General features: G+C 42.8%; 2 protein-coding genes across 6 annotated transcripts; both read left to right on the top strand.

Moving 5' to 3' along the window:
* The first annotated feature begins 36,124 nt into the window (after positions 1 to 36,124).
* park7 (parkinson protein 7) lies at positions 36,125 to 41,188 on the top strand. Its single transcript, XM_041174899.1, has 2 exons — positions 36,125 to 36,245; positions 40,437 to 41,188. The coding sequence occupies exons 1-2, from the start codon at positions 36,125 to 36,127 to the stop codon at positions 40,928 to 40,930; spliced, it is 615 nt and encodes a 204-aa protein (XP_041030833.1). The 3' UTR covers positions 40,931 to 41,188.
* A 2,117-nt stretch (positions 41,189 to 43,305) lies between these two features.
* On the top strand, positions 43,306 to 89,576 carry kif23 (kinesin family member 23). 5 transcript variants are annotated; one of them, XM_041175316.1, is made up of 24 exons: positions 43,306 to 43,420; positions 61,196 to 61,259; positions 61,664 to 61,792; positions 61,883 to 61,988; positions 62,447 to 62,583; positions 63,725 to 63,840; positions 65,005 to 65,175; positions 67,987 to 68,028; positions 70,314 to 70,426; positions 70,908 to 71,029; positions 71,883 to 71,985; positions 72,879 to 72,958; positions 73,165 to 73,284; positions 74,210 to 74,369; positions 75,954 to 76,115; positions 76,237 to 76,403; positions 77,054 to 77,227; positions 78,041 to 78,226; positions 80,160 to 80,471; positions 85,767 to 86,000; positions 86,286 to 86,374; positions 87,319 to 87,397; positions 87,549 to 87,619; positions 88,295 to 89,576. In XM_041175316.1, exons 1-24 carry the CDS (start codon positions 43,407 to 43,409, stop codon positions 88,308 to 88,310), a joined length of 2,967 nt encoding a protein of 988 aa, XP_041031250.1. In that variant the 5' UTR covers positions 43,306 to 43,406; the 3' UTR covers positions 88,311 to 89,576. The 5 variants fall into 5 exon arrangements, with proteins under 5 accessions (XP_041031250.1, XP_041031251.1, XP_041031252.1 ...); XM_041175317.1 differs by lacking the exon at positions 67,987 to 68,028; XM_041175318.1 differs by lacking the exon at positions 80,160 to 80,471.
* The last annotated feature ends 54,603 nt before the right edge of the window (positions 89,577 to 144,179 follow it).

Genomic DNA, 144,179 nt, shown 5'->3' with positions numbered 1-144,179 from the left:
TCACAGTACAAACAGTCTTCTTAACCTGTCCTTTCAGCAGCCATGAAGGTCAAAATTGTAACGTCAGGACAGATTTTCTGAGTCCTCACCTACCACTGGTTCTGCCTCTGAGCTGGAAGGCCATGGGTTCAAGTCCCACTCCAGGACTAGTTGGCCACTGAGGGGTGTTCATAACATGGTTCAGTTGCAAATCCTTCCAACCCTCCACAGCATTCTCCAAGGAGAGAAAAGTGAAGATATGCAAATGAGTCACCATCCTGACTTGGAACTATATCACTGTCCCTTCACTGTCAGGAACTATATCACTGTCCCTTCACTGTAATTCAGTCAAAATCCGGGAACTCCCTCTCTAACAGCATCGTGAGTTTACACCACATGGACTTCAACAGTTCAAGAAGGCAGCTTAAGGGTAATCAGGGATGGGCAATAAATGTCGGACTTGCCACCAATGCTTACATCCCTAGAGCAAAATAAAAAAACCTCTTTCCATCCTACTTCAACTCACCATCTCAGCATGACCTATTCCTTTCTCTTCATATATTCATCCAGCTTTCCCTTAAATACAGTGATATGCTGACAGTATGCAATTATTCAAATCAGGAGACTCAAAGGCGAATGGAGTACAGAATCTGTCTGATTGTGTTTATGTCCACCAGAACCTCTATGCTCAATTCTCCCAATAGTTCACTTTGGTGCAGCTCCTGCCCAAAGTGGAACTGAGCTCTCCAAACAAAGCAAGTCTGAGATCTTCAGAACCTGGTCTTTGCTGAGTTAATGACTGAACTGGGACTTCAGTTGGGGTGCTATGATTGACTTCAGCACGCTCCTGGAAGGGAAAGGAAGATCAGCCTGAGCTCCTGCTTTTGATCATTGTCCAGTGATTGTTGCTGGTTGACAGGTGAGATTGGCTTGCGTGTGATGCACACTGTGGTCAAACAGACTACTTTCACTCACTGTCCAGGTTTATAAATGAAGGCTGGCCACTTGGCTAAGATGTGAAAAGGCAACCAGCATCAGTGAAGCCATACCCCAACAAGAGCCAATTCCTACCTTGTCAGCCTTGCCTCAGTGAGTTACTCTCTGTGAGTTAGAAGATTGTGAGTGAACGCCTGCACTCCAGAGACATGTGCCTATAATCCAGGCTAATATTCGCGATGCCAGTATGGAGGGAATGCTGCACTGTATGGGTGAGATTTAAACTGAGGCCCTGACTGCCCTATTGGGTGGATTTAAATCATCCTCTGGCACTAATTCAAAAAGTTCTCTCAAAAAGTGTCCCAGCCAATATTTATCCCTCAGCCAGTATGTAAAAAACAGACAACCTGATGATTTATTTCATTGTTGTTTGTAGGAGCATGCTGTGACCAAATTGAATGCTGCATTTACTACAGGGGAACAGTGACTATACTGCAAAACTATTTCATTGGCTATAAAGCACTTTTGGATGGCCTGAGATTGTGAAAGATGCTATATAAATGCAAGTCTTTCGTTATTTTACCAGAAAGGGAGGAGGGAGAAAATTGGATATTCTTGGAGCCCAATTTAACTTTGGATTGAACTAAAACACAACCTTATAGGATGGAGGTTACCATAGAAATGTTATAAATGTTTGTATCAAATTTCTTTCTACACTATTTTAAGAGGAATTAATCTGTTCGTTTCAAGTGGACTAATGCCTCCATAATACACCAGAGAGGAATTTAATAGGAATTTGTAAGATAACATCACTGATAGTGATTTCATGTCTTATACTACAACATGTATTAAATAGAATAATTATGTGGGGCAGATTATTCACCGGAGACTGGCTCTAACAAAGGTGACTCAGAGTCATGAAGAAAGAAGTTCAAGAAAAATCAATACACCACCTGTATAATCGGACTAGAGTTTCAGGACAAGTTAAAAAAATTATTTTCAACCACACACACACATACACCTACACAGGCTAGAAATGTGCTTTTTTTCAACTGAGTGAGGCAACTGGTATGAGAACAATAATCCAATGATCTCAGCCTCAAAGGTATTTGCTACTGTGCAAGTGCCAGATTGGAAAGCCCAAATGGAAAGGAAGCTTTGTGCCTTGTCCAAGAGTCAGTCATCACTTAACAGATACGTCCAAATACAACCATTCATCTTTTTTATGCAAGTTAGAGGAGTAGGGATCGCTCACTGCAACTAGGTTGGACTTTTTATTTTTCCAAACATTGTGTGGTGAGGCATGTCAGCTCCGGGGAATGGTTGTAAATATCAAGCACTCCCAGCTTGGGTAATTATAGAATGATACAGCACGGAAGGAAGCCATTTGGCCCATCATGCCTGTGCTGGCTCTTTGAAAAGACAATTGGTCCCACTCCCCTGCTTTTCCCCATATCTCTATGAATTCTTCATTTCAAGTATTTAACCTATTGCCTTTTGAAAGTTATTATAGAATCGGCTTCCGCTATCTTTTCAGGCAGCTTCCAGATCACAACAATTCACCACATAAACGTTTTTATCCTCCTGCCTCCTCTTTTGCCAATCACCTCCGATGTTTGTCCTCCAGTTACCGATCTTTCTGCCACTGGAAACACTTTCCCCTTATTTGCTCTATCAACAGCCTCCATGATTTTGAACATCTCTTTCAAATTTCTCCTTAACCTCTGCTTGAAGGAGGACAATCAAGCAACGTACCCCTGGAATTAAGCTGGCTCCACTCTTCCACAACAGCGACATTTAAAAGGGCAACACCATGCCAGGGTCGAACTTGCCACACCAACCTGTTTTGCGGTTGCTTTGACTGAAAGATCGCTAATTTGTGCTGGCTGCTGAGGAGTTAGGATGCATCAAACTCATTTGAAGTTGGACAGCCACCAGATAGAAATGTGTTAAGAATGCAGGAACCATTTGCTCCATTATTCCAGCGCATAATTTCAAAACCTTTGGGAACGGCTACGAGGTTTGACGGGCGCAAAGATAGAAGCAGATGACTTGAGTGCAGAGCTATAAGACACATACTGATGCATAAAAAGCTACAACTGCGACTGGGGATTAGAAGAATGCTTCCCCCTCCCAAGAGGTAGTAGATCAGTGGAATAGAATCCCAGCACAGAGGCAACGCTGTGTTGTTTAATTTCTTCGGAAAGGCACTGGGTAAGTATTTGGAATGAAACTGAAGACCGCAGCAATGTGTAGACTTGAGGATATGATCTTTTCTCCATGCTTTTGGGTGAGTGGGGGAAGGGCAGTATCAATTGTGGAGGAATGCACGGTGGGGATGAGTAATTGAGATGTGGTGATGGATTGATATTTTGGAATTCTGCTGTATTATTTCTGGGGATCAGAGAGTATATTTGTACAGAACATTTCCTCAGGAGATTAGAAGAGACGGGCAGAGTCGGTGAGAAGGTCAATTGCTTGTGGACTAGGAAGGGAATGAGCTTGATAGGACAAATAATCTTTTACTCATTGTGTACTTCATGCACTTACTTGAACCACTGTTGTAAGACAATTTGACATTGCAGTTTGGGCTGGATTTTGAACCGGTGTTCCAAAGTTAGTGCCTAACTCGCTGCGGAGCCTGGTCCAGTGTTTTTCAAACTGGGGCCCACGGAACCTGGGTGAATTTTCAGGAGATCCGCAAAATAGTCAAGCACTACACAAATGTACTGTGGCTGGAGGCAGACTTGGTACGAGCTGAGGAGGGAGCGGAGTGCAGCTGCCAATGCAGTGCGGAGTGGGCTAGTTGTCTCACCTCAAAGGGAAGTGGGCATGGACACAAGCACTGAGAGCGGCAGGAAAGATCATCGAGTAGACTCACAGTGACCAAGGCTGGTGGTGGACGTCAGGTGAGTTCAACCTTGTTCAAAAGAGGAGGGTTTAAAAAAGATAAAGTAAATTCTAAATTCCAAAATACTATTTCCCCAGGTATTATGAGTATTACACAAAAAACAATAATTTTTCTTTATTTGTTCATGGGATGTGGGCATCACTGGCTAGGCCGGCATTCATTGCCCATCCCTCATTGCCCTTGTTCAGAGGGCAGTTAAGAGTCAACCACATTGCAGTGGGTCTGGAGTCACATGTAGGCCAGATCAGGTGAGGATGGCAGATTTCCTCCCCTAAAGGACATTAGTGAACCAGATGGGTTTTTACAACAATCGCCAATGGTTTCATGTTCATCATCAGACTTTTAATTCCAGGTTTTTTTATTGAATTCAAATTTCACCATCTGTCATGTCCTGGGTCCCCAGTCACCTGGTTTTCTGGAATACCAGTCCACTAACAATACCAGTATGCCACCCTGCCTCCCCTTAGATGGGGGTTAGTGATTACTGATCCATTTGAAAAGGGGCTTTTCAACCAATAAGTTTGAGAATGATTGGTCCGGCCCCCTTTAGGTTGCATTATGAAATGCACATCTCAGTCATTTCACATCCATATTCATGTGTCCTGCAATGAATAAAGGCAGTCCATAAATCCTTCCACAAGGATTCATTGAAGCAAATAGTATAGACACATTTAAGAGGCAGCTAGATAAATTCCTGTAGGATAAAGGAATAGGAATATATGTTGATAGGGTGAGATGAATAGGGGTGAGAGGAGGCTTGTGTGGCGCATAAACACTAGTGTGGATGAGTTGGATTGAATGACCTGTTTCTGCGCTATAGCTTCTATGAAATTCTTTGTACCCTGTTGCTGGATGTTGGAAAGTCTACCTGTGCAGGCATTAGCTAATACCAGGATCAAGCTTATCTTTGATTCTCAAACATCTGTGGTCAAATGTCCTGCAAATACTCAGCCTAATCTCTTAGAGCCACTGACTTAGTTAAGAGTGAGTTGCTGGCAGCTGTGGAACTGCAAGCGGGGTTGAGAATAAAGATGGTTACATTATAGCTGCTTACTGGGAAATGTGAGTTAGGTTTGTTAAACCTTGCCTTTCAAACTTGCTGAGTTATCCCAATTTTGACAAGCGTCTGGGAGACGCTGAGAAAAACGGCCAGAGGAGAAAATCTAACGTTTCATTCAGGAAATGAAGTTCTTGGCATCGTGCATTTGTGTACCCGAGCTAGGAAAACAGCAAATACCAAAGAGAAACCCTGGAGGCAACACACACACTGGTTACTGGAACGTTGCAGCATCAAAGGGATGGATTGGCGCCTCTGGCCAGTGTGGTGGAAATGTCTGAGTGCTTCTTCAAAAATGACCCTTCAAAACAAAAATCTATAACTTTATTTTTCCAACGTTTGCTAAACAGCCAAACCCATTAATGGCAAAAACAGAAGGAACTCCAATTTCAAATTACTGTGATCTCTGACAGGTTATTCTGAAGGACGTATGTCATGCATGTCACTTTCATGTCCAACTGAACCTAACTGTTTCTTCAGATGTAGTCAGAATCTATAAAGTGATGCCAACAAGGCTACTGCGCAAGATCAAAACAATTGCAGGATCCAGCAAGCAGTGGGCAAAAGGACAAGTACTTTCCTTTTGTTCTGTACGGTTTGTTGAATTTTCTTCTGTGCCCCTCTTGTGAAAGTACTGAGCTCGGCTGTGGTTTGGTTCACCACGGTGCATGTTATCACAGGTGCATAGGAGCAGAGTAGGTCATCCGGCCCTTTGAGCCTGTCCCAGCATTCACTTAGATCACAGCTGATCTGTACCTCAACTCCACCCCCCAACCCCCCACCCCGCCCTCCATTAGACTCATAATCCTTCGATACGCTTATCTAACAGCCAATCTCAGTCTTGAAAGCTCCGATTGTCTCCCAGTATCCATAGCCTTTTGGGGAGTGAGAGTTCCAGGATTTGAATTTTAGGTATCTTTTCTAACTTCACCCTTTGGCCAGCCTTGATTTCTCAGTCTGACTGACGAGTTGGACTGCTGGTGATACACGATATCTGATCCTATTTTGCTTGACAGACATGTACACACAATGTACACACTGTTCTTAATTGTATAAATTAAGGTTGCATTTTCACAGGTGGGGGAGCTCATTGGATGATTGCTGTGCAGAAATAAAGAGACACTACTGACACTGGTGGTGGGTTATCGAGTTAGGTATACGTTTGTAACGTCTCATTGTGAATAAATCTAAAACTGAGTACAGATTGACTTTTTTCTGGTCTCTGCCTTCATCAGCTGGCTGTAAGAAGTTTGCTTGTTACCTGGTAAGGTTTCCCTCTGTAGTCTTCCACTAGAGAATTTTCACAGGCTGTGCACAATGAGTGCAGTAGATGGTCACATTAATTTTAAAAAGCTAAACAGATTTTCCTTAAATGAGTCCTTACAGGGGATGGAGATTAAGGTTTGTAGGAGGTTGTTCCAATCCCTAATTGTTCCTGAGCAAAAGGATTTAGCAGAGGAAGCATGTTGGGATGTCTACAATTGGAGCTGTTGGTTTGAACTCTTCAAGCTCAGTCACTTTTGGGCTTGATGTACTGCTTAGAAATATTTAATTTTCCACTCAAAATTTTTTAAAGGCTTGTCAACCTGTGGGCCTTTCTTGTATACAAACATGGGTTAATTAATTAACAAACAAGAGGGGAACCCTGACGGTATTTGTCATTCTAAACCAGAAACCTATTTTCATACCCTGACACTGCTCTGGTTCAGAATACCAACTCAGCGCAGACCAAACAGTATAGCTGAAACCCAACATTTAAATCATGCAACTATTAAAATACAGCATGGACTAGATTTGTATTGTCCAAATATTTGTGAGAAAGCAGCTCTCCTTATCAGTGGCATGCACAAAGCCCATTAGGATCAGAGCTTTCCTGAACAAGGATTGCACACAGACTGATAGGACACAGGAAAAATATTGATCCATCCTGTAGGCTCAGAAGGTGGAGCAGGTATGTGAGGTTTTGTGGGGGGGGGGGGGGGGGGGGGGGGGGGCGGTAATGATGATTTGTGCAGGCGTGAGACTACACTGGAGTGTTGTGTACAGTTTTGATCTCCCTATCTGAAAATGTGTGAGAAGCAGTTCACAGAAGGTTCACTCGACTCATTCCTAGGACGAGGGGGCTATCATATGAAGTAAAGTTGAACAGGTTGGGCCTATACCTGTTGGAATTTAGAGGAGAGAGGTAGTCTTATTGAAACAAACAAGATCCTGAGGAGACCAGTCGGTGCAGACTTGATGGGCCAAAGGGCCTCTTCTGCACTGTGTGATTCTGTGATTCTGAGACTTGATAGGAAGGATGTTTTTCTCTTGTAGGGGAGATTAGATCTAGTGGACACAGTTTAAAAATAAGAGGTCTCCCTTTGCAGATGGAGATGAGGAGAAATGTTTTCTCCTGGAGGGTCATTAGTCTGTGGAATTCTTTTCCCCAGAAAGCAGTGGAGGCTGAGTGGATGGAATTTTGATAGACAAGGGAGTCAAAGGTTACGTGTGGGGTTGGGGTTGGGGTAATGGGAGCAGACAGGAAAGTAGAGTTGAGACCATAATTAGACCAGTCATGATCTTATTGAATGGCGGAGCAGGCTCGAATGGTCTTCTCTCGCTCTTAAGTCCTATTTCCTTATGTTTGAGATCTGAGCTGAGGCTCATAATTCAATTTTTAATGATGAGACTAAGCCCAGTAAAGTACCACAGTAACAGGAAACATGGTTTGAATTCAGTCGGAGGTCCTGGGTGGAAGTAGGGGTGGTGGGAGATGGTTGGTGTTCCAGGTACAAAACTGGATAGGGAATAGGATAGGAAAAGGGAGTTTTTTGGATCTGGCCTCCGGTTCTGATGTGTTCTTTGGTGCCAATGACAGTTAATTGACATCCTTTCACATCCTTACACCTTTTCAAAGTGCTTGACAATCAACAAGTTATGATTGAAGTGCAGTCACTGTTGCTAGGTAGGAAAACAATGTAGTTAATTTCACATTCAGTAAGGTCCCACACAATGAGAATGAGATGAATGGCCAATTTTCAGGTGTCGGTTGAGGGACGAATATTGGTCCAGACATCAGGAGAACTCCCTGATTTCCTTTTACATCCAACTGGAGAGGGAGTAGGTTTAATATATCACTACAAAGATGACATCTGTGAGAATGCAACACTCTATGCCATGCTGAATTGTCAGCCTGCTAGATTATGGGCTCAAATCTTTGGACTAAGGCTGCTATTTACTGCGAGGGGAACTGAATACAAAAGTAGGAAGGTTATACTTCAGTTATACAGAGCACTAGTGAGACCACATTTGGAGTACTGTGTACAGCAGTTCAGAGAAGGTTTACCAGACTAATACCTGAAATGGGTGGGTTGTCTTATGAGGAAAGGCTGGATAAGCTAAGCTTGTAATGGTGGAGTTTGGAAGAGTCAGAGGCGACTTTATTGAAACATAAGATCCTGAGGGGTCTTGACAGGGTGGATGTGGAGAGGATGTTTCCTCTTGAGGGAGAATCTAGAACTAGGGGGTCACTGTTAAAAAATAAGGAGTCCCCTATTTAAAACAGAGATGAGGTGAATTTTTTTCTCGCAGAGGTTGTGAGTCTTTGGAACTCTCTTCCTAAAAAGGCAGTGGAAGCAGTCTTTGAATACTTTTAAGGCAGAAGTGGATAGGTTCTTGGTAAGCAAGGGGGTGATGGGTTATTGGGGGTAGGCAGGATGCAGATTTGAGATTAATATCAGATCAGCCATGATCTTATTAAAAGGCAGAGCAGGCTCGAGGGGCCGAATGGCCTACTCCTGCTCCTTGTTCATGTGTATGTAATCTTCACCCTTCTGACTTGGAGCTGCTATGCGCTAAGCCAAACATTAGAACAGCTAATAACATCATGAGACTTGGGCCTAAGTGAAGGAAACCTATTCTTTTTAATCTTTTTAAATAGTTTTCTGCTTTGCACTACAGAAAACCCTGATAACCTATTGAAAATTAATCTGGCCAATCCAAAAGCACCCTGATGACAAGGTTAGGGACATAGGTCTAGGGCAGTTCTTTCTGCAGTGTTCTAATATGTCGGAAGCATTAACTTTTCTCCTAGTTTACATGGACATTTCAGTCTGAAAAGGCTAATCCTTCTATAGTTAACCCAAATAATATGAACTAAAGCAGGGAAGTTATCAAAGTGATGGTAACTGGTATATTTTTCCCTCTTGCTTTCTCTCCTCTCCAGAAAGTTAAAACATCTCTTCACCTGATGTGTTAAAAACAGATGGAACTAAGAACAGGGAATGTTATTTGCTCATTAAACTCACCCCTTTGATCAAGCCCACCTTCTTACCCATATCTATGAACCTCGGACATCTTCTCACCTTATTATCCTAATCCACCTTCCAGCCAGGTCCCTCAACCCCACCCAAACACTTTCTAGAAGGAAAGACTGGAAGCTGAGTAGAAGCAGGGAACCAAGCCGATATTCTGCTCTCTAAGACCAGGTGTTCTGGAACCAGTAGCAGCACCCATACTTAAGGTTGCCAACTCTGGTTGGCTGCATTCCTGAAGATTTCACTGCGGCTTTATGACCTCCCCTGGCCAAATACCCTGCCCCCCTCACCGCCACCACCCCCCCCCACCCCCACACACACCTCCGCCCCCAGCCCACTTCCAGGATCCTGCCATTGGTTACTTGACGTGTCCATCCTCATGTAGCCCTGCCTTCCCATAGTAAATTGGAAAGCGAGCACTCTTCATTATCCAATTGGATGATTCTTGACCATCAGTCAAAAGGACATTTTTTTATCCAACCCAATATTTATACAGCTATTAATAAAAAAACGTGTTAAGAGAAAATGAAAGAAAAATTCTTAAAGCCCCTTTGATTTATTACCCAGGTTTGCCGGCAGTGGTACATTGGAGATTAACCTTTAATTCCTGCAGATGCCAGGAGAATCCTGGTGGGTTGGCAGCCCCTATCAGTACTGCCCATACCCACCTGAGGCAGGGAGCGCCTAACTTAGTCGAGTTGCAGCAATCAAACCTGAGAGGATGTGGAGAGAATTTAACATTTGCCGGGGTTGAGGGAGGGATGGGGGGAATCTTGTTCCAAATAGAATCAGGTTCATTAGGTAACCATCCTCTGAAATGATGAGATTGTGCTTCAGATGCAATGATTTCCAAAGTATTCAGTGCCACCTGCTGTTTGAAATGATTTAAAGCATTGATTATCCCTTTTATTTTCACAAAGAAAAACAGAGAGCTTCCAGCGATTTCCTACACATCTTGATACTCCCAAGGACACATAGCAACAAGAGCAAAGCTTGGGATCCCTGCTAGTACCCAAACCCTCTTAACTTTAACTACAGGCACAGCTTTTACTCTCCTTGAATCGTTTCTACAGCAGGGGAAGAACTAGAGAGATTTTGCTTTACAATTTGGTGCTCAGCAATGTGCAAGATGTTAGCGCTGAGGAATGGGACCTTTATCTCAATTCAAGGCTCCAAAATTTCCCTTCTTTGCCTGAGTGACTACACTTCAAAAATACCTTATTGGCAACAATATACTTTGGGATGCCCTGAGGCTCTGAAAGGCGCAAGGTCTTTGTTTCTTTCTGCAAAAGGCTGATTTTCATCCTGCCTGCCCACCTATTTGCGCCATCCGCCATTTTAACCAGGGATTTTCAGCGGTGTCAGGCTGGCTCATGATGTCATTCAGAATCCAGCGAGATTTTAATTGCTGAGCGTCAGTGACGTCCATAGGAACAAGGGGAGGCTATTCAGCCCCTCGAGCCTGTTCCACCCTTCGATGAGATCATGGCTGATCTGTGACCTAACCACATATACCCACCTTTATCCAATATCCCTTAACATCTTTGGATAATAAAAATCGACCAATCTCAGTTTTAAAATGAACTGATCCGGCATCAATGGCCACTTGTGGAAGAGGTTTCTAAATTTCTACCACCCCTTGTGTGAAGAACTAACTTCATTTGTGAACTTTTTTATTTTTTTAAACTGTGCCCCCTAGTCCAGGACTCCCCAACCAGAAGAAATAGTTTCTCCCAAACTACCCTATCTGTTCCTCTTAATATCTTGAAAACTTCAATCAAATCACCTCTTATCCTCTTAAATTCCAGGAGATAGAACCCTAGTTTGTGCAATCTCTCCTCATAATTTAATTTTAAGTCCAGGTATCATTCTCTACTCTGCACTATCCCAACCCCACCTCTCTGCCGCCTCACAAAAGGTCAGTAAGGTCCTTCATAAGGTGTTGCGCCCAATGCCAGATCCACCAGTGAAAGCTGGCAGCAAACAAGATCGTGAGCAGATGGAGATGAAGTTTAAATTTAAACAGAAATTACATTTTTAATTTTTATTAAAAGTTCCTTATGGGTTCCAGAGGAGCTGCAAGGTGTTTCAATACTGAGTCATTGAATATTTTTAAGGCGGACGTAAATAGATTTTTGTTAGGCAAGGGAACCAAAGACTAGCAGGAGTAGATGGGAATGTGGAATTTGAAACACAAACAGGTCAGCCATGATCTTAACGAATGGCGGAGCAGGTGTGACGGGCCGAATGGCCTACTTCTACTCCTATTTCGCATGTTCATATGTTCATGAGAGAAGATAAGAAAATCAGGAGATTTACATATGCTCTGTTTCTACTTAAATCTGTATCATCAGCATTGTGTTCAAAACTGAACTGAATTCTTTATCAGCCACATGCCCGGGAGGGGAAGCTAGTTAGTGAGAGAGAGGGTACAATATAAAAAAATATATAATATAATAAAAATTATATATAACCAAGAGCTGTCAGTGAATTTAAAGCATTAAATCAATTCAGAAACAATCGACACTCACAAACAATGTGAGATTTGCACTTGCAATTTAAGGCATCGTTTAGACCGTTCAATTGATCTTTTGTTTCTTCATTCATTTCTGGGAATGTGAGTAACACATGCAATTCAGTCTTTATTGCCCATCTCTTCTTACTCTGAAAGCATGAGGGAGTCAACCACGTTATGTGGAATTGGAGTCACATGTAAGTCAGATTGAGTAGGGATAGCTGAAACTTTAGGGCGATAAATGCTGGTCTTGCCAGTGATGCCCATTTAACAGATATAAGCTAAAAAAAAGTGGCAGGGTTCGATTTTAAGATGATGTAGCAAATTTCATGATCATTTTCTGGTGCTAGCTGAAAATTGTCTTTTATATTAAACATAACTTCTAATTAAAAATCAGCAAAGGAACAAGAGAAATGGGAATCTTTTCACACAGTGACTTCTCATCATCTGGAAGTCACTGTCTGATAGGGTGGTAAAAGCAGATTCAATTTTCGAAAAGGGAACAAGATAAATATTTGAAAGGGAAACGTTTTTCTAGCACTCTGGAGATCAAGCAGGCGAGTGGGACTAATTGGATAGCTCTTCCGAAGAGCCATTATAGGCATGATGGGCTGAATGGTCTCCTTCTTGCTGTATCATTCTATTGTTCCATGACTTTCTTTTGCTGGGATTATGAAGTCACAACTTTTGGACAGCTAGTGCCGTAGAAAGGAGAAAGAACTTGCATTTATATAGCACCTTTCACGACCTCGGGATGTTCCAAAGCACTTTACAACCAATGAGGTACTTTTGAAGTATACTCACTGTTGTAATGTAGGAAATGTGGCAGCTAATTTGTGCACAGCAAGCTCCCACAAACAGCAATGTGATAATGAGCAGAACATTTATTTTTAGATAAAATGGATTGAGGGATAAATATTGGCCAGGACATCGAGGAGACATCCCCAGCTCATCTTCAAAATTGTACCATGGAATCTTTAATGTCCACTTAAGAGGGCAGATGGGGTAACGGTTTAATGTCTCTTCCAAAAGAAGGCATTTCATGCAGTGCAGCAGCACTCCCTCAGTACTGCACTGAAGTGTCAGCCGAAAATTTGTGCTCCGATGTCCAATATTGTTTTTATCTCCCTCTAGGGTTTTGGTTCAAATCTGGACTCATAAGATGAATGTCTTTACTGTCTATTGGCTCTATAGGCCTGGGTGAAATTTGATCAGTGACAATCTAAGCTCTTTGCTCCTATAGCATAAAAACTGCTACTAGCTTGACAATCACAGTCAGGGAAGTTCTAGGATGATCAGTAGGAGGCAAGTGGAACATTAATTATAACAGGGCCGAAATTCATTGCGGGAGCAGAATTGAGGGAGCTTCACTCTGCATCTATCTGTGCACACATGAGAGCAGGATTGGGCATTATGTGATCCCTTCCATTGTCAAAAAGCCTGCTAACATTTGCTGCCTGGGGTTACAATTGAAGAACAGTTACTTGTTGACGCACTGGAAGGAGACTGGCGCTGCGTGCAGAGAGCAGAGACTGGCGCTGCGTGCGGACAGAAGAGACTGGCGCTGTGTACAGACAGAAGAGACTGGCGCTGTGTACAGACAGAAGAGACTGGCGCTGCGTGCGGACAGAAGAGGTGATCTCAAAGGTGACATTGGGTATCAGAAATTCAGATTGGAAGGAAATGTCAAGGCAAGTTGGGGTTGCTTTCTTCCAGGAAGAAGAGACTTTGATGCAAAAAGTTCAAGTGCAAGTTGGACATTAGGAAATTAATAGCAACAAGGGAAATCAGGTGGAATTTTTCCACACCAGGGCAGAATCGTCTCAGATTTGCACTAAGTGCGGTAGCAAGCATGAAGAAAGTCCTTTTACCCGCTGGCCGCAATGCCGGGATTTCGTGCCATATCGTCCGATTCTGTTCGCCTCATTAATAATGCATTCCCAGGATCACGCCGGATCACTGGTGGGACAGCCTCTCATTCGACTGCCCCGCCATCACCTCAGGCCTTCAGTAATCCAGGCATCAAATTTAAAGGGCATCCCTGCACAGAGCTAGCATTCTCTGAGGGATTGGAAGCTGCTATAAAGTCATGGCTGCCAAAGGGAGGGAACATGTTGCCCCCAAATTTAACAACATCTTCCTTGGGCACCTACTCAACACAGTGGAGGCCCACCATAAAGTCCTCTACCCCGACTCTGGATGGAGACCAGCAAGCAAGGTCACCAATCCAGAATGGAAGGCGGTGGCAATGGTGGTCAGCACCAATGTCCTGCAAAAGAGAACAGTCCCCCAGTGTCGAAAGAGGATGGATGATCTCCTCTGTTTTGCCAGAGTAAGTCATTCTTCTCATCACTCTTAACTCATACACTTACAAACCCATCACACATCCACAGGGATCTCACTCACTGCCAGTTCAAGGGACATCATCATTCACTCTCTCACACACACCCTCATCTGCCCTGTGGATCGTGTCCTCATCCCGTCCAAGGCACCACTCACCACCCACACATGCCGGGCATCCTTCTCATCTAGTATGGCAGGCATCCTGCTTACTCTCTCTCCACCTAACTTCATGCAGGACAAGCTGGCACACAACAAAAGGGAGGAGTTGCAGACTGGTGGAGGAATGTATGACATCATGGTCCACACAGACTTTGAGAATAGAGTCATCCAGCTGGTCTATGATGCTCTGGACTTCTCCTGTGCTGACGGTGAGGTCGGTGGTGCTCAACCAAGTGGGGATCCAGCAGCGCAATATCCATTAGACAACCATGCTGTGAGTGAGTTCCCCTGTTCCACAGTCCTCTGTCTTGCACTAATTATCTCTCCTTGCTTTCACAGACACACCTGGGACCCAGTTCCTCGATTCAAGCCCTGACGACACATCCAAAAAAGAATCTGATGATACCCTAATTGAAGACCTGTCACACCACTCACCCACACCCTCCACCAGCACAGACACAGTGGGACCAAGCTTTTCAGTAGCCTCGGGGTCACAATCTGGTGAGCACATGGCACTGTCTGTTCCACAGCAGGCGGCAGCAGGGACTTCCCAGGTTTCCAGCACTTGGAGGACTGCTGGGGACCAGAAATCTGCTGATTCTGAGTCAGATGATGAGCCTCTGGATTTGGTCATGCTTCAGTTGCTGGAGCTGCAAAGGCAAGCTCAGGAATATCGGGAAGGGATGTCTCCTGCACTCCTCAGATTGCAAGGCATGATGGAGGAGTCCATCTGCCTTCAGTCTGAGGTGATAATGCCGGCAAGCTAATGCACCAATGTCAACACTGGTAGGATGGCGGCTGCCATGGAGACCTTGGTCCAGGACATCGGTCCTGCACTGCTGCGCAGATTTAACTCTATCACTGATGCCATAACTGGCCTCCAGCAGTGTCAACGTGAGAGGGGTGCAGGGCACTTCAATCTCATTCCAGCTTCCCCTTCTACTCAAGGAGTCAGCCTGGGACCCTCAGGCACCCATAGGAAGGGGGATCAACAGGTGCATAGCCCGGGGCCATCCACCCAGGTGACTCTGAGAGTGTCCAGCCCATCCAAATCCCCTCTTCCGGTGACCCCAGCAGCTCCAGCTCCATAGGCCGAGGAGGGTGCCACTGCCACATAGCAGGACCCAAAAGCAGGCCGAGCCCTCCAGGTTTTGGCCTTCCAGATGATGCCCACCAAGGTCATCACAGGCTGCAGACTGCCTCCACCTCTGCTGTTGATGTTGGGGAACACCAAGATGTAGTAGCAGGGTTAGGAAAGTTATGAAGATGCAGTTGCACAGCCTGGGCACGGGTGTTAATCACTTGTACATAATGTTCACTATTGTAAATAAACTCTCAACAATGTCTCCCTGCCTATGGCTCCTTGTTATGATCAGCAGTATTTGTGTCACTCAGATGTGAAACCTTGGTTCCTGCACAAGATAAAGGCAGGTGTCTCAGTCCAGGGCCTCTTCCCTGTGCAGTGTGCAACCTTCAGACCAAAGTGAGGGTCCAGCTTCACATTCACTGGACATTAGTGATACCTGCACCTCGCTGATGCTGATCATTGCTGCCATGTGTCAGGAGTGTCACAGAGTTCTGTCATTCTCTCTGTGTGGCTCTCAGCACCTTTTTAAAATGGTGTTGGCCCTCCATCTCTTCAGCATCTGTGTCCGGTGACACTGTGCTCCTGAAGGGGTCAGGTGCTGAAGGCTGACAAAGGATCAGATGCATTTAAAGTTTCACAGCTGCGTCTCTATGATATGACCCAGATCACAGAGCACAAGTGAGCTGCCCTCGGCCAGGCAGGAGTCAGACATTCACAGAGGCTGTGTGAAGATCTATGGAGTGTCCTCACTGCATGTCGTCATCATTCTTCTGGAATTTACTGACTATTAGGGCCTCTGCAGCGTCTCCATGACATGATCCTGGGCACTGAGGGTGTGTGTGCTGCCGTCAGCCACACAGGAGTCAAATGTTCACAGGTGCAAGGTGAGGATGTCTGGACTGTCCTCACTGCATCTTGTCATCATCCTCCACAGATCCTGCGTCTGGCCAGTCCGACGGCCTCATTGCCGGCGAGAACATCATCACCATCATCCCCTTCGACGTCTTCCTCATCGGAGGAGACCTCCAGCTCCTCCAGCTCCTCCTCAGCCAGCTCCCCCCCTCTCCCAGCCCTGTTACAGCACCAGGTTGTGGAATATACAGCAAGCGATGATGATGCTCGACACCCTCTGGGGACTGTATTGCAGTGATCCACCGGACTGTCAAGGCACCAGAACCTCATTTTCAAAATGCCTATCATTTGCTCCACCAAAGTCTGGGTCGCAGCAGGAGCCTCATTATACCACCGCTCTGCTGCACAGGTGTCATCAGCCATGTCCTCTGCGGGTAACCCTTTTCCCCAAGGAGCCAACTCTGCAGCCTCTATGGACCTTGGAAGGTGTCAGGGATCTGAGACCTGGTAAGGATGTAGGAGTCGTGGATGCTCCCTGGGAATGTGCACGGACCTGCAGGATGTGTTTGTGGTGGTCGCATAACAGCTGGACATTCAGCGAGAGTAAGTCCTTGCGATTGACGTAGTGGACTGCTTGTTGCCATGGCGATCTAAGTGTCACATGAGTGCAGTCGATGGCACCCTGCACCTGTGGAAAACCAGAGATCTGGCAAATCCCAGCGCTTTTGCTTTCTGTTTTCCTGATCCTGGGCGAAATGCACCAAGTGCTGTGTCTTTGTGTAGATGGCGTCTGTGACCTCCTGGATACACCTATGTGTAGAGGCTTGCGAGGTCCCGCACTGGTCACCTGGAAAGAGCCACGGGCACAAAAATTGAGCGCCACGGTCACTTTCACCGCCTCTCTGGCAGTGGTTGCCCTTCATCTCCCTTTGGCACCAAGCCACAGTCTTCAGTCTGTCTGTGCTGCCTTGCCTCCATCCATCGAGCCTCACCCGCACTGGAGCCCTTGCCCCGGCACCACACCTCTTCCCTGGTGTCCTATGGGTGATGCTCGCGAGCGCTGGGCAAGGTTGTGTACATTCACCTCCGAGTTCCCCTCGAAGTTCAGGTCGCTATGTGCACGCCTTTTAGAGGCAGTCGTGAAGTGTCACACCGACGTGGGGGGTAAATTTGAGGCGGGGGCATGATTCTGGTGAGCAGGGCTGATAATGAAATGCTAAAGTCTTGAAATTAGGTTCCCAACGTGTGGCGGCAGGAAATGTGGCCCCGCCATTGACGTTTGGAGAGGACGATCGCAAACTAAAACTGAAACTAATTTTTGGCCTTCTTGCTATATCGTACCCTACCGCCCCCACCCCACACCAGCCATCCAGCTGCGTAAAACACTAACAGCCAGTGCACTACCACAAAAAGTAATCAAAAAAGTGAATGGAATGGTGAGCTTTATCTTGAGGGAGCTGGAATTCAGAGGGCAGGATGTAATAATGGCTCAGTTGCAGAACACCTCGGTTAGATCCCGTCAAGTTTGGGAATCATACCTTTGGAAGTATATGGAGACCTTGGGCAAGAAACAGCACAAACTGACCAAAATGATAGCAGAGGAATGTTAAATTCCTCAGCTGGCCTTCCCACTGGGCTCCTGCCCACCTCGACTATTCCACAATTTTACAATAGGATGCCCCCACCCCCTCAAACCTTGCCCCAGTTGAGGCCTTTAAGTGGCCAATTAATGACCACGTGGGCCATTTCCCATCCAGCCTCAATTTCCAGGCTGGCAGGAGGAGTTCAGGGAGAGGGAGCATGCTTGAAAAGTGATCCTGCTCAAGCCTCTGGTGGGAAGGGAAGGGTGGGGTGCCTCAATCAACAGCTTCCTAACTTCAAGCACCCCCCCCCCACCCCCCTCCACTCTCCCCATAAGGTCTGGCCCCTTAGGGTGCTCCCTCTCCCCGGTCTCTCCATCAACAGCCCCACACCCTCTCTGCCCAGCCCCAGGGCCTCAACTCCCCTCCCCACACTGAGACCTCCAAAACTCACCTGGCCCTGGACTCCTGGCACTAAGACTCCGGGGGCTGCTTGCAGTTCCAGTGGTGTCCACCGCAGCTTCTGGCACTGCTGGGATTGGAGACCTGTCAGCCAATCAGATTGGCTGGCAGCTCTCTGAAGTAGGACTTCCTCCTGAATGAGGAGTGGAAGTCCCACTTCCAGTCAATTAACATTCCTCGGAGCGTGAAATGGCTGTGGGGCAGCCAGTGTGGGTGGCAATGTGTTCGCCACCGACTCCTTGGATGGTGGGAAGGGTATCTCCATCATCCGAAAAATCGTGGACCAGGAGCAAAAGGATTAAATTACGATGACAGGTTCCATAAACTTGGCTAGCATTCCTTTTAGTTTGGGAGGTTCGGGGTGACCCAATGTTGTTATTTAAAATGATAAATGGATTTGGTACAATAGATACAGAGAAATCACTTCCACTGGTTGAAGAATGAAGAACATTGGGGGGAGGCTCTTGAAAGTTAGAACTGGACCATTTGGGAGTGGAATCAGAAAGCCCTTTTTTACACAAAGGATTAGACCATAAGACATAGCAGCAGAAATTAGGCCATTTGGCCCATCGAGACTGCTCCGCCATTCAATCATGGCTGATAAGTTTCTCAACTCCATTCTCCCACCTTCTCCCCGTAACCTTTGATCCCCTTACCAATCAAGAACCTATCTATCTCTGTCTTAAATACACTCAATGACCTGGCCTCCACAGCTTTCCATGGCAATGAATTCCATAGATTCACCATTCTCTGGCTAAAGAAGTTTCTCCTCAACTCCGTTCTAAAAGGTCTTCCCTTTATTCTGAGGCTGTGCCCTCGGGTCCTAGTCTTTCCTACTAATGGAAACATCTTCCCCACTTCCACTCTATCCAGGCCTTTCAGTATTCTGTAAGTTTCAATCAAATCCCCCCTCATCCTTCTAAATTCCACCATCGAGTATATAACCAGAGTCCTCAAACATTCTTCATATGTTAAGCCTTTCATTCCTGGGATCATTCTCGTGAACTTCCTCTGAACCCTCTATGGAAAACTGAAATTCTCCCCTGCAAAAGGTTAGGGATTCTGGGTGTCAATTGAAATTTTTGTGATTGATTTATGTTGAAGGTATGGAGGGATATGGAGCAAGGGTGATAAATGGAGTTGAGGTACTGTTCAGCAATGAACAGGCTTGAGGGGCTGAATCGCCTCCTCCTTCTAAGTTACTTACAGGCTCCATGGTCAAATGATGCTGGTAGCTTTGGCTGATGATTCCACTGTGGAAATATAATTATTTTTTCATCTTTGCATCTGCCAGACCACACAGACCTCGTAATAAAATAAAACAAAGGGACCTCTAATGCACACACATCAAAGTCTTATTAATTTTTCTAACCTAGTTTGCTTTGGTCCAAAAGCACTAACTGAAGAGCACTTCCTGTTAATGACTAACAAAAGTCTCCCTGTGAATTATTGCAGCTTTCATTAATGTGCCAGGTCGACAAAGTAAAATCCTAAGCGAATTCATAACAAGCTAATGTGGGAGGTAGAGGAAAATTAACCAACACATCGGAAACAGATAAAGCACGCACACTCATAATAATGGCACCAATTGGGGTTTGTGTGTCTAGAGCTTTAATAATTAGCAGATTTGAAGAAATCCACTTTCACTGTTTAAAGTATTAAGTACCTCAGCCATATTATAAAATCATACAACAAGACTATTCGGGCCACTGTACCTATCTTGCCTCTTTGAAAGAACTATTGAGTCCCCACCCCCCTGCTCTTTCCTCATAGACCTGCAAATTTTTCATTTTTGAGTAGGAAGTTATACCCAGGTTCATGCTGACTGAGCTGATCTCAGCTAAAAGCTCCTGTGGATCTTCTTTGCTTTGTCTCTAATGCTACACTGTCTCCACCATGTCTCAGGACCAGAACCACTCGTGTACTGCAACCAGTTCTGGTTGCCAAGACACATGAGAGACACTTAATCACTAGAGGCATTGCTGAGAGGAGCCATGAGGTTGAACCCCACTGTTGGGGATCTGAGTTATGAGAAAAGACTGGAGAATCTTGCATTTGTCAGCCTTTGCAAGAAGGCATCTGAGAGGTGGTCTTATAGAGGTGTAGCAAATAGTTAAGGCTGTAGTTTTTTTTATCTTTTTTTGGTTAAGGAGCCCTACAAAATATTGTGAAATTCTGTGAAATCCCAAGCCTCTCTCATTCCTCCTCTCCCACCGTATATATATTATAAAACAAAAATGAAAACAAACTATTGATTGAATGAACGATTATTTTTCATTAAATGTAAGGGCAGTATATCTTGAAACATTGAAAAAAATGGTGCAATTGTCAAAATGACCTGAAAATTGCACAGAACACTTTAGGGATGCTCAGGGAACTGTTGGGTTCCAGGGAACTCTGGCTGAAAAACACCGAGCTTAGGGCTTGGAGAGGGTAGCCTAAGGACATAAGAAATAGGAAGAGCAGTAGACCATTCGGCCCCTCGAGCCTGCTCTGCCATTCAATAAGATCATGGCTGATCTTCTAGTGTTTCGATTTCCACATTCTCATCTAAAACCAATATTCCTTGATTCCCTTGCCTAACAAGAATCCATCCACCTCTGCCTTAAAAATATTCAACGACCCCGCCTCCCCCACCTTTTGAGGCAGAGAATTCAAAGTCGTACAACCCTTTGAGAGAAAAAATTTCTCCTCATCTCTGTCCTAAAAGGGCGACCCCTAATTTTAAAATGGTGCCCCCTAGCTCTGGACTCACCCACAGAGGAAACATCCTTTCGATGTCCACCTTGTCAAGGCCATTCAGGATCTTGTACACTTCAATCAAATCACCCCTCACTCTTGTAAACTCAAGTGGAAACAAGCCCAGTCTGTCCATTTGGATTTGATAGATTTGGAATAATATTTGAAATTAATTGTCTGACCAACATTTACTTTTCAACAAACATCACAAATATAGACAGTCTGACTGTTATCACATGGGTGTTTGTGGGATTCTGCTATGCACAAATTGACTGCCACATTTCCTACATCACAACAGTGTCTACACTTCAAAAAGTACTTCATTGGCTGTAAAGTGAGATATCCTGTGGTCGGGAAAGGTGCAAGATAAATGCAAGTCTTTTTTTTATTGCGAGAGCAATACAAAGACGCAGGTTCAACTAATAAAAGAAAAATTTAGGACTGTTAGAAATTTTTTCTTCACACAAACAGTGATCAGACCACGAAAAGGACTCCCAGGAAGTGTTGGAAGCAAAACACAGCAATTTTTTCACATGCTTTTGGGTATGGTCAGGGTTAGGGGGCGGAGGTGTTGGGAATGAATATTTCATTCGAATGATGAGTTAAGGTTAGCTTTACTCATCTATTATTATGTTGTGATTTTTATAAAAGGAGCACAGCTATTGACTTAGTGGGACTGGGTTAGAAAGGGGAAAACAGCGATGTTTTCCCACCCCTGACACTTGACATGTCAGCGCAGACATGAAGGGTCTGTTAATGTTGAAATTGTGCTGCAATAGAGTTCATGCTTTAAGTTGATAATTAAGAGCAGCTTTCCCCAATTGGGGAAGTGTTAGGGCTTCATTACAAAAATATAAAAGGGTATTCAACCGGATGTTTGGGGGAATTAGAGGAGTCCGTGCCTTTACTCTGCAGACTTGGAAATAATTCAGTCTTAAGGTACAGACAGGGTTCAGACTCATTCCTTCCTCCACATACGAATATTGGATTTATCAGGGTCAAATGGCCTCCTTCTTTGCTGTGACATTCTACGAATCTATGCATTGGTCACGTCTACAACACACAAACACACCTGTGAAGGTCAGCTAGACAGACCTGGACGTGATGAATCCTTCTCTCATGAAGCTCAACAGAAACTTGAGGAACATAGGGACATAGGGCAGACCTTTTAGGTCAGTGGGCGGGCGCGATCGGCGGGTCCGGGATCGACCAGGGAATGGACCGCCAACTGCGATTTAGAGCTTGCTGGCCAATTAACAGCCAGCCAACCTGAAGCATGCACTGATAAGCTCAGCGCTGCTGGGGTGGGGGGGGAGAGGGTGGGCACGGGCCAGCGCTGACAGAAAGCTCCCCCTGAAGGGAGCTGAAGACCTGAAAAATCAAAAGTAAAGTTTTGAAAAGCAGAAAAACATGTCCAAGCACCCCAATCAGGCACCTGAAAATATACAAGATGAAAGTGCGGTCCACTGATTTTTACTTTTATTTTATTTCATCATGGAAACCTCATCCTGTCCTTGGATGAGGTTTCATGAAAAACTTAGAGGCCGTCTGGTTGATTCGCCCGTCCGCCAACCATAAGGTTGGACGGACAACATAAAATTAAAGACAATTGCACCATTAACACCCTAATTGGCCTCTTGCCGGCGGGCGTGCTTCCGACATTTGCACGTACCCGCCAACCGAAATAAAATATCTCTCGCAATTACATACCACATTGGACTGGGCGCACGCGTGCCCGATCAGTGTAAAATTCTGCTCATAGAAACAGAAAATAGATATAGGAGTAGGTCATTCGGCCCTTCGAGCCTGCTCTGCCACTCAATGTGACCATGGCTGATCCTCTATCTCAACTCCATCCTCCTGCTCGCTCCCTATCCCGTTGCTGCTTTCAGAGTCTAGAAACCTATCTATTTCCTTCTTAAATATATTCAGTGACTTGGCCTCCACAGCCCTCTGTGGTAGAGAATTCCACAGGTTCACCACCCTCTGAGTGAAGAAGTTTCTCCTCATCTCAGTCCTAAATGGCCTACCCCTGAGATTGTGACCCCTTGTTGTAGACCCCCCCAGCCAGAGGACTCATCATCCCTGCATCCTGTCAGAACTTCTTACATTTCAATGAGATCCCCTTTCATTCTTTTAACCTCCAGTGAATACAGGCCTAGTCAGCCCAATCTCTCCTCAAACGGCAAGACTGCCATCCCAGGAATCAGTCTGGTGAACCTTTGCTGCACTCCCTCCATGGCAAGTATATCCTTTCTTAGGAGATAGTACTTCATCTTTCGGTTCGGCACTTTACAATCTTCAGGACTCAACATTGAGTTCAACAATTTCATCATAACCACTTCTCCCATTTATCAGATAACGGGTGCTAGTAATGTTTCTGTTGTTGCCACCTACACTGCCTCTTGACCCATCATTTCCTTATCCTGTTACCATCTTCTTCAGGCTTAGGAACATAGGAGCAGGAGTAGGCCATTCAGCCCAGTGGCCTGCTCCGTCATTCAATATGATCATGGCTGATTGTGCACTTCAATGCCTTTTTCCCACGCTATCCCCATATCCCTTTATGTCATTGGTATTTAGAAATCTGTCAATCTCTAAACATACTCATTGACTGGATTTCCACAGCCTCCTGGGGATTCCAAAGATTCACAATCCTCTGAGTAAGAAAAAATCTCATCTCGGTCCTCAGTGGCTTCCCCCTTATTTTGAAATCTTGTCCTATGGCTCTTTTTTTCATTCATTCATGATATGTGGGCACCGCTGGCTGGGCTAGCACTTATTGCCCATCCCTAATTGCCCTTGAGAAGGTTGTGGTGAGCTGCCTTCTCGAACCGCTGCAGTCCATTTAGTGTGGGTACACGCACAGTGCTGTTAGGGAGTTTCAGGATTTTGACCTAGCGACAGTGAAGGAATGCCAATATATTTCCAAGTCAAGGTGGTGAGTGACTTGGAGGGGAACTTGTAGGTGGTTGTGTTCCCATGCATCTGTTGCCCTTGTCCTTCTAGATGGTAGTGGTCATGGGTTTGGAAGGTATGCCTAAGGAGGCTTGGTGAGTTCCTGCAATGCATCTTGTAGATGGTACACACTGCTGCCACTGTGCATCAGTGGTGGAGGGAGTGAATGTTTGTGGATAGGGTGCCAATTAAGCTTCTTGAGTGTTGTTGGAGCTGCACTCATCCAGGCAAGTGGAGAGTATTCCATCACACTCCTCCTGACTTGTGCTTTGTAGATGCGGACAGGTTCTGGGGAGTCAGGAGATGAGTTATTCACTGCAGGGTTCCTAGCCTCTGGCCTATTCTTGTAGCCACAGTATTTATATGGCCTAATCCAGTTCAGTTTCTGGTCAATGGTAACCTCCAGGATGTTGACAGTGGGGGCTTGGATACTGTCCAGGTCTTGCTGCGTTTGGACATGGATTGTTTCAGTATCTGAGGAGTCGCAAATGTTGCTGAACATTGTACAATCATCAGCAAACATCCCCATTTCTGACCTTATTGATGAAGCAGCTGAAGAAGGTTGGGTCTAGGACACTACGCTGAGGAACTCCTGCAGTGTTGTCCTGGAATTGAGGTGACTGACCTCCAACAACCACAACTACCTTCCTTTGTGCTAGATATGACTCCAACCAGTGCAGAGTTTTCCCCTGATTCCCACTGACTCCAGTTTTGCTAGGGCTCTTGGATCCCACACTCGGTCAAATTCTGCCTTGACATCAAGGGCAGTCACTCTCACCTCACCTCTGGAGTTTTGCTCTTTTGTCCATGTTTGAACCAAAGCTGTAATGAGATCAGGTGTTGAATGACCCTGGCAGAACCCAAACTGAGTGTTAGTGAGCACGTTATTGCTACCCCAACCAGGGGAAACATCTTACCTGCATCTACCCTGTCTATCCCTTTAAGTATTTTATAGGTTTCAATTAAACCACCCCTCATTCTTCAAAACTCTAGAGAATACAGGATACAGGACCATTTTCCCAATTTCCCTTCATAGGACAGTCCTGCCATCCTGGTAACAGGTCTGGTGCACCTTCATTGCACTCCCTCTATGGCAATAATATCCTTCCTAAGGTAAGGGGGCCAAAACTGCATACAGTTCCTCAGGTACGGTCTAACCAAGGTTCTCTACAACTGAAGCAAGACTTCACTACTCCTGTATTCAAATCCAATACCATTATCCTTTCTAACTGCTTGCTGTGCCTGATTATTAGCTTTCAGTGACTTATTGACGAGGACACCAAGGCCCCACTGTACATCTACACTTTCTAATCTCTTACCACTTAAGAAATACTTTGCACGTCTGTTCCTCCTACTAAAGTGCATAACCTCACATTTTTCTATGTTGTGTTCCCATCTGCCTAGTTCTTGCCCACTCACTCTGTCCAAATCCTTCTGAAGCTGCTTTGCATCTTCCTCACCTACCTTTGTGTCATCTGTGAACTTGGAAATATTACATTTGATCCACATATCCAAATCATTGATGTATATTGTGAGCAGCTGGGGCCCAAGTACTGACCCTTACGGTACTCCATTAGTCACAGCCTGCCAACGCGAGAATGACCCGTTTATTCTTACTCTCTGTTTTCTGCCTGTTAACCTATCCTCAATCCATGCCGGTATATTACCTCCTATCCCATGTGCCCTAATTTTGCTAACCAACCTCCTGTGGGGGACTTTATCAAAAGCCTTCTGAAAATCCAAGTATACTACATTCGCCCTTTTTCAATTTTGTTTGTAACATTCTCAAAAAACTCCAACAGGTTCATCAAACATGACTTCCCATTCATAAATCTATGTTGACTATGCCCAATCAGATCATTATTATCCTGTACATTTATCTCATCCTTAATAATAGATTCTAGCAATTTCCCTACTACTGATGTAAGGCTAACAGGTCTGCAATTCCCTTTTTTCTCCCTCCTCCCTTTTTATGGTGATCATTCCCTTTTGTTATTTGATTTCTCCTGCCATCCATCCTTTCCAAAGGCTTTCCTTTTGTTCTTTCCACCCTCTCACTTTCCCTGTCTCAGTACTTGTATAAAACCTGTTACATCTCAAACTTCTTCCAGTTTTAATAAAAAGTCATCGTACTGAAACATTAACTCTGTTTCTCTTTTCACAGATACTACCTGACCTGCTGTAAAGCCCTATCTCTCTGAAGACTGGGATCAAACAGGCTATGTTATCGCACCAATCCTCTTCATTTTCCTCTCGCAATGCTGCACCTTAGCTCCAGCAAACTGGAATGGAGATAATGTACAGAACAACCGGGAAACTGTTCAAGCTACCCCGCCTTCAATCCAAAACCAAAATCACTCCAACCTTAGGCACTGAGCCTCAGTATGCATATGGTGCTTGTGTGCGCGCTCACTCAGATACCAAGCTCCAGGTCATTGTTGACTCCTTCTCCAAAGCATATAAGAAAATGGGCCTTTCACTAAACAACCAGATAACCAATTCCCACAGAACAACACCTCCCCCTGACATCAGACTCTTAAAGTAACTGTTCTACTCAGAAATTGTTGCAGCAGGAGACTCCCAGGAGGACTGTGGAAACACTTTAAGGGTGTGCTCAAAGCATCCCTGCAGAGGTCAAACATCCCTGCCAACTCATGGGTGTCCCTAGCTTGTGACCAAGCAAAATAGAGAAAGTTTATTCAGAGGTCACCGAACACATCGAAAGACTTTGTCAGGAGCATGCAGAGGTGAAGTCAAGGCATCGAAGAGAAAGCACAAACCTCCAAACATCTACCCAGCCCTTCCAGAATTGCCTGTCTCGCACGTGGCAGATTCTGCATATCGTGCATGGGACTTATAGGCCATCTCAGAGTCCATCGAATTGGAAGCAAGCAAGTCATCCTCGATTCCAAGGGACTGCCCAGGAGAGAGAAAGTGCTTTGGAATGTCCTAAGGATGTAAAAAGGGCTGCATCTTTTTAACAAGTTCTTCTGTTGGCACTTCACTCCTCTGAAGTCACACTTCAATGCTGCAAGAAAAATAGCCAGTCATTTGGTTCCGATTCTGACCTTAAGTCAGGAATTTCAAGGGATGCACCAATTTATAGACAATCCTGCCTTAGGAGCAGAATAATACATTATATGTTGCGCTATTCAGTATAACACCGGTGAAGTCATATAAGAGGATGTCACCTGACATACCTCTGAGCAGCGTCACAGGAGATCCATTGGTGATATGTAAGAATTCCATACAAAAAAAAGTTCCCTATTGTCACACTTTCCTCAGCTCTGACGAATCCATTCAGGATAATGGTATTCCTTGGAAGCAAGCTCCGGAACATTCTGCAGAGATCAACTGAGAGTTAACAAAATGAGATTGTTAGTGCCTCAGAGAAGCAATACCCCCTGAGAATCTTTCCATCATTCTGACTTGGAACTATATCACCAGGCCTTCACTGTGGCTGAGTCAAATTCCTTGAACTCCCTTCCTAGTAGCACTGTGGGTGTAACAACACCAAATGGACTGCAACGGTTCAAGAAGGTGGCTCCCCACCATTTTCTCAAGGGTAATTAGGGATGGGCAATAAATGCTGGCCTAGCCAGCGACACCCACATCCCATGAATGAATAAAAACACATTTTAAAAAGTAAATTACTACCACATGCTGTAAATAGGAAGAAGATTCCAGTCCTACTGCCACTCACAAGGAGAACAATTAAAATCCCCAATTTAGATGGTTTTAGCTGTCTTCAGAGGCAACAGGATCTGTGATTCACTTCCACTTTTCTTTTGGTAACAACACAACAAACTAGATAATGCATGCTATGAGTGAAAGGGAATCCTGGAACTCAAAAATAAAATGCTGGAGATATATGGTTGGTCCATCAACATCAGCACAGTATCAGCAGTGGCTCAGTGAGAAGCCAATAGGTTTAAAGTCTACACCAGAGACTTGAGTACAAAAATCAATACCGAGACTCCCAGTGTAGGGAGGGAGTGCAGCACTGCCAGAGGTGCCACCTTTTGGATGAGATGTTAAACCAAAGTCCAGTCTGCACCCCTAGGTGGATGTAAAAGATCCCATGGCTCTGTACAAGAAAAAGCTCTCAGTGTCCTGGCCAATATTAGCTGTTATTCCTCTTACATTACAGCAGTGACTTTCTCTGTTCAGATATCATGCACTAAGGTTGGCGACCATGGACTTCCATGTGTTGATTCTGCATTGTTTGCCATTACCTTCTGCAAGTTCTGGTTGACCAGGAAACTCTCCTGCTCTTACTGCCTGCCATTCACATATTGGAAGAAATTGCAGGTTAATAATCAATTCATTTGGCCACATTATGAAGGCAGCTTCTGTGGCCAGTGGGACCTGAACCCAGAGCTTCTGGCTCAGAGGCAAGGACGCTACCCACTATGGCACAAGACACCTGCAGAACCATGACTACTCTTCACTAAGTATTTTATTGGCTGTAAAGTGCTTTGAGACATCCTGAGGTCATGAAACATGCCATATTAATGCAAGTCTGTCTTCATTAAGGCAAATTTAAGCTTAAATTGGGATCAGATTACTAAAGCATTAATCAAAATTTTTCTTGTTAACATTTTTTGTTATTATTTTTGCGAATTGTTGTTTCGTGAGACGAGTTTGGGAAGAGCATTTTATTAGACTTGTATGGTCTGGTTTTTTTAATGCTAATTCTCAAGATGTGGGCGTCACTGGCAATGCCTACCCCTATCAGCTCTTGGGAACGTAGTGTTGGAACGAGTGCCTCCTTCTTCAGCCACTGCAGTCCACGTGGTTGTTTGAAGAGCAATAAATGTGTGCGTTCTTATTTTAATTAACTCCTCTGATGAATAGAGTTCGCAAAATTGAATGTCAGATATCACAGGTTGAGCAAGTGTACAATCGAAAGAAGGACTTGCATTTATACAGCACTCCAATGAACTCAGGACATTTCAAAGCGCTTTACAGCCAATGAAGCATTATTGAAATGTAGTCACTGCTGTACTGAAAGAAAGGTCGATCATTAAACATACATTCAATAGCAGCACCTACAACAAAACTTTATGAGTTTCAGCCGGAGAATTCAAATGCATTGTTGGTTCGAGCTCTATATACTGGTTGATCAGATCTTAATCACATCCTGAAACATATGTTTCAATGCCCGCAAATTCTAACCTCTTCTATATTAATATAAAGAGAGAAAAAACTTGCATTTATCTAGTGCCTTTCACAATCTCAAGATATCGCAAAATGCTTTGCAGCCAATTAAGTATTTTTGAAATGTAGTCATTGTTGTAATGTAGGAAATGTAGCAGGCAATTTGCACACAGCAAGCTCCCACAAACAGCAATGTGACAATGACCAGACAATCCATTTTTGTGATGTTGGTTGAGGGATAAACATTGGCCAGGACCCCAGAGACAATGCCCTTGCTCTTCTTTGAAATGGTGCCATGGTATCTGCCTGAGAGGGCAGACAGGACCTTGGTTTAGCATCTCATCCAAAAGATGGCAGCTCTGACAGTGCAGTGCTCCCTCAATAATGCACCTGGAGTGTTAGCCTGGCGTTTCATGTTTAAATCTCTTTAAAATGCGCTTTTAACCAATCATCTGTAGCTGGTTCACACTCTAGAGATGGTGGGAGGCGGGTCTCATCATGTTCAATGTTTTGGGGAATGGGATTGGTAGCCAAGCTTCAAGTTTTATTCCCAGTTTCAGTGAGCCTGAAAGCCACTTGACATTGATAACTAGATTATGAAAGGGTAGATGTAGAGAAGACGTTTCCACTTGCGGGCAAGACCAGAAGTGGAGGCCATGAATATAAGATAGTCACTCATAAATCCATTAAGGAATTCAGGAGAGCCTGCTTTACTCAGATAGTGGTTAGAATATGGAACTCACTGCCACTTGAACCAGCTGAAGACCCCTTTAAGGAGAAGCTAGATAAATACATGGAGGGTGGAATTGAAGATTATGCTAATAGGATTAGATGAAATAGAGTGGGAGGAGGCTTGTGTGGAACACAAACACTGCCATAAACCCTTTGGGTTGAATGGCCTTGTTTTGGTGCTACAAATACTATTAAAGACTAAGATGGCAGGTTTCCTACAGCCTTGGCATTTGTCATGTTTCAGCTTTGTGGATACATTTAAGCCTCTGCCTGTTGCTGCGTTGCTTCACTAACCTGCTGCTATCTTCATAAGTAAACTGACTACCTGACTCAACAAGGACAGGTGACTCTGTAACAATGGCAAGGCCATCATTTTGAGATAATGATAGACCTATCCCAACAAGATGAATCTCTTTCACTTAATGAGTTTGAAGACTGAGAGCAGCTAAGATAACTGTGATGTGTTCTACTCTTTTCTTCATTTCTTTCTCTGGCGAATGATGTAAGGAGCAGCTTGATCCTTTGAAATTTGTCCAAATAGATCAGATTATAAAGGTTTGTGCAATCCTTGCCTCATCCACGAAACAGCCAAAACGCAGTGATTCTCAGTACCTCCTAGCACAAGATAATTTGGTTATTCAGGCTAAAGCACTGATCCCACACACTCCTTGAATGCTCCTTGTGTAATAGCCATGCTTTGGAAATGAGTGTTTATTGGAATGTGTGTCTGGTTTGTATGGAGATATCAAGCAAAAAGAATCTCCACCAGTGCATACATGCCTAAAAAAAGGAGCAAACAGTTTTCCCTGTTGCGCGCCTCAAAAGTTGGGCTGGCATGGCAAAGAGTTGTGGTTTGTTTGAACCAGTTTTGACTTTCAAAAAACACATTCATCTTTTATACGAACAAAAAGTACTGGAAGCGTACAGCAGGGCTTAAAAGGAAAAGGAGAGAGAGGGAGAGATGTTAATATCCCTGAGTGTGAACCCTTCATCAGAACTGGAGCCTGTCATCTAAAAGAACCTTTTTACGGATATCAACCAAATAAAGAGGGAAGCGACAACAGGTCATAAAACAACCTGTGGGGACATAACGCTCGAGTCTGCAAAGTCCAATTGCTGGCCGACAGGGAATGCAGAGGGTGCTGTTTATCACATTTTATTAAAATTAATTTCCACCCATTCACTTAAATAAATGGGTGTCAAGGTTTGAATGCCTGTGATTTGTGTTAGGCCAGTGTGTCACATGACTGACTGGCAGTCCAGACATGCAAAGATGTCCATCAAGAGTCAACTTAAAAACCTCCAAGTCAGGTTCCAGAGTATGATCAACTAGGCCAAGTTTACAGTGCTAGGGGTCTAATCTCAGAAAATGATCCCAAGAAATGATTGATATACATTCTGCCAATTACTTTGCAATAATTATCCCCCTAAAGCTAAAAATGTTTTCCTTTGTGGTCTTAAGGTTGGTTTTGAAAGCCTCTTTCTATCAATGATTAAACAATCTAACAATAATAGAATGCACTGATTTGTAACTAAAAAGCTAAAGAATAGTTCTCCTAATAAGCTCACATTAAAAATGATCATTGGGAATGACTGGAAAAAATATTAACAGAGACTAATGCTGGCCTGTTTATTCTCTCTCTCTCTCTCTCACACACACACACACACTCTAACAAAACACTAATAAAATATTTACCTTAATTTACTTCACTGTCTGTCTTTTTCCTTCTGTCTCTTGTTCCTCTGACTCTGTGATTTTTTAACATCTATTTCTGTTTGACAGTCTACTTGTCCCTCTCCATCTCTCTCTCTAAGTATCAATCACTTGTGCAGTGCTCTTTCTCTTTCTTTCCCTCACCATCTCAATATCTTGTCCTTGACAGGCAATTGTTGAACTAATGGATCTTTTCATTTTAAGTGTGAATTGTCTGCACCAGATGAGAAATGCCAACACTTGGAAATGGAGCCTTCAGGCATGCATCAATCATGGTGAGGCCCAGCTCAGCTCAGTTAGATATAGAGTAGAGCTTTTTATCTTCTCCCCAACAATGTATCTCGGCCTTGATTTCAGAGCACTGGCCTTTATTCTACTATTCATATTTTATATGTTCTTCTAGGTGGTATAATCTCAGAATAAGGGGTTGGCCGTTTAGGACTGAAGTGAGGTGAAATTTCTTTAGTCAGAAGGTTATAAATCTTTGGAATTCTCTACTCTAGAGATCTGTGGATGCTCAGTTCATGAGATCCATAGATATATGGACAGTAAGGGAATCAAGGGATATGAGGAGCGGGCAAGAAAGTGGAGTTAAGTTAGAAGATCAGCCATGAACTAATTGAATGGTGAAGCAGGCTCAAGGGGCTGAATGGCCTACTCCTGCTTCTATTTTTTACATTCCTCTGTGGTCACCATCCCCAGGTGAGATGAAAGCTGGAAACAAAAATCTGGGAGATCCCATAAGCAGCTCGAGGTGGCAGTCCCTCCTCTTCCTTTCTCTAACTGGAGGTGAAAGATCTCTCCAATGTTTCATCACAGTGCGAAGGTTGAGATCGGGAACCCACCCACACTTTGGTGAACTACCTGCATCCTACCCTTTCATCTTTCACCTTCAGTGGACTGCTGCACTAGACTGGTATAAGCACTGCAGTATTATCATGTGCATTAGATGCAATAGGCAAGATTTGTGATTTCTCATGAAGTGTAGCCATCATCAAACCAACTGTTCCCTTTAAACAATGACCTCCTCATCAAACTTGGCACAGGGAGATCTCAGGACTTATACTTGGTTATTATCATGCAAGATATCTTTTTTTCTTCAGTTGCAATCAGAGAGATATTAATGGACGTTTGGTAGTACAGAACCTGAATACTGGTGAAAAAAGAGACATGTTGAAGCTTTTTCGTCTTGCACTGATCAGAACACCTAGCTCATCAGTTCCCCTCCAACTCACTCACCATCCTGACTTGGAAATGTATCACGTTCCTTCACTGTTACTGGGTCAAAATCCTGGAACTCCCTCCTTAACAGCACTGTGGGCGTAACTACACCACAGATACTGCAGCAGTTCAAGAAGGCAACTCACCACCAACATCTCAAGGGCAATTAGGGATGGGTAATAAATGCTGGCCTAGCCAGTGACGTCCGCATCCTGTAAATGAATAAAAAAGGACACTTTGCAAGAATACCAATATAAGGGGAAAACAACAATTTATACTGTATGTGAAGAGAGTGCTATTGGTTGGCAAGTGGACTCTGATTGCTAGAGGCATTGCCATGGAGAATGCACCAGTGATAGTGACTGACAGTTAACTGCCAATTATTGTTTGAAATTTAAACCAGGCAGCTTGATTGTTCAAGACATTGCCCTGAAGAATGAGTCAGCGAATGGCTGTCACTTATTTTGTTTAGCTGAAACAGGCGTAACGTTGTACATGTTCTTTCTGTCTGCAAGAACAGGGCCCTGTGTATTAATATATGTAGCTTCCAGTACACGCAAATGTGCCACATTGCGAGCACAACTGACAATCTTTTAAATTGGTTGCCAGTGTAATTCTTACCACACTGCAGATTATTTGGCAAATGTTGTCCAATCGCGGAATCACATCTAATGTTGGACATTGTGTGTTGAGTTCTGCAAGCACTGGCTGGTTCAGTCTGTAGCTTGCCCGTTGCGAACAGAAGCTGGGACACGCTGTTTGATACGATCCGCCAGTGTTTGGGACGTATGGCCTAGACACTTAGCATCACAATGGCACTGAAATTCATATACCACATTACTCATTTGTGTGATAGGCAGAATACCTTTTTGGCTTGATGGCAGCATCCTGTTAGTGGCAAATACAACTTGTGTTGCTACTACATACTAGCCTCACCTCCTCAAATTTGCCAATTTGTCCACTTGCCAACCAATCAGCACTCTCTTCACAAACAATATACATTATTGTTTTCCCCTTATATTGGTATTCTTGTGAAGTGTCCTGATGAGTGCAAGACAAGAGCTTCAACGTGTCTCTTTTTTCAGCAATACTCAAAGGGATATTGTCTTTGTACACCTCTTTGTGTTCTTTCTCGGTTAATAGGTAAGCTCGGTGAAGTCTAAGGCCAGAGTCTATAAGGTCAGATGACCAAAAGCTTGGTCAAAGAGGTAGATTTTAAGAAGCATCTTAAAGGAGGAAAGCGAAAAAGAGCGGCAGAGTGGTTAGGGAGAATATTCCAGCGTTTGGGGCCTAGACAACTGAAGGCACAGATGGTGGAGCAATTAAAATTGGTAATGCACAAGAGGCTATAATTAGAGGAGTGCAGATATCTCAGCGGGTTGTGATGCTGGATGAGATTACAGAGATAGGGAGGGGTGGGTTTGAAAACAAAGATGAGAATTTTAAAATCAAGATGTTGCTTGATTGGGAGCAAATGTAGGTCAGCCAGCTCAAGGGCGATGGGGGAATGGGACTTGCTGCAAGTTTGGGCAAGGGCAACAGAGTTTTGTATGACTGAGTTTATGGAAGGTAGAATGTGGGAGACCAGCTAGGATTGCATTGGTATAATCGAACATAACGAAGGCTGAATGAGGATTTCAACAGCAGATGAGCTGAGTCAGGGGTGAAGTTGGACAAAGTTACTGCAGTGGAAATAGGCGGTCTTAGAAATGGCACGAACGTGAGGCCAGAAGCTCATCTCAGGATCAAATGTGACACCAAAGTTGTGAATAGACTGGCTTAATCTCAGACTGTTGCCAGGGAGAGGGATGGAGTCAGTAGCTAAGGAACGGAGTTTAGAGAGGGGACCAAAAACAGTACCTACACTAAACCGTCCAGTTCAGCAGAGGCTCTCCTTAACACTCCACTCAGCGTCTGCAGAGACACTCAGATTTGATGCAAGGAAAGGAATTGGCATAGTCCAATTTTCAGTGGCCAATATTTTTTTAAGTTCCTTGAAGGACAGGATATTGGACATGTTCAGATCTGTGTAAGGAATAGACCACCCTTACTCTTTCCCTCTCTCAGAGCGCCTGGAATATTCCGGTAAATTGTTTAGCTGTTTATTTTTTCTGATTTGTATTTCAGCTAAATTGTTTTTCCTAAACCCCATGAGGAAAAAAAACTCATGTTCATCACATGAAAATGTTTTGCATCTGTGGAGCTCCATTCAACACAGATTTTATTTTGGGTTGGTATTACAGTTTAACCTTTCAAAAGAAATCATTAAAGCTAAGTGATCGCAGGAGATTGTGGACCTTCCACAGAGAGGCCACAATTCTACTCCCTCCAATCATCGTCTAATGTTCCCAGAGAGCACTCGGCACTTCTTTCCTCATTGAAGTTGAGGGGTCAAAGGCAGGGCATTCCCAAAATTGTAAAGAACAGAGGAGAAAATTAGGAAAATCAAAAAGTGATGTTGAATGATATCAGGGTTGGATTTTTAATATTTGTGGATGACGAGATCCAAAGTTTGGAGGTTCTAAAACATCAAATGCATTTTTATTCCATTTGTTCATTCACAGGGTGTGGACATCACTAGCTAGGCCAGCATTTATTGCCCATCCATAATTGCCCTTGAGGTGATAGTGAGCCAACTTCTTGAACCGCTGCAGTCCATGTGACTCCAGACCCACAGCAATGTGGTTGACTCTTAACTGCCCTCTGAACAAAGGCAATTAGGGATGGGCAATAAATGCTGGCCTAGCCAGCGACACCCACATCTGAATGAACAAAAAAAACATCTTCCCAATTCCTCCAGATTTTCTTTGGTAGGGGCATCCCAAAATAGTTCTAGAAACAATTTTGATCACAGGTCATTTCAATGCATGTTTTCTGTTGAATAAGCTAACTGATTTGTTATTTTCACTATGTTAGCTTCAGCTATTGTCATATTCAATACAATTCCATAGTTCCTGAGAACTACTCCGATTATTTTGTTCATTGACCAAAAACTCAAAATATTCGAAACAAACTCCTGTCTTAAGCTACCCTAGAGTTGTCTACTGCTCTTCAGATGAGAAATTAAGAAATAGGAGCAGGGATAGGCTATTCGGCCCCTTGAGCCTTCTCCACCTTTAAGTTCATGGCTGATCTTGTATGACTGCAACCAGGTTTCCCCCTGATTCCCATTGACTACAGTTTTGCTAGGGCTCCTTGGATCCCACACTTGGTCAAATGCGGCCTTAATGTCAAGGACAGTCACTCTCACTTCACCTCGGGAGTTCAGCTCTTTTGCCCATGTTTGAACCAAGGCTGTAATGAGGTCTGGAGCCAAGTGGACCTCTAAGCAGGTTCTGAAGCAAGAAGGGTTTCCTGGAGAGGAAGGCTTAAAGAAAGGCAAGCGGGAGGTACCAAGTGGGAGGTACCAAGAGAGGTTGACATGCCGAAGGATCCTAATCCAACTAGATTGCTGTGGGTGAAGAATCCTGAGCAAAGTAAAAAGCTCTTGGATGAAGAATCTCTATTCTGGCTAGACCTCTGTCTCAACATTCTCAAGCAAAGTAAAAATCTCCTGGATGAAGTATTGTCCTAGGCACAGTTAATAATCTTGAGTGGGGAGCTCTTAGATGGTGAGTCTGAAACATATTAGATGGAACTTGCTTAGCAATAATCTGCTCACTGACACCCAGTTTGGGTTCCACCAGGGCCACTCAGCTCTGCAAGTTCCATCTAATATGTTTCAGACTCACCATCTAAGAGCTCCTCACTCAAGATTATTAATCGTGCCTAGGACAATACTTCATCCAGGAGATTTTTACTTTGCTTGAGAATGTTGAGACAGAGGTCTAGCCAGAATAGAGATTCTTCATCCAAGAGCTTTTTACTTTGCTCAGGATTCTTCACCCACAGCAATCTAGTTGGATTAGGATCCTTCGGCATGTCAACCTCTCTTGGTATCTCCCACTTGTGGGAAGCTTGTCTTTCTTTAAGTCTTTCTCTCCAGGAAACCCTTCTTGCTTCAGAACCTGCGTAGAGGTCCACTTGGCTCCAGACCTCATTACAGCCTTGGTCCGAACATGGGCAAAAGAGCTGAAATCCAGAGGTGAGGTGAGTGTGACTGTCCTTGACATCAAAGAAGCACTTGACTGAGTGTGGCACCAAGGGGCCCTAATAAAATTGATGTCAATGGGAGTCGAGGGGAAAACTCTCCACCAGCTTGAATCATATCTAGCGCAAAGGAAGATGATTGTGGTTGTTGAAGATCAATCATCTCAAGCCCAAGGCATCACTACAGGAGTTCCTCATGGCAATATCCTAGACCCAACCATCTGCAGCTGCTTCATCATTGACCTTCCCTCCATCATAAGGTTAGTAGCGGGAATGGTCACTGATGATTGAACAATGTTCATACACAACTCCTTTGGTAACAATGAAGTCCATGCCCACATGTAGCAAGACCTGGACAACATTCAGGCTTGGGCTGCTAAGTGGCAAGTAACATTTACACTGCTTTCTCAAGGGTAATCAGGGATGGGCAATAATTACTGGCCTTGCCAGTGATGCCCGCATCCCGTGAATGAACTTTTAAAAAACGATGGTTTCTCTCTGCAACAGTATGGAGCTACTCCTGATCAAGTACTTTTATTGCTGTAATATTGTTATTTGGTTCAGGGATGTCTGAGTGCAATTTAAGGGCAACACCAGCCCAGGAAGACTTGAATTTCCTAGCAACAGTCTAAGAGTTAACATCTCATTACACAAACAGTCCCACATTGATCCTACATTTTTTGTATTCTTTAATGGGATGTGGGTGTTGCTGGTGCTGGCAAGGGCTGCAGTTGTTGTCCATCCCTAATTGCCTTTGAATTGAGTGGCATCAGTTAAGAGTCAACCACATTACTGTGGGTCTGAAGTCACATGTTGGCTAGACTGGGTAAGGACAGCAGATTTCCTTCATTATGAATGACCAATGATAGTGTCACAGTCACTATTACTGAAATACCAGTTTTTAATTCCAGATTTATTAATTGAATTTAAATTCCACCAGCTTCCATGGTAGGATTTGAACCCATGTCCCCACATCATTAGCCTAGATTACTAATTCAGTGACATTACCACTACACCACCATCTCCCCATTTAAGTCTATTATCTGTTGTCTAGTTTAAAACATTGCTTGCTGTCTCTTCCTCGTGCAGTTTCCTTTTTAAAATTTGTTAAAATTAAAACTTACTATAATGTTCTCTTATCAATGCATGAAGAAATCTGACAGCTGGAAAAGCAGCCTCTACCCAAGTGGTTAATCATTTGGACCAGAGAGAACAAATCAAACCTCTCTCTGCCCACACAGTGGCGTCCCCATGGATTGTTCTGTGTGCAGGAAGAGGCAGAAGATGTTTTGTTTTGTTTCCCTGACCTTCCACAGCTGTTTTATGGACCCTTCAAAAGGATGTTGAGATGATCCCCAAAATTCAGATATGGCGTGGCGGTCATTGTGTCCAACATCAAACTGTTAACAGAAGGATCGCTCATCCTACTAGTCAAGAAAGTCAGAGACAATGTGCTTGGAGATGACTTAAGCTTCACTGTTGCATCAAAGCCTCCAAAGGGTGGAACTGTTGGAAATACAAACAGAAAACAACAATAACTCACCCTAGTGACTCTGTGGGATGACTGAACCATATGGTGTGACATGAGAGCCAAACTGGGCCATGGGGACATTTCCTGATGAGCTGATGTGATTACCACTGAGGTCCCTCCTCCAACTGCCCAGCACCGAGCTCTCACCATTGGTCAATTTGTGCCCAACGTGTTTATTCTCAGGGAACCCTGCTTTTCAACGACCATTTGGAAAATGATAGAGCCAACTGGATGGTTCTGCAGCTGACAGTCCAACAGCCTTTTCTCCCCATCTCCAATATTTTAACAATGAAAATTTCAAAGAAAATAACAAAACAATTTTTTAAAATTCATTTATGGGATGTAGGGATCACTGGCTAGGCCAGCATTTATTCCCCATCCCTAATTGCCCTTGAGAAGGTGGGGGTGAGCTGCCTTCTTGAATCCCTGCAGTCCATGTGGTGTAGGTACACCCACAGTGCTGTTAGGGAAGGAGTTCCAGGATTTTAACCCAGCGACGGTGAAGGAACGGTGATATATTTCCAAGTCAGGATGGTGAGTGACTTGGAGGGGAACTTCCAGGTGGTGGTGTTCCCATGTATCTGCTGCCCTTGTCCTTCTAGCTGGTAACAGTTGTGGGTTTGGAAGGTGCTGTCTAAGGACAACTGAGTGATTTGCTAGGTCATTTCAGAGGGCATTTAATAGTCAATCACATTGCTGTGGGTCTGGAGTCACAGGTTGGCCTGACCAGGTAAGGGGGGCAGATTTCCTTCCCTAAAGGACATTAGTGAACCAGATGGGTTTTTATGACAATCGTTGCTTTTAGCAGTATCCTGGAGATTAATCTTTAATTCTTGGCGTCTCCAGAGAAATCCTGGGAGGTGAACAACAGTGTTAGCAAGGGGTAAGAAGACCATCATCTGCAAGTTCCCCTCCAAGCCACACAATATCCTGACTTGGAACTATATTGGCCATTCCTTCACTGTCACTGGGTCAAAATCCTGGGACTCCCCACTGCAGGTCTACCTCCACCACAGGAACTACAGTGGTTCAAAAAGGGGTCTCACCACCAACCTTCTCGAGGGCAATTAGGGATGGGCAACAAATTCTTGTCTAGCCAGTGATTACCATATCCAATGAACTATTTGAAATAAAAAAACAAAAACAGAATTACCTGGAAAAACTCAGCAGGTCTGGCAGCATCGGCGGAGAAGAAAAGAGTTGACGTTTCGAGTCCTCATGACCCTTCGACAGAACTGTTCTGTCGAAGGGTCATGAGGACTCGAAACGTCAACTCTTTTCTTCTCCGCCGATGCTGCCAGACCTGCTGAGTTTTTCCAGGTAATTCTGTTTTTGTTTTGGATTTCCAGCATCCGCAGTTTTTTTGTTTTTATCTCTGTATTTGAAATAAATGCAGCTCCTGAACTCATTCTCTCTCCACATATGGTCTCACTAGTTTAAGGATGTGTCAAGCTCCCTCCATGCTGCCTACAGTGGGTTGCACCCTCGCCTAGTCACTAGGTCATGGCTTCAAGTCTCACTCCAGAGACTTGAGCAAATAATCCAGTCTGACACTCCCAGTGAAATATTGAGAGAGTGCTGCACGGTCAGTGGTGCCATCTTTTGGATGCAATGTTAAACTGAGGTCCTATCTGGTTCCTCAGAAGGACATAAAAGATCCCATGACACTATTTCAAAGAAAAGCAGGGGTGTTCTCTCTGGTGTTCTGACCAATATTTATCTCTCAATCAACATTGTAAAAAAAACCGTAATCCGGTCATTATCATATTTCTGTTCAAGAGATCTTGCTGACTGCAAAATAGTTGTCATGTTTCTTACTTTAGAACCATAACTACACTTTAAAAATAATTCATTGTAAAGCACTTGGGGATGTTTCAAAGTTGTGAAAGATGCTATATAAATACAAGTCTTCTTTCTAATTCAAGATTATGTGAATCAAACTGCTGTACCGTCATTGTCCACGTGAGGGTAGGTGTGAGCACAGGCCACAAGCAGCTAATAACAAGGTGAAGATTAATGGGGTGGTCCTTCTTTAAAGCTGTTTGACCTCGGATGACAGCAGCATTTTCAGAGACAGGAACGTGCCCCTGGACAAACTGACCCTTCTGTTCAGTGCAAGGGGCTCTGCTGCAGATAACGGTAACAGTGGCAGGGCTGACCTGTAAGGAGCCTATAACATGCAGCCGTGATGTGGTTATTTGTCCTGACTCCAGCCTACAAGACGCAGCTAAACAGGGTCCATATGACATGATTGTATTACCTGGAGGAAACCTTGGAGCCCAGAACTTAGCTGAGTCTCCAGCTGTAAAAGAAGTGCTGAAGGCCCAGGATTGCAGGAATGGTTTGATTGCTGCTATCTGCGCAGGCCCCACAGCTCTGCTGGCTCATGAAATAGGCTATGGGAAGAAAGTCACGACCCATCCCCTGGCTAAGGACAAAATGATGAATGGAGATCATTATATCTACTCTGAAGCTCGTGTGCAGATAGATGGGAATATCCTCACTAGCAGGGGGCCTGGCACCAGCTTCGAGTTCGGCCTTGCCATTATTGAACAGCTTCTTGGAAAAGAGGTGGCTGAGAAGGTCAAAACCCCTTTGGTCCTGTGAAACTGCCAACTTCAGAGAACGATGCTGTTACTGGGGAAGGAATTGACTGAATTGATTATTTTCTAGGTAGCAAGTCCCCAGTCTATCATAAATAGAGGCAACGTGCATTGTGGAAATTAACATTGTCTTTAAGCGTCTTCAAAGTAAATGTTACTGTGCAGGACAACAGAATTTAAACTTGCCAGATTTAAATCCTGATGGTACTGGAATCAGCTTCCAGAATTTCTGCTCATTGAGGACTGTGTTAGAATAAAGATTTAAAGCTATTGAGTGAGATCAGAAACTTCATTGCCTTAAATTAGAAGCCACACAAACATTGCGCAATCTGAGCAAATATGCAAATAAAGAAATAAATACAGACACATGTGGCTCAACTCTTTAAGTTAGTAAGGATTGAACAAAATAAATTTCAAACTGAGACAAAACTAATGTAAACACAAGCTTACCAAATTATAATGTTCCCTTTATCCACAGTGAATTCCAGTCCCTGCAGTGTCCACCAGTTATGGAAGCAAGTGAGTTCTCTCTGGAGTTGTGGAAATATATATCCCTCTACCAACATCATTGCAAAACAGATTACCTAGTCATTATCGCATTGCTATTTATGGGATTTTATATAAAATGGCTGTTTTGTTTCCTACTTTACAACAGTGATTACATGTTAAAAAACACTTTATTCCCCGAAAAACACTTTGGGGCATGCTTGGGTCATGAAAGTCTCTATATAATGCAAGTCTGTCTTTCTTATAACCCTCTGGGTTCTTCAATTCTAGCCCCTTAATGTCTCTTTGAGTGGGGTCATGTCTTCAGCTGTCTAGGCTCAAGCTCTGGAATTTGCTCCCTAAACATCTCTTCCTTGAAGACTTTCCTCAGAACAACAACCCTTGTATTTATATAGCAACTTTAAGCTAATAAAACATTTCAAAGTTCTTCACAGGAGTGTTATAAAACAAAATTCGAACTAAGCCACATAAGGAGATATTAAGACAAGTGGCCAAAAGCTTGGTCAAAGAGGTACGTTGTAAAGAAGGATGGTGAAGTAGGGAGGTTTAGAGACAGATTTCCAAACCTTAAAGCCCAGGCAACTGAAGGCATGGCCTCCGTGGAACAATTAAAACTGGGGAAGCTCAAGAGATCGCCTTCTCAACGGCAGTTAGAGATGAGCAACAAATGTAAGCCTTGCTAACGGTGACCATATCCTATGAATGAATAAAAAAAGGAGAGAATAGGGATTGCAACGGATACCTTGGAGAGATGCATGTGATTACAGAGATAGGGAGGAGGTCAGGCAATGAAGAGATTTGAAAACAAGGATGAATACTTTAAAATCGAGGTGTTACATAAACTGGAGCCAATGTAGGTCAGTGAGTATGGGGGTAATAGGGGAACGGGACATGGTCCCAGTAGCTCCACAGGCAGCAAAGTTTCAGATGACCTAAAGTACAGAGGGCTGAATGTGAGAGACCAGCCAGGGGTTTGTTGGAATGGTCAGGTCTAGAGATAACAAGGGCACGAGTGAGGGTTTCAGCAGCTGATGAGCTGCCAGTTTGACCAAGCTTTTGGTCACTTGTCCTCATATTCATTTTATGTGCTTTGATGTAAATTTCATTCAGTAATCACTTCTCTGGAATGCTTTGGAACTTTTCTTTTGGCTGCCTTAAAGGTGCTATAAAAATGCAAGTTGTTGTTGTTGTTGCTGCATGGGAAGCTAACGCCGGAAGTTACCTTCCAAAGAAATCAGTTACCCAAATCCTCCAATTTGTAAAATCCTGGCGCTGCACCGATCGGGAGGGAGATTATAGATTTACTTTCACATTCCTGAAAAAACAGATAGACTGTGCGCCAGGCGCCTCCCCGGCGACCGTGATCAACAGAGCAACTATCCAATCAAAGTTGGACTCCTTTGATTGACAGTGAAGTGCCCAATCGCATGACAGCGAGGGCGGGGAAATCTCCGCCCTGCTATGATTGACGGCAAAAATGGTCCAATCACCTAATGGGGTGCCGGGACATATACACACACACACACACACACACACACGCGCGCACTCAGTTATGATGGACGGAAAGGACTGTCCAATCAAACGATAGGAAAAAGCTTCGATTGATAGGAAATAGTCCAATAACCCGATGAGGGTGGGAGGCAGGGGCGGGGCGGGGCAGGGGCGGGGCAAAAGCCGATGGGCGGAGGTCGCTGAGGGAAATCCCTCCCCCCCTCCTCCTCCTCCTCCTCCTCCTCCTCCTCCTCCGTTAGGGCGAACAGGTGGAAAAGAATAGTCCAATCAGGCCTCGGTGCGGGGACGCTGACCAATAGGGAGGCGGCCGGCGCGCGGCACCAATGGGAGGCGCGGGATTTGAACTGGCGGCGGTTGGTGGGTGGCGCGGCGCGGAGTGGAGCGGCCGTTCGGAGACGGACGGGAGGCAGCGGGAGCTTCTGGGGCGACATAATCGGCCTGTCTTTTATCATTAAGGGACCATGATGAAAGCAGCGTGAGTACAGCCGCACTCCTCTTCTCCCCCTCTCTTCCCGTTGACTCGAGTTAACTCGTTTCTGCTCAGCCCCGCGGGTTGTCCGTTGTTAGTTTCTGTCCTGGGCCGTTGGGGGAGCGGCAGCACTTTTCCCAAAAATAAAAAAGTTTGAAGTGACTTTTGTTCCCCACCCAAAATAATAAAAAATAATAATAATAATTGATAGAAATGTTCGAATGGGATGAGTTTATTATTTATCTTTTCTCGGGGGGGGTGGGGGAATCTAACCTTTATTTTCCAAGTAACTCTCCTCCTTTCTCCACGTGTAATTTTAATTTTTATTGGTTCTTTTAATACTTTATTTTTAAATGTTTGGCTTTTGCCTACACACATTATTTTAAAAAGTTCTCTGATATTATTTTACAAAGATTGCCTCCCCCTCCCTCTTGTTGTTGCGCTTTGACTGTCAAGTGGCACCAACTTTGGGCAATGACAACTACAACAACAACTTGCATTTACAGGAAAGAGGGGGGGGTGGGCTGGAACCGGCCATTCGGCCCCTTCAGCCTGTCCTGGCCATCCAACGAGACCATGGCTGATCTTCCACCTCCCTGCCGGGGGAATGGCACTATCTCCGTACCCCCGATGTCTTTCTCGGCCCCCGTCTCGAGCACGCTCGTTGGCTGAGCCTCCCCGGCCCTCTGGGCTAGAGAATTCCAATGCTTCGCCACCCTCCTGAGTGAAGAAATTCCACCTCCTCCTCCTCAGTCCTAAATGGCCGACCTCCTATTCTGAGACCGTGCCCTCTGGTTCTGGAGCCCCTGCCCCCCCCCCCCCCCCCCACCCCCAACCAAGGGAAACAAAACATCCTTCCTGCGTCTACCCTGTTAAGTCCTGTAAGAATTTTGCAAGCTTCGGTGAGATCACTTCTAGAAACTTGAGAGAGCGCGGGCCCTGTTTCCGGCATCTCTTCATGGGACAATCCTGCCATCCCAGCGATCAGTCTGGTGAAATAAAGATTAGCTGGAAAATCTCAGCAGGTCTGACAGCATCTGCGGAGAGGAAGACAGTTAATGTTTCGAGTCCGTATGACTCTTCATCAGAACAGGACACCTCCATCAGTCTGGTGACCCTTTGTTGCACTCCCTCTATGGCCAGTATATCCTCCCTTGGGTAAGGGGACCAAAACTGTACACAATACTCTTGAGTGTGATCTCACCAAGGCTTTATAGAATTGAAGCAAGACATCTTTACTCCTGTACTCCAAATCCTTTTGCGATAAAGGCCAACGCACTATTTGCCTTCCTAAGGGGGGAATAGAAAGTTGCATTCACCTCTTTCCCACTGTGCACCGAATTCCCACCTGAACCAAACTCCCAACTATGCACAATGTCTACATCTGAGAGAGAGAGAGATGGAGAGGTTAAGAGAGGGAATTCATTGGGCCAAAAGATGCAAAGACTGAAATAATTGAATTATTGGTTCTTTTATTACTTTATTGGGTATTGGCTGGGGTATTGTTCTTAATTCTGGACGCATGTTTCAGGAAAGATATCAAGGCCTCAGGAGGGGGTGCAAAGGAGGTTTGTGAATGATAACTGATGTCCCTCAACCTAGGTATGTGGAGGAGCTGGGGTCGTTCTGCTTGTAGCGGAGAAAGTTGAGGTGATTTGATAGACATGTCCAAAATTGAGATATTTAAAAAGGTTATTATGCAGAAACTGTTTCCAGAGGGTGCATCTAAAGTAGCCAGGGGTGACATGAAACAATCTGTAGGTTCATCTGATTTCAGACATTTTCTGCAGGAATTTGTTGTCTAATGGACTTTTTTTAAAAGGCTCTCTTTGCCTCTGGGTGACTGATTCTGTTTTTTCCAAGTTAGGATTGGTGGGTGAGTGGGTTCTACTCTTGCTTGCGAGTGATCTGCCATGAGAGATTGATTTGCATTTATAATAACTCTTCGCAATCATTAGACATCTCAAATTTCTTTATGGCCACTGAAGTACTTTGGAAGTGTAGTCATTGTAGGAAATGAGATAGCCAATTTGCGCACAGCAAGTTCCCACTGACAGCAATGTGATAAAATAATCTGTTCTCAGTGTTGATTGAGGGATAAATATTAGCCAGGATTACCTGGAAAAACTCAGCAGGTCTGGCAGCATCGGCGGAGAAGAAAAGAGTTGATGTTTCGAGTCCTCATGACCCTTCAACATAACTGAGTGAATCTTAGGAAAGGGGTGAAATATAAGCTGGTTTAAGGTGGGGGGTGGGGGGAGGAGAGAAGTGGGGGGGGTGGTTTGGTTGTAGGGACAAGCGAGAAGTGATAGGAGCAGATAATCAAAAGATGTTACAGACAAAAGAACACAAAGGCGTTGAAGGTGGTGATATTATCTAAACGAATGTGCTAATTAAGAATGGATGGTAGGGCACTCAAGGTACAGCTCTGGTGGGGGTGGGGTGGAAAGGCTAGCAGGGCATAAGAGATTTAAAAATAATGGAAATAGGTGGGAAAAGAAAAATCTATATAAATTATTGGAAAAAACAAAAGGAAGGGGGAAGAAACAGAAAGGGGGTGGGGGATGGAGGAGGGAGATCAAGATCTAAAGTTGTTGAATTCAGTATTCATTCCGGAAGGTTGCCTTTCCACCCCACCCCCACCAGAGCTGTACCTTGAGTGCCCTACCATCCATTCTTAATTAGCACATTCGTTTAGATAATATCACCACCTTCAACGCCTCTGTGTTCTTTTGTCTGTGACATCTTTTGATTATCTGCTCCTATCACTGCTTGCTTGTCCCTACAACCAAACCCACCCCCCTCCCCACTTCTGTCCTCTCTCTCTTCCTCCCCCCCCCCCCCCCCCCCCCCGACCTTAAACCAGCTTATATTTCACCCCTTTCCTAAGATCCACTCAGTTCTGTTGAAGGGTCATGAGGACTCGAAACGTCAACTCTTTTCTTCTCTGCCGATGCTGCCAGACCTGCTGAGTTTTTCCAGGTAATTCCTGTTTTTGTTTTGGATTTCCTCCAGCATCTGCAGTTTTTTGTTTTTAAATATTAGCCAGGGCTCTGGGGGTAGCTCACCTGCTCCTCTTCAAAATACAGGTTGAGTAACCTTTCTCCGTAAATCCGAAAACTAAGCACATCCAAAAACCCCACTTCTTTTAAAGCTTGTCGGCTTTTAGCGTGGGAAGTCCTTGACTTGAGCAGACACGACCCAAATGTCATGAATGTCAAAAAAACCATCAGATACCCTTATAGCTAATTATGGGAAAAGAAAGCATAATTCGTTATCAACTGCTAAGAAAGTAGAGTTGTTGCAGAAACTTGACTATAGTGCGTCTGTGAGGCAATTGAGTGAAGATTATGCGGTGGGTATCACCACCATATACGATTTAAAGCAGAAAGGCAAATTGTGAAATATTTTATATTGAAAGTGATTCACAAAAGTTAATGAATAACAGGAAAACTTTGTATAGGTTGAAAAATGATAAACATGATTGTATTGTGATGGAGTGGATTCATCACGGAGGAGTGAAGGTTTCTGCTGACTGGCCCATTGATCATGCAGGAAGTCAAGGTCTATCACAAAGAACTGAGGCTTGAAAGTGCACGTGAATACATGACAAGTTGCAGAAATTCAAGAAGTGTAAAGTTTGTGCTGACAAAGCATCTGCAGACCATGGACTCTGTTGAAAAATTCATTGAGTGTGCTAAGCTAATTTCAAACAAAAACCTTTCACCTGCACAAATTTACAATGTTGGTGAAACAAGCCTGTTCTGGTGGTACTTCCTTAGGAAAACGCAAGCAACAGCGGAGGAGAGTGCACTGGATGCTAAGGATAGGTTGACCGTCCTTGGGTGTGCCATTGTGGCTGACACACAATGTAAATTGGCTGTAATTGGGAAGAGCATTGGGTAACGAGGGACATGGTTTTCTGATTGGTTTCACAGCCGCTTTGTACCAGAGGCACGTGTGCATTGTCGGGTAGTTGGACTTGGAAGAAAACTGTGAAATTATGTAGCTGCCAGACAATTGTCCAGCACATTCCCCTGCCAAACTCTTGGTGAAGAGCAATGGTTTTGGTGTTCACTCTCTTCTCCCCCCTGCCCCCAAGCGTAAGGTCACTAATTCAGCAGATGGATCAGGGCATTCTTCAGTCCATGAAAGGTAAATGTAAAGACGACTGCTCCTTGAATAGTATGCTTGGTGCTGTGGACAGAGGCCTGGGGGCGGAAGGCTTCCAAAAGGAGTTTACAGCTAAGGATGCCATCTACACATCTGCTAATGCCTGCTGCCTTGTTGATAAAGACACCTTGACCCATGGCTGCCACAACCTTTGGCCTGCAACAATGTTCATTGAAGACAATAATATTGACAAAGACTTTGAAGGTTTTCGTGTGAGCGAGGTGGGGGGAGGAATCTGGTAAACCAGCTCCTTGAGCTTGCCAAAGGTATGTCAATGGAATGTGTGAATACACTGGAGGCTGAGGATATCGAGGGAGCGTTGTTATCAATGTTAAGCACTACCATCGTGCATTCTTGATTTACGGGCAGATTGCGGAAGTGGTGTTACATCAAGATCAACTTGATAAAAACAGTGATGACAAGGATGACACAGTGAATATGGTAGAGAAAGTGCCCATAGACTGTTATTAGGATGTGTGATGGGTTGATATAAATGCACATTGTTTGAGTGCACCTAAGTGAGCAAGAAATAATATCAATCTCTTAAGATAAAAGGCAAACTTATGAAACAAACACCAATGTTAATGAGGCAGAAGAAGCTGGAAGAACTATTCAAGAATGTCACCCAGCAGATTTCATCAACACTCTGAACCCTCTTCTACAAGAATTGCAGATGGTGCCACGGGTGGGAACTTATTACAGGTACCCTGTATTTATTATTCACTGATGTAACTGATGCAATAATTTATTATTACTGTTCTCGTCATTTTATCACTTTAGCCTGTAGCTAGCCTAGGTTTAGGCTATTGTAAAATAAGTAGGCCTAGTCCTGTATGCGGAATTAGAAAACCGAAATTGTCTGAACCTGAAGCACGATCGGCCCTGAGGATTTTGGATAACGGACACTTGACATGTAGTGCCAAAGGATCTTTTATGCCCATCTGAAAGGGTATATAGGGCCAAGGAATGACACCTCATCCAAAAGCCAGCATCTCTGCCAGTGAGCACTGCACTGGTGTCAACCATGATTGACAGAATGAGGGATACTGTAGATATCATGCATAGTTGGGAGTTTGGTTCAGGTGGGAATTCGGTGCACAGGGGGAAAGAGATGAATGCAATTTTCTATTAGTTTGTATAAATTATCAACTAATTGACTTAATTAAATATATAATGTTGCAGAAATGGCAGGGCTGGTGGTATGCATGCCATTTGCAGCTTGCATAACTTTGGCTTTAAAAATTGCTGAGCTGAAGTCTGAATTGCAGGATGTGGGTGCTTTGTTCCAGGAGGCAGTCACATCCCTTAGGTTAGGCAGAGCTTGAGTTGGTCAATGGTCAGGGACAGGAGGGTGTGATTGTGAATCAGGCAGGTATAGGGAATCAGCATGTAGCGATGGTGGAGCTTCAGCCCCTGTCTGGGTTAGAAAGGCTGCAAATAGGATGAGCAGACTGACCATGGCACCATAGTGAAAGATGCCATTTCAAGTGGGTGGAGCAAAGAGGAACGTGGTAGTGATTGGAAACAGTATTGTTCTCTGCAGTCATGACTGGGAGCTCCGAAGTTGTGTTGCCTGCATGATGCCAGGATGAAGGACATCTCATGGCTGGAAATGAAATTTGAGCAGAAGGGGGATCTAGTTGTGGTCCACATGGGAACCAACGGCATAGGTAGAACCAGGAATGATCTGTAAAGACAATTTGAGGAGTTAGGGCCCAAATTAAAATGCAGAACATCAAAGCAGAACAATCTCTGGATTGTTACCTGAGCCATGCACTAATTGGAAAAGGGTAAAGCAGATTAGAGAATTAAAAGTGTAGTTCAGTGGTGTGGGAAGAAGGGATTTGATTCAAGGGGCACTGGCACCAGTACTCGAGGAAGAATGAGCTATCCTGATGGATGGGCTCTGCTTGAACAGTGTCATGGCCAAATGTATAACTAGGGCTGTGGACAGGACTTTGAACTAATGGGCAGCAGAGGGTGGTGGAGAGGATGTGGGTGAAGGGAGACTTAAAAATCCCAAGAGGAAGGTTGAGGTGTCCAAACAGTGTAGTGATGTGGGTGAAGGCAAGCAGTGGGACAAGAAAGGTCAGAGTTTAACAGAAAATGTTCATTGGTGAATAATGTCATTGCAGGGATTAGAAGTTAAAAGAAACTAAAGGTTCTTTAACTAAATTCACAAAACACCTGCAATAAGATACAAGGTGCCCGAGGTTGGGAAATAAATATTCCAGGGTATGCAATGTTTTGGAAAGACAAAGGCAAGGGAGGTGAGGTAGCCCTTATAGTAAGGGATGACATAAAAATATCAGTGCAAAAGGACCTGGCCTCAAAAGATCATGAAGTAGAATCAGTATCGGTGGAAATTTGGAATAGGAAGAGTCAGTAAAGACCTCTGATGGTGTGCGGGCCTCACCGGCTTGGCGGCGGGTGGACAGCCAACCCCCACCACCCAGCGGCCTTCCCGACAGGAAGTGCTATGCGCTTCCTGTGCGGGGGGAGGGATTTCCCCATCTGTCAGTGGATGAAGTTTCACAAATAATCTGGAACTCGCTGGGGCTCCTGGCCTGCCCACCAGCCTTAAGCTTGGACGGGCAGGTCTTTAATTATCTTAACTAGCCTGTCAATGGCCTCAGTTGGCCATTGACAGGTCGGCAGGCGGACAGCTGATTTCGCTGTCCGCCCACCTTCCTAAAAATTTAAAGGGAACAGGATGACGTTGAGGTTTCCTCCCAACCTCATTCTGTCATTTTCCCATCGGCGAGCGGGCCCCACCCCCAAATTACCAATGAGTTAATAGGCCCCCCAACTGCAGTTATATTGTTGGGCAGATCATTAAACAATAAATTATTGGAGCTTGTAACAAAGGCAATGTAATTATTTTGGGACTTGGATGATCAAATTGGCAAGAGTGGTCTAGAAGGTGAGTTTGTAGAATGTTTCTGTGATGACTTCTTGGAGTGCTATGTTGTAGAACTGACTAGGGATAAAGCTATCTTGGATCTAGTATCGTGTAATAAAGCAGGGTTAATTAGCCATGTAACAGTAGAAGATCCCCTAGGAAATAGTAATCATAATACCATTAAATTCTACATTTAAGTTTGAAAGTGACATTCTCCAATTGCAAACAAGCATCTTAAACTTAACCAAACCAATTGCATAGGTATGAGGGAAAAGCTGGCTAAGGTTAATTGGGTAAATAGACTGAAAGCTGTCAAGGTAAATGAACAATGGGAAACACTCGAAGTTCAAAATGTTCAACAAAAATGCATTCCGTTAAAAACAAACTCGGCAGGAGGGCCCACCTGTGGCTCACTCAGGAAGTGTCCGATTAAAAGAAGAGGCTTACATTATTGCTAAAAACAGGAGTACATCAGAGGATTTAGAAACCAGCGTAGGGCTACAAAAAAAGTTGATAAAAAGGGAAGAAATAGAATATGATAGTAAACTAGCCAGAAATATAAAAAAAAGATTGTAATGAGCTTTTACAAGTTTATAAAAAGGAAGAGTGTAGCTAAAGTAAACATTGGTTCCTTAGAAACAGAGATGGGAAATGAGGAAATGGCAGAGGCTTTGACCAAACTTTGTTGTCTTCACAGTAAAGGCGCATGGTATGAAATTTCATACCAGAAATAGTGGTAACCGAAGGGCTAAAAAGTGAGGAAACTAATAAAATTATCAGCAGAGATAAAGTATTGGAGAAACCCAGGGACTAAAATCCAACAAAACCTGATGGCCTACACCCTAGGGTTCTAAAAGAGAGCTCCGGTGATGGTGGATGTGCTAGCTGATTTTTCCAAAATTCCTTAGATTTGGAAACAGTTGACATCAGATTGGAAGTTGGAAATGTTATACTGCATTGGAGGTGGTACAATGAAGGTTCACTAGATTGGTCCCTGGGATGAGGGGGTTGTCCTCCTGAGAGGCTGAGTAAATTGGGCTGGTATTCTGAGAATTTGGAAAAAATGAGAGGTGAACTCATTGAACCCCCTTCGAGTTTTGTAGGATAATTGCTGAGAGATTGTGGTTGGGCAGTTTAATACACAGGAGCACAGTCTCGGGATAAGGAGCTAATCGTTTGGGACTGAAATGAGGAGACTACTTCAATAACGGGGTGGTGAGTATTTGGAATTTTCAACCCCAAATGGTTGCGGATGCTCCATCATTGAATATTTTTGCGCTCTCAGGGAATTAAGGGATATGGGGAGTGGGCAGGAAAGTGGAGTTGAAACCCAAGATCAGCCATGATATTGAATGGTGGAGCAGATTTGATGGGCCATATGGTCTACTGCTCCTGTTTCTTTTTCGTGATTTTTTTGCGCTCAAGTTCTGAAACGGGGACTTGAACCTGGAACTTTTTGGTTCTGAGAGGCGCATACTTCCAACTGAGCCACGATAGCTAACATGATAAAAGTTTAAAGTTGGGACTCTTCTGCAGTATATCTGGTTTTCCGCAGCTTAGTTAGCTATGTTGTGTTCCATATGCTTTCTGTACTCAGCTACTGGCGACGCCTCTGACATCTCTGGCAGCGTTAAAAAGAAAGCTGGTAGTAGGATTCATGAAATGGTTGTTCTTATAACTGAGGCCCTGGGAGGTAATCTCTGGGAAAAGTAGCCACTCGTGGGCTGAGGTGTTTCCCATCCCTTCACACTGGCCTAGAGTATTGTTTCAGGATTGCTGAGACCCCAGACGTATCCAGAAGTGAAGATGTGAATATGCCTTGTAAACAGTTGCATGTGAATATGGTTTGTTGCTCTGGGATCCCTGTTGTGAAAGTGTTGGATTCAGCAGCACCAACAACCCAGGGTGTTGCTGTTCTGTGACATAAATGGACATCACTAAAGATTGGGTGGGGGGGGGGGTGGGGATTGATTTCTGTGACATGCTTTTCCTTTAGTGTCACAACAGGGTTGTTTTACCTGTTCTGCCCCACTCTCCTCCCCTTTTAATGTATTTGGTTTCATTAAGAAGATAATGAATGGCTATGAGAGAATATTTTTAGTTAGAAAACACACTCAAAACCCATGAAAATGACTTCTATCCATTTTAGAATTATCACTTGCTTTGTGTGCAAAGTGAGAGTTAATGCCTTGACAGCCACCGCCTCCCCTCCCTCCCCCGCCCCCACCATTTTATACATAATGGAGGTGAGTGCTGAGGCCTTGGTATTAGTAGAATATAGAAGTAGATGTGACAATGCTCTATTAATAAGTCTGCAAACTGATGTTGGGATTCAGAAATAATTGTCTGACATGGAATAAATGAGCTTGGGTCTGTTGTCAAATGCAGTTACAAACTCCTGCTGACATCATATAATGTGCCGAAGGACATGGAAGTTATTTCGGTAACCATATGGCAAGCAAACAGCTAGCTGGAAACAATACATCATTGAGATCTCCATTAAAAAAATGTTTGTATTTTGGTACATAAAGTGTTGTGGAATTTTCAGTGACGTTGGGACTAAAACTTAGTTTAAAACTTAATTCAACACATCATCTGAATTGATTTATCATTATGCCTTGCTACAAACTCTAGCTTTTAGAAATATGTACATCATCTGATTGCAGGGACAAATAGTTGAAACTCCTTATTCTTGTGCGAGGTTGGTTTTTTTTTTTTGTGGCTTCAAGCTAAATAAATATTTTGCTTGGGTAGCTTCCTGCCATAATGGAATCTTTATTTCAGATTATCGATCACCCAGACATTTGACTTGGTAGTTTTGAACACAGTGAAATATGAGGGACATAAATTTATCCATTAACGTTTATCTCTTCATAACTTTTCCCATTTTTAGTATTCAACTTTAACTTGATCATCCCCAATGTTTTGTTTTTACTATGCTGTCTGGTTAATGATTACAGGCATTAATCACTGAGTTTAAATTGCCCTAAAATATATGAAATATTTGATACTTTCGATTTTCATCCTTTGGTCCTACTTTGATTACTTTGAAGTAATTTATCTTATAAATGCTGTTTAATATATATTTGAGCTTTATAGCCACTGCCTTTGCCAACTGTAAAGCTCAGGTTACTCTGATACTTTCCTCAGTGTATCAGTTTTACAGTTTAATCCTCTCTGTGCTTCTCAGTTACTTTTCGTGCCCTTTCCTATTCATGCAAACATACGATTTGGGAGCAGGAGTAGGCCACTTGGTCTCTCGATCCTGCTCCACCATACAATCAGATCATCCATCTTATTGAAACCTCAACTCCACTGTCCTGCCTGCCCCTGGTAACCTTTCACCCCTTTGCTTATCAAGAATCCATCTACCTCTGCCTTAAAAATACTTGAGGGAGGTGGTGGCATAGTGATATTGTCACCACTAAAAATTTTAACAGAGACCCAGGGTAATGATCCAGGGACCAGGATTTGAATCCCACCATGGCAGATGGTGAAATTTGAATTCGATAAAAAGCTGGAATTGAAAGTCTGACCATGAAACCATTGCTGATTGTTGTAAAAACTTGTATCTGGTTCACTAATGTCTGTTGGAGAAGGCAATCTGCCTACATGTGACTCCAGCCCCACAGCAATGTGGTTGACTCTTAAATGCCCTCTGAAGGGCAATTAGGGAATGGGCAATAAATGCTGGCTTAGCCACGTCCCATGAATGAATAAAAATAGAATTTAAAAAAATGTTTCCACCATCTTTTGGGGAAGAGTTCCAAAGACTCAAGAATTTCTCATATGTCTTAAATGGATATTTTTAAACTTATTTTTAAACAGTTCTAGATTCCTTTGCCTCTCTGGTGGATTAGGGACCAAAACTGTTGAATAAACTTGGAATAGGAATAGTCCATTCTGTTCCTAGAAGCTGAACTGATAAATTAGATCCTGGTTGATTAGTACATAACTCCATTTAACCATCTTTGTTTCATATCCCTTGGGACCCCCACATAATAGTATCAGTCTTGAAATTTTCAGGTGATCCAGTCTTTGAGAGGATGGAGTTCCAGATTCCCACTACCCTTTTGTGGAGAGGGTGGGGGGAGGCGGGTATTGGAAAAAATGCTTCTTGATTTCAACCTTAATTTTAACAAAAGCCCCCCTTGATTTGGATGCCATTTGTTCCATGTCAAATCTGTCATTTTAACTACCTGAATTAGATCAACACTCAACTTTCTCAATTCAAGGAATACAAATAGTTTCTCATGATTTGACCTTTTTTAAAACCTTGTATCATTCTGGTGAATCTCCTTTCAAGGCCAGTATATCTTTGAGATGTAGTGCCCAAACTTTAACACATTACTGCACGTGTGGCCTGGGCAAGGCTCTGCACTTACGGAGTCACCTACTCACATGAATTGGGATCTCCTTAAAATGTAGGCCAATATTCTGTTGGCCTTTGAGTCTTTTCTATACCTGTGCACAAACATTTTGTGATTTATGAACGTGGTACCTAATCCCTTTCTCTTCCATAGCTCCTAGTGTTACACCATGATTCTGATTGGTTTTTTTCTGACCTCCCTGCTCCGCCATATTGAATTTTGCCTCCCTAGTTTTTCCCTGTTTCTTAGTCTCTGTCTCTTTGTAACATGTCCTCCCCAACCACATAACTTCCTGTGCCTTCCACACTAGCATCACCTGCACACTTGGACTATTCCTTTGTCCAGATCCAGGAGGGCATTGCATGTAGATAATATGTAAGGAAATCATGCAATTAAGGGAAGTATCCAAATAGGTGACTTTTTTTTTAAATAGCTTTGGGTGGGGATAAGCTCAGAAGGCATTTCAGTCCCTTTCCAAGGCTGGAGGAAATGATGTGCAGAATTGAAGTGAAAGCCCAGGGTACTGACTGGAGTCTGCAGGCAATTGATGGAAGAACTGAGTACCAAGGCTGCAGGAGCTGAAGTAAAATGGTGCTGAGAGCAATGACTTCAAAGAGAGCCGCTCTGTCCTGATAGGTCAACAATGAAGGATTGTTGCTGTCCCAGGCTGCATACTCACTGCAAATGCACAGCTCTGCTATTGCCTCACTGATCTGAACCCACTGAAGATAGTTTCCTCTTTCATCAGCATATCAGAGTCAAATAGTTGGTGGTACCCCTCTTGGGGAACGTCACCTGCAGATCACTCTGGTCGCTTTAATGTAGTGGACATACGGTTGAGTTGTGACTAGAATGTTTCTGACAAAACATTCAACATTATAGTTAGAAGCATTCCCTTGCCTTGTTGCATTATGCCCTGTGTGCCAGCTTTCTTTAGGGCCTCTGCATGTTGTGTTGCCGTTCATGATCACAGAAAATGGTTAATCTTCAAGGACTTTGGACATTCTGGAAGAATTTGTGTTTTAAAAGACACTGTCCCTTAAAGGGTTAATGCAGGACCCTTTTCCTTTTCCCGGAAAGGATAATTAAGTAGTTGAAAAGAGCTGTCAACCTCTTGATCTTGGTGAACTGTGTGCAAAGTGGGTAACGTCAATTTTATGGCTGAGAAAAAGCCATGCCTGGAAGACTCTGCTTTAAAAGTGGGTTTTGGTTTTGCTGCTGCTTTAAGAGAAGGACCAATTGCTTGAGAATGAAGAAAGCGGCTTTTGCAGTCCACAGCCGGAAGTGAATATAAGCTGATCCTGAGATGCTCTACATGCTGGAATAAAGTACCTTCGAGTACTCCATGGGTCTACCTGAATAGCAGTGTCAGGGTCATTGGTGTCTCAGCACTGACCCGTGAAATAACTGTATAACCTGGGCACCAATTCAAGTACTCTACTGCCTACTCTGTGCCTTTGAACCATTGACTTAACCTTTGGCCAAAACCCTCCATTTCTAGTTTTATTTCATTTTTTGTGTGTGAGAAAGACTAGGGCCAGAATTTTATACCTCACGGGCAGGCGTGTGCCTGACCTGATCAGGTGTAAAACAGCCCAAGATGATGGGCGATCGTCTTGGCGGCGTCCCGCACGCGTGAAATCTTCAGGCTGGCAAGCACGTGTGGGTGTTGAAGCTGTGCCTGCCATCAACAAAAAGGCCATTTAAGACCATTAAAAACCCAATTGATCCAGATTTTATGTTGCCTGTGCGATTTTGTGCTCATCGCACGAGCAGGTGAGCAGCCCACATTTTGCAAAACCTCCAAGAGCGGGATAAAAAGGGTCAGCAGTATTGCCATTGATAGTAGTGAGGAAAGAAGTTGCTTATTTGAACTTGGCAGCTTTGTCTCTGTTCTGATCTTAATTATTAGCATTTCTAGGCTTCGTTTCAGGACTCATTGGTGTTTCCAAGGCCCCCGGAGGATTTTGACTGTGTGGACCCTTCCAGGTATCAGACAGCCTCCTGTGACCCTGGTAATGGGGATTGTGGTCTCCGTTGATGGCACCTTCTCTGAGGAGGAAGAAAGAGGCAGAAGGGAGAGGAGACTAGGTGCCTCAATGCAGCTTCCAGGGGAGCAACATGTGGGAGGAGGGGCACAGGGCCAACAGGCAGTCCAAGGCGCAAGGGGCTGCAGAAGATGCCACTATCCTGCTGCCAGGATTTACAGGCAGCAATGCAGCTACCTAAGTCTGTCTGAGGTACAATGCCAAAGGAGGCTCCACCTCTCCAGGGACATTGTGACCTCCATTTGTGAGATGATTGGGCTTGAGATCACCTCCAACTGTGTGGGTGGACACCCCATAACAGTGGATCCGAAGGTCAGTGGCCCTCAACTTCTGTGCTTCTGGCTCTTTCCAGGGGTCAGTGGGGGATCTGTGTGGAGTTGTCCACAGTTGCGTCAAGCTAGTTACAGAAGCTCTGTTCAGGTGGGTAATGACATTTATTCATTTCCATACTGATGACACCAGCCAGGCTGAGTGAGCCAGAGACTTTGCAGTGATTGCTGGGTTCCCCTGCCTCCTGGGTGCCATCAACTGCACACATGTGACCATCAAGACACCACAGGGTCAGCTGGGTGCCTTCGTCAACGGGAAGGGATTCCACTTGATGAACGTCCAGATAGTGTGTGACCACAAGACGTAGATTCTGCAAGTCTAGGCACCCTAGCAGTTCCCATAATGCTTATATCCTTAGGCACTCCGGGTGGCAAGGCTACATAGTGCTCCAGCCTGACTGGGTGGATGGTTGTTGGGTGGCAAGGGCTATCCATTGAAGAGGTGGCTTATGACGCTTCTCCGCCACCCAAGAACAGAGGCAGAGCAGCGTTATAATAGGAGTCATGCCTAAACAAGGGCAGTGATAGAGAGGATGATAGGTCTTCTGAAGATGCACTGGACTATTCAGGGGAGCACTACAATACCTCCACCGCAGAGCGGGTGTCACTGATAGTGGTTGCATGCTGTGCTCTCCACAATCTGGCGCTGGCAAGGGGAGACCCATTGGAGGAAGGGGATCTTGAAGCAGCTCCACAGGCCAGAAAGGATGAATCAAGTAGTGAATTGGAAGAGGACCACAGTAAGGAGAATGCTGAGGGTGTGGAGGCAGACTTCTGTATCATTCAGGGAGGCAGGGACACCTTGATCCAACAGTCCTTCAGCTAAGCTGCCAGAGATCAGCTTCAACCTCATGCTGGGGTTGCTGCATGTCTGAAATGACCCGTTCATTTGAACCCAAAGTTCACTCTGTGCCTGTACAAAAAAAGTTTAGAGCCACTCATGTCCAGCGTTACATACTGGCGTACCCTGCATCCAAAGAAAAGCACACTTGGGTCATTTTGACAAAAACAAAATTATGTAATTTTCACACACAAAACAAATTAACATTACCATTTCTGGTGTTAATTTCCACACCAGAAAACATATAAACAAAACATTATAGAACAGATCACCCATGAACAGTCCCTCTTGAGCTCATGGTGTCTTAAACTTATGTTTACATGTGCTATGTGTTGGTGTCCACCCTCACTGGCAGTGACATTGGAGGCAGCCTGCTGACACTGGTGTCTTGATGACCTTGGCTGTTGTCCTGTGGCCAGTGGAGTCTGTGCTAACCCTGCCTGGGAAGGAGTGGCCAGTTCCATGGCTGGCATCTCCCCAGTTACTGCAGCCTCATCAGATGCCACGGTCACTGGCAGAGGGGTGGAGGAGCTGCTGCTGTCATCCAGAGCGCCCTGAGAGGAGCCTGCAGAGATGACTGGCAAATTGTGCGCCAACATGAGGTATCTCTCTGGGCCATCCTACTCACCATTGATGGACAGGCACCTAGCTGGCATACTGGGTGCCCCATCCATCTCTCACATTGGCACTAACCACCTGGGCTCATTGCCTGTGTGAGGGTTTGCAGGTCCAAGCACAACCTGAGGAACCCCTGATTCTGTCCCTGGAACTGCCTCTTTGAGAGTCACCACTCAATGGAGGAGGCAGTGTGCTTGGCCATGAGGGTCAACACAGGGCTTATGCTCCGCATGGACTCCACCACAGAGACCATGGACCTCCGCCAGATCCTCCTGCACATCTTGTTGGAAATCATCTGCCTAATGGACGACTCCAGAGGCTCACCATCTGCCTTCGACTCAACATCACCCTGGTCTCCAGCTGCCCTTCGACTGCTGGTGCTCTGGGCACCCTCTGCCTCCACCTGCACCTCAAGCAAGTGTGACGTTTCCTCAGCACTGTGCACTGACATTCTAGCTGCTGATCTGACGCCCACTAAGGCGCTGGTGGCTGTGCTGGTGAATGGTTCAGAAAGCAGGTTTGACGGAGGTGCAGCTGAAGCCGGACAGTCCTCTGGCGCTGGGGGTGGCTTTTTGGGGTCCTGTGAACAAATGCCAGCTGGCAAATCTAATGGAAAACAGTGACGTCATTAGTTTAAGTTATCACACTGTAACTGTGCATACCAAGCACCCTGGTGACACAATGGAGATCTGCACCATGGTGCCATCACCTTTTAATGATCAATGGGGACTCCAGTTTTGAGGCTCCCATCAATGAAGACACTACACGAGAATGTTTGCACCTTCTGAAACTCATCTCTGTGCACTGCACTCTTACCTTCATCTGGCACCCCAGCCTCTCCATGACTGGCTGAATAAGGTGCACGTTGGCTCTCTAGCTCCAAGGCATCCTGCTCAAGTATGGTCAATATTAGGAGGTTTGGGAGGCCTCTGCCTGTCTGTGACCTCTCAATGTTGTTATGGCCTATCTTCTCCTGAAAGGACAGAGGAGCATTGATTGGTCCACTCTCTACCTGCAGCGCCATTGCAGCCTGGCCAACCCCACCTGAGCAACACCTTGCAGGGCATGTCCAAGTCGTGGCCCTTGAGTTGCAAGGCACTTGATCCAAGCAGCCAGGGCTCACCCCCTTGACCAGTAATTAGCATCTTCAGTGCCAACCATCAATGCCTCTGAGCTCTACGGAGCGGTGGGATAGTGCCGCCAGCCCTTAACACTTCACACTGATCCATGCCAACACGGCACTCACTCCCCGAGTACGGCAGGTAGTTGAACCTTTTGCGACGCTGCACCCATGTGTGCTGCACAAAGTTGTGGCGGCTGACCTCAGCTGCCACCTCCTCCCAAGCTTTTTTGTCTGGTGTGATGGGCTCCTCATTCTATCTCTGGGGATGAGGGTGTCCTTACTGGCAACCACCACGTCCAAGAGAACCGCGAGACACTCATCCGAAATCCATGGGGGGAGGGTGGCGAGTGCCCACCCGACCTGTCTTGTGTCTCCAGCCACTAGGCCCTAGCTTCATTCTCCAGAATGCAGAATATATGATTCTTCCCTGGCAGCCTTCAAGGAACTGCCTGTGTAGTTTTTAAACCACCTGCCAGGTTGCCATTGGACCCAGTGCCCGACAGGCGCCTGTCCGGCCCTTCCTGACCATTGGTAAGACACGTTTCATGCTGGGTGGGCCTTAATTGGCCAGCCAGCATAAAAACGCAGTCGAGGGCCTGTTTCCCGAATGGTCCTGGACTCACCGATCTTCGCGTGCCCGCTGAGGGTAAAATTTGGCCTTGGGTTATCTCAAAAGGGTAATTTGTATAACTTCTTATTCCACGTTGGATGTTGATGAGCTTTCCCTTTCTATTTGACAAGACTGGTTTCATAATAAACTAACTTTGTTTATTAAAAGAAGCTTGGTTAAAGTCTTTTTTTTATTCTGGGTACCAATAACGAAGGTAAACAATTGACCATGTTGGTGAGTAAATTTAACTTTTAAACTAAGTTTATGATCTGTGGAGTAGTGGTGCTAGATCAACTGCACAATTCCCCCATCCTGGCCATAAGTGTATACCTCAGTGCAGATGTGGGTGGGCACAATTCTTGTACAGCTTGACCTGTCACTCCCAAATCATCATCCTCTTCCAAATACCTGCAGGTAAATTTATGAGCAAATCCATTGATCCAGTGATATTGCTTGAATGTTGGCAATTGGCACCCCATCACCAAATTAATTAATTTTATCTTTGAGGGTAGAGTATCTGTTAGCAGCACTCATCTACTAGGAATAGTTTCTGATTGTGTGCTGGCATTACTGACCTCCATCCACTATTCCTGATTTGTGTTGGCTCAAAACCATCCTGATTGAAACTTCAGCTAGTGCTCCTCTAAAGTGAGGGAGGCAAATGTAAATCACATTTAAACTTTTTAGTTCTTGATGTGAAATAGTTTGCAAATACCTGATTAACAAAGTCCTAACTTCAATACTGAATTTTTTTCTAATACGTACAGGCGGATCCAGACACCCAGAAGACCAGTAAAGAAACCATCAAATAACCTCAAAGACCCAGTTGGTGTAAGTATCAAAGCTTTTGTTGCAAGATTTGATGGGTCTACTCAGGGAATATTTTTGTGTAATTGTTTTTTAACTTTTAACCACCGACAGTGGTTAAAGTTTTTAAGAAGAGGCTTTTCGGTTAATATGTCCCAATACGTTTTCCAATTTCACACATGTCTCCATTTAAATTGACATATTTTTCCATTCATTATGACATTTCAAGGACCACTAGTTTGCTGTGATTGAATGACAATTGTTACTATTACATGGAATTCTGAATTGCTACAACTTTTGGGGATCGCATTTCACAATTCAGTTTGGTTGTTTTTTTTTTAGTCTCTTGACTCTGTTGGACCTGACTTCAGCTTTACAATGTGCTGGATTTTAGAACTTAGATTCTTAGCATTCATGTTGGTTGTCAGGTTTATTGTCGAGTCAGACCACTGACCACAGAAGATACAGAATGTTGTGTTGAACATATCAGTAATACCACGATACAGCTTCATCCTCCTGATGGGATTAAAGTCAACAGGAATGGCGAATTCAAAGAGGTAAATTGAAATGTGAAACTGTACTCAACAATCTCTTTTTTGTAAAATTGATGTGGCGTGATGCTAAACTTGCTAACTTTGGCTTTTTAGATGCAATGCTCTTTTAAAGAAGTGTTTGGTGCCTTTACAACCCAGAAGGAACTATTCAATGTTGTTGCACGACCCCTTGTGGAAGATCTGATTCATGGCAAAAATGGTATGTTAAGCCTTAAGTGTGCAATGTAAAACAGTTGGGAATACTTCTTGTTTCCCAGAAACAAAGGCTTTGTTGGTGTAAAAAAACAGTTGGTGCGATTTGCCTTTGTAATTCTGTCAAAAATCATTCAGCATTAACATGCCTGATTCAGAACTTTGAACACTTGAAGTTCTAACACTATTGTTATGTAACTTGGCACCTAAAATGAACTGCCTGGTACTATGAACCAGATTTCAAGCCTTTAAGATGCAATGAAATCGGTAATTGGTGAGGATATGACTTATACTTTATCTGGTTTCAAAACTGTTTACAGCCTTTCTATGTCATGTCAACAAATAGAGCAGTGAGTTTGATTACTGGCACCAGAATGTGGGGAAATTATCTGTCCAGTGTGCTTCTACTTGGAGTAAGAGGCAAGAGTATTGCTGTACCTGAAATAGATCTCTGCTGTCTGTCAGGTTTGCTGTTTACTTACGGTGTTACTGGAAGTGGGAAAACTCACACAATGACTGGATCTCCTGGAGATGGAGGCCTTCTGCCACGTTGCTTGGACATGATTTTTTGTAGCATTGGACCATTCCAAGCAAAGCGATATGTAAGTATTAAAGTGTTGAGATGATTTGTGACATTGTGCTCAGAAAAGTTAAATATAAAAGATGAATGCAAGGACATCTTTCCTCGAAAGACAAGTCATTCCTACTTTAATCTATTTTGCTTAACTGTTTGATTTTTTTGACAAGTGGCTGTCTTCAAATTGAAATGTTCTCACGCTTGGGACTGAAATACTGGCCGCTTGGTATCAGCACTAAGTCTGCTTTGTTCAAATAGAGAACAGCTAGTTGTAGCATGAAGTTTCCACCGTTTTGATGCAATAGCTTGCTGACCAATCAGCTGCTACATCAGTGTAAATTTTTGCTATTCCAGCCTTGCCTACAGCTTCCATGAGACACCTAGTCACTTTGGCTTACACGCACTAAGAACTGGGAAGAGTTTGCAAAAAAAAAAGTCATTCCATTTAACCTTGCAATAAAAAAGCACCTAAAAAGAAATTCCTTTCAAGCCAAGTGAATTGGATATGAAGTGCATAAATGGCCGTTGATTTGTTGCTCAGTTAATCATTGCATTTAAGAGGACGTTAGATGAACATTTGTGTGGGGGGGTGGGGTGGCAGAGATGGGATTTGAACAGATATACCTGATTTGGAGCTTGATATACATGGAGGCTGAAAGGCCTATACTGCAAATCAGCATTGACAAATCAGTGCTAAGTCTGAATCCAATTGCAGGGGCCCAAGCACTCTGTACTAACTCTTGTGTTCAAGAAATATTCTCATGTAAATGACCTGGGAAGATTGTTCCTGGCTGTATGTTCACAGGTGGGCGTATGTATCATCTTTAGCTTCGCACTGCCATCTGGATCATCTAGCATCTCCCTTCTTGTTAGGCAGTGAGGATCGATGTCTATTGATGTTTTTTGTTCCACCTAGAACCCTGAGTTGCTACACATGCTGTGTCTAATGGTCTTGCCAAGTAAGAGGTACAACCTGCCTGGTGATGGTAGGAGAGCTTTTAGGTTCTATTCAGGTGCTATTCTAACTTGAACACATGTTTTGATGTTAGGACAGCTTGTTGGATCCTCGTATCTTAGATCTGATCCCACCAAGGATCTTGTCCCTTTGTAAAAGAATAAAAAGCTATATATCTTTAAATGATTTTTGAATTGTCTGCCACCTGCAGGTTTTCAAGCCAGATGATAAGAATGCAATGGAGGTGCAGGGTGATGTTGATGCACTGTTGGAGCGTCAGAAAAGAGATGCCCAGATTTCTATAATTCCAAAGATCCTGTCCTCCAGGTAGGTACCTAACAAAGAAGAATCAATAGAGATATAATGAGCTGCTGGGTGTGATTTGTCTATATGACAATTGGGATTGTTATTATAGCCCTGAGAGCAATTTTGAAAAATTTAAATTCTACTGAGCACTATCTTCTAAGTTACAAAACTTCAAATGTTTATTAATCTAATGTACATGATTTGAATGAAAACTAAATTTATTGGACTGGGAAATGATAAACCTTTGGCCTATCCTCCCCTGGCTTCCCACTCCCATCGGAAACCATGATTACCTCTAAACCCCTGCTCCCCACTTGACTTATGCTGGGGAACATTCCCTCAGACCAAAATTCCACTCCTACCCAATGGGCACGTAATGATTCCCACTGGGGCCCTGGCAGGAGTCAGCTTTGGAACATTTAAATGAGGCCTGGCAGTTAAAATATCCTGGTTGCACAACAGGGGTGATGTTTCTTGCCCCTCTCATTCCATGCACACACTTCTGCTTTTAGTTTATATCCAGGCTTCAATGTATGCTTTAAGTTCAGACTTTCATTTTTAACAAATGGAAAGTTGGTTTTACTGCCATTGGGGATGTAGGAACGGGAAGGAATCAATCTGAATACTTAACCTTTTTCACAATGTGGCAACGTAATTCACATACGTTATATAGAATTCTGCTTTTGTATTCCAATATTTGATTCAATAGAAATTTGTTGCTTTGCCTCAACCATTTTTAATAATTTTTAAATTGGAAGTCTAAATACCCCAGCTCCCTAATGCAATAGAAATACCCCAGATTTGATACCTTTTCTACTGAGTTAGTTATTTCAATTGGGGACAGCATTAGGGTTACCGTAGTACCACTGCAGTCGAGCGCTTGTTGTAATGTAGACATCTGGCAAAGGTCAGATCAGGTTTAATTGTAAATGCACATTTTGGTTCTTCGAGTGATGTCCACTTTGGTGCATTTGGACAGAATCCACAACACCAGCAATGTTCCTGAATTCCATTTACTCTGCAGATTTTATTTAAGGCACCCTAATTTTTGAAAGAACAAGTAAATCTTGCATGAATGTTTAATAAAGCCAAGGAACATTTTTAAAGGTTGTGATGTCCTTTCTAACAATCCCAGTAACTGTATCAAGTATGTAGTAAATTTGTTGGAACAATTCGTTTTCACAGGCACAGAATGGATCCAGAGTTTGCAGATATGATCACTGTCCCTGAGCACTGCAAAGCTGAGGGAGTCGATGAGGACAGCGTTTATAGTCTATTTGTTTCTTATATTGAAATCTACAACAATTATCTTTATGATCTTCTTGAAGAAATGCCACCAGATCCTATTAAACCAAAGTAGGCTGCTTTCAGATTTTTATAAATGCTGTCGTGTTGGTGTTTCACTTCTGTGTCTGGCTGCATGCTTGCTGAATCTGTGGTGTATTTAATAAAATCGAGTGATATGCTATCAGATTAACATAGTGATGGAGGGGCTGACTGGAAACTAGCTATTTCTCCAAAGAAAGAAAAGGAAGGGTGTGTTTCATCCTAGGTTAACTGTTTCCTAGCGTCAGATTTTAGAAGTGCTGCCAACAGGGGTGAGAAGCAATCTGCTTGCCCTGCAGGGTGCGAGCACTACAGAAAGATCCGAGAAATGATGGAAGATGCGTAAATTTTTTTTTCTAATCCAATATTGAAATGTAAGTGAGAATCCCTAACCCAAGTTGCTGCCATAAATCTGGAATGGCGCACAAATTAAATTATCAGAATTTAATTTCAAAATGTATGATGCCTGAGGCTTGATGTGATTTTTGACCAGCTAGCCATTTAGTGACCAGAGTGTCAATGAAGGACAATGGGCAGAGACTGGAGGCGCCCCAGCACTGAAAGGTCAGCAGCCCAGCTGTCATTGGTGGGAGCTGCTAATGTAGATAGGAGAGACACTCAGACTTTTGAACTAGTGAAAATAAAACTAGCCTCAGCAGCCAGACTGTTATTGTGGGGGAAACCCTCCAGTAGGAGACCTGCAGTCTTGGCTGTGTCCATCCCCTCTCAGGTTGCAGTGAGGGTGGGGAGTTGTGGTTGGTCTTCTCCACCTCCAAGTCTTGACACCAGGAGGCCGCCTCTCTCTCCTTTGACCGGGATTCCACGTCAGTAGACATGCCTTTTTTTATATAGGTTCTTTTAGGGGCTTTAATTGGCTACCAACCACTTGCAAGCAGGTAACTGTCAACCCCTAACCATTCATTTCTAAAATTGCCCAGGGTTGGGAATGTGCACCAGGAAATTGTAGGCCAATTCTCCTCTAGTCCCACCTACACATGCATTTAAAAATTCAACTCAATGTGTTACCTTCTACTGATTTGAAGATTATAGTGTGATTTTGGTTTGTTAAAATAGCATGGCTACATTGGACCTTTGAAAGAATTAGATTGTTGATATAATGTACAGTATTTCTACAGACTTTTGTTTTCAATCTGCTTAGAACAAAGAAAACATACAAATTCCTTTGTGATTTGGTACCTGTATGATCAAACACAAGACTTGCAGCTAAGGTTTAAATATTTGGCATTGGTTTCTCTGCTTATTGTGTAGAGTACAATTGCATTGATCTGTTCTTGCAAATTTCACTTGTGTGTTTTCACACGTATGTTGGCTTGCCTTAAAATGGGTTTAACATTTACATTTGAATTTTGTGCAAAGGGAGTTGGGATGAGCATGTTGTTTGCATGGGGAACAGTGGGAAATATTTGGTATAATCTATTAGGAAATGCAAAATAAGGTACTGTACTTATTCTTTGAACTCTTCACATATCCAAGGATGCCGAATTTAAATACACCATTTGCTTCCCAAATTTTTTTATATTCATTTATGGGATGTAGACGGCTCTGGCTAGGCCAGCATTTATTGCCCATCCCTAATTGTCCTTGTCCAGAAGGCATTTAAGAGTCAACCATATTGATATGGGCCTGGAGTCACATGTGAGCCAGACCAGGTAGGATGGTAGATTTCCTTTCATGGATCCTTTTAAGATTAGTTTTTAGGACAATCGGCAATGGTTTTCTGGTCATCTTCCGACTGTTAATTCCAGATTTCTATTGAATTCAAATTTCGCCATCTGCCATGGTGTGATTCAAACCCAGATCCCCCGAGCATTACCCTGGGTCTCTGGAATACTAGTTCAGTGAAAAACCACTCTGTCACTGCCTCCCCAAGTGACTCGAGCTTTAAGTTATCTTGTTTGTGAAGGGTAATAATTAGGCAAATAATTTAGTTGCAATAATATTCTTTGGGAAGCAGGCAAATCCATTCATGGTTCCAGGTCACTATCCTGCGGTGGTGCCCAAGATGTATATGTGGATGTAAGTTCAACTTGCACTGCACATAGAGATTAATGACAAGTACTATTTTATATTTTGAATAAAATCCTGAATCTTTTTCTTTTAATGGTTATGTCGGTAACTTTGGTACAATGCCTTATGACATGCCTGCTTCCAAAAAAATATATAATGCTAGTTCTACTGAAGATCTTGTTGAAGTAATAATGTATACCTGTCCCTGTTGGAGCTAATTGAATTCCTTTAGGCACACACATTTTAAGTTGGTTTACTGATTTTCCAGAATCTTTTTGGAAATGGCTGAATATTTCCCACTCTTAATACCCTCCACCCCCATCCAAAAAGGATCCTTTATGTAATTGTGTCTACACGACAAAAAGAGAAACGATGGGCCCATTGGGTACATTGAAAGCATTTATGCTGTTCTTGGTCATTCCCCCCCCATCCCCTCACCACCACCAAACTGGTACCATGTGAATATGTATTCATCTGATGGGATCCATGAGCACTCAGTCAATTTTGGACATGCCTTAAGTTGCATTTTATTGGTTAGGCTATGCAGATTTCAGAACACCGCGAAATAGTTTGGAATATCCCACATGCAATCCATTCAACAATTTATGACTTTTCCAGGTCAATGTTGTAATCTCCCAAGCCTTTTTCTCTTGCTCCCAACGTAACAAACTTCAGTTTTAAGTCTTCAACACATACTGTAAATTGCTCACTGTTCATTTATTTCCTCCTTTATACACCACAAACATTTTATTAAACATAACCTAATGAGCTTTATATTGGATTATTATAACTGTTGCCATGTTTCTTTATTAGGTGGAACAGTAACAGCACTCCTGTGCGGAACGTTGAGTTCATGTACGTCTCTGTAATGTACAAGCTATCAGAGATAAGCATTGTAACTGGTAGAGTAGTTGGGTAAAATTTAGCTGGTTGATGTTTTGTTCTAGCTAATGTTGTCCTTTTTCAGCTAATCGATCCATCCGGTCAACCTATCCCCATGGCTTTCTAGCTATTCCGAACAGTAGTGGTCCCAAGCATGTATAGAAGCTTTCACTCCTTGCACTTATGCTTACCCTGTAACACAAAACAACATGATGCTAGCGCGACAAATGCTTGAATTTTAACTTGCTTTTTTGGTAAAAGTATACATTTCAGTGGTAAACATTTTCAGTAATTTAAATCTGGGCAAATATATTTGATTATGACAATACAGGTGTAGATTTGTGCTCTCTTTCCCTTCTGCCCCAGTAATGCATTCTGTTTATAGGAAATAGACTGCATAATTTAGATGGAACTTTGTAGTTGCCAAATACTCAACTTGCATCCTCTTAGGCGGTAGATGAGCTGATCTTCATCATCTGTACATCAATGGCATTCATGTGAACATTCTCTAGCTGTTCTGTGGGGGATGCTTTCATTTATATAGTGCTTTTTGCAACCACTGACATCTCAAAGTGAAGTACTTTTTAAAAGAGTAGTTGATGCTGTAATGTAGGCAACATGGCAGTCAATATGTGCTCAGTAAGCTCCCACAAAGACAATATGATAATGACCAGATAATCTGTTCTGTAATGTTGATTTGAGATAAATATTAGCGAAGATGATTTGGACAACTGAGTAAGGTTTGCCAACAAAGAAAACTTGATAAATTCCCTCCCTTACTTATTCATCAGGCAGTTTAGCCCTCTATTTACATAATCAGAAAGCTTGCGTTGATAGTGTGCTTTTCATGGCCTCAATGATTCAAAAATGCCTCCAGCCGTTGCAGTAAGTGTAATCACTTGTAAAGTAGGGAAATGTGACAGCCAATTTGCATACAGCAAGATCTTGAACAGCAATGAAATACATGACTAGATGATCTGTTTGTGATACTGGTTATGGGATAAATATTGGCCAGAGCATAAGGAGAGAAACATTTAAAATTGTGTTTGGTCAAAGTTTTTAGGATCATATGTTGTGATTTTAGAAAAGTCCAGCAATCTGGTTTACATCTTGTTTTTGACTTTTTGCTGCTTCATATACAAGTACTTGTAATCCTCAGATACATTTGCCAGTATGTCTGAACATTTTTTTTCAAAAGAACCTACTGCATGTAGTTTCTCTCCAGTTTTTTTTTTAAATGCTGTTTTTTAAACTTGTTTACAATGAGCTACATTCAAGATCAGTCATTAGAGAGTTACTTACTGGGTGGACAGTTTCCTTGCTTAGAAACTGTGGCTTTGGTTTTAAAGTCCCAGTTTTCAATGATTCTGCAACAAATTCCAAATTCTATATGTTGGAATTATTAGGCAATTTCTGCTCGTAAACTCAGTTCCTGGTTGGGCAGGGCCAATCTTAATTAGAAAATGGGGTAGTGAATACAGCAACATTTCCTAGGTAAGTTGCACGCACAAATTCTACAGATGTTTGCAATTCTGCTTTGCTGCTTAGGATAACTCCTGGCCTTGTTCCTCATGAGCCAGGATCACTTCTTTAGATTTAACAAGCAAAATGGTGCTGTGTTGAAATCTGTTTAAATTCTCTGCCTGCATGTATTCACAATGATCTGAAACTTGTTATGGCAATCCTACTTAATGCTGACTTGGAAGACCCCTGCTTAAAAAGAACTGCCATAGACAATTTATAGTTCATCATAAAATTTCAGTTATTTAATAGATGGATAATTTGCAACTTGAGATTCAGCAAAATTAAACTGTGATTAAAAGTTTTGAGCTTACCAGACGGGATGAAGAACAAAAATTAAATTCTTAAGGAATGCACTGATTTAAAAGGCTGTACTTTCCTGTCAAGTGAAATGTACCCCATAGGTAAACTTTAAGTAGTGCATGTATTCAGATATGTTTTCACAAATTTGCTGTATGTCTGTCATATATGTCAGTGAAGCTAATAACTTATGGTAAGGTTTTTGGACTGTTTGTTCAGTCTCTTCACTGCTGCTCAACACGTGCATGTGAATTTTTTTGGGACAAATTTTGATGTAATTCTGGCTAATGTCCTAACTGTTGAAAGAATGAGCTACTTAGATGCTTCTATTCAGTTCTAGCTGAATAATACATTTCTGGGATTTGAGGTATAATGGCACTGTCTGGGTTTTCTTTTAATATCAGTTTGAGACTTAAACATTCAATGTTTGCTTATAGACCTCCACAATCTAAAATTCTTCGAGAAGATTCTAATCATAACATGTATGTCGCTGGTTGCACTGAGGTGGAGGTGAAGTCAACGGAAGAAGCCTTTGAAGTCTTTTGGAAAGGTGAGTTGCACTTGATTGCGTTTGTTTTTCATCTGCAAGTTTAGTTAGTACTTTGTATCCTCCATCAGTTTAGAGTTGAACGGCACCATATCCAAATATAATCCAGTGTTGTGTGTAAGATGGTTCTTATTCGAACATAAAGACGTATTTAGGAGCAACATAACACTACTGCTTAATATGTGCATATGACTGGGTGAAGATAGATCATCTTAAAAATACATGCATTAAATTAATTTTCCAAGCATTTGACAATTTTGTGGATATCCCCAGGAGCTCAACTATATCGACAAAACATTAGCATATGGTCTTCAATTACAAATGTAAGGGACCTGGGAATGCAAAAAACCAGGGCTATAGATACCAATTTATAGATAACTCGGTATATGACCCCAGTTATTGATTGTACAGAAATCCATTTCTCTGCCAAGCTCCTTACCCAGCTATCTATAAACCAGGTTCTGGGCATTCTTTTTCTTTGCAGGCCAGAAGAAGCGACGTATTGCTAACACCACATTAAATCGAGAATCGAGCCGTTCACATAGTGTTTTTATTATCAAGCTGGCTCAGGCTCCATTAGATGCTGATGGGGACAATGTCCTTCAGGTAAATGACCATGGAAGATGTTTAATTTCCTGTTATTGTGAGTTGGTGATATTAACATTACAAATAACCTAATTATTGGGAACCAATGCATTATAGCTGTATGCCAGCTCCTGAGTTACACATTTTTTTTGTCTTTTAAGAATGTGTTTTTATTTTCTTTGGTCCTCTGATAACTTAGGAATGTTTCCATCCTATTGGATTGGAGCCCATTGCCCATCTATTTGGACAGAGCTTTGGGTTTAGTCTTGTACCTCTTCCACTTCTATTCTCTGCATCCTTTTCCTTATCGCCTCTCTCTGAAGTGTCTTGAGATGTTCTCTCTGCTGCATAAATTTCTCCCTTCCTTTGCTGAAACCTGTGAAAGTACTGTTCAGGTGCACCAATCACTAGTAGTTAGTCAGTGCCATCCTTGTCCATTGATTCCACTCTGGGGACATGAGTACTGTTGTATTCAACTGTACTAAAATCATTTTTCATGAGTAAGTATTCCAGAACAGCTAAGACTGACTGCAGAAAGGTGTATTGAAAGTCCACCGGCCTTTTCATGACTTTGTTTGTATGTTTGTGCTGTTGTTGACTTAAATTGTATTGTAATGCAGTGTGTTCTTTTTTTGCAAGTGGTTTAGCGAGTTTTTTTTCCCTCCTGGAATCCATCAACTGTTTTAAAATAGGAAACCAGAGAACCTTCTGGAAAATCCCAGGAGAGATTTAACATGCTGTCAGTTCCCTCAGTTTTATTGTGATGGATAAATCATGCATATAGTTTAAGTCAATATTTCGATTTTTTTTTTAAACAATTTTGTGTGTGCGTGTGGAAGTTGATGAAGTCACTCAAGTATTCCTTTTATCTCAGGCCAAGGATCAGACAATAGTGAGCCAACTGTCCCTGGTGGACTTGGCAGGAAGCGAGAGAACTAACAGGACAAAAGCTGAAGGTAGCAGGTTGCGAGAGGCAGGTAAGGATTTTAACAAAGCAAGATCTTGTTCGTGCATTTTTTGGGCGCATATATCCCTTGGCTTTGTTACTTCTGTGTTGTGCACCTGTTTTGAACACTGCTGAGATTAGTTCTAAGATTTTCTACAAAAGTGTTATTGCCTGAAGTTGAGGCTAGGTAAGGAGCTTTCAATTTGTTCCTGAGTGGGGAAATTCTCCTTCCCCTCGCTGCTCACTGCCCCCACCCCCCCACCACCACCAAGTGATTTTAAATGTTCATGCTTTGAGCAAAGATATTCATGTAGCAGCATTGTGTGACATTAAGATGTGTTGAGGCAGAACTTCAGAGGCTTTGCTTTTAAAGACACTCCAGGATTTTCTGCTGGCTTTCTGGATTGCTTTGGCCTACAAAGATCTGAGCTCTTGATGTTGAAATTTTTTCAAGCTGTGCTTCTCTTGGGCAGTTTTTTTTTTAGGTTTTGAGCTCATTTGCAAAAGTTACAAAGGCAGACCAGAAATATTCTTTACACAGTAGGTCATAAAACAAGTTATGCTTTTATGTCTATCTTTACCACCTTGCTGCACACAACTTTTCAGCACAAACTAATTTCCAATAGAATCTGGCTGTGGGTGAAGTCAATGTGAAAACAAAAATAAATTTGGTTATTTTTCCTGAGATGAAAAGGATTGTTTTTTGTAACTTGCTATTTATTTGTGTATTTTGAAAGTTTGTCCAGCTGTGCCACAGGGTCTGTTTGACTTCCAACAATGTCTCGCACAAACTTCTGCTTGTTGAAGTGGTTAGATTTTCACCAGAAATGGCCATATTTGAAAAATCATTCATAGTTATGAGTACAAACATTGTTTATGGCCATTAAGATCAATACAAATAAAATAACTTTCTTTCTCATGCAGGTAACATTAATCAATCGTTGATGACATTAAGAACATGTATTGAAGTGCTAAGAGAAAACCAAATGTATGGGACAAATAAGGTAATGCTTGTCTGTTTGAATTTCAAAAGTAACTGGGCTGTAAGCAAGCAAAAATACTGTTACACACTGAGATACAATGCTTTGAGACTAAAATTTCAAAGCTATATTCTTGGTCCTCTTCTGCACAGATTGATTTTGTAAAGGGTATTGATAAATAATTTTAACATAATGTGAGACCAGATGACATGTTGGATTTTTTTTTCCAGATGGTTCCATACAGAGATTCAAAGCTTACTCACCTTTTTAAAAACTATTTTGATGGTGAGGGAAAGGTTCGGATGATTGTGTGCATCAATCCCAAAGCAGATGACTATGAGGAAACCCTGGTGAGTGCTGTAGAAAGAATGGAGTAGATTGTCCTAACATTCAAGTCAGAACATCTTCAGTCTTTTGGCAACAAGAAAGTGAGCTGTTATGCTTTAATGAATATCTGTCTCATGATGCTGAATGTAGTGTTCCTGTGCTATATCCAGCTCCTTTACACTTTCCTATAAAACATGTTTTTTCACTTTTGAGAAGCTATGAGGAGCTTTCGTTTCATGGGTCTGGATCTTCCGGTCGGGGGCAATGTTGGGTGCATTACAGCTGCCCATGAAGATTTTACCGATTGCAGATTTCTTCTGGGATCTTTTGATACCAGCTGACCCAGAAATGAGCAGCACGGTATCTCCTGTCTAAGTCCAGCAAGCGAGCAGAGTTGGGGGAAGGAGAGGACTCTCCCTCTTTTTACACTGCTAGCTGTCAAATTCAGGTTAAAGTTTTTAAAGGTGTAAGTCTGTTCATTAATGTGTGCATTAGTGAAGTGATGTGGGTGGTGAAGGGTAGCGGATTGGGGGATGGAGGCAGGGTGGAGTTATTAAGGGATTAGTCAAGCTGTGGGTTAGGGGATGTGGTGGTTTCCCAATTTTTAGACGGTTTAAAGCTTTTCCAGGGTAAGTATACAGGCGAGCCCCACATTCTAGTCCAAGTCTCCGTCCCGATCTCAGCCTCAGAGACATTCGCGGAGGGTCCCAGGCAGCAGGGGATCAACCCATCAGAAGTTGAAACTTCTCTGGCATTTACCATATGTATCCACACATCAGGACTTCCACGGAGTCTCCAATTGAGAGACAGGAAAAATTGGACCATGGTTTCTTTTAAAACAAAGTTGGTATTTTTTTCCAACGTTTTCTGTAGATCAAGACTGTAAATGACATTTTGAATTCACACACTTTAAACATTCTAATTTGAACTGTTTTACATACACTGCAGCTGGTTATGAGGTTTGCTGAAATGACTCAAGAAGTAGAGGTAGCCAGACCCGTAGATAAACCGATCTGTGGCCTCACTCCAGGCCGTAGATACAGGAATCAGGCTTTCAAGGAAGAATTGACAAGGAAGCTGGAACTACGAGGTGGCCCCATTAATGGAGGTATTGTATTGTATTGTGTAATGAGATAAAAAAATTGCTGCTCTGTAATTTGGGCTTTTTTTGTATAGGCCATACAAAATACTTGCTTCAACCCTTTTTAAACAACTTCCAGTGGACATCAAACTTCCCTTTAAAAAAAGGATGTGACAGTGATTCCTATTTAAAATGGACACTATCCTGTTTAAATAATTCCCCAAAATTTAAAATTATGTAGTATCGTCAACTCCAGGATGACTCAATCCCACTGCTGTTCCTCCTGAGCAGTTGTCATGTATGTACATTTGATGCTTCAGGTAAAAGTTGGTCTGTTTTTAAATAGTCCCCCTTTTCTTGTTTTTGTTGGAATTGGCATATTTTATCAGGGAAGCAGTAAAACATTAAAGGGAAAAAAAGACTTGTGTTCACACAGCACCAGGACATCCCAAAGCACATTACACCCAATATAGATGCTGTTGTAGAAACATGGCAGCCAATATGCTCTTAGCAAGCTCTCTCAAGCAGCCATGTGATGATAACCCCCTTTTGTGATGTTGATTAAGGGATAATTATTGGCCCAGGGCTGTGGTGCCATGGGATCTTTTACGCCTGCCTAAGAAGGCAGATGAGGTGTCATTTTCATGTCTTTTTTAAAGATGGTGCCTCCAGCCGTTCAGCACGCCCTCTGTACAGTACTGGAGTTGTGCTCAAGCCTGTGGAGTGGGATTTGGAGTGGGATGATCTTCTGACTCTGCAGAGTGCTGCCAACTGAGCAATGGCTGACACCCATTGAAAGTTAAATTTTACATGTTGCTTGATCAGATTTCTTAGTGTATTTAAATTTAGAATTAATAGAATTTCACTGTTCCTAGATTAGCTTTTTTTCTCTTTTGCTTGCATGGAGCTTTTGCTTTTTGAGATTAAAAACTGGCTTGGTCACAATTAATCTTTGTTGCATGTTATACTGTGCTTATTAAACATCCAGGGTGTGCACATTTGTCCAGCAACCTGAAGGAAAAATTATTTAAGCCTTTTTATATAAATTTTCTTTACCTAAAGATGCATGCTTAATTCACATTTTCTATCTACGGATGCCAATGATTATTGGAATGCTAAAGGTTTTGCACAGGGGCAGGAATATTTATTCTTTTGTTGGATTGAAAAGCCAGCATTTGTTGCCCATCCCTAATTACCTCTTGAATTGAGTAGCTTGCTTGGTCATATCACAGGGCAATTAAGAATCAACCACATTGCTCTGGGTCTAGAGTCACCAGGTAAGAAGGGGCAGATTTCCTTCCCTAAAGGACATTAGTGAACCATATAGGTAGTTGTCATGGTCACCAATTCCAGATTTTATTAATTGAATTTAAATTTCACCAGCTGCCATGGTGGGGTTTGAACCCATGTCCCCAGAACATTAGCCTGGGTCTCTGGATTACTTGTCCAGTGACATTACCACTACATCACTATTTTTCCCCACTTTTCAAATATTAAAACAAGACTATAGCAAAGTCAGACCAATGAGGGAGAGCAGAAGGGCTTTTTGAGTACAGAATAGTGTTTATTTTACAATCCCAATTGAGCTCTTTTGTTTGCTTGCCATTTCAGAAGATCCATCCATTGCAGAAGCTCTTCTGCAAGGTTTTGTACCATTGCCTTCAGTTGAGATAACGGATGCCAATGATGAACAAACTTTGCCACATCTTATAGAGTGTTTGGAACAACGGAATAAAATACGCCACCAGGCAACTGAGGAGATGAAGAAAACTGGTACGTGATGGGCAAGTGCAACAAGTTTCTTTTTGCCCAGTAGTGTGTCATTCTCTTAATGCTGCCTCCGTTTTGAGTTTGGGAGAAAACCATATAATTTCTTTGCTCTAATGTTGATCAGTAAACACTATCAAAGGGATCCTTCATGATTGGAGCAGTAAGTTCACAGCAAAGGAGAACTACATACAGGATCAACAAGAACAACTGCTGGAAAAGGACCGGTTTATAATTGGGCAGAAAACTGAGACTGAACGGCTGGAGAAGAAAATCAAAACCTTGGAATATAAGGTAATTCTTTTGTGCTTTTTTCCTGAATAATAATGTGAGCAAATGTGCATGGCTTCTAGCTAGAAATGTATGTATACATTGTTTTTAGTTGATGTTCAGGTTCTCAACACTAGTTAACATGAGGAGTAAAGATCCTGCTATTCAATGCGTCTTAATTAACTTCTGACCACCCCCTTCTATAGAGTGCGGCTTTGTTCACTCCGTAACCATCTGAGTAAGTTGAGCAACCTCTTCCATCTACAGTCAGAATTAAAATTGTTGCAATTTTGTACAATTAGCACTCTCAAGTTGATTTTTCTCCTGACATTGTTGGATCTCTGAAGTGGTGGGTGTGAGCATGTAATGGGAAAGAAAAGGGTCAAAACACCTATTCTAGTAACACCCTTTTATGGGCTAGGATAGCTTAACTTTATCTCTCAACGCTGCTATTCCACAGTCAGGGAAGCTGACTGGAAGTTTGAATTTGGGCCTTCAGCTTAGCCAAATACTGTGGGTTGTGATTGGTGGGAAGTAACAGCCTCCATGTTGTGTTACAAGCATTGGTGATCCAATGGATCTGCAGCAAAATCAACTACTGGGCCAACCCTAGCACAAACATCAAGCTTTTGAATGTGAAAATTTTGGAGCCAGTTGTAATATTCTGCTCCTAGATTGAGATATTGCAAAAAACAGCAAATATCTACGAAGAGGACAAGCGGACCTTGCAACAAGAGTTGGATGAGAGAGACCAAAAGCTGCACCGAGAACTGTCGGACAAACGACGCTTAGAGCAGAGAATGCACGGAGTGATGACTGATACAAAGATGAAATGGGAGAAAGAATGTGTGAGTAATTCTAGGTTCTGAATGCTGTGACCTGCACAGTGTTACAGCTTAATTTTCCTGAGTCTCCAGTTCAGTAAAGTTCTTTAATGTGAATGTTTAGATAGTTCGCAAGTACTGATGGTTAATGGAATATCTTAATGTCCCATTTGTATGTATAAAATATTCCCCTATTCCAACAGTAAGTAAAATATGTGCCATTTTGGGAGTCTTGCCATGTTTGTCAATCACAGCAGCTCTAACTAATATACGATTTACATGCCAAGCTCTTTTTTTAGTTTCTGAACATCATTATTTTCATTAAGATGCTAGAGGGGATCATTTCTTTTTCTTGAACTTTCAAGACCCTGCAGGCGTGTCCATATTTTTGTCTACTTGTTTTAGTTTTATACTATGAAGCCTTCAAGGCCACTGTTCTAACTAATTTGCATATAAAACTGTTTTTGATAAACTGTCTTGGTATTGTGATTTAGCCACCAATAAGGCAAGAGCTTGCTTGAAACTTTCAGACCTACACAACCAAGTATTAGTGAAGTATAAATGTGAACAGAACAGAGTTTCATGCACTGTGGTGAGGGCTCATGGGCTGACCCACTTTGTTACAGGGTACTCCAAAATGACACAAAAAGTATAAAAGCACACTAGATTTCCTAAAATCATTCCAAAGATTAATCTTTTCCCCTCTCTCTTTTCCCCAATTTCTCTCTCTCTCTCTCTCTCTCTCTCTCTTCCTCTCACCGTGTGTGTATCCCTCTTTTCTCCCCTCCTTCTCTTCTCCAAACCAACCACTGCCCCCCACTTCCGTCACAACTCCAGGAACGTCGTGTTCAAGCGAAGCAACTTGAGATGCAAAATAAGCTTTGGGTGAAAGATGAAAAACTTAAACAACTAAAAGCAATTGTTGCAGAGGCAAGGCCAGAAAGGCCTGAGAAACCAGAGAGGCCACCAAGGGAAAAAGAGAAGAAAGTACATGTACGATCAGCATCTCCACCTTCAGTTCCTGTATGTACAGTATGACACTTTTTAATTTGTTTTGTGCAACACTAAATCTGCTTTTGGAAACAAGAGCTTGTATAGGGTGGATATATTTCATATTTTTAGAATGATATTTGGTTTCTGTCAAATTAAACAATTTGATAGGATTTTTTTTTAGTGGGGTGTACTTTTTAACATGCCTCATTAAAATACCACTTTGTCCTGCCTTTTATGTTCCTATATGCAAATCAGACTCTTTTAGCCTTACTGCTGCAGAATTTATTTTAAAATCATACTTTGTAGTTAATATATTGTGTTATTGTAGAGTCAGTGATAATTGTGATGTAAATTTTTTTGTTTCATGAAGTAGATGAGAGTTGGCACTATGATCTAGTAATGGGCCTTTTTTGTATGTTATGTTGCACTACATTATTACAAATTATTTCATTTGACAAACTTGGCTTGGTGCTAACAGTGAAATGCCTGTTCAAATTAAGTGTATGTGGAACTCAAAGTATTTAGTACATAAGTCAATTTCTGAAATTCTGTACATTTTTTTTCTAAAACTCATTTTATTTTTGGTTTTCAGCTGTGGTTTAGTGTTACCCCATAGTGATCAAATAGTTCATTATATTTTCCCCAGACAATTAAACTTCCCCTCTTTTACCTTCCCACCAGGACTATTTTGAACGCCATGCTTTCTGAAAGTCTAAATGGCGTCAAGTAATTTTTTTTTGGTAATTGTCAGAATGGAAATACAACTAACCAGAACTGTCTTTCACATGTTTTCACTGTTGCATTAACTGTATGACTGAGAAGAAGCTGCTTGAGAAATATTTACAGCTACCTGTGAGATACATTGCATATAAGCGTTTGAATTTGGCACTTGCATAGGGAGTTTCTCTTGATTCTTTCTGATGGATGAGATGGAGATGCGCCATATAGCTGCTCCCTCCTGTGATCTATTCTGTGAATTTACACCCTTATTACTTTTGAAAGGGATGATTATTTATATCTTGAATTTGTTTAAAATTATTACATGCCATAAATATCAAATGGTTTTGTTTCTGTAAATTTCATTTTATTACTCGCAAGGGACACTTTTGATTCTATAGGATAAATGCCACAGGTCCAGTTTACTAGCATGTTTATTGTATTAAGAACATTCACTGACATGTTTTATTGCCCCTAACAGTTATTAGTTATCTTGCAGACTTTACGGTCAAGTGAAGTATTGAAAGAATCCAAACCTGTGTTTAAAGTTGCAATAATTACCACTGTGTCTACTCCACAGCTCATTGTTAGTAATCCTGGTAGCTATGTTTGTACATGTCTCTGCAGCACTCAACCTTGTACCTTACAATGGAAATAAGATTCTGCCTGAGATCTCTAGGGGCGCATGAATTCCTAGGACGTTTGTAATCTTTTTTTACACAGCAGAAATAATTCGAGGAAAATTGTGCACTAAAATCTAGTAAGGTAAATTGTATAGTTTTTAGAAAAATCATCCATCATACCTATAGTTATCAGCACACAAGAGAAAATGTGCAAGTGGATTATTTCCATATTCATTTGCAGACTTTCTAACCTGGAGTTCTATCTACAAAATCATTGTTTGGTAAACATATATCTGATTTCGAAGTGGTGAAGAGGAACTCCAGTGGCTGCTGAAAAAGTGCACATGTGGCACCCTCTGGTTAAGACCAGGTTTGGCAGTGATGCTTTTCACAGTCAAATAACGTGGCACCTTCACATGAAGAATGGTACTTTGAGGCACCACGAGGGTGGCTAATACGATTCAAACTGTACCTCAGCAAGAGTACATTTTTAGCAGGCGATCAGAAATGGAAGAAAAAAAAGAACAGGAATCACTGTTAGTAACTATCACATCATGGGGAAATGTTTAAAAATGCTTTGGATATTGCATGCTTTTTTCTAATTTTTCATCCTATTTCTATAGTTTCCTGGTAACACTGTAGCATCCCTACCCATTAGCCAGCACTGCCCAGTACCTGGGCCACAACTGCATAGGCGCTCTAACTCCTGCAGCACCATCTCTGTGGCCTCTTGCATCTCCGAATGGGAGCAGAAAACTCCAGAATGGAACAAAAATGGTAGCGCATTGCCTAAGAATAAGCATAGACTGCTGGAGACTCCACAAGTTAGGGACTCCAATTTCCGAGAGAGAAGGCAGGGAGTGAACAAGTTGGGCGGCTGCAAAATCGACGGCTGTAGAAGAGAAGTCGGAGTAGACCAGGATGGACCCCAGCGGGTTAGTGAAGCACTTTGCAATGGACAAGAGAGATTGTACAGTTAAAGACAGAGACACTTGCACATAGCTCACACTTCCTCTAAGTGTCACACTTTTTTTTCCCATCTTACATTGGTAATACCGCTGTTATAAAAACACATCAGATAATGCAATGGGCGCCTACTCCATTGTGTTTATCTATTTTGTAATATAAATCTTGTATGCAAATACGAATCTTGTCAAATTCTCCATTTATAAATATTGATGTCCATGGAATGGAAACTTCCTAAATAACTGCGTCCTTCCATAGTGACGATGTTGTAGTGCCCCACTGGTAGGAGGACGGTCTTTACGATGTGACAAGTTTACATAGGTAGCTACCATTGTAGATGTGGGCATAGAAATTTGTAAGTGAAAGAAGTAGACAAGAAAATGTGTGAAAATGTAAGATTTTAATTATATTAAATAGACACTGCTTCTATTTCCCACATTGGGAGTGAGAATTACTGTAGTTATAACTTGTATCAAAAGTGGGTAGAGCTTGGCAAAAGCGGATCGTGGTTTGTTTAACTGGTGTGAATGTTGCATTCTTTCTTAACTCCAGGAAAATAGTTTGCAGGTAACTGTGCCATCACTACAGTCTTGAGAATTGGTGCATTTAATGTGTGACATTTACAGCAAGTGTGCACTATATACATGAGACTTAAATCAGTTATGTGCTGGTTATTTACCCAGGTACATAATGAGAGTCATAGGTTAACTTTGCAGCCATCTAAAATGTTTTTTGGGAAAGGAATATGTCACTGGCAGAAGGAAGTTAACTTCATTACTGGCCAGTATCATCCACGGAATGTATTATATTTTGCATGTCATGCAATGTTGCTGTACTGCTACTTGCTGGAAGGAGCTATATCTAACTGGTTGCTTGTTATGCTCACCAATCAAGAGCGTTCTTTATTGAAAATGGTTCACAGGGAACAACTATACTTAATGAACACTTTCTGGAAAACTGCAATTTTTAAATGCCCTTGATTTCCTAATCTTTTGTATAGCTGACTTGTCACTTGTGTCAGGTCATCCGCATTCCCCCCTGCTGAAATTACGTAATTTGAGTGGTTAAGTCCAGCTCAACATGTCGAATCAAAGGACAGGCTCTTGATTGTATTTGGAGTACTTTTGCAATCATGGTAAATAAGGTGTTACTTGTGCTAAGGTTTGCTTAGATGCAAGTGGATGTTCTGATGCTGGGGATATCCTTGGCGATGAAGGCCGGCTTTTAAAGCGTATTGTAAACTAAACTTTGAGCTGTAATGAAAGCATTAATACTGAGGATACTGGAAATAACACAGTGCTGGAAAGACTAAGCAAGTCTGGCAGCATCTGTGGAGAGAGAAACGTTTTGAGTCCAACATGGTTCCTCTGCGTTCTGACAAAGTCATATTGGACGTGAGATGTTGACTGAGATCTGCTGAGCTTTTCCAGCACTCCTGTTTTTATTAAACTTTTAAGCTGACTGAGATTCAAAAGTTTGAAATGCTTTTTCTTTTAAAAATCAACTCCTGCATCTGTCCTTTAACTAAGGGCAAGTAATCAGTTATTAGGAAAACCCCAATTTCACATTTGTTGAAGAAGTATGTCTGTACTTTGCCCCTTTTCTCTTCAGAAATCACCATCTTTTGTATCCCCTTTTGGCGTGGCTACTTATCAGCTATGGTTAACATACATTTTTAAATGTTCTGAGTTGACCTTTAGAAAATATGAAAGCTGTTGAGGGAACAATTCTCCTAAGTACCCCCCTGCCACCCCCATGCAACTTGAGTGCCTAGCTTCATGGTACAGGACATGGAACCTGTCTCTTACTATTTCATGCATGTGATATTTCAACAAACTTGTGTCAATCATTGTCCCCCACTTTTGCATCTTTGAGTTTCTGGCTCTCAATAGCAGTCTTGTGATCAAAATTTAGAATTATTGGCTTAAAATGTAAGCAGCATTTGAAAGCAAATGAGTGCTTCTTTTGCAGAAAGGAATCTGTCAATTTACTGTTATATTTGCACAAGGATATTGCAGTAACATTTTTTTGAGGGATGTGCAATTTATAAGATATAAAATACAGCCTGGAAGGACAGGCTAGAAATCTTTGAAGTTACTGAATGTGAGACAAATGCTAAATGTTTTAGAGAATATCTGTTATTGGTGTCTGCATCGAGCAACCTGCTTATTGTAATTCTGTTTATATTTGGTGCTTGCAGCTTTAATTGCCAAAATTATAAAATTCTCAGTTCACAACTTCACCTGTGCAATTGGATGAAAGCTCCAAGGCACAAATAACTTAAAAGGCCACAGCAATCCCTAATTTAAATTATAAATTGTTTGCTGTGTTGAGATTGAAAAATGCCTTTTACAGTTTCTGGTTTTGACATGTGAAATAAAATTACTGAAGTAATGGAGGTTGCATTGGCATTCTCCTAGTAACACCTATACATCTATATAGATGTACCTATGAAGCTTGTTCACATCTGTGCTGAGTAGATTCTAGCTACGATGGCTGTTGTGTAGAAAACATTTTATCATTTGAAATTCTAGTATACCCACAATTTTATTAATATTTCACTTTTAAAAACAATGGTTTAATTTGACACATCTAGCAGTTTATAAGTACCCTCTGCACACTAGCAAGCACTTTTTGGTCAGCTGGACTATAGCAAAGGCAATGATCAAAGCTTCAAGTCAGCTAATGCAATAGGAGTTCTTGTGGCTCTTGTGTGGTAGCACTCCTGCCTCTGAGCCATAAGGCTGAGTTCAAGTTCCATTCCAGGACACTATGGCCATGGAAGGAGCATTCATGACGTTCTCCGAGGGAAAGTGTGTGAAGATACAGAGCAAAGCTAGTGCAATTCTCACCAAGCTCTGATGATTAATCTATTCTTGTGGTGCAACAATTAGTTGTGAGAAATTAGCTCGTGGGATTTGGGCATCACTGGCTAGGCCAGCACTTATTGCCTGTCCCTAATTTTTTAAGAGTCAACCACATTTCCGTGGGTCTGGAGTCACATGTAGGCCAGACCAGGCGAGGACAGCAGATTTCCTTCCATAAAGGACATTAGTGAACCAGATAGGTTTTTATGACAAGGTTTCATGGTCATCATCAGACTTTTAATTCCAGATATTTATTGAATGCTGTGATGGGATTCAAACCCTGGTCCCTAGAGACTTACTCTAGGTCTCTGGATTATCAGTCCTGTGACAATACCACTATGCCACAGCTCCTGCTCCTGGGGAGGGGGTAGGTGGCCGAATAAGATGAGACCTCAAAGATTCTGCAGAGGAAGAGAAGCAAGATGCAAAAAAAGAAAATGCTGTTGGGTATTCGGGCTTGTGTCACAGCTACTGTTTAATAACGCGTACTGTTCCACACATACAATTATACCTGGAACCTTTTCCCTTGTGTGAAAGCACATGCAGCATCAGATAACAATCAAATTCTAAGTTTTCAAGCCACCTATATTGACCTTGGCTGCAAATGCAAGGTGCAGTTTTCAATCATGCAGAGTAGGTGGTGTTGGGTTGGATCTGTCTGTGCTAATAGCTGAAGTCAGCACTAAGCTGTTCTCTCTGCCCCTTGCATTTGAAAGAGGTACATCATCATGGGGGATTCCTATTCATGAATACTATCTGGTGACCCCAGGATAAGTAAGTGCAAAACTCTGGACTCTGCTGTGATTCCACCATGGTGGGATTTGATGATGAAGCAATATCCCAGCATGGAATCATGCCTTGTGAGCAGGAACTGGAAATAAGAGTGTTTCTGTAAAGAGAAGAAAATGCTGGGGCTGTACTACTTGACACAGTAAAGGTATATGTGTGTCATGTGCCTAAGTGCAGCAGAAAAACCCATTAATTTGTTGAAATATGGTGCCTACCTAAGATATGTGGGTATATAGATTTCTTAGGGTTAAAAAGCATCTGCTTCTAAATATTTCAGATTAGCAATTGGTTAGTTACATCTCTGTTTTCAAAAATAACTATCCTTAGCCTGCCTGCAAGTGCTTTTTTGGCATCAATGTCATGCTTAACTTGCTGTGTAACTTTTCAATTTTACTCAATTTTTGGCCAATTAGCTAAATAAATACTTTAGTGATCAGACCCCTGTCCAAATACTACAGTGTTTAATGCTGAAATAGCCTCATGAATTTATGTAGTACCTTGAATAAACTTTCATGCTGATAACCAATCATTTTTCAAAACCAGACATTTGCTTCTCGATGCAGTTTTACTACTTTGAATAAATGCACGCATGCTACAATGAAGGGCGTTTATAATGGAATAGTTTTTCCTTCTTGGATGACTTTCTTTTGTGACTTAACCTAATTCATGTGAGCTAAAGATCATGTTTCCTAGCTCTCTAGTGCATGTTTATAACGCGATGGCTGAATCCAAAAGAAGTAAGATCAGTTTCTATGCCTGCTCCTTTTTTGTCTTGCTTCACACAGAAGCAAACACTTGTTGTCCAAACATAACACAAAAGGGAACTGGGAGTTTCATAGTGTGGTGAGCGTGATTCTTGGCATGGACTGAACCAAACCTGCTTTCATCTTGCTTGCTGTTTAGCTACAAGTTCTGTTCTTCTACCCATTGGCGATGTGCATGTTTTGGTTTTTCCTAAATATGTACTTTGGCACAAATACATTTGGAGATATAAAGTTGGGTAATGGATACTGTCTGTATAAAAAGCTACTAAATGTCTTAAGGTCTTGTAGCATGGTCCCTTTGCCTATATTCTGAGAAATGCTCTTGTATGTGGTAGCATTACTGTGCTTGACAGCTTTGTTCTGCTTTTGGTGCGTGGTGGTTTGCTTGCATAACAGTGAAGGATCATTTTTCTAATTTACAGTTGGCTATTAATGTAAGCTAGCTGAAGCCTTTTCAAGCTGGTTAGCCAATCAATTTGGGATAAAGGTATATTTTAAATTCACTTATGTTGAAGTTTTACTGTGATATTTGCAATTTCCAAATTAAATTGGAAAACGGTGCATTTTTTTAAAAAAATCATTCTGCCTCCTAATCTATTATAATGCTGCTTTGCATTTCTGGTTCTTGCCAGGTTACTTTCTAGCAAAGCATAGGTTTTAAATTCAAATGTTGAATTCGTTCTACCTATTAACAAGAACAATGTAATTTGGCAGAAAAGAATACTGCTGATAAGCTGTTTTCCTTTTGAATTATTTTTGCTCAATCGAATCTTTTTTTTAAGGGATCCTCTAATTAGGAATCTCTGATTACAATTTCTGTTGATTACTGTTTCAATCTGCTTAGAATGCACCACCTGTTCGCCTACTCCACAGACGGTCACGCTCAGCGGGTGGGGAACGATGGGTAGACCATAAGCCAGTTGGTAGCGTGGAAACAGACACTGTCCTACAGCCACACATTCCCAATGCCATCACAGTGGCAGTGCCAAATGAAAAAGCTCTGGCTAAGTGTGACAAGTACATTTTGACACACCAGGAGCTTGCATCGGATGGGGAGATTGAGACCAAGCTTATCAAGGTAATGAACAGCATTGCAGAAAAATCCAAATAAACCAATAAAACTTAATATACCATAATGCTTGATTTAGAATGCTTACTTAACTAAATTTCATGTTTTTTGTTTTTACTTCAGATAACGTTCAAATATGTTTGAATGTAAAAGTGATAACGATTTGTGTTTGCCAATTTTAATGTGTTTCCTTGTATATAGTAAGGGGTTTGATATTTTTAAATGTTTGAAATTCCAATGTGTTAATGGTGATTCATGCCATAATTTTTTTCCTTTTTTTTTTCCATTTTGAAGGGAGAAGTATACAAGACTCGGGGTGGTGGGCAAGCTGTCCAGTTCACAGACATTGAAAAACTAAAACAAGAGCCACCCACTAGTACAAGGTATGTATTGTGGAGCAGTGTTGAACTTTCAGTTTAAAATTAGCTTTGAGACGTTAGCTTGACTTTGCAAGCACAGGTTGAGTGGTGGGAAGAATAGTAGAACCCCTTTTTTTTTAATTGCCTAGTAACAGTCTTCTAAAAATATCTCCCTCTAAAATTTTGAATGGAATACATTCAATACCCATTTGTACTTTGCATAAGAACTGCACATGTTTGTATTTGTCCACAGCAAGATATAAATGAGCACTCTACACTTGTCCATTACACATTATAGACCACTTTATTTTTAAATGAATAACTTTTAGCATTTTAAACATTGAAAAGTAAGAGTTTCAGTGTTTTATTTTACAAATGAAAATAGCAGTGATTAATTTTGAAGGAGAAATCAACTGGAAGAGCAGAGCTACTTGGTGAATAATTTTATGCACAGTTATAGATTAAATTGGCTTCTTTACGGTTAAACTCAGTGGCCCTTTTGAAACAACTAGGAAATGAAAACTTTCAAAACCATGTGACTATCTTCACCTGCAGTCAGTAAAATTGTTCCCACGAGTAATTAGCTGAAACAGTAGATGTGGTTTCAATCAATTCTTTTAAGCCTTCGTTTTAAAGTCTATTCTGTTGACATTTTTTAAGTTTCTATTTAGTTTCTGGTGCATCAAGTATATTAATTCATTATCAATCAGTCTTCAGTACCTTCCCTTTCAGTCAGTCATTATAAAGATTTAGATTCTTGGTGCATGAGATAATAGACCTAACCAACATGGTAGTAATGCCACATTATATCCTACCATGATGGTAATATGCAGCCCATTTATAGTGGGAACTCAAACTCCTTGGCATCTTGGGGCTACAGCTCCCTGCATTAGCAGGAACATAGTCCCAATCTTGGAGAATATGTAATTAATGTGTTCACCTTAATATTTTTTATCTCCATTTATTAGAAAACGTAGATCATCGCAATCAGCACCCCCACAACAAGAGGAGACTACAGAATCTGAATGGACAGATGTGGAGACTAGGGTAAAGACCTGTGTTTTTTGTTTTTAAAGGCTAAGCTTCCTCATGTATATTTTTTCCTCAATTCGTTTGCTAATTTTCGATGGCTTGTTATCAATGCTATTATTTAACGCACTAAACACTTTTTTCAGCTTATGATACTCCTGTTTTTCAGTGTTCTGTTGCTGTAGAAATGAGGGCGGGAAGCAACCTTGGACCTGGATATCAGCATCATGCTCAGCCAAAGTATGTCTTCTAATCTGCTTTTAAGTTTTAATTCCCATGATTTTTATTTAGATTGTCTTCGAACTCGACAGTTTGCAGTCCTGGATTGTGTGCTGCAGCTCCAGTTTGAGGTGGTCAGCAAATTATCCCAATGACTGGAGCACTCATTCTTCACTCACCTGCAAAATGGCCCATGATGTGTTTAACTGAGATGCTTCCGTTTCTTTTGTTGATGGTCAAAGCATGTACCCTGCTCAGGCAGCAATCTGAATTCTGCTAAATAGGCCCCAAGGTGGCTTATTGCTACCAATGATGCCAGCCGTGGAAGGTGGGTGGGATACTTCAAAGAAAAAAATAAAGAAGCTGTTCTATTAGATGATGGTGCAAGGACTAGGAGACATAGATTTATGGTTTTGAGCAAGAAGGGGGGGAAGTGAAGAGGAACTTTTTAATGCAGCAATTGGTAATGATCTAGAACTTGCCTATGAAGGTGAGGGAAGTGGAGATAATTAATGATTTCAAAACAAAATTGGATGGGCACTTGAGGGAAATAAGCTTGCAGGACTGCGGGAATCTGGCAGGAGAGTGGAACTGACTGGATTGCTCTACAAAGTCGGTATCGACTTGATGGCCTCTGCTTTTGACTGACTTTACTCAGGTGAAATCTTAATTCATTTTTCTCCCTTTCATTTCCAGGCGCAGAAAACCATAAAACGCCAAGTACGGTGTTCAAACTCCCTTCAAAGGAATAATCTTCAGCAATATTGGACAGTTACTAAAACTCTGCAGGGTAGATGATGCTATGCAAAATTAAGGATGAACATGATATCAACGATGCTGTAAACCTTTTGAATTGGGGCAATAGTACTTCTGTAATTAGCTGGCTTGTTATGTATATATTTGATATTCACGTGCCTTTTCATTATACCCTGCAGATTATGTATTTTACAGTAAGAGCATCTTTTACATATGGATACGAATTTATACCTTTCCCATGTAGATTAATCATGATCTTTTGTTTTGCGATTTTTGTTGAACAAATGGTCAGTATCACTGATGGAAAGAACTTGCGTTCATAGATTGGCTGTAGTTTTCATAAGAGCATTTCGGAAATCCTACTTTTAAACTGCAGCATCCTATTTGTGACCCTTCCGCTAGTTGTCTTTTTAAAGAAAATAGGATAATGCCTGCCATATGTAGTTTAAAAAAAAAGCAATGTACGTTGATCACCAAGCTGTGGCTAAACCCTGGCAATACATGTTTTGAGCTGCTGCTACTCAGTTGACACGATGCACTTTAGAACAAATCTGTTTTTCGTATGTGTATATGCATGTCATCACGGCAACACCTTCTGTACTCTTGTACCATATGCTTTTCATAAGACATAATTATCACAAAATTACTTTTGACTATATGTCCTAAATAGTTAAACTAATAATAGACTTTTGCTTCATATGTTTTCATCTGAAATAATCCATATGTAAGTGATTTGTATTTTCTAGCATCTAAAATGAATAGTCTATTCATTTTAATTAAATCGTTCATAAATAATACGTGGCATTTTGTGTGCATCCCTCTTTCTTTCTTTCTTTCTTTCTCTCTCTGTCTGTCTGTGTGTCTCTCTCTCTCCCAAATCAAGGTGGGCAGAATGGAAAATGTCTGCTGTTTGAAGATTTTATTTTAAGGGAGAGTTGCAGCTGTTTAGACTTGTGGTTTGCTCTGTGAATGGTTGAAAAGTTACTTGTGCTGCACCGCATGCTTCCTGGTCTTGGTGCAGGAAAGTAGTGTGGTAATAACCAAAACCTTACATTTCAAGAAGCAGTTTTTGTTTTACAGATTGTTATAATGCCTAACTGCACCAGCGCCAACAGAATACATACAACGTCAGGTTATATGCAACCCTAAGTTTGCAATCTGCCATTTGTTAAATCAGCATTGGATGTTGAAATACTTGATTTAAATATAATATATATATCTTTGTAAACTTGAAATGAGTTGGGCTACTTATTTTCTGACAATTTTCAGAGCCCATCATGTTTAATATTACTGATCCCCTTTTCTCTCTTCTCATCCTGCTCATTGTCTGTCACTTCTGCTCAGTTCTTCTTATCCCCCCACCTGGCTTGGCCTAAATAGCCAAGTGGTTATGGTACTGGGTTTGTAACCCCAAGATCAAGAGTTCAAATCTCACAATGGCAAACTATGAAACAATGTAACTTCATCTGAAACAGATGGAAACAGGTTTGTACTCGAAAGAGTTACAAATAATTGTGATATATTTGTTTTCCTCATGCTTTAAGTGAGTCTTTGGCTTGGCCTAAATAGCCAAGTGGTTATGGTACTGGGTTTGTAACCCCAAGATCAAGAGTTCAAATCTCACAATGGCAAACTATGAAACAATGTAACTTCATCTGAAACAGATGGAAACAGGTTTGTACTCGAAAGAGTTACAAATAATTGTGATATATTTGTTTTCCTCATGCTTTAAGTGAGTCTTTGGCTTGGCCTAAATAGCCAAGTGGTTATGGTACTGGGTTTGTAACCCCAAGATCAAGAGTTCAAATCTCACACTGGCAAACTATGAAACAATGTAACTTCATCTGAAACAGATGGAAACGGGTTTGTACTCGAAAGAGTTATCCCCCCCCCCACCTATTTTCAACAGATTGGAGACCACTTGGGTGGGGTTCCATGTGGCTCCAGTTATTATGCCATTAAGTAGAGAAAGTGAACTGATCACGGGCATCTGGTTATTGATATCTGGATCAAGTTAACCCAGAAGAGTCTCCTGTTGCTCAGTTGAGGGTTAGACACACACAATGGCTAAGACAGGCTGCCCAGCACTTGTGGAGCATACATACTCACTAACCTGCTGCAGTTGGACCATATGAGCCAACACTTTGACTACAACAGTGGCTTTCCAGCTTATTGTTTGTGGGGAAGGGACTTTGCAAAGACTGACACACCTGACTGAGGTCCCTGTTCTACCTTCTGGCACTGTTTTATTTATTACCTGAAGCAAGAGTACCTAATTTTTCACGAAATAAAAGGCAAGTGCCCCAACAAATACAAAACCTTTTTTAAAAACTGGAACCCCAGTGTCCAAGTATCTGTTTTCAAGTCCAAAAAAAAAGACCTCTTCTCTTTCCCAATGTCCCACATGGGAATCTAAAACGATGCACAAAGTCTTTCTGCTTATCCTCCTTTTCCTGTTCCCAGGATCAGGCAGATTCATGAATGGTCTATCAGTTCCCAGAGTGAAAGAAGCCCTGGTTCCTAGCTTTTGGTTTGATTTGCTGCCAGCGAGGCAAGTAAAATTTCTATTTTGGGGCACTTTAACCTCACTGCAGTCAATTCTTATGCTATTCCTTCACTCTGCTGTGTTTATTTTACTACACTGAATCATTACTGTTTGCACAAAAACGATCATTTAAGACTTTTTGAGTAGACTGTTTGTTCAACCAATATCTCTTGGCACTTTTGTAGGTAGAATTGCCATTTACTGTATTTTTTATTTATACCTTTTTTGCCAGTTGACAGGAAATGTCAACACAAATGGGTATGACAAACAGAAGCACACATTCACATGTACTTTCTGCTCTCACTGAACTCTGCCAAGCTCCAGATCTTTTCAATGCCTTTGCTTTTCACTGGATTTTATTAGATTGCAAAGATTGTTTTTTTAAGGGTGGGGGAAGGGAAGTAAGCATGAATTGTGATGGTTACTTGAATAGGAGCACTGGTGATGGTATGGTGAGAGACCCGGATTTCCACCAAATTGCTTTGCAAGGGCACACTGGAGAAAGAAAAGACTTGCATTTACATAGCACCCTCAGAATGTTCCAAAGTGCTTTACAGCCAACTCTAATTTATTTTTCTGAAGTATTACTTTAATGCAGGAAATGTGATAGCCAATTTTTGCACAACAAACACCTGCAAGCAGGAATGTGGCGATCTGCTTTTAGTGATGATGATTGAGGGATAAATACTGGGCAGAAACAGATACTACCCTGCTACTTGAATTCAGGCCACAAGAACATTTACTTTCACCTAGACAGTAAATAGGGATGTAGCTTAATGCCTTGCCCAAAGGACAGCCCCTTTTGACATGGAGAGATTTGGGCATTTTTCCCCTTGGAATGGAGATGTCTGATTTTGGATGGATACGTAAAATTGTTGACAGTATAGAAAAGCTTAACCTGGAATATTTCAAACTAAACCCAGGGGACACAGACTCAAACTGGAGACTTATTAATGCAAAGAATAATGCAAGTGTATTTGTTTCATCATTTTATTTTTCTATTTCTAATTGTTTTAGTCCTCACTCCAAACTCCATATTCTGACAACCAATTCTGCACTTGAAGGCAACCATCCGTTCACTACTCTGTTCACACCCTTGTCACATTTGACACCAAGCTGAGCTTCCAACCTCACGTTCATTGCCATCGCTAAGATTGCGTATTTCCACCTCCGCAGCACCACTTGACTCTGCCTCTATCCTGGCTCATCTGCTGAAACCCTCCTTCATGTTGTTGTCATCGATAGACTTGACTATTTGAACGCAATCCTGGCAGGTCTCTGAAATTCTCCATTTGTTAATTTGAGGTCATCCAAAACATTGCCTGTGTCTTAATTTGCAGCATCTCCTGTTTCCCCCGTCATCCCTGTACTTGCAGAACTACATTGGCTCCTGGTCAAGCAACAGCTTGATTTTAAAGCTCACCCTTGTTTTCAAATCCCTCTGTGGCTTCACCCCTCCATATCGTGGTAACCTCCTTCAACCCTACAGCCCTTGAATCTCTCTATGTCATCAAATTCCACTGTTTTCTTATGCATCTCCAATTTAATTGCACCACCATTGGTGAAAATGCCTTCAGCTGTTCAGGTCCCAAGCTCTGGAAATCCTTCCCTAAACCCCTCTACAGCTGTCATGTCCTAAAAACCTACTTATCTGACCAAGCTTTTGGTTACCTATCCCAACATCTCCATATGTGGCTCGGTGTCAAATTTTGTTTGCTAATTTTCCTGTGAAGTGCCTTGGGATGTTTTACTAAATGAAGAGATACTATATAAATGTAGGTTGGGGGAAGAGGGTGGCATAGTAATGTCACTGAACTAGTAATCCAGACTAATGCTCAGGGGACATGGGTTCAAATCCCACTACTGGTGGAATTTAAATGCAATTAATCTGAAATTACAAGCTAGTATCAGTAATAGTGTCATGGTCACCATCATTGTTGTAAAAACCCATCTGATTCACTAATGCCCTTTTTAGGAAAGGAAATCTGCCATCCTTACCTGGTCTGGCCTACATGTAACTCCAGACCCACGATAATGTGGTTGACTCTTAACTGCCCTCTAAAATGGCCTAGCAAGCCACTCGGTTCAAAGGCAATTGGGGATGGGCAACAGATGCTGGCCTTCCCAGCGATGCTGACATCAATAAATTTTTTTTTAAGTTATTATGAAATTACCAAAATTGCGCTTTTTCCGGTATGAATGTGAATAGTTAAAATCGGTGGATTGGGGGGAGAAATTCAGATGTTGTCATCCTTTGTGATGGGCCAAATGGCCAATTTTTTTTGTCCTTTGTTGACATGTTCTCCTTTTGCAAGGAGGCCCAGGGAGTGTTCATCACTGCTGCCTTGTGCAAAGCAATAAATGTGCAGCAGGTGGCGCTATCGTGCTGTCAAGAATAATGTTTTTCAATGGGACCGCATCAAATTTCAGATGCTCCTAAGGTTGAGAATTCACTTGTCCCAATGCATCTTCCATTTCACAAAAAGATGTGGCAAAAAAAATGAACAACGTGCTGAAGAGGCACATTTTAAACGCTCATTTCTGGCAGTTCCCGTGATCCAGCTGCAATACTTTGTATAGAAAAATAACACCTTTAGTGTTTGTGAAACTTAATGTCTGATTAGTAGGAGCAATGTTTGTTTCTATATATTAATATCACAGCTTTATGCTAATGAGCAGTTTCACTGATTTTAGTGGGTTAACTTTTCAGCTATAGAACCGGGGTTCAAATTCAGTCCAGATTAAAAGCTCCTTTGTGCTGACATCAATGCAAAATACTGCAAATGCTGGAATCTGTTTCTCCATGTCTGACTTGAATATTTCCAGCATTTTCAGTTTTTATTTCCCTCTATGCTAACTGCAATGGATCTACAAGAAGTAAACCTGTATCTCCATCTAGACCCATTTATGTACAGGTTCGCAGCGCAAACTTGCTCCTAATTCACTAAACTAGCAACCTCACCCGGAGTAAAAAAGTATTTGCATTTATATTAGAGCTTCAGGACATCTCAAAATTGCAATACAGCCGCTTTTGAAGTGTAATCACTGTTGTAATGTGGGAAACATGATGGCCAATTTACACAGCAAGATCCCACAAACAATGTGATCATAACTAGATTTTTCTTTTACTGATATTGCCGCACCTGAAAAGCGCACATATTTCAAACTGATCAAATGCATCGTACTTAAGCAGACCTTGATGGTATTCACTCCTGTATAATTTGTTTGACTCCCCTGATGTGTCAGATGTAAATTTATTCTGGGGTGTATGCGTAGGGTGTTTACAAAGTCTTTGTGCAACTTTTAACTTTAATAACTTTGGAAATCCACATGATAGAAGCAAACAGTAAATGGCAAAGCATAATTCATAAATGTTATTAAAGTTGTTGGTGCTGAAACTGAAAGGAAAAGTGGTTTGGTAAACCTGAATGATGTATCAGTTATGTTGTGGTCTAGAAATTTCAGCTGTATTGTATTAAACTTTAAGAATTATGCTTTAATATACTGTTTACAAGTTCCTTCCATCATGTTATTATAGTTTGAAGTTGCAGAAAGACATTATAAATCCCCTGTATGGAAGTGTGTGCTGTACAACCACTGGAGGGTGCTGTTGTTCACTGCCAGGCCAACACCAACTCTCCTGCTGATCCTGCTCTGGTTAACATGCTGCTAATGTTGACAAGATCTCCCAGATGTTCTGAGTTACTCTGCTTTTATGCACAGAGGCTATACGTTATTAACCAGAGTAGAACAAGAAACAAACTCTGGCTTTTGTAACTCGAGAGGGCTCTGGCTGATTCCAATAGAAATAATTGAACACAGCAAAGGGAGCTCCCCCTTTGGTGTAGTACTGAAGCAGAAAACAAAGTTTGATCCTGGGTCAGCACAAAGTTGGCTGAGCTCAGGCGGGTTAACGATCGAACTGCTCCAAGAGCCTTAGCCTCCCTGGCTATGGAGGATGGACTGTTCAAATTTAGGAGACAATTCTGCCTTATTCAGTGCTCACGCAACAGGTACAAGCTTACACAGCTTACATTTCTATAGTGTCTAACGTAGTGAAATGTTTCTAAGTGCTTCACAGGAGTCATTATGAAAAAATTGGTCATCACTTCCAAGCGCCAGGGCAGTGTAACGGGTGGGTTGGGGTTGGGGGTGGGGGGGGACCTTTAAACCTACCTGATATACAGCAGCTGGTAGCATAAAGGTGATTCAAGTGCTGGAGCACGGTGCAGCATACAGATCTCACCTGGCCTGAGTCAGAAGGATTGAAAAGATTACAAAATAAAGTAGGAGCGGAGTGACAATCAGAGTTGGATTGCCACTCTGTGGAACTTCAGGCCTAATATTTGACTACTGAGCCATGTAAGGAGATATTGGGAGAGGTGACCAAAAGTTTTGTTCATGATGTAGGTTATAAGGGAGACTGAAGGAGGGAATGCCAGAGCATAGGGCCCAAACGGCTGAAGGCACTCATCATCTTTTTGGGACTTTACTTAGGTTGTCTTCGGTTAGAATTGATAGAGCTGGAGGCAAGGCTGTTGGTAAATTTTACCTTTTATTAAACATTCTTTTAACTGCAGTACAAGGTTTCTCACACAACTATCCTGCAAGCTGTTGTCATGTGATCTTATTTCAGTGATGATGTAGACTGTTTATTTACATATGTAACATTTAACCTTTCTACACTACCGGTACAGCTACCAATGATGGAGCAATCAAAACTGGGGATAGATGAGAGGCCAGAATTGGAGGAACTTAGAGATCTCAGTTAATTGTAGGGCTGGAGGAGGTTACAAAGATGGGGAGGGGTGAGACTATGGAGGAGTTTGAAAACAAGGATGAGAATTTTAAATTTTAACATTAAATATTAAAAATTTAATATCCTGAGCAAATATAGACATTTTTTCTGGCTTTCCAATAGTTTATTGGAGGTAAATTCTGCCACCTGAGCCATCCTGTGTTTTGTTCCACAAAGTATTTTTTAAAATCCAATACCAAGGAAGCCCTGGTAGTACTGATATTGTAATGTTATCACCTCTTTCCTTGTGTTGTCTTAAGAAGCCTGAGGAATGTGTCAAATAAACCTTCTCTTGATGTAACTCACTTTTGTTTTGGTTAAACAAGTCTCTTTTTTTGTACAAACTGAATTTGAAGCTAACAGTATCTATTATAAAGCTGAGATTCTTTTTCTCATATGCTTAATTACTATTCATATGTCTCCTGTTACTGATACAGGCCACTCTGCATGCACAGGAGGCCATTCATCCTGTCATGCCTGTGCTAGCTCTTTGAAAGAACTATTCAATTTAGTGCTATGCTCCAGCCTTTTCCCCCAAAGGCCTTCAAATTCATCCATTTTAAGTCCATGTCCAATTGGCTTTTGAAAGTCCAGTGGAGTCTGCTTCCATCACCCTTTTTAGGAATTGTACTCCAGATTTTAACAACCCTCTAAAGAAAATTCACCCCATTTTCTCTTTAGTTTTAACAAATATTTTACATCTATGATCCCTGGTAACTGACCCACTTTATAGTTTCCTCTGCTCTATCAAAACCACTCATGATTTTGAGCACCTCTATTAAAATCTCCCTCTAGCCTTCGGTAAGGAAAACATCTCTAGCTTCTCCAGTCTGTCCACATTATCTGAAGTCTCTCAGGCCTGGTTTCATCCTGTTAAACCTCCTCTGCCTATCGAAAGTGTGCTTTGCACCCTAACCAGACATGAAGGCTAACAAGAGCCCCTTCCAAGCCTGAAGGCCAACAGGGTTCAAACAGCCTGAAGCAGCAGAGTAGAGGGCTCAAGGAAATAAGATGGTGGGCCTTAGCAGTTTACCAATGTGTCAGACATCTGGAACCTGAACAACTGTGCAGAAGCTTCAGTTCTTTGACAGACGCAACACCATCAGTGTGGGCACTGAGAGCAAAAAGAGGCAATATGGCCTAACTTATGTCGAAAGTTAATCCCAAATGTTTTAATGAAGCTGAGCTTGGAAAATATGATGTTAGCTGCGGGTCGCACGCTTACCTCGTCAGAACGTCATGGGTTCAGGACACATTCCAGGGCCTTGAGCATAAAAATCTGGGCTGAAACTCCAGTGGGAGTATGGAAGCGCTCTTTCAGATGAGATGTTAAACTGGGGCTCTCTGACCTCTCAGGTGGATATAAAAGATCAGGTAGTGCTATTCTGAAGATGTTCAGGGGAGTTATCCCCAGTGTCCTGATCACTTTTTTAAAAAAGCAGATTATCTGGTAATTTTCACCTTGCTGTTTGTGGGAGCTTAATGTGTGTAAATTAGCTGCCACATTTCCTACATCACAACAGTGGCTGCACTACAAAAAAATGTATTTCATTGGCTGTGAAGTACTTTTTGGGGTGGAGGCTTGAGGTTGTGACTGGTGCTATAGAAATGCAAGCTCTTTTCTACAGGGATATCAGCTACCTATTACAAAGGTAAATATGGGAGCATGACTGAGTTTAGTACAATCCGTAGCATCCTGGACCCTACCAGGAAAACAGCCATTGAAACCTCACAAGCTGAACATGTTGGATCTGTAACAACCTCTGATGACCCCACTTTCTGAATGCACAACATATTGTAAAATAAACAGGAGATGTGAAAAGTTTGTGGTAATCTGTAATGCTGAGAATCACAAAACACAAAGAAGGAAGATAAGCTTTGTGTTTTTACCACTAACACAGCTTTTATTGTACATGAGCTGACCTCTGTAAAACACACAATGGTCTTATCTTTTTTTCTTAGAGAATATCAGTATACCTGAGACTTTAAAGAAGCTTTTTGTTCTTGGCAAATATTGTAGATAGCCAGAGCCCTGATTTGTAACTACACCTGCATTAGTAACTCAGTTAATATAAATCCCCTAGGGGAAAAGGGGTGATTCTGTAAAGGGTAGGAAGAAGAGGAAACAGAGCAGCCCATCATCCAAAAAGTGCACATTACACCCACTTGAATTTGGGTTAATTCCTGGGAGATTTAGTCACATGACACCCATCTCCCAGGACCCCATCCTTGTAGTCCTGCCATTGGTCTCTCGACATCCATTTTTGAGTTGTCCAGCCTCGCTGCACCGATGGGAAAGTGGGTGATTCTTGACTGTCGGTCAACCAGTCCCACCTCCAATAATTTTAGAACTAATAAATAGAAGTGTTCAAAGAAAACTAAAAAACACAAACAATCCTACACTCTGGAATTCCCTCCCTAATTCTGTGTCTCATTGACTCCTCTTTTAAGATGTTCCTACATTGAGACCCATTCATCTATCAATAATAGCCTCACTTGCTCTCTTCAACCCCTGTGAAGCTAACTTAAAATCCTTGTCTTCACCTACAATTTCTTCCAGAGCTGCCTTATTGCACCCTGCCTTTACACCTCTCTGCTGAGTAACATACTGTTACATGAGTCCTGACTCTGACCTCTGTTATGTTTCCCTCCTTCACTCCAGGCAGCTCCATCACCCAACTTGGTCCCACTCTTAGAGACTAATAAAGGTTCTGAATTGGGGGGCAGGCCAATTTTAATATAAGACAGGATCTGGCCAAAGTGGACTGGGAGCAGCCACTTGTAGGAAAATCTACATCAGAGCAGTGGGAGCCTTTCAAAAAGAAAATAACGAGTGCCCAGGGCCAACGTGTTCCCATAAAGGTGAAGGGTGGGGCCAACAAGTCCAGAGAACCTTGGATGTCGAGGAATCTATAGGATTGGATATGGAAAAGAAGGAAAGCTTATGGTAGATACTGAGGGCTCAAAACAGTGGAAGCCCTAGGGGAGTATAGAAAGTGCAGGGGTTACTTAAAAGAGTGAAGAGGGGGTATGATAAAAAACTGGTGGGTAAAATAAAGGAAAATCCAAAGGCGTTTTATAAGTATATTAGGGGCAAGAGGATCACCAGGGAAAGAGTAGGGCCCAAAAGGGACCAAAGTCCAAAGTGGCAACCTGTGTGAGGAGCTGGAAGACATAGGTGAGGTTTTAAATGAGTACTTTGCATCTGTATTCTATTCACTACAGAGAAGGACGATGTAGGTATAGAAATCAGGGTGGGTGGGGGGGGGACTGTGATATACTTGAAGAAATTAGCATTGAGAGGGAGGAGGTATTAGCAGGCTTAAAAGTGGATAAATCCTCAGGCCCAGATGAGATGTATCCCAGGCTGCTGTGGGAGGCAAGGGGGGAGATTGCAGGGGATCTGGCACTAATTTTCAAATCCTCTCTGGACACAGGACTGGAGGATGGCTAATGTGGTACCATTATTCAAGAAGGATACTAGGGATAAACCAGGGAGTGAGTCTAACATTAGTGGTAGGGAAACTTTTGGAAAAAAATTCTGAGGGACAAAATTAATCTCCACTTGGAGAGGCAGGGATTAATCAGGGACAGTCAGTATGGCTTTGTAAGGGGGAGAACAATTCTAACAAATTTGATTGAATTTTTCGAGGAGGTGACTAGGTTTGTAGATGAAGGTAGTTCAGTTGGTGTAGTCTACATGGACTTCAGTAAAGCTTTTAACAAGGTCCCGCATGGGAGAGTGGTCAAGAAGGTCAGAGGCCATAGGATCCAGGGCAAATTGGATCCAAAATTGGCTTAGTGGCAGGAGGCAGAGGGTGATGGTCGAAGGTTATTTTTGTGACTGGAAGCCTGTGTCCAGTGGCATACTGCAGGATTCAGTGCTGGGTCTTTTGCTGTTTGTAGTGTACATTAATGATCCAGAAATAAGTGTGGGAGGTATGATCAGTAAGTTCACAGATTACACGAAAATTGGTGGTGTGGTAAATAGCAAGGAGGAAAGCCTTAGACTACACAATGAATAGACAGGCTGGTCAGATGGGCAGAACAGTGGCAAATGGAACTTAATCCTGATAAGTGTAGGGTGATGCATTTTGGGAGGACTAACAAGGCAAGGGAGTACACGATGAATAGTAGGACCCTAGGAAGTACAGAGGATCAGAGGGACCTTGGTGTGCATGTCCTTGAAGACAGCAGGACAGGTAGATAAGGGGGTTAAGAAGGCATATGGAATATTTGCCTATATTAGTCAAGGCATTGAATACAAGAGCTGGGAGGTTATGGTGGAGCTGTATTAAACGCTAGTTAGGCCACATCTGTAGCATTGTGTGCAGTTCTGGTCGCCACACTATATGAAGCAGAGGAGGTTCACCAAGATGTTGCTTGGGCTAGAGCATTTCAGCTATGAAGACAATCTAGATAGGCTGGGGTTGTTTTCCTTAAAGCAGAGAAACTCCATCACCCAGGGATTGATGAGAATGTGGAATTCGCTACCACACAGAGGTAATAGCATCAATGCATATAGACAAATATGAAGGAAAAAGGAGCAGGAGGATATCTGGCTAGATGGGGAGAGGTGAGAGGAGGATGCTCATATGGAACATATAACTCATAAAGAACATAAATACAGGCATAGGCCAAATGGCTGTAACTATTATGTAACAATGTAACTAACTCCTTCAACCTTCCCCCCTCTTTTCTTGAAAATATTGATGTCCTATCATTAAAATCTTTTTCAAAACCCCTTTTTAATTAAGTTATCAGTCAGCAGCCTGTAGTAATTATGGTTTTATTTAATGTGTAATGTACCTCTAAGAATAATATGTTAGGAAAGATCACATGATCTGTAGTAACCAATAGGAGAGCAGTGCGGGCTAACTCATCAGTCAGTGTAGAGAGAAAGTTGAAGTTGAAAGTACACTTGTAGTTGCTGCTGAGTATATTGTAAATAAACTTAATGTTTCCACTTAAGAGGCGTCTGCAGATCAACTCTATCACTAGTAGTACAACTCAGCCACCCTACAGCAAACTGGTGATGGGGATAAAACAGGACTGAACATGAGAAACCAAGTTAAAAAGAAACCGGCAATGTAACTCGCCCAGGGTTTGTAAGTAGCTAGCTACATTAGAATCGAAGAAGTTATCCTCTCTCAAAATGCCATAATTTGGGAGAATTGATCCTTTTGAAGCAGCCACAGATGATTGGTCACAATACATAGAACGCCTCACATTCTTTTTTGAAGCGAACGTGATCACGGGGAAGAGAAGAGGTGAGCGATCCTCTTGAGTACTTGTGGGAGCAAAACCTATGGTTTGATTCAAAGTCTGATAGCATCCAGTGCCCCAGATTTGAAGAATTTCAATGAATTGGTGGACCTCGTGAAGGGTCACTTTCAACCCAAGCCCTCAGTCACGATGCAGAGGTTCAGGTTTAATTCATGAAATAGAGCCCCGGATGAGACAATTGCAAGCTACGTGGCAAATCTGAAGCAGCTAATGGAACATTGTGAGTTCGGTACGACTCTGAGTGACATGCTGAGAGATTGTGGTGTGAAAGAGGACAATATTCAGCAAAGATTATTACCCGAAGTGAATCTGGATTTTAAGAAGATGCTAGAGATAGCGCTGGCCGTGGAAAGCGCAGTAAGAGATTCACAAGCAATACAGGATGCGTAAAATGGCATCGTCCTCCACATCGGATGGGAAACCTCAGCCGAAAAGGGTGCGAAAAAGTAAGACTCTGCCGAGAAGCGGGAAACAGCCCCCACTAGCTGAAGAATAAAGAAAAATAACTTTGCAGCGAGATCGAAGAATAATTTTCATAGAGGTGGAAAAGGCTATACCACCCGTAGCCTCAGCAAGAATACAATGATGGGCCTTAATTTTGGAAGCATACACATACACTTTCATACATAGGCCTGGCAATCAAATCATAAACACCAACACCTTTAGTCGTTTGCCTTTACAAGAAAATGATGAGCATGTCCCAGTTCCACAGGAACTTGTTTTGCTGTTAAGTTTCTTAGGTTTCTCGCTGGTACGTGCTCAACAGATCAGGCACTGGACAAGTCAGGACCCAGTCTTATCTCAAGTATGAGAACAAGTGCTACATGGTTGGTCAGGGAAGCCTGTATATGATGAAATGAAACCGTACTTCAACAGAAGACACGAAATAACCGCCAAGATGGCATCTTGTTGTGGGGAGCACGAGTGAAAGTTCCTCTCTTAGTTGAACTACACAGTGCCCATCCAGGAATTTCCCGAATGAAGACCATAGCACGCAGCTATCTATGGTGGCCTGGGATGGATGGTGAAATAGAGTTTGGTAAAGCACTGTGTGCAATGTCAGCAACTGCAAAAGTTGCCAGTAACAGCTCCATTACACTCATGGGAGTGGCCAGGTAGACCCTGGGTGCAGTTACCCATTGACTACATTGGACCTTTCCTGGGAACAACGCTTCTGCTCATTGTCGATGCCCATTCAAAATGGACATATATAAGTGAAGTCACCAATGTCGAGAGCTACAATGGAGAAACTATGTCAGAGTTTTGCCATTCATGGACTACCAGAAGTAGTCAGTTCAGATAATGGCATGGCATTTACGAGTGCTGAGTTTCAATGGTTTATCAGCCTCAACAGTATCACTCATGTAAAAACTGCACTGTACCACCCTTCCTCAAACAGACTGGCCAAAAAGGTAGTTCAAACATTCAAGACTGGCATGAAAAAGCTAACTGGTGATTCCTTGGCAAACAAGCTAGCATGCTTTCTTTTTCACTACAGGGCTACCCTTCACCCAACAATAGGTGTCACACCTGCGGAGTTATTGTTGAAACGCCATTACAGGATGAGATTGAGCTTAATAATGCCAAACTTAGAGGGAAGGTGGAAAGGAGTCAGGGAAGCCAGAAAACTAAACACAACTGGCATAATCCCAAGAGGAAATTTACCATGGGAGAGTTGGTATACGTGAAAAACTTTGGGGAAGGCCCAAAGTGGTTACCAAGTGAAATAAGTGCAGTGACTGGACCTCTATCTTACCACATGGAGGTGGAAGGCCAGATCATCCATAAACATGTGGACCATTTAAGGTAGAGGCAAATCATCAAGACATGGTAACACCAATGACCATGACTGGGCCTGCATTTCCTGTTGAAGATCCTCAACCCAGGAATGACATGTCTGATGTTCCTGTAAGAGTTGGGGATACAGAACTGCAAGTGCCCACTGAAGCACCTGATGTTTAAGCAACTCCAGAAAAGGAGGTTCCTGACAAAGAATCTGAAGTTGTGGAGCTGGACATTCCACACATACCAGGAAACCACCTGAAACACTGAACACAGTGTAAATATTATGTTTTCTTAAAAAATATGTGCTTGTAAATATAATATGTCTAGTTGTATTGAAGGGGGAAGAATGTAGTAATTATGGTTTTATTTAGTGTGTAATGTACCTTTAAGAATAATATTTTAGGAAAGATCACATGATCTGTAGTAACCACTAGGAGAGTAGCGCAGGCCAGCTCAGCAGTCAGTGTAGAATTAGCGTGTGAGTTGAAAGCACATGTGTAGTTACTGCTGAGTAAATTGTGAATGAACTCAATGTTTCCACTTAAGAAGTGTCTGTAGTTCAACTCTATCACTAACTTTTCAACTCGGCCACCATACAACACAACCCAACTCTCCCTTAAAGACTCAATGCCTGTGTTAATCCCTACTTTTGCAATGAGTCTTATAACGTTTTCCTATATTACAGGCACTATATCAATGCAGTTTCACATGTAGGAGGATTGCATCAGGACAGGAAGTGAAGTGAAGAAATTAGAAGGTGGGGGAGGGGGGGCAGTGTGAAAATGAATCTGGGTAAAAATGTGAATGAGGTTTCGTTCTGAGTTCTGAAATTTCCAGAACGCCTCAATAAAGTGCTAATGCAAACAGTGAGGAGCTTAACAGGTGCTACGAGCTGTTCACTGGGCTGTGAGAATGAGCCGAGAATTTAATCAGCGATTAATTTTATCATATTGACTTTGCAGTTTGCGACAAAATGTCAACATTAGCTCTGTCAACAATGAAAGAGTTGCTATTTACACAACCAACACTGAGATGCCAATAACACAGAGAATATTGGAGGTCACGGGGAAAGCGAAGGAGGAGTTTATTAAAATATTTCTGGGCAAACATAAAGAGGTACAGTTTGAGCAGTGGGTATCCCCATCTTTGTCATTGTCCAATGTTTTAAAATTTAAAGTAACGGGTGTAGCAAATGTAATGGGCAACATATAATTATACTGAGTAACCCTGCTCTCGCCATGTTTGCTTAAAGGGTGGCTGGACCTTTAGTACCTGTGAAAATATTGACCATGAGCACCTACACTTTGTTCCTCAGCTAGCATAACAACTGTCAAGTGTTTGTTGGGACAAATATCACATGGCTTTGCAGCCTTGCCAATGGAACACTCACTAATGAGAGATTAACTGCTTCCTTATCAGCTTGTCCTCTGTGCTTGCTCAGGGAGATCATTTTCCCTGCTCCTTGCCCCTTTTTTATTGAGTCCCAGCGATGGAGGTGTGCTTCTCAGGAGTTCACTGCTTCTCAGATGCTGTGTTTACTGCTCCCCAGCTGGTTTGGTAAAGCAAACCCAAAGACATGAGCCCTTTCATTTTCATTGTGCCTCTGAGTAAGGAGGTCATGGGTTCCAGTCTCCAGTACAAGTAATCTGGGTGGACGCTACCAGCGCAGCACTGAGGGACTGCTGCACTGTCAGAGGTGCAACCATTGAGATCAGATATTAAACCAAAGCCCCTTCTGCACTCTCAGATGAATATAACAAATCCCGTATAATATTTTGAAAAACAGATGAGTTCTCCCTGGGATCCTGATCAATATTTATGCCTCAACCAACATCACTGAAAAATAGATAATCTGGCCATTTATCACATTGCTACTTGTGGGATGTTCCTGTGCGCAAATTAGCTGCTGTGTTTTCTATATTGTCTAAACTTCAAAAGCCATTGGTTGTAAACCATTTTGGGACATCTTGCAATTGTGAAAGGCACTATATAAATGCAAACACTTTCTTTTCCTGACGATGTTGATGCATTGACAGTTCCTGTGGACACTGGATATCCTTTTTATTCATTCATGGGATGTGGGTGTCACTGGCTAGACCAGCATTTATTGCCCATCCCTAATTGCCCTTGAGAAGGTAGTAGTGAGCTGCCTTCTTGAACCGCTGCAGTCCATGTGGTGTAGGTACACCCACAGTGCTGTTAGGAAGGGAGCTCCAGGATTTTGACCCAGTGACAGTGAAGGAACGGCGATATATTTCCAAGTCAGGGTGGTGAGTGACTTGGAGGGGAACTTCCAGTCGGTGTTGTTCCCATCTATCTGCTGCCCTTGTTCATCTAGATAGTAGTGGTTGTGGGTTTGGATGGTGCTGTCTAAGGAGCCTTGGTGAATTCCTGCAGTGCATCTTGTAGATGGTACACACTGCTGCTACTGTGCATTGGTGATGGATGGAGTGAATGTTTGTGGAAGGGATGCCAATCAAGTGAGCTGCTTTGTCCTGGATGGTGTTGTTGGAGCTGCACTCATCCAGGCAAGTGGGGAGTATTCCATCACATTCCTGACTTGTGCCTTGTAGATGGTGGACAGGCTTTGGGGAGTTAGGAAGTGAGTTACTCGCTGCAGGATTCCTAGCCTCTGACCTGCTTTTGTAGCCCACAGTCCTCCAATCCCTTGTCCAAGTACCCTTTCTTCTTGTGAGTGCTTGGGCACCAGGTGTTAACAAGAGCAGGCATAATGGGCTAGTAGATTGATGCTATTCCCCAACCAAAACCCAAGCTCTTCCTAAATCATGATACTGAGCAGCAATCAGAAGCTGAAGTCTGGACATAACCGAGTGTAACCCCTTCCTCACTTGATGGCTACAAACAGATACATTCTCCAACAGCACTCAGTGAATAGTGACCAGGATAAGGAACTATGGCTCATTTTCAATTTTTCAAACCAATGGGCATATATATATCTGTAGGGAAAGGGTACAGGGAGAATTCCTACCTCCTCCTTGAATTCACAGTATGTGCTGTCATCGCACAAAGCTGTATTGTTAGTTCATCAAATCTACCTCCTCCTCAATTTAGGCTTGGTCTTTGAGGTTTGGAAACACCATCTTGCTTTTATATAGCACCTTTGGCTAGTAAAATTTCCTGAGGTCCTTGGTAGAACTGTAATCAAACAAATATTGACACCTAGACACATATAGAGATATTAGCAAAAGCTTGGTCAAAGAGGCAGCCTTTAAGGAGTGTCATAAAGAAGTAATGTAATGTCCATCTCTCTGTTAGAGAGATATTATTGGTTACATAGCTTGATAGGTACTGGTCTGCATCAAACATGCGGCAAGGCAAGCCTCCATGAACTCCCACAGCTGGTACAGGGATGGAACCCATACTATTGCTGTCATTCTGCATCACACTCTAGCCAACTGAGCTAACCAACCCCCATTTAGGGAGGGATTTCTAGAGCTTAGGGCCTTAGTGGAGGCACAACCATCAACGAACAATTAAAATCAGGGATGTACAAGAGGCCAGAATTGGAGGAGTGCAGATTTCTTGGAGAGTTGTAGGGCTGTAGTGTTGTGGGGTGTTGGTTACATCTCAGTAGGTTTGATGAAGTATTTGTAGTCTTTAGCAGGTTAACTGCAGGTCTTTATTAACTACTAGAACTATTTACAAATACACAGTAAAGGGTACAGTCTAGGAGCTGTCTCCACGCTTAGGCTTGCACACAGCTCTGTCCAACACCACACTGACCCATGGGCACAGGTCGTGTGTTCTCTTACATCACTCAGGGCTGTCCTATACTCAGTCCCACATTAACCCTTTATACGCCAGACTCTTACGGTACAGGGAGAAGCAAGACCATGGAGGGATTTGATAACAATGATGAGAATTCGAAAACTGAAGCATTGCTACCAAGAGCTAGAGTGAGTCAGCAGGCAGTCGGGGTGATGTCTGAACTGGACAGCAGTGTTTTGGATGTGCTTAAGGTTATGTTGGGTGGAAGATGGGAGGCCGGTCAGCAGTAAGTTGGAGTAGTCAAGTGTTGGTCAGGGAGCACAGTCCTTAATCTTAGCTTCTCAAAGCAAAACTGCAGAGAGTAGGAAAACTGTCAAGAAAATACACAATCGGAATGGGTACAAACAAAGAATTCCCGATTGTATTCAAGAAACACTGAATATCTATTACAGTAATTATTATCACTGAGTCAGACATTATTAACACAAAACAAAAGCAAAATACTACAGGTACTGGAAATCTGAAGTAAAAACTGAAAGTGCTGGAAACACTCAGCAGGTCTGGCAGGGTCTAAGGAGAGAGAAAGTTAACGTTTCAGGTCTGTGACCTTTCATCAGCAGGTCATTGCTGAGAAAGGTTTTATTAATGATGCATCAGAACAAAGTTAGTTGGATTTGAGTGGCTGTAAATGTCCAAAAGCCAAGTAAATTTTATGTTGCTGTAAAGCTTTATTGGCTCAGTTGCTGTTTCTTTGTTGGCCAGACTGTTGATTGAATCCCTTGGGAAATGAGTAATTTCTCCAGTTTCTCATATCCCTAGCCCAATACTCGAGAAAATGAACTTGCTTTTTGTTTTTCTTTCTTCTTCCCTGACTGTTTTCTCCCCTGTCTTAATCTCCTCCCTGTTGAGAAGGGCTTGCCTTCAGCCATCCTCACTCAAATGTCTTCATAGGGGAGCTTAGGTACTGAGTGTTGGTAAACTATCTGATAATAGATGCAGGAACACATCACAGTTGAGGTCAATTGCTTCCCTGCTGGACACCACTGCGTACACTTCCCATTATAGTTCCCTTTGGGTAGTAATCAGGAGCATTAGCTTATTATCCACTGCCCTAACCCAGAGGCATTGAAGTAAGAATAAATCCTCACTGCTCACATCACAGCAACTAATGAGACGGCCAAAGAATTGAACCCAAGACTCTCATCTCTGAAACTCAGTTACAAGAAACAACAATCTGCATTTATATAGCGCCTTTAATGTTGTAAAATGTCAAGAGATGCTTCAAAGGAATGTAATCAAACAAAATTCAACATGTAAAGAGATATTAGGACAAGTGACCAAAAGCTTGGTCAAAGAGGTGGGTTTTAAGGAGCATCTGAAAGAAGAGAGAGGCAGGGAGGTTTAGGGAGGGAATTCCAGAGCTTAGGGCCCAGGCAACTGAAGGCACAGCTGTCAATGGTGGAGTGATGAAAAACGGTCTTTATCAAGTGAGCCAGTGTGCTAGAACCGAAAGATCTATTAGAGTGTGGCATCCATTAGAGTAAAATTACAAACGGAACTATAACCAAGCATGGTTTAAATTCCCAAAGCCAACTAGTTTAAAGTTACAGTAGGGCTTTGCTTGGAGTTGCTTATGGTTGTTACTGCATTGGCCAGATTGTTAACTCAATCAGTAATGGTGCCAGATCCTCTTCCAAGCAACAAGAAATGTTAAACTCACTTCCCATGTAAATTAAAGTTCTTTGATGTGTAATCACTGAATGCTTGCCATGTGGTCCAGTGGTTCTGAGGTTACAGCCACTATCCTCAGTAACCCTTAGTTTCTTTTTTCTGAATCATTGACCTTTATAACAGGATATTGTGCATTTAATTTAATGATCGGTAATGTGTAGAAAGGAGACAAAAATATATGAATAAACCTGCAATGCTAGTTCATAATTTTCTCACGGCTTCCTAAGCAATCTCCCATTGTCAGGTTCAAACTGGGCAAGGATATGATAAGAAATTGGCAGGATTAATGTTATGGCTTTGAGTTTGTTAATTTAGGTCTTGCTAGTGCAACCTTAATAATTAATATTTTCACACCATGAGAAAATAAGAATTTTCTCTGTTTATTCTTTCATGGGACATGGGCATCACTGGCAAGGCCAGCATTTGTTGCCCATCCCTAATTACCCTTGAACTGAGTGGGTTTGCTGGGCCACTTCAGAGGGCAGTTAAGAGTCAACCACATTGCTCTGGGTTTGGAGTCACATATAGGCCAGACCAGGTAAGAATGGCAAATTTCCCTCCCTAAAGGGCATTAATGAGCTAGATGGGTTCTTACAACAATCAAGAATAGTTTCATGGTTGCCTTTATTGAGACTTACTTTATATTCCAGATTATTTTTTTCTTTTCTTTAATTGAATTTAAATTCCACCAGAGTGGGATTTGAACCCATAATCACCAAAGCATTAGCCAGGGCCTCTAGATTACTAGTCTCATGACATTACCACTACGCCACTGTCTTCCCCTAAAAATAAATGAAAGGGGGATAGTCTGTGTTTTTCCCCCAAAAAGTGGAATGTACTCACTGTGGAGCTCAAATGAACTGTAAATGAAGAAAGTAAAGAAATTGCATTTATATAGCACCTTACACAAGATCAAGACTTCTTCAAAGAGCTTTACAACCAATGAAGCGCTTGTTGAAGTATAGTCACTACAATATCACTGTGATGAGATGGTGGCATGGTGATAAAATCACTGGATTAGTAATGCCGTAAACCCAGGCTTCTGCTTTGGGGCCATGGGTTCAAATCCCACCACAACAGCTGGTAGAATTTGAATTCAACTAATTGATCTTTAATATAAAGCTATTCTCAGTAATGGTGGCCGTGGCAACCATTATTGATTGTTGTAAAAACCTGTTTGGTTCACTAATGTCCTTTAGGGAAGGAAATCTGCTGTCTTTACCTGGTCTGGCCTACATGTGACTCCAGACCCACAGCAATGTGGTTGACTCTTTATCACCCTCTAAAATGGCCTAGCAAGCCACTCAGTTCAAGAGCAATTAGGGATGGGCAACAAATGCTAGCCTTGCCAGTGATGCCCACATCCCATGAAAGAATAAGGTAACGTAGGAAACACAACAGCCAATTTGCACACAGCAAGATCCCACAAACAGCGATGCAATAATGACTTAATGACAACATAAAAGCAAAATACTGCAGATGCTGGAAATCTGAAACAACAACTGAAAATGCTGGAGAAACTCAGCAAACAAGGATCATCCTATGAGGTGATAGAAGAGCCTGCTCACATTCTGATAGACCATGCGAATGTGGCGCATCATGACAATGGATGGGTCAGGCTGACCAATGGCGGGCGGGGGTGGGGTGGTGGGTGGCAGGGAAGGGGCTTGAGTCTCCTGATGAAACCAGAGTCGAAAACCCACCTCCATGCAGAGGCCCAACAGGTGATTGCTGGACCCAGCTGTACAGCTGAGACAAAGACATTTGAAGTGTAGCTCGCTCCAGGACTCAAAATTGCAACCTTGAGTGGTTAATGCAGACGCACCTGAGCTGTCCTTTCCTCATTTGAGACCTGACTAAGTTCTGAGCTTTAACCATGACCATATGAGAAGGCACCTTGAGTTTTCAACTGGTGTGCTGTTTACCGGACGTAATTACCCGAGACTCAACAATCAAAAGGCATTTACAACAAATTGTTTGCTTTGTACTGAATTACCCGCCTGTCTGCCAAGCAGTTCTATACCAGTTGTTAATTACTGTTTTGCTTTTATAGCTAGAAGCCTGCGTAGTGATATGGATGATATTAGGGCTATAAGTTGCAAACCGTGTACACAACGCCAGATCTGTACTCCACAGTAACTCTATTAAACCATAGTGATAAGGAGCAACAGAAAATAAATGACAGCTTTGTTGGCCCAATTGTGCTGTGTGTATTTGCCCAGCCTCCAGCCTGTGTGAGTATACAGTAGTCTTTCAATGTGCTGTTGAAACAACCTGTTTCCTAAATCACCCGACTCTTGTCTGAAAGGAATGGTTTTTACAGCTCCCTTTTTACAACATCCTCAAAGACCCAGTATCTCATGTGGCCGAGGTGGATGTTATCAATTAGCCCAGAAACAACACCTCTGGCCACCTGTACCGAACTATTAGCATTGCTCTCCGACAAATTGTAATGGGCAACATCCCAACGGCTAGAGGGTCAATGACCAGGGGACACAGGTTTGAGATAATCGGACAAAGAACCAAAGGGGGACTTTTTTTTAACAAACTGAATTGCGACGATCAGCCTGAAAGGACTGTGGAAGCAGATCCAATAACTTGCAAAATTGGAAATTGGACAAATAATTTGAAAGGAAATTTTTGCAGAGCTGTAACTCTTTTGAGTACAAACTCATTTCCATCTGTTCCTATTCAGATGAAGTTACATTGTTTCATAGGTTGCCATTGTGAGATTTGAACTCTTGATCTTGGGGTTACAAGCCCAGTACCATAACCACTTGGCTATTTAGGCCAAGCTTTGCAGAGCTGTAGGGAAAGAGCAGGAGGAGTGGGACTAATTGGATAGCTCTTTTGAAGAGCTGGCACAGACAGGTTGGGCTGAACCCGCGCTGTGTGATTCCACAAGACTCGTCACTGTTTCCAACACATTTATTCTCCCCACCCCAGGAGAGCAACAGGGTGAACTCAGCATGTTAAAACGTCAAATGCTGCAAGTGCTGGAAATTTCTAGCATAAAGAGAAATTCAGCTGGTTCTGAGAAAAGGTCATTGACCTGAAATATTAACCTTCCTTTCCCCACAGATACTATCTGATCATCATCAACATCAGCCTGCATTTATTTCGCACCTTTAACATAGGGAAATGATTCATGGGAGCGATTTCTAACATAATTTAACACTGAGCCAAATAAGGAGAAGTTAAGACTGATGACTAAAAGTTTGGTTAAAGGTTTAGGTTTTAAGGAGAGTCATAAAGGAGGAAAGATAGACAAAGATGTTTAGGAAGGGAATTCCAGAGCTTAGGATAGTTGAAGGCAGGGCTGCCAATGGTGAAGCGATTGAAACTGGTGATGTACCAGAGGCCAGAATTGGAGCAGTGCAGGGATCTCAGAGGGTTGTGGAGCTGGAGAAGGTAACAGAGATAGGGAGGAAAGAGGCCATGGAGGGATTTAAACACAAAGAAGAGATTTGTAAAATCAAGATATTGCCAATCTGAGAGCCAGTGCAGGTCAGCGAGCATAGTGGGTGATGGGTGAATGGAACTTGGTGTGATTTGTGACATGGGCAGTAGAGTTACAGTGTGTTTGTATGGCAATGAACAACTGCATGAGAGAGCTCATCTTCTCTTCTCCTTGCCACTTTTTTTCTGAAGAAAGCTGTTCACCCTCGATCCAGTTCCATGGGAGCAGGCAGCACAGGTGACGAAGGAGCCTGGATAGTCGGTCAACCTGGCTGCCAGTGAGTCATTTTCAAACTGAGTCGGATTCCATCCTCAGTCACTGTCCATTTGAATGGGAACAACATAGTCAGCAAACTCAGCTATTTTCTTTACAGAGGGTGTTGAGTTTCTGTTTTAAGTTCAAGCACCAACTATGACAAACAGAGTCTCTGAACTCCTCACTGAAACTACAGCAAAGTTTCCCAATTAAAGCCGGGTTATTTCGCTAGCAAAATGCAGTCAGTGGAGGATAGTTACATAATAATATAAACTATTTGCATAAACTCACTCCCAATCATTTACAGCAGTGCGGTCTCCAGGTATGATTGACAGTGGAATTAACCAATCAACTCCATTCTAATCGGAGTTTGTGGTATCGTTATGTCCATTTTTGGGATGCAATTGTAGACACTCTGTATTGCTTCTCCATGGCAGCCATCACCCCCTTAGCTCTACCCTCTGAAATTCTGGCACTTTGCTACCCCTTGCCATCCTTTAAAAGCCGCTTCCAAAAGTATTTTTTTTGGACCATGCGTTTAGTCACCTCTTCTCTGACACAATCTCTCTTTACCTCAACAAAAACAGAAATACCTGGAAAAACTCAGCAGGTCTGGCAGCATCAGTGGAGAAGAGCAAGGTTGATGTTTCGAGTCCTCATGACCCTTCAACAGAACTAAGTAGAAATAGGAAAGGGGTGAAATTTAAGCTAGTTTAAGGGGGGGGGTGGGGGAAGAATGTGGGGGGTGGGGGTGGTGTTGTTGAGACAAGCAAGCAGTGATAGGAGGAGATAACTAAAAGATGTCACAGACAAAAGAGCAAAGAGGTGTTGAAGGTAGTGATATTATCTAAAAGAATGTGCTAATTAAGAGTGGAGAGCAGGACAAGCAAGGTAGCTCTAGTGGGGGTGGGGTGAAATAAACAATGGGTGGAATACATTTAAAAATAATGGAAATAGATGAGAAAAGAAAAATCTATATAAATTATTGGAAAAAACAGAAGGGAGGGGGAAGAAACTGAAAGGGGGTGGGGATGGAGGAGGGAGTTCAAGATCTAAAGTTGTTGAACTCAATATTCAGTCCAGAAGGCTGTAAAGTGCCTAGTCGGAAGATGAGGTGCTGTTCCTCCAGTTTGCGTTGAGCTTCGCTGGAACAGTACAGCAAGCCAAGGACGGACATGTGGGCATGAGAGCAGGGTGGAGTGTTGAAATGGCAAGCGACAGGGAGGTCTGGGTAATGCTTGTGGACAGACCGAAGGTGTTCTGCAAAGTGGTCACCCAGTCTGCATTTGGTCTCTCCAATGTAGAGGAAACCGCATTGGGAGCAACGAATGCAGTAGCCCACTTCTCTCTCTACCTCCGTCCCCTTCCCTGGGTACTTTGGCAGATTTATTACGTTAAGGTTACTATATAAATATACAAACTGAAGTACTTATCTCACAGTACACAGGATTCACGAAGATCACAAACACATTAAATGTCTGCAAGTAAAGTTACAAATGTCATTAAAGGCGTGTGGGAATATATCTGTATATTGGTTAGTATGCAGGGCTGGGAATCAGTGATGAACACGTAATTTAGTTGAGACTTATAGATGAGGTTTCATCCTGGTGTCTTGGATTGAGCAGTTTATGGACACCATATGAACCCTGAAATTAAATTAAAACCTTCCATTACCTTTCTGAATAAAATTGGCAGCAATGTTAATGACAGTTGAAAGCAAAAGCTGCAAAGGCGGTAATTAAAGTCTGAGAGGCTACTGTGAGGTCCTGACTGCAGAGTCATATAACTCACAGGAGGGCGTAAAACACAATTTTTCCGTAGTTCTAAAGAAAACCGGTAAGGGAGGTTTTTAAAAACTGGCTCAGTGGTTGAATATCTTTTCCCATACCTACATAGCAAGGAGACCAACCTTGTCACTAGATGGCCGAAAGATATCCTTTGGTGCCCGCATATTTGATTGAAATACCTAGGTTGTCAACGTCTGTGTGTGCAAACTGCATCCCAGCAACGATGCCACCAAACTGAAATTCAACAGGAGGAGTAGGCCATTTGGCCCCTAGAACCTGCTTCACTATTCAATAAGATCATGGCTGATCTTCCATCTCAGCTCCACTTTCCATATCCCTTAATTCCCTTAATGCTCCAAAATCTGTCTCCATTATACTCATTGACTGAGCAGTCACAGCTCTCTGGTGTAGAGAATTCCAAAGATTCATAAACTCTCTGAGTGAAAAGATTTCTCCTCATCTCAGTCCTAAACGGTCAACTCCTTATCTGAGTTTATCACCTGTATTTCTAGAGTCTCCAGCCCAGGGTTAGGTGTAAGTGCTCAGCTATGGCTAACTGGAGCTCCCAGCCAGAGACCCGAGCATATATTCCAGTTCAGTGCTGTACTGTTATAGGTGCCGTCTGTCAGAGGAAACATTAAGCGAGGCCCCATAGTAAACGTAAAAGATCCTATAGCCACTAGTTTAATGAAGAGCAAGGTGAGTTCTCCCTGGTGTCCCGGCTAATATTTATCCCTCGACCAACATCACTAAAACTGATTATCTGGCCATCATCACATTGCTATTTATAGGAAATTGTTGTGTATAAATTGGCTGCTGCCTTTCTTACATTGCAACAGTTATAAACCTACTGCATTGGCTGCAAAGCGCTTTGCAGTCTTCAGAGGTCATGAAAGGCACTATGCAAATGCGAGTTCATTGTTATATTTGCTTTTGAGGGATTATGCAAGCTTTTGCCCATTTGTTGGTCATATAGTGAGGCAATAAACAGAGCGTGTGAATAGTGTTTGATTGTTCAAACTGCTTTACTTCCTTAGTTACTGAATGGTGGTGGTGTTTATCAAGTAAATATACACATGTGTGACGTACATTCACCTGTCCTATGTTTAAGGCAATTAGTACCTGTGGCTAAAACGGTGTTGCTATTGCAATGCCCCTAGCTCATCAGTGAGCTCTATTGGACAACAATGGGGTGGATGATTGTGTACAACAACAGCCTGCATTTATATAGCACTTTAGATGTGGTAAAAGGCACTTCACAGACACATTATCCAACAAGATTAGACACTGAGCCATGTCAGGAGATATTAGTGTGGGTAAAGTAGGTTTTAAGGACCCAAAGCAGGAGACAGAGGTAGAGATCTCTGTATGTTCTGCAGCCAACTTGCAGTTTAACTATGGTCATCCTACTTTTCATGGGCCACTGGATTAAAGTGAGAACGATTAAAAGAAGGGATTCGTACAATGGTGCCAAGAGAGCTTCTAGTTTAATGAGAATATGTAATGGAAAAGACCATTGTAGCTAATTGTGTGCTGAAGAATGTTAATCCTTTCTGAGGTATTTTTCTTGCATAAGCTGACACCAAAGTGATAGCATTTAATACCCAATCTTAAATGCTCCTGACTTCTCACTCTGTGGCTCTCAGCTCCAAATTCTGCTGCAAATGAATCTGACACCTCAACCTCAGTTATTGGGATGGATTTGAGTGGGGACAAGGCCTTTGTCAGAGTGAGAAATGATAGGCTCACCTTCGCCTATCCTGTTGGTGGTACAGAGTGACAATAACTGTGACCCAGGAGCAGGTTCCTCTTGTTCTCAAGTGGTCCAGAGCCCCGTCTCTTAATTTCTTACCGGACATAATTTGGCTCACTCTAGAAAATTTTTTAAAAATATATGTTTAATCCCAAAATAGTGGACATACTCTCTATTGTTGTCAGCCAAAAAGAGTGTCAGTCCAAGTTTCATGTCCAACTCTCTGCAGTGGGGCTTGAACCCATAACTTTCTGACTCAGAGGCAACATTACTACCCAATGAGCCATGGCTGATATATTAACCAGTCAGTTTAAGATCCAAAGAAGGGATTGCATAATCCTGGGACAGTACTAAGTGTCAAGCTGATCCACAAATTGAACTGGTTGGATGTAGTCCCAGTGAAGCACTCTCTGGTGAATTGTGTTAATGTAAAGTATCTGCATCTTCAGATATCTCCTCTTTGTGTTGTAAGCACATGTCCTTTAAGTCCATGAATATTAATGCCATGTGTAACGTTAAAATGTATAAAGGTTCTTAGGGAATGATGGCATGTTATTACTGGACTAGTAACCCAGAGGTTGGACAAATGATCTGAAGACATGAGTTCAAATCTCACCATAGCACAGTGGGATTTAAATTCAACTAATTAAATAAATCCGGAACAAAAAGCTGGAATCAATAACGGTGACTTGATAATTACTGGACTGTTGTAAAGATCCATCAGTTTCAGTAATGTCCTTTAGGAGAGGAGATCTGTCATCCTTGCCTGGTCTCTGGAGTGACCCAGAAGCCACTCAGTTAAGGGATGTTGCGTGTGGGCAATAAATGCTGATCTTGCCAGAGATATCCACACCCCATGAATGAATTATTAAAAAATGTAGGAAATGAATGGAGTGCAGCCACCAAGGTGGGAAACAGTAGATGAGAGAATTAACTAAAATAAGAAAGGAATGCTGAGCTAATGCTAAACTTGTCTTTAGGGGCTTGTCGTTTGTGGAAGTTTTACTTGTGTCTGGTTCCACAATCAGATTCCTCACCTAACTACCATTTTTTTTGTGTGTGAACCTACATGGCACTGTTCCACCATGTAGGCTATCAAGTGACACCCGTCCTGTCCTTATTTGTTGTTCTCTATCTCTACACTTTCTGGCTGGGGTAAATGAATAATAAACAGGGGCTCATCTCCAAGTCTCAATGCTAATTGCAGCCCTCAGCTAGCTCACCATGGACTGAGGGATTAAACCTGAGACTTCCTGATTTCAGGAAGAAAGTTAGCTCGCGGCTACAGCAAGTAATTAGGAAGGCAAATGGAATGCTGGCCTTTATTACAAAGGGGATGGAGTATAAAAGTAGGGAAGCCTTGCAGGGAATTGCTGAGACCACACCTAGAGTACTGTGTATAGTTTTGGTTTCCTTAATTAAGAAGGAATATACTTACATTGGAAACAGTTCAGAGAAGGTTCACTTGGCTGGTTCTTGGTGAGAAGGTTGGGTCTATACTCTCTGGAGTTTAGAAGAATGAGAGGTGGTCTTATTGAAACATACAGGATTCTGAGGGGCTTGAGGGTAAATGCTGGGAGGATGTTTTGTCTCATGGGGAAATCTAGGCTAGGGGCCACAGTTTAAAAATAGTGGGTCTCCCTTTTAAGACAGAGATGAGGAAGAATTTCTTCTCTCAAAGGGTTGCTAGACTTTGAAATTCTCTCCCACAGAGAGCTGGAGAGGCTTGTCATTTAATATATTCAAGGCTGAATTAGACAGATTTTTTGAGTGATAAGGGAGTTAAGGATTATGAGGGGTGGGGGGCAGGAAAGTGGAGGTAAGGCCACAATCAGAACAGCCAAGATTTTATTGAATGGTGAAGCAGGCTTATTGGATTGAATGGCCTACTCCTGCTCCTATTTCTTATGATCTTATGTTTCCATGGCTTGTTACTTTTTAAAAATTCATTTATGGAATGTGGGCATTGTTGGCCAGGCCAGCATTTATTGCCCATCCCTAATTGCCCCTTGAGAAGGTGGTGGTGATCTGCCTTCTTGAACCTTCTTGAAATGTCCTTTAGGGAAGGAAATCTGCTGTCCTTCCCCCATCTGGCTTACATGTGATTCCAGACCCACAGCAATGTGGTTGACTCTTAAATGCCCTCTGAACAAGGACAATTAGTGATGGGCAATAAATGCTGGCTTGACCAGTGACACCCACATTCCATGAATGAATAAAAAAAGCCACTGCAGTCCCTGGCACTGCTGTTAGCCAGAAGGCTATCATGATGTGCGTTACTTACTGTATTACTGGCTCTTCCAGTGATGACAGTCAGCAGAAAAATATATTTTCCCCCTATTTCTAGCAGCTATCGAACCCATGGCCCCAGTGAGGACCCCTCCCCCGCTCTATAACTCCAAACTTTCAGTTCTTCTGATTCTCATTCCACTCCTGGCTTCAACCTCCTTGAGTTCTTTTGACTGACGGATATGCAATGCCCTCCTTAGGAAAGTGCAAAAATAATTCCCTGCTTAAATGAGATCTTGTTGCTGAATAGTTTTGAGATAGCACCAGGAAGACCTAACCCCCCAGGAAGTAGTTTGGAACCAAACTATTGCTGCGCTTTGGTGTCTCTCCGTGTCAACCGCTTCTCATTACAGGAAGTTGCCTTGAAGTGGAGAGTTAAAGTAACATAATTGGCAAATGTCCTTAAACAAGAATTGGCTCTGACTCTTAATAATGAAACAAAAAGTCTGAGATGTCACTGAAGCAAGGCTTTCCTTGCTCGAGGATATCTCGATGGAGTTTTAACTGTGGCAGGTTTGGATTTATATTGACGGTGTGGGCCTGCATGGAGTCAGGGAAACAAGACAGTTCTGCTTTTACCCTTTTGAACAGTGCATTGCTATTTTTGCTCCCACCTCGTTATTAGGTTATCATAGAATAATGGATTGGTTACAGCACAGGAAGCCATTCAGCCCATCATATCCATACTGGCTCTCTACGACAGCAGCTCTGTGAGCCCCATTTCCCCGCCCTTTTCCCTGTAGCCTTGCAAATTGTTTCTCTTCAGATAGTAACACAATTCCCTTTTGAAAGCCGTGGTTGAATCTGCCTTGACCACACTCCCAAGCAATGCATCCCAAATCCTTCTTTAAAAAAAATCTTCCTCATGTCACCTTTGGTTCTTTTGTCAATCAATTTAAATCTGTGTCTTCTGGTTCTTGACCCTTCTGCCAATGTGAACAGTTTCTCCCTATCTGCTCTGTCCAGACCCCTCATGATTTCGAAGACCTCAATCAAATCTCCTTTCAATCTTCTCTCCTCTATGGACTCTCTAAAGAGCAGTGCACAGCTTTAGGCACAATACTGCAGTTGAAGCTGAAGTAGTGTTTTATCAAATTCATTGTAACTTCCTTGCTTCTGTAACCCACAGCTCTATTCACAAAGCCCAGGATGTTTTATGTCTCATTAACCACTTTCTCAACCTGTTCTGCCATCTTCAATGATTAGGGCACACACAGTATACCCCCAGGTTCCTCTGCTCCCGCATCCCTTTTTAAATGGGTTAATATGTTGTCCTCATTCAGCAGGGGCTGATAAACCTGTTTGAAGTACCAATGCTCAAGGTATGGAACGACATCAAAAATGAAAAGTGGAAGAGAGTAATCATTGGATAGCAATCAGGGGTGGAATCCTATCTTATTCTTCCCTTCCTATCCCAGCGGTTTTGGGGAAATCTGCACTGTTCCCACCTGCCCCCACCCATCAGACCTCGACCAGTCTCATACCAGACCCTCAGCATGGACTAGAGCTGTAATCTGGGACCTCCTGACCTGCAGGGAGCAGCTCTTCTCACTGCGTTTCCTCCAGCTTTTTAATTGTTTCTCTTCTCCTGTTCCATCCCAGGAACACCGCCAAACCGGATAGCCCCCTGGTCTTTAACATCTACTCACTGTTGTGCTAAGTGTCTCTTTGTTTACTGTGTTGCGGATCTGGGTTTCTATGATTGGATTTTTCCGAGCTTGGCGAAGAGTTTTGTCAGTAAGCACTGACCTAAGCAGCTGTCAGCAGTAAGCCCAGTTTCAGTCCCCCATTAATAAAGCTACACTTCCCTCGGCTGCTGCAACATTTTGTAGAAGTCTCGAGATTGAATCAGTTTGGAAACCGGCAGCTCACATGGGCTGACAGAACCAATCAAAGCATCAGTAAATCGCCAATATTAGCCCAGGAAAATGCAGTGCACCAGACCTCCACTCTTATCCCTGTGAGTTAGTGCTACTTATATTTAATACACATTGCCCTGAAATACCTCCACTGTTCAACCATTGTTAATGATGCTCAGAAAGATGTTGAAGGCTGTTTGAGAGGAGACAGTGAAGCATGTGCACAACACAAAAGCAAGTCCTTCTGCTTTTGGAATGACACACCTGATTCTCCAAGTTCTGCAGGACAAGTGACAAGATTGCAGTTGTTAGGTACAGGGTGCCCCACACAAAGTAGCGCTTCTCATCTGATTGCATAAACTCTGAAATAAAATTAGCAGAACTCCTTCTCTCAACTTTAAAAATGGTCCTTTGCTGTTGCTGGAGTCTGTCACTGACCCCCAGCTGCTGCCTCTCTTTGAGAATAGAAACTTGCGTTATTATAATGACTTTCATGCCCCCAGGGTGTCCCAACAGGCTTTACAGCCAATGAAGTACATTGCAATTGTAATCATTGATGTACTGAAAGAAACATGTCAGCCAATTTGCACACAGCAAGATCCCACAAACAGCAAGGAGGTAATGACCAGATAATCTGTTTTCCTTACATAAATATTGATTGAGGGATAAATATGAGCCAGGGGAACCCCCCCCCCCGCCCCCCGCTCGTCTTCAAGATAGTGCCATGAGATCTTTTACAGCTACTTGAGAGAGCAGACAGGGCCTCAGTTTAACATCTGATCCGAAAGCTGGTACCTCTGACTATTTTGAAGAAAAGCGGCGAGGGGAGTTCTCTCCAGGTCCTGTCCAATATTTGTCCCTCAACAAACACCTCATAAAAAAACAAGTTATCTGGCCATTATCACATTTCTGTTTGTGGGAGCTTGCTGTGTGCAAATTGCTTGCTGCTTTTCCTACATTGCAGCAGGGACTATACTCCGAACGTGCTTTATTGCCTGTAAAGTGTTTTGGGATGTTCTGAGGTCATGACAGACACCATATAAATACAAGGTCTTTCTTTCTTTAGACCATGGTGCTTGGCTAAAGAGGCACTGGTCAAACTAGGAAACAGTAAATTTAGGATTGACGTCAAGAATTTTTGTTCATATGAAGTATGGTCAATGCTTGGAGTGTATCCATGGAGAGAGAGAAACCCTGGTATCAGTTGAAAGCCCTGATTGAGAAGTGAGGGCTGGAGGCTAAATACACCTGTTATTTTTTCTTGAAAGCCTCTCTGGGCAATTTATTTCAAGATGATTTTATAAATTTAAAAATGAGTCTCTTTTCCCAAGCCCTCCCTACCGCCCCACCCCGCTCCCCACACCCAGTTAAATTTCCTTTAAGATCCAAGTCATTAAGAAGAGTTGAACCGATTTTAACTTTCCCTGACTGGCTCGAACATACATGGACATCATTGCAAAGGGAATGCAATGAACTCACAGTTTTCAAGTCCCTCCATGGTCTCGTCTCTTTCCTATTTCCTCCTTCAGCCCTACAACCCGCTGAGATTTCAGCACTTCCCCCAATTCTGTCCTCTTGCCTATCCCCAATTTCCATCGCTCCATCATCAATAGCAGTGCCTTTAGCTGCCTGCACTCTAAACTCTGGAATTCCCTCTCTAAAACTCTCTGCCTCTCCAACTCCCTTTCCTCCTTTAAGATATTCCTTAAACCCTACCCCCTTGGACCAAGCTTTTGGTCATCTGTTCTTATGTGGCTCGGTGTCAATGTTTGCTGGGTACTCCCTCCTGCAAAGCACCTTGGTACATTTTACTAAGTTAAAGGTGCTATAGCAATGCAAGTTGTCGCTGTTTTTCCTTGTAGCCTTAGCATGAAGAAATGGCCATCCAGAGCTTGTTTATCTGGTGAGAGTTTGTGCTGAATTCCATCAATGTGTAGCAGATGGATCCTCTCACTTTGTCCTTGTATTTCTTCCAGCTGCTCTCACTAAGACGTGACAGCAATCTGTCTTTCAGATTCTGTGGAATATACCCAGTATTACACTGACAAAAGATAAAGCTGCATGTTTTGTTTCCCATCCCTCTGTTGCTCCATGTCACTGTGTCTGTGCATTTGTGCTGTATTTACCTCTTTCCCCGTTGTTCCTTTTTCCCTGTGTATCTCTATCCTTGCTCTCTATCTCAGTCGCTCTTGTAGCTGCTCCTATTTCTATACCTGCTTGGCAATTTTCAGTGTCCATCACCTAGCTTCTGTGCATCTCTCCCTATAACTATCCCTGTACATGTGTCTCTGTCTCCCTGCCTCTGTCTTTGTAAATGTCGCTTTCTCTTTCTGTCCATGCCTCTCTCTCACTCTCTCACACACCCCCTTCTCTCTCTCTAGGAACATAGAAATAGGAACAGACGATTTTTAACCCTCAAGCCTATTCCATCAATCACTGAGATTATGGCTGATCTGTGACCTAACTCCATATACCCTTTCCCTATATCCATTAACACCTTTGATTATTAAAAAAAAATCTATCAATCTCAGATTTTTAAATTAACAATTGATCCAACATCAATTGCTGTTTGTGGAAAATGGTTCCAAATCCTATCATGGTTTGTGTGTGGAAGTGTTTCCTAATCTCACTCCTGAACGGTCTGGCTCTCATTTTTAGACTCTGCCCCCTCGTCCTAGACTCCCCAGCCAATTGAAATAGTTTCTCTCTATTGACCCTTCCGTTTCCCTTAACATTGTAAGGTGTTGGGTGTAGGTCGGTAGGCCTTGTTAAGGTATTCATAGTCTTAGGTAGTTCAACAGTAAGTATTTATTAACTACCAGAAACTATATACGTGGATACAGTAAAGGTCCAAGATAAGAACTGTCTCCATGCTTGCTTCTACACACGGCTCTGTCCAACACTACACTGACCCCTAGGTGCAGATCATGTGTTTTCCTACATCACTGTGTGGGTGGTACTGTACTCAGCCTCATGTTAACACTTAATGTGCCAGACCCTTATACTACACTTAATATCTTGAAAACTTTGATCAAATCACTCCTCAGCCTTCTGAATTCCACCCGAGTTTGTGTAATCTCTCCTCATAATTTAACTTCTGGTAACTAATCTTTCAATCTCTACATGCGTCACTCTGTCTTCGTACGTGTGTCTCGTGTTATCTCTGTACATATACTTTTGCCTTTCTATTCCTGTATATATTATATATGTATAAATATGTGTGTTTGTGTCTGTGTGTGTGTCTCCTTCTCACTCTGCAGCTTTCTGTTTCTCTTTGTCTCTTGCTATGTCTGAACACCCACCTTGATAAAATAACTGTTGCTATATTTATGCATTTTGTCTTGATTGCACCCCTGAAAGAAGTCCAAATTCTTGGAACACTTCTGTTGTAACTGCAGCAGATGCCTCCTGGTTCGATGTGGCAGCAATGCTGAAAGGCCTTCCTTATCACCTGTGCTGGTCACAGCATTTTGCCAATATGATCGAACTCAGCCTGTGGAACGCAAAAGACTTTTTCTTTTCTTGCCAGTAGTGACTGCACCATCCTTGATGGTGTTCTGCTGCCCAAACTATTAGAATGAGCAGCTCAAAGTAATTAATTGACCTCTTGGGCCCAATTAATATTCATAAGATTGAAGTCTTTGCAGTAGCTGGCACTCTGCATTCCGATTGCAATAGCGATTTATGGCACTCTCACACTCCTATGTTATTCTAATCTTAATCTTGCAGAAGCATTTAATGACACATTTATTTTGATCATTTTTGTGTAATTCCGTGATCCTGTGAGTCAAAGTGAGAGGTCTTGGCCCTGGATTTCAGGATGGAATCCCAGTGATCAGCCATGGGCTACACTGGCTTTGAAGAAGGGAGAAGCTTGATCAACTCTGACCCAACAAGTTGCCTCAAAAACTGCATTTATATAGAGCCTTATATGCCTCAAGGCACTTCACAGGAACATTATCAACCAAGTTTGACACTGAGCCACATAAGAAGATATTATGACTAAAAGGTTGGTCAAAGAGGAAGGTTATGAGAAATGTCTTAACTCTCCCCAATGTGGAGCAGTGGAGATGGAGGATATGGAGATGGAGGAGATGGAGGATATGGTAAAGACCTGGAGTAAAACATCAAATGCTTTGTGAGCATGCAGTGAAATGATAAATGAAATTTAACACTGATAACTGTAAAGTAATAGACATTATCTCAGGTTCATAGTGAATGATGCTGAATTATCTCTAGTGGTACCTCAGGCAATGCAGCAGTCTCTCAATACTGCACTGAAAGTGTCAGTCTGGGTTATGAGCTCAAGTCTCTGGAGCAGGATTTGAACCCACAACCTCCTGGCTCAGAGGAGGTGAGAGTACTACCCACTGAGCCACCGCTGACATGTAGAGGGAGCAGAGAGTGTGTCTGCAGCCAGGGAGGTGTGAAGACCTCTTTAGACTTGTTTTTACTGCGACAGTTTGCTCGACTGAGAGGCAGCGAAAGCCTGTGACAGAAGGTGGCCACTGTCAACAACAACAACAACATTTATATAACCTTTAACGCAATGAAACTTCTCAAGGCACTTAGCAGATCTCTGGTTGGTTGTTGGGAGGGGGCAGGTCTCAGAGTGTGGCAGTGAGGGGGAGGGGAGATTGCCAGGATGCTGGAGGGGGGAGAGATTGCAGGGTTAGTTGCAAGTGGGTGTGCAAAGTTTGTAGGGGTAGGAGAAAAGTGATAATTACAGAAAGTTTTTGACAGGGGCCAGAGACGCATTCTTGCTCCTTTTGACCCACAAGCAGTGCTGAACAAGTACTTACCTGCTGGCTGCGACACCTCCCCTCTCCTTTCAGCTGTCGGGTTTCCTGAGCCCTGTCCCACACCCATTAAATGCAGATGACTCCTAAAATCTGAGGAATGAAGTCTCATTTAAATGTTATGATCACTGACCCACCTCTCCAGAGGGGGCAAGGAGTTATTTGGTTGTCCCAAAAATCCGAAGTAGGCTCAATCATGCTGGATGGGAATTGAGTCCTATATTTTTATCAATGTAAATTCCCCATTCTCTCACTCTTGTAAATTCCACCCATCCCAATATGTCTTAATTTCAATGCAGTGAAGATATTGAGGGGAAGATGAGTGGTTAGAACTGGGTGATTACAGCATGGGAGGAAGAAGAGAAAGGAGGAGAATTGAGGGGACCACTGGACCCCAAGTCACATTGTGAAATAGAAAGATCAGCAGCGAGAAATCCGGGGTGTGGGTTGAGTGCTTTTTGTCCATCAGATTCAAACCTTTCCTCGTGTTTACAAAAAGCGATGGGCAGCTTCCTTCTGCAGAGCAGACCGTCAGTCTCAGGGTGTAAAACAGAACATGGCTTTAATGTAGGGGAGGAATTTATACTTGAGATCTGACAGTCCTGAGGCTGTGAACTGATTCCATTTGTTTAAGTTGGCACTGGCTGTGCAGGGACTCAAAGCAGACTGTTTTAAATCAGAGAGCTTGCAGCTCCCAGTTCCTGTGTATGAAAGAAAGGGAGGGAAGGAATAATTCAAACAGGAACACAAGAGGGTCAAGTACTTGAAGATAGTATTCCTGCTTTTTACCTTTTTTGTACCTTGCACAGATGTTGGACATTAATCCACTATTTTTGTTGCCAGGGTTTATTTTTAATTTGTTTATATTCACTTTAAAAAAAAATCTCTGATGACACACTTTTAGTTGGATTCTGCAGTTGATCTCTTGGTTCAGTGTTTGATTCCAATTCTTTCAGGTTTGAAATACAAGCAAAACCTCAAGGGAGAGCCAAGTTCCCAATTCTCAAACTACATCACCACCCTGGGGCTGTTTAACTAGAGGAACGTTGGACAGTATAACCTACTCTCCTCACCTCTTCATTTATTCCCAGAGCTCAGGGGTTAGCACCTCTCACCTGAGTGCAAAGTCCCACTCCAGACACCTGAGTACAAAAATCTAGGCTGAAACTACTGCACTGTCGGAGGTTCCATCTTTCAGATAAGATGTTAAACTGAGGCCCTCTCTTCTGAAAGGATCCCTTGGCATGATTTTGAAGAAGAGCAGAGCAGTTCTCTTTGGTTTCCTGGCCAATATTTATCCCTTAACAAATATCACTAAAACAGATTGTCTGATATTTCAGCGCTGTTTGTGGGAGCTTGCTGTGCACAAATTGGCTGCCACGCTTCTTACATTACGGCAGTGACTACAGTTCAAAAAGAATTTCATTGGCTGTAAAAGTCCTAAAGCCCTGAAACATACTATGTAAATGCAAATCTCTTTCTTTCTTAGAGACTTGTCTCAGTCCTTGCTATCTCATATCAAATGTTCATTGGAAATTTTGGACAACTGCAATAAACACACAGAATAGTGAATTTATGTTGCATTTTGGTTTCAGGGAAATGTTTTAGTAATAAACCTTTGCTTATCATATACTTAGATTACCTCTTTTGGAACACAAGCCTTCCTTGTGTGGGGACTGTCAGCGGGCATAGTTTATCAGAGATAGTAACTGCTGAATCTAATATTTATTATATTTATTGAACTAACTATATGGACTTCCTGGTGAGGCCAATAAATGCTGAGTGGTAAGAACTGCTCCTCACATAAAATGTCTGTCAATGTAGAGAATAGAGGCCTTGGTGCTTCTAAAAAAAATTATAATTTGTTTTATTTTAATTGGTTGGCAATAAAATTTAATTCGCAGTTTTTGGAACCCAGTTTGCCACACCCACTTGTTAATTCCTGATTTAATCTTTCTTGAAGGGCACTTGTAAAAATAGCCCTTTGTGCAAACGAAAGATTATAAACTAATGTGGTGATAACGAATAAAGGGAAAGTTCTCTGCTATCCTTTAAAGTTAAACTTGTTTAAACTGAATGAATTAACCCTTTTGTTCAAGAAAGACTTGTATTTATATAGCGCTTTTTGTGGTCTTAGGGCATCCCAAAGCAGTTTACAGCTACTGTAATACTTTGGGAGTGGAGCCACTATTGTAATGTAGGAAACATGTTTGCATACAGCAAGATCCCACAAACAGCAACACAATAATGACCAAATAATATTTTGTTAGCGATGTTGGTTGAGGGATTAAATATTGGCCAGGATGTGGGGGAGAGTTTCCTTGTTCTTCTTCAAAATTGTGCCATGGGATCTTTTATGTCTATCAAGAAGGCAGAGAGCCCTCTGGCAGAGCAGCATTCCCTGAGTACTGCGCTGGAGTTTCAGCCTAGGTTGTTGTATTGAAATCTATGAAATGAGACTTGAGTGCTACCAACTAATGGGTTGGTGCCAGTCTGACTGAGTGAGTATCACACTCACTCATGTTAAAAGGTCATAGCTTCAGGCTCCATTCCAAGATTAATTTAGGCCAGCAATTCTGAGGGAGTGCTGCACTGTCTGAGGTGTTGCCTTTTGGATCAGACATTAAACCAAAGTTGCTCGAAGAAGATGCATCCTTCAGGCAACACAACCAGTCCAAATGATCTGGGTCACTAATCCCAGTGGTGTATGTGAACTGTTACTGTGCACTCATTAGAAGCTGCATAATTACAGTGACTTGCACTACGAAAGTACCAAGTTCCCCTCCAAGTAACTCACCAACCTGACTTGAAAATTTATCACTGTCGCTGGGTCAAAATCCTGGAACTCCCTCCCTAACAGCACTGTGTGTGTACCTATGCCACATGGACCGCAGCGGTTCAAGAAGGTAGCTCACCACCATCTTCTCAAGGGCAATTAGGGATGGGCAATAAATGCTGGCCCAGCCAGCGACTCCCACATCACATGAAAGAATTTTTTAAAAATGGGCTATGAAAGGTTTTGGGATATCCCGAGAATGTGAAAGGTGCTATATAAATGCAAGTTCTTCAAGGATTTATTCCTCATCATTCTAACAGTAATTTTTAGTCAGAAAAAGGCTACCTCATTTCCCAGTTTTAAAGGGCTTCAGGTGAGAGTACAGATAAGTCTTGAAGGGAACAGTGGGTGTTTTAATTTCTGCTGCCACTTCCAAATTTAATAGTAATTGTCTGCTGAGAGATTGGCATTTGGGAAACTGCAGTACTTGACTTTGCCAGAAGATGTTGCTGTTGCATTGTAACTGATGCAGATGCACCGCAGTGTGACGGCCTAATCTGACACAGCTAACCAGCTGGTTGACTCTCCTATGGGCTTCACTTGAGACTGTAGCACATTTTCAGTGTACTGCCTGTAATTGGAGAAGTTTATTTTCAAAATCCATACCCCGAAATTGGCTTCTGGAAAGCGTAAACTGGCAGTGAAAGCACTGGCTGGCTTTGGTGCTAATCTCTGCATGTAATTTCAGTAATGATTACAATATTCCACACGTTGCTGTCAAACCACACTGAAGTATGTAACATCGCCATGGGGATATAATCGAGCAAAAAGCTTTTCAGGAATTTATTTTTAACTGCTTCAAAACCAGCCAACTTGAACTGTTCCTCAGCGGGTTCTGGAACTTTTCTAGAAATGCATCGAGTTTAATTACTTACTGGAACGTTTTACACAGGAAAAGGCTACAGCAGTTTTTGAACACCCTCAAACCCCAAAAAGAACAATAGGAATAATCTGTAACCAAGAGAGCACAAAATCTATGCTGGCGTTCTCAGAGCAGCGCTGACGGAATGCTGCACTGCCAGAGGCCCCGCAATTCAGATGAGACATTAAAGCGATGCGCCTCCGACCTCTCAGCCTTGGTACCATCTCAAAGAAGAGCAAGTGAGTTCCCCCAGCGTTCCAGCCAACATTTACCCTTCGAGCAACATCGTTGAAGAACAGGTTATCTGCTCATTACTACATTGCTGTTTGTGGGGGTTTTGCTGTTTGCTGGTGTGTAATTTGGCTGCTGTGTTTCCTACGTTATGATGATGTCGACACTTCAAAAGTACTTCATTGTGTTGTGAAATGCTTTGCAACTTCCCAATGTCCTACCTTGCACCAAGTCCTGCTCACCCATCCCCACCCCCACACCCAACCCCCACACCACACCACCCGCAGCCCCCCCCCCGCCCCACCCCAACCCACTAAAGTTCCACTCCCCGTCCACAGCACTGTTTTGCATTTAAAATCTGATCACCCTTCGCCCTTCTGTTTAAAATCCCTTTGTGTCCTTCTGTGGTCCCTGTCACACACTCTGGCTGGCCGTAATGTAGCAAATGTCCGAGCACACTTATATTATTACTCTCTTCACCTGGGCGCCTTTTACTACAGGAAAGAGTAATTTTGTTTTAGAAAAAAAGTCTGTTCCTCCGATCTTGGTGTCAAACACACCCACCCCCCCCACCACCCCCCCACTTCTCTCTCCCCCCCCCAGCCTTAAACCAGCTTATATTTCACCCCTCTCCTAATATTCACTCAGTTCTATTGAAGGGTCATGAGGACTCAAAACGTCAACTCTTTTCTTCTCCGCCGATGCTGCCAGACCCGCTGAGTTTTTCCAGGTAATTCTGTTTTTGTTGTGGATCTTCCTTGACTGTTCCAACCTTCTCCCATTCCTCTCCTGAAGGCTAGGATTTTCCCTTTGATAATGTTCAACAATAGGTGTGCCAGCCCCCTCCTGGTTTGACCTGGAGGCCCCTGGAATTAAAGATTAAGTACAGACATCTCCATCTTCCGGCTCATCCTGATGGGACTTCCAGCAAAGAGCAGAATTGCTACGTGCTCATCATGCATTGCGCCCATGGTACATGCATCCTCTGTAAAAGGATGCAATAGATAAAGCAGAGGACCATGGAGCTGCCATCACTGATTGGTTGGTGTATCAGGTCTGACGCCCCCCCAGCACCTTGACAATTATTGGCTACTATTGAAAATCAGCAGAGGGTCTAACTACCTCTCTTTGACAATCGAATGCACCACCATCATCCATTTTCCCCACAATCAACATCCGAGGGGTTGCCATTGACCAGGAAATTAACTGGATCAGCCACATAGATATTGTGACTTGTTTGAGCAGGTCAGAGGCTGGGAATCCTGCAGTGAGTGACTCACCTCTTGACTCCTCAATTCCCGTCTATGACCTGCAAGGCACAAGTCAGGAGTGTGGTGGAATACTCTCCACTTGCCTGGATGAATGCAGCAGCTCCCACAGCACTCAAGAAGCTCAACACCATCCAGGACAAAGCAGATCCACTTGATCAGCACCCCATCCGCCACATTAAACATCCACTTCCTCCATCACTGGCTCACTGTGTATTCTATCCGCAGGATGCCCCATAGAACTCATCGGGGCTTATTTGGCAGCACCTTCCCAAGACCTCCACCACCACCTAGAAGAACTAAGGCAGCGGGCGCATGGGAACCACCAACTTCATGTTTCCTTCCAAGTCACACACCATCCTGACTTGGAGCTATATTCCTTTGCTGTCACTGAGTGTAAATCCTGGAACCCCCTCCCTAACAGCACTGTTGGTGTATCTACATTATAGGAAATGCAGCAGTTCAAGATGGCGACTGTCCATCACCTGCTCCACGGTCGACAATGCCCATATCTGGAAAATGAATTTTAAAAACCACAGCCGAGCCCAAACCTATTCTCACTCAATGCCCATGTGTACACTTTGAAGGGCAGTGAATAATTGTCGAGAAGCTAATACAGATCAGGGAAGAGTACAGGTTTGGGAACCATCCTAAGGACCATATGCTTCAGTACCACACCTGGCACTGAATCTCTCCAGGTTGCTGCAGGGCTAGCCAAATCTGAGCTAGTTCTATTCATACATTCAAATCCTGGGATTCATTAATTAAATCTTAATATAGACTCTTGTTGAGGTCTCTTGGAGCAGGTCTCAATATTTCTTGAACTGTGTACAACACTTGCCACTTCACAAAGCCTTTAAAAATGCTTCTCTGCACATTTGTGTTTAACATTTATAAATTCCTGTTTATCCAGCAGGATGAGTATTTAAGACATCACAGATCTCTCTGCATTTCTCCAGTGCAGACAACAGAGGAAGCTGGCTCTTATCGAAAGGGACTAGTGTCTAAGGTCTCTCTCCCAAGTTCCTCAGACAGATTGCACGGCAAGATATAAGCGAGACGCGGACTGGCGCTGGTACAGAACGTGGTGTTATAGCAGCATGGGGTCCATCTGTTCCAGCTCAGCTCTTATGTGCAGTAACACACGTTGGATCAAGTCTTATGGGAGCTTCAAATAAATGGAGAGAAATTGGAACCGTATTTTCAGGAAAAAATGTTTTTTTTAAAAGGTAATTATAGAGCTTGGAATACGAGGTCAATAGTTCAGCCCAATTTTGCAATAAACAACAGGCTGTTTCCAATTACCTCGCCAAATTCCTTTCTATTTGATCCTTGTCTGATTAAAAACTTTCATTATGTATCAGCCAGCCCATGCTTTTATATAAACACTGGTGAATTTAATCTGGCACCCTTCCTGTAACCACTTCAAACAAATTCTTTTTATAACACTGCGGCTTCTATGCATTTTTGCACTTTCCTCCTTCACCAGCTCCCCTTGTCCTATGTAAGCAGAGGGCCTGCTCCACATGCCCTGGCCTTTTCTGTCCATGTGCAGGAACACACATGGAACCTTTTACAAGGGGAAATGTCAGAAGCCGCCACAGGCTTGATGGTGTAATGGTGGCTGGGAGAGGCAAATAAAACAAGCACTCTGGTCAGAGGAGTACGGAACAAGACAAGACTTGAGCCCAGCTTCACTCTTTTCTTTGTGTTTGCCAAGAAGTTCTGTTTTGGCAAAGACAATCAGTGAAATAAAGGAAAAAAGTTCCTTTGAAGTGAAACCTTTTTAGTCACCTTAAATACTTTTTAATAGATCATTTTTACGAGGCGATATTTACTTTTTCTAATTATCAAAAATTCTCACAATGATTTTAATTGTGGACCTCTTCCTTGAATTGATAATTACAAGCTTTTGATTAAACGTTTACTGATATTAGGAGCAAAGAGCAGCGACATGAATCAATGTATCTAATTATTGACTTAAGAATGATCCCTTAGTAACCCCACAGAGAGCAAGCAGGGTGGCCTGAAGAAACAGTGACATTAAAAGGCAGTTTGTGGTTCTGGAGCAGGGCTGGCTAAGAGTTTTTCTGGAGGGTCTTAGTTCAAACCGCTTGTCTTGCTGGGAAGAGGAGCCCTGTATGACATGTGCCCTCCTTGCACCAGACATTCTTGTGGTCCTAACAAAGCCTGAATGCAACTTAGTGCCAGTTTCTGGGCTGTGCTCCCACATTTGGCGGGGGTTTCGTACACTTGTACAGCACAGGGGGTGCCCATTTGCTCCATTGTGCCCATTCTGCCTCTTGGAAAGAGTGGGCCACTCCACCTGCTCTTACCCCACGACTCTACAGGATATATAACCTTTTCGAGTATTTATTCAGTTCCCTGTTGAATCTGCTTCCGCCACCCTTTCAGGCAGTGCATGTTAATTGTGTGCTCATTATATCGTTAAGATACGCAGGCGAAAGGCGTTGCTTAATTAAGTGCCCAGAGCACTTTAATGAGAAGCTTCCATAGTGATGTACGCGGCCTTGGAGAGGGAGCATGCAGTGTTCACCGGCCTGCTTCAGGCCTTTCTCAACTGGTGAGTACCGCAGGGGCTGGAGTGCATTATGAGCCTGCAAAATGACATTCTCATTTAATCATGTAAGGCTCCTTTAAATTTTCTTTTAGCTACAGTGCCCTTTAAAGGGCTATCAATTGGTTTAATTGGCTTTTCTTTATTGGTTAATGAATTTTTTTTTAACCACCACTGGTGCCCAAAAAAGTACAAAGAGAGACTGTTGATTCATTAGTCTGGTTAATTTCATCGGCGCTCAAAAGAGCAAAAAGAGAAGCTTCTGCGGCTACCTTCGTGGTTGGGCGTCACTGGAGAGGGAGCGCCTGGTGTCCACTGGCAGGCTTGAGGCATCCTGTGACCGGTGGGCATCACAGAGGTTGGAGTGCACCATTAGCCCCCCAGAATGAAATGTTAATTTAATTTGACAAGGCTCCTTTAAATTTTTTTCTTTCATTACAGTGCCTCTTAGGGGCTATCAATTGGTTTAATTATCTTTCAATTGGTTAATTTGTTAATTTTGTTAAATTTGCTTTACTAATACTCAGAAGAGTATAACGAGAAATGTCCAAGGCTATGTTTGAGGCCGGGTATCCCTGGAGAGGGAGCATGGGGGTTTCCGCTGGCACATTTGAGGCTTTTTGTGACCGGTGGGCACAGCAGGGGCTGGCAATGCATCATCAGCCCCTCAAAATGATATTCTATTTTGATTTGGTCAGCTCCCTTTAGGAGTTTTGTCTTTTGTTATAGTGCCCCGTTAAGGGGTTATCAATTTAATTCCATTTGTTAATTTGTCCATTTGTTGGTTTGTTTTGCTCAGAAGAACATAAAGAGAAACTTTCATGGCTATGTTTGTGGCTGGGTGTCCCTGGAGAGGGAGCATAGGGGGGTTTCCACTAGCACACTTGAGGACTTTCACTACCAATGGGAACTCCAGGGGCTGGAGTTCCTCGCCAGCTTTGGAGACACCATTTTAATTTAATTAGTTAAGTTTCCTTTTAAAGTTTGGTTTTTGTTACAGTGCCCCACCAGGGCCTGTCATCCTTATTATTAGTTTATTTCAATGATTTGTGTTATTTTCCAAAAGAGCAAATAAATGACATTTAATTTTAAATTTTCCTTTAAGATTCTGTCTTTTGTAACAGTGTCCCTTTAAGGGGCTACCACTTTAATTTAACCTGTTAATTTGACCATTTGTTTAAAGTCATACTCAAAAAAAAAGTAGGCATCACACTGGCTGGAGTGCAGAATCAGCCCCCAAAATGTTACTTCAATTTAAAATTTGATAAGGTTCTGTGATTTGTTTTTTTTTGTTAAAGCACCCCTTTAAGGGACTGTCAATTTATTAACTTGTTAATTAGTTAATTCGTTTTTTTTTACTGGTATACTCAAAACAATATAACGAGAAACTAGCCTGCTCCTGGGCCTAGCCAAGGTGGCCATTAACATGTCCAGCCACGGAGGGGGTGGCGCTGGGGTTGGGGGGGGGGTGTCATTCGACTTGACTTTCTGCCTCTCTTCCATGGTTATGTCCAGTCCCACGTGTCCCTGGAGAGGGAACACGCAGTTGCTGCTGTCACGCTTGATGATTTCCATGACCGGTGAGTGCTGCAGGGGCTGGAGTACATTGTCAGCCTCAGGAAAATCATTTTAAACTGATAAGTTTCCTTTGTGATTTTTGTTTTTGTTACCGTGCCCTTTAAGTTCATTAGTTAATTAGCTTAATTATTTTTAGTTTGTTCAAAAGAGTATAAAGAGAAACTGCTGGGACACTGGTGATAGGTAGAAGATATATATATATGTCATGTTGCATTCTGTAAATGAACCAATTATCAAGAAAGGGATTAGCATCTAATTTCATATTTCTCCATTTGGATTGGGAGCCGATTAGCAGCACATTCCAGATCATATTAACTCAATAAGTGAAACATTTCTCATCTCCACCCTCACACGATTTTGCTATGTCCTCTGGTTACTGACCCTCCTGCCAGAAACAGTTTCTCCTTATTTACCCAATCAAAATCATTCAGAATTTTGAACATCCCTATTAAATCTCCCCTTAACCTTCTCTGCTCTAAGGAGAACAATCCCAGCTTTTCCAGTCTCTCCACATAACTGAAGCAATTGGATTTAGACTACCCAACCTCATGTTGGGTAGAGTTTTTACACCTAACAGAGTGAGGGGACTCCGACTTTTATTCCATCAGTCTGAATTGGATTGAACCTGGAGGATGAAAGAACATTTATTCACTGACTACTTTCCTTTCGCTTCAATAAGTTAAACCCACGTTTAGTTTGCCTGCTGTAACAACTCTCAACTATAAAGTGCAGGTACAGTGTCTCAAATCCTGCCATTTGAAAACTGGAGATGTTGAAATCCGGACATTTTTTATAAACGACCGTGCCTGAATTTTAATTCTTCTTAAATGAGTAAAATGACTTTCTGGCTTGTTCGACTAGGCGCTGCATTGGCGTGGTGGTGTTCCAGCCTATGGATCAGCTTCACGCGCTGGGCTTTTTCCATGCTTTGAGTGGTCCGAGCGACCCTTGACCCCACCCGGCCCGGCTTGGCGCGATCTGTCTGACCCATGTAGAATCGGCCAGTGCGAAAACCGGCAAGGTGTGAAATCTGGCACGGACTTGGTCCCGAGATTACTGGTTTTGAGGCAGTCTACCTGTGTTAACAATGCCATCCAGCACTGTACCTGTGTTAACAATGCCACCCAGCACTGTACCTGTGTTAACAATGCCACCCAGCACTGTACCTGTGTTAACAATGCCACCCAGCACTGTACCTGTGTTAACAATGCCATCCAGCACTAGTTTGTTGGGTTTCCCTCTGGGTTAAATGTGAGCAGTAAAAGTTACCATGACACTATTTCAAAGAGGAGCAGGTGAGTTTTCCCTGTTGACCTGGAATAGAGTAGAATAGAATAGAATCATTACAGCACAGGAGGCTATTTGGCCCATCATGTCCATGCTGGCTCTCCTAAAGAGCAATTCACTCCCCTGCCCCCTCCTCACATTCCTGCACATTCCTCCTTTTCAATTATTTAGAAAATACAGAAATATATACAGCACAGAAAGAGATCAGTCTGCCCATTGTGTCTGCGCCAGCCCAAAAAACGAGCCACCAGCCTAATCCCATTTTCCAGCACTTGGGCTGTACATTGGCCTTGGAAGTGTAGATTCATCAGAATAATACCAAGGCTAACAGGATTAAGTTATAAGGACTGGTAGCGTAGACTAGGCTTGCATTCTCTTAGGTATGAGAGATTACGGGCTAAACCAATTGAGGTGCTCAAGATAATTAGAGGATTTGATCGAAGATTTCCAGATATATTAAGGGGAACAGATGGGGTAGATAGGGAACTGCCTCCATTCATTGGGAAGTCTAGGATTGGGGCATGGACTAAAATTGACCAACACTGCTTCAATCAAAATAGATAATTTGACTATTATCTCATTGCTATTTGTGGGAGCTTGCTGTGCGCAAATTGGCTGCCCGCTTTTGTATAGGACGACAGTGATGGCATTTCAAAAAGTACTTCGCTGGCTGTAAAGCACTTTTGGATTTCCTAAGGTTGTGCTGGACACTACATAATTCATATGATTGGGTCCAGTAACTCTCCCATCTCAAGTCCTGAAGGGTGTGGGCAATGAATCAAAGAGAAGCTGACAGTCTCTCTCTATTTTCATGCTCTTCAAACAAGATGTTGGTGTAATCCCAGTCCATGGATATGCCTGGATGCATCTAAGCCTGATTTATCCACTGGGAGTTTCTTTCCTCAAGCCAAACTGGAACGAGAGAGAACATTTAAATAAAGCACAGCCTCCCCCCCCCACCCCCAACAGAACGTTAACAATACCTTTTTTACATTGCAGCAGAAGTAAAAGGAATAACTAGATCAGGAGCCATGCGCTCGCCTCCCCCTAGAAACATGGTCAGAAACTGAACACTTCATGTGTTTCTCATGATCTTACAGGCCGTCAACCTGTTCCAGTCGGTATGTGGTCCCTGTCGAATGTTTACACGGCATTTGCCTATTAGGTAGGGTTTCAGTTGGTGAAACTCGATGCAATTTTGAGTGCCTCCAGCCAGGCTACCAGAGTGCGGCAGATGGGCTTAATCAGACTCACTTTCAAGCACGACGATAGGAACGAAGAAACAAAGGTATTTATTTTCTTTGCGATCCCATACAGGAAGAGCATTAATGAGAAAATGAAAACCATAACGTTTCTACATCCTCTGAAGTGGCAACCACTTGTTTTTCACGCCAGGGGGCGAATAGCTCAGAACAAAGCCATTTCTAGTTACAGTAAATGATTCATATTCTCCTCTTGGAAGGAAAATACAGGCGGATTGTAGCTGATTGAAGCACTTTTTGATAGGGTCTTGGAACAAAAATAAAGGTCGCTTCTCAAAGATGGTTAGTAAAAGTCACAAGAGAAATGGGTCCAAGTCTAATTCCCAAAGGTCACGTACACTGCAAAGCCATGACTAATTTAGTATTCTCACTGAATCAGGCTGTGTTGGAAATCGTCAATAGTTCAATGAAAATCATACACTCACAGAATCATAGTGCAAAGAAGGTAGCCCTCCTCCCAAGTACATATCCATGTCGCTTTGATAATTATTATTGTATCTGCTTCCACCACCTTTTCAGGCAACGTGTTCCTGATTGCAACAATCTGCTGCAAAGGGACAATACACATGGGTGTAATGGTGGCTTGATGGGGCTAGTCAGCCCTGCTGGAGATAGCAACTAAAGGATAGTATTTTAAAACGAACATAACTGGAGAGGAATAAAAACAGAAAATGTTAGAAACGCTCAGCATCTGCAGAGAGAGGAACAGAGTTAACGTTTCAGATCGATGACCTTTCATCAGAATTGGGAAAAGTTAAAGATGTGGTAGGTTTTAAGCAAGGGAAACATAAGAATTGTAGGAAACTGAACTGGACTAGCCATATAAATACTGTGGCTATAAGAGCAGGTCAGAGGCTAGGAATCCTGTGAGGAGTAACTCATCTCCTGATCCCCAAAGCCTGTCCACCATCTACAAGGCACAATCCAGGAGTGTGATGAAATACTCCCCACTTGCCTGGATGAGTGCAGCTCCCACAACACTCAAGAAGCTTGACACTGTACAGGATAAAGCAACCTGCTTGATTGGCACCACATCCACAAACATTCACTCCCTCCACCACCGACGCACAGTAGTAGCAGTGTGTACCATCTACAAGATGCACCACAGGAATTCACCAAGGCTCCTTCGACAGCAACTTCCAAACCCATGACCACTATCATCTAGAAGGACAATGGCAGCAGATAGATGGGAACACCACCACCTGGAAGTTCCCCTCCAAGTCACTCACCATCCTGACTTGGAAATATATTGTCGTTCCTTCACTGTCACTGGGTCAAAATCCTGGAACTCCCTCCCTAACAGCACTGTGGGTGTACCTACACCACATGGACTGCAGCGGTTCAAGAAGGCAGCTCACCACCACCCTCTCAAGGGCAATTAAGGATGGGCAATAAATGCTGGCCTAGCCAGCGAAGCCCACATCCCATGAATGAATAGAAAAAAATTTGAAAAATTGGAGCAAAAGTATACTGTCAAGCACGGTCTATTTTAACAAATGAATAAAGGCTGGGTAAAATCACAAAGGGAAGGTCTGTGTTGGTTGGGAAGGCAGGATAAATTAAATAACCTTACATTACAGCACCAACCTTGCGTTACAGCACCAATCTTGCATTACAGCACCAAACTTGCATTACAGCACCAACCTTGCATTACAGCACCAAACTTGCGTTACAGCACCAACCTTGCGTTACAGCACCAACCTTACATTACAGCAACAACCTTGCGTTACAGCACCAAGCTTATGTTACAGCACCAACCTTGCATTACAGCACCAAGCTTATGTTACAGCACCAGCCCTTTTGATATTTGTCTCTGTACCCTATCACAGGCATTCCCTTTGTTCTTTAACCTACCTACCCCCTATTCACTTGCTTTAAATGGACCAGGCTCCATGGGCCATATGGTCTACTCCTCCTCCTTTTTCTTGTGATTTTCTTCACTTTCTTAAAACCTATCACATCTCCAACTTTTTCCATTAGAAAGGTTATCAACCTGAAAAATTAACTCTGATTCTCTCTTCACAGTTGCTGCCTGACCTGCTGAGTGTTCCCAGGATTTTTGAGTTTTTAGTTCAGATTTCCAGCATCTGCAATACTCCACTTTTGTCTAAATGGAGAGGAGTTGAGTTGGATAGACAGCTGGACATGGGCTGAATGGCCACCTCCTGCACTGCAAAGGTACTGTAATGCTGTGGATATACAGGAATGGAGCAAGAGAGAGAGAGAGAGAGAGATGTGTAGAGCCACAACAAACTCCAGCTGCCATAGAACAATGCAGAAGCAACATGTCTGAATGAAATGAAAACAAATAGCAAGCAATGGAATTACATAACCCACCGAGTTAATAAATAAAGTCAGAGGTCAGTCGGCTGGCATCTGTGGAATGGAAGGATTACATAAATATAATTATAGCCAAGAGGCCAAACCATGGACAGTGTCTTCAATATGGGGATAGTGAGAGATTTAATCTTAATGATGCTAGTGGAACCTTAGTCTAACCACAAGCTTAAAGGCAGAAGCTGTGAACTGGGAGAGCATTTACAAACTTAAAAGAAATGGGCAGTACAGGGGTGATTCAGCATTTACCTTAAAGACATGAAGTTAAAATTAGCTTTCTGCAGAGAAACAAATGTCCAAAAATTGGACAAAAGCCAAAATGGTGGTGGATTTAGGTGACTTTCACCACAGCACCACCTTGTGGCAAGAGTCTGGCAACTACAGCGTGACAGGTAAATGGGATTTTCCAATTTTCAAATGTTGACATATTCAGATAGGGCTTCTCCACGGTAAGTGTTGTGGTGCGAACAATTTCAGACAAAGTTCAGGCAAGATTCTTCATATACTACTAATTAAATGCCCTTGGTGTTGTATGGGAGAGTGTAAAACTGAATAGCGTCGTCAGATGCGACAGGACGAGACAATGGGGAAATAGCTGAACAAGAGCACTAAGTTAGATTTAGCTCCCTTTTCAAACAATTAGAATCATAGAAATTTATGGAACAGAAGGAGGCCATTCAATGGCTGAAAAAGATCCATCCAGAACAAAAACAGAATTACCTGGAAAAACTCAGCAGGTCTGGCAGCATCAGCGAAGAAGAAAAGAGTTGACGTTTCGAGTCCTCACGACCCTTCGACAGAACTGATCATCCATCCAGAACTTTCCAGTTCTTGGTCACTAACCCTGTAGGCTACATGTGCTTATCCAAGTGTTTTTTTTAATGTGATGAGTGTTTCCGCCTCTACCACCCTTTCAGGCGGTGAGTTCCAGACATCCAACATCTTCTGGGTGAAAAGCTATCTCCTCAATTCACCCTTATTCATCTAGCAATTACTTTAAATCTATGCCCCCGGTTATTGACCCCTCTGCTTAGGGAAACATTCCTATCCAATCTTTCGTTGCCCCTTGAATTCTATCCTAATATTTATAATTCAGTGAGGAGAGAATGCTAACGTTTTCCTTCCATCGCCGTGTTTGGTGGATTACTCCAAACATCTTTTGCTCTTTTGAGCAGTTTTCACCTGATATTTTTTTCTGAAATCTACCTTCTATTCTCTTTGAAAAATATTGTAGTGTATGTAACTTCAGAATTTGAATTATTGATGATGTCATTGCAGTGTCAGAATGACCTCTGAAGGTCAAAAGGTAAAGATGATAATAGAATCCAGCGCTAAATCCCATCCCACCTAACCTCCAGCCATTGCTGCCACACTGGTTTCACTATTCACTATTTGTATTGCCTGACCCACTATCACTCCGGTGGAAAAGTCAGTTGGTAACTTGTTGACTTTAAAAAAAGGTTGCTCCACAGCGACAAAACACCAGGGGGCGGCCTTCATAAACTGAGAGTGGGATCTCTGCCCCAGAGATCTGTCAGCTCATCTGATTGGCCAGCAGCTGAGTGGTCCCAGCAGCGCTGGAACGTAGTTGTGGCCACTGCTGGGACTACAAGGAGTCCCAAGAGGGAGGAACATGGATAATGGACTGAAAGGTAAGTCTGGGGTTTTTGATTGGGGTGTGATTGGGGACCCTAGTGAGAGGGGGAGAGGAGAGAGGGAGTGTGTTTGAGAGGCCGGTGGGGAGGCACAAAGCGGGGATGCCATCTTGTGGTAGGGGTGAGGGGATGTGGGTGGGGGTTGGGGGGGGGGTTGTGGGTGGGGGTTGGGGGGGATGTGGGTGGGGGTTGGGGGGGGGTTGTGGGTGGGGGTTGGGGGGGATGTGGGTGGGGGTTGGGGGGGGGATGTGGGTGGGGGTTGGGGGGGATGTGGGTGGGGGTTGGGGGGGGATGTGGGTGGGGGTTGGGGGGGATGTGGGTGGGGGTTGTGGGGGGATGTGGGTGGGGGTTGGGGGGATGTGGGTGGGAGTTGGGGGGGGGCGATGTGGGTGGGGGTTGTGGGGGAATGTGGGTGGGGGTTGGGGGGGATGTGGGTAGGGGTTGGGGGGGGGGATGTGGGTGGGGGTTGAGGGGGGAGGGGGGTGTGTGGGGGAGGGTGAAGGGGTGTGTGGGAGGGATGTCTCCAATGGACAAGTTTTTTCATTATTTCATTTTATTGCCCATCCATTATTGCCCTTGAGAAGGTGGTGGTGAGCTGCCTTCTTGAACCACCATGTGGTGTAGGTACACCCACAGTGCTGTTAGGAAGGGAGTTCCAGGATTTTGACCCAGCGACAGTGAAGGAACTGTCCAAGTCAGGGTGGCGAGTGACTTGGAGGTGGTGGTGTTCTCTTCAGACTGCTGTCCTTGCCCTTCTTGGTGGTGGAGACCCAAGGTTTGAGTGATGTTGCCAAAGGAGACTTGGCGAGTTGTTGGAGTTGGCGGTGGCAGTGCTGCAGCCACTGTGCCAGTGGTGGAGGAAGTGAATGCTTAAGTTGGTGGATGGGGTGCCAGCCAATCAGGTGGGCTGCTTTGTCCTTGATGGTGTTAAGCTTCTTGGGCCTTGCTGGGGTTGCACTCAAGCCATTGAGGGAACATAATCATTTACAAAATAAAATGATATGACAAAAAGGGGTTAAAAGCATTTGACTAATGTCTTGAACAATAACCTAAGATTTGCTAAGTTCGCAAGCTCACTGTTCCATTATCTGCATTAATCTAATTGCTCTGGTGACTAAGTTGCATTAATGGTACTTGAACAGTCAATTATCTAAATTGATCCATTTACAGAATCTAAAAATGTTCATTCATCTTGAGTGCATCCTTTCCCAACATGCGTCAGTAAACCAAAACATATCTTCTAATCTGCTTATTTCAAGGAAAAACTGATATTGAAGCATCCATGTTAATGCAGTATAAAATACACAAAAATTAAAAACCATTATGCAAATTGAAATCAAGCTGTCACCAGATAACGGTGTGGAATTTAATATTTGCAACACGGGTCTCTCCTGCCAAAGCCTCTGTTGGAAGCCATTGGAACTAAGTGCATTGGGCAGCATCAGGCCTCCCCAAGAATTAAGGACCCCGGGGTGAAAATCCGGCCTGCTGAGTGCTGCTGACCAAACAGAGCCCTACAGATCTCCATTACAATCAGCCCCACTAAGAGCAGTGGCTGCTGCTGGTAATACATCCACCAGGGACCCAGGATCAATGAGGGACCCAGGCCAAAGGTGAGTGAGGGCAGGATGGGGGTCTTGGGTGGGAATTGTGGGTTAGTGGAAAGGGCAGTGGTGTGGCTCTCAGCACCAACCCCCACACCCCTCCCCCTCCTCCAAACACCCCCACCCCCTCTGCCAATGCTGGGTCCCTTTGAACAGCTACTGAGTGCATTTGAAAGAAGGGCCTCCTTGCCCCCCGGAAGCCTGCAAGCAAACCCAACAGGTTTTGCTTTTTGGGCTCCCCATGTGGCGATTCCCCTGCCCATCGCTGGTTAAATACCAGAAGCAGCAGGAAGAGGCCCTTAAGTGGCCGTAATTGCCCATTTAAGGGCCTCAATTAGTGCTCAGGTGAGAAGGCCATCCACGGGCCTTCCCATGCCTGATTTAATTAGGCGGTGTCCTCACCCCACACCCTCCAAACCCACTGGCAGGGGGGCATTAAATTCCACCCTTAATTAAAAAAGATAAATGGCAGGGGTGAATTTTTACAAGATACCCTGAAATAAGCTGCTGGTGTGGCAGATCAGAGGAGCCAGAGCGAGTGGGAGCATGGTCAACAGGAACCATTTCACTCACTGTGGGAAACTGTCAGGATGGACCAAGCAGGCTGAGTTATTTTCTCTAGAAAAGAGAAGACTGTGCGTCGAATTATAAAAATTATTGAATCATAGAATGGCTATAGCACAGGAGGAGGCTATTCAGCCCGTCCGTTCTGTGCTGGCCTTCTGTAAGATCTACTCAGACTGTCGTATTCTACTCTCTGCCTTTTTCCTGTAGCACTGCAAGTTATTTTCTATTGGATTACCCTGATAAGATGTTTCGTAGGATTGACAACAACAACAGGAACTTATTTCTACCACCCCAACAACCTAGTGAAATATTCAGTATCAAACAGCACATTCAATTATCAAACAAAATTTCTCCCTGAGCCACGTAAGGAGATATTAGGACTGGTGATCAAAAGCTTGGTCAAAGAGACAGCTTTTAAGGAACGTCTTGAAAGAGGAGAGAGGGGTGGAGAGGTTTAAGGAGGGAATTCCAGAGCTGAGGGCCCAGGCAGTTGAAGGCACGGCCACCAATGGCAGAGCTGTGAAAATCAGAGAATAGCAAGAGGCTGGAATTGGAGTGGTGCACAGATCTCGAAGAGTAAGAGCTGGAGGAGGTCTCAGACATGGGAAGGAATGAGGCTATGGAGAGATTTGCAAACAAAGATGATAATTTAAAAATTGAGGCATTGCTGGATCGGGAGCCAGTGTAGGTCAGTAAGCACAGGAGTGATGGGTGAAAAGGATTTAGTGCAAGTTAGGAAAGGGGCAGCAGACTTTTTGGACAGGTTTAAGGTTATATTAGGTGGGAGGTCAGCTGGGAGTGCTTTGGAATAGTCAAGTTTAGAGGTAACAAAGGCATGAATGAGGATTTCAGCAGCAAGTGAGCTGAGACAAGGGTGGAGGCGGGCGATGTTACAGGGGGAGAAGCAGGAGGTCTTGGTGGAGTGGAGATGGAGCAGCTACGTGGTTATAAACTGATCCCACAGTCAAATATGACACCAAGTTTGTGAAGAGTCCGGTTCAGTCCCTGACGGTTACCATTGAGAGGGATGGAGGCACTGGCTAGAGAGTGGAGCTTGTGTTGGACCCAGAGACAATGGCTTCCAATATTTAACAGGAAGAAATTTCTGCCCCTTTGATACTGAAGGTTGGACAAGCAGTGTGACAAATTGGAGACACTGGTGGAGTTGAGAGAGAAGTGATGATGAGGTAGATTTCAGTGTTGTCAGCTTATACCTGATGTTGTGCTTGGATGAAAAATGTGGGGGGCCCAAGGATAGACCCTTGGGGGACTCCAGAAGTCAGGGTCAGAATGGCAATTGAAGCCATTGCAAGTGATTCTGTTACTAGATATAAAAGAATGGAACCAGGCAAGAGCAGTCCCACCCAGCAGTGTAATGGTGGAAAAGCACTGGAGGAGGACAGTGCAGTCAAACAGGTCAAAATTCTTTGAACACATCGAGAAGGGTGAGGAGGGATATCTTACCACAGCCACAGTCACATAGCATATCATTTGTGACGCTAATAAGAGCTTCAGTATTGTAGCAGGGGCAGAAGGTGATTGGAGGGACTGAGGCAGTGGGGGCCGCTTGTAGTCCCAGTCCTGTCCACTGCAGCTTCTGGCGCTGCAGGGACTAGAGAGCTGCCGGCCAATCAGATTGCCCAGCAGCTCTCTGAGGCGGGACTTCCACCCAAGTGAGGGGCTG

This window comes from Carcharodon carcharias, chromosome 26, assembly GCF_017639515.1.
Source record: "Carcharodon carcharias isolate sCarCar2 chromosome 26, sCarCar2.pri, whole genome shotgun sequence".
NCBI classification, from domain to species: Eukaryota; Metazoa; Chordata; class Chondrichthyes; order Lamniformes; family Lamnidae; genus Carcharodon; species Carcharodon carcharias.
Note: the sequence above shows the minus strand (reverse complement) of the source record. Positions and strands in the feature narration are given on the sequence as shown.

Coding starts and splice junctions, on each gene's coding strand:
- park7 (XM_041174899.1), top strand. CDS start 36,125: ATGCCGAAGGATCCTAATCCAACTAGATTGCTGTGGGTGAAGAATCCT. Junction 36,246..40,436: donor TCTCAACATTCTCAAGCAAA/GTAAAAATCTCC, acceptor CCTTCTGTTCAG/TGCAAGGGGCTCTGCTGCAG.
- kif23 (XM_041175316.1), top strand. Junction 71,030..71,882: donor ATGGGGACAATGTCCTTCAG/GTAAATGACCAT, acceptor CTTTTATCTCAG/GCCAAGGATCAGACAATAGT. Junction 73,285..74,209: donor ATGACTATGAGGAAACCCTG/GTGAGTGCTGTA, acceptor CATACACTGCAG/CTGGTTATGAGGTTTGCTGA.